The sequence below is a fragment of the Notechis scutatus genome, chromosome 1 (assembly GCF_049901735.1).
Source record: "Notechis scutatus isolate UNSWTSFEM ecotype Mainland chromosome 1, rNotScu1.2, whole genome shotgun sequence".
NCBI classification, from domain to species: domain Eukaryota; kingdom Metazoa; phylum Chordata; class Lepidosauria; order Squamata; family Elapidae; genus Notechis; species Notechis scutatus.
Window position 1 is genome coordinate 49981260 of NC_142009.1, and position 144179 is coordinate 50125438.

General features: G+C 37.7%; 1 long non-coding RNA gene across 1 annotated transcript in view; it reads left to right on the plus strand.

Annotated features, from left to right (window-relative positions):
* Positions 1 to 142429: 142429 nt before the first annotated feature.
* Positions 142430 to 144179, plus strand: part of LOC148132796 (uncharacterized) — a 3144-nt gene continuing 1394 nt past the window's right edge. The window contains exon 1 of the long non-coding RNA XR_015746914.1: positions 142430 to 142864. This is a non-coding gene — a long non-coding RNA (uncharacterized LOC148132796). The remainder of the gene's footprint in view (positions 142865 to 144179) is intronic.

The following is a 144179-nucleotide window of genomic DNA, read 5'->3' on the forward strand; positions in this document are numbered from 1 at the left end:
TGCTTGAAACAATTTGTTTTTGCTGCACTCTGCCACCATCTGATTCTTTTTTTAGACAAAAAACTTTCAAAATGAAAACAGTTATTAGCAAACAGTACTCCTTTGAGTAACAAAGTAACTGAAAAGATTGGCTGGGTTTGTACCTTTTTAATAAGGGAAAATGCACTCTTCTTGCTGAGCTCGGTGGTAACACTGGTGCTCCTAACACAGTATGGCAAATGGGAAAGTGCACATGGTAATATTCGGCTACCAATTTGCATTTCAACTTTCATACTTTCTTAGATAGGGCTGTGCCTGGATTTAAATTAAATTAAAAGGAATTTGGGAAGAGATTTGGCAACGCAAGGACCCGTTTTAAAATAAAATCTGCACGATTTTCATGACCTGCATTTTGATGTCAATTAGAAAGTTTGCAAAGAGTACTTGGCCAAGATAATATTGAACTTCAAATGATTAGTAAAATAGACATGCATAAACATTATCTCCCCATTTTGCTTACATAAATAACTCCTTATATATTCCTGAATTTCATCATTCTTGTACACTAAAGTGGGAACAAAACTAACCTTGAAAATTACTGCTCGATCAGTCTCTTTTCTATAATCAATACACTGCATGCCATATTTTTATATTATAAACATTTGGATCGAATGTTTTCTGAGAACATCTTGGTTCCAGAACAGGAAGAATCTAGATTTTGTAATTCAACATAGACCAACAAATTATATTCCATCATCTAGCCAACAAATATTATAATCTTCCCAAAGACTATATCCTGCTTTCAATGACATAAAGATGGTCTTTGATTCTATACATGTGAGAGACTATGGAGAAAATTATCCACAACATCAATTGATTATTGTTATTATAGCAATAGTAATAGCACTTAGACTTATATACTGCTTTAGAGTGCTTTACAGCCCTCTCTAAGTGGTTTACAGAGTCAGCATATTGCCCCCAACAATCATTTTACCCACCTCAGAAGGATGGAAGGCTGAGTCAACCTGTCAACCTTGAGCCTGGTGGGATTCGATCTGTCAAATTGCAGACAGCTGTCTGTCAGCAGAAGTAGTTTTCAGTACTGCACTCTAACCACTGCTCCACCAAGGCTCAGTATTATTATTTACTCTAAAATTATTCTAAAATTGATGTGACTGTATCTTGACATCACCATACAAGTTAAAGGAAACTGTAAAAAGACTCTTAACCGAACCTATTCCCACCTTAAAGAGTTGTAAAACAAGTTTGTATTTTCGCTTTGTGATGTTTAATCCATGCAATAATTATATTGTTGACATTTTTGCTAAACCAGAATTTCAATTCCCACCTCATTCCCATTCTTCTCTATGCTGATGATGCAGCTATTTTTTTTTAACTCTGGTGGGCCTACAGAGATATCTTGAAGCATTAGCTCCTTGTTGCTATAGGGACTATTTTGAGATTAATTACTCCAACATAAAGGTTCTAATATTTTCCAAAAATCCACACAATAAGCTAGAAAATCAATGGAAGACCTATTGAGCAGGTTACAATTTTAAATATTTAGCTATTCACTTTTAATCTTCTACCTATGGACTAGCAAACATAGTAGTGCCTTATAAAAGCCCCCCCAAACATCCATTGCAATTATTAAATTTGCATGTCAACATGTCAACAATTATATATAAGCAGTTATTTAACTATTTAATGTTATTTTTTGGAGGGTTTGATGATACATGTAGCATGCAGACATATATCTGTAAGGAAGCTTTCAGCCTAGAAGTTATTCAAGTCTTAATTGTTAAAGGGTTTTTATTCCCCCATTAACTGGAATGAAACACCATAGTATTCTGATGATATTCTTACTTTTTTATTTGGTTACCGTTAAGATGTATCTCATTTCAGCCCATCTGAGATTATGCTGCCTCATGTACTGATTGAAGCAAACGCTTTGTAGAACGTCTTTGTTTCACTTTACCTTATTGTATAAGTTTGAGTCTTCCTTCAGAAGACAAATCAACCTTGGCTTGTCTTATTGTAGCTTTTCCTTCCTGTCATTATCATGCATGACAAAATCATAGCTAATTTCAAGCAGAGGATTTAGGACTTCAAATGGATAGAATGAGAGTTTTCTACTTGCAATATGGCTCAGTAATTACTCCACCCTGGTCCATTCCCTGATAACTTGAAAACATTTTTCATAATTCATATGGAAAACTATTTATTTTGTCCTAAATGATTTATTATCTAATTATCAATTAGGATGACAATCAACCATATGTAAGCATTCCCTATGATATATAGCATCCATATAGTATCAGTATATGTTCCAATATAACAATTTGTATCTTATGTACTGTTAGAATGTCCACCAGATACTGAATAGCAGACGGAATTCGAAACCTCAATTCTTCCTTTCCTCCTATGAATCAAACTTTAGCTATTTCCAGAAAGGTTGCAAAATATCTAACAATAGCCATGGCTTGTAAAAGTCCCCTCTTTGCCTCTCTTTCATTCAGGCAACTCTCTCAGTGTTTCCTGTACAACAGATTTCCTGTACAAATGGATTGTTGCTTTCTACTTACTTTATCTTTGATATAGTGTTGTATTGTTATATTTTTAAAAATTGGTCAAGGGCTGTAAATAAAATCAATCTATTAAGTTATTATTATCATTACAATGACCACAATTCCTGAAGTCTTTCTTAGTGGCAGACTCTAACTATGGAACGTAGCAAGATTCACAGGCTTCCTCCATGCTAGGTTCTTATAACACAGTGAAGGCTTTATTGTTCTGGCAAAATTTTGGTGCTGAAAGAGACTATACCCTGCCTTTTAGAAGGGTTACTTCCAAAATCATCTCTCTCTTTCTCTCTCCCTCTCTCCCTCCCCTCCCTCTCTCCCCTCTCCCCCCTCTCCCCTCTCTCTCTCACACAGGAACATTCTGATGACTTTAGAAAGCTATCTGGGTGTTCATGTTTAACAGGGTGACTATTCAGACCCAAAGTGAGGACTGAGAAAGGAGGCATCCATGGCAAAGCTACTGGAGTAGTTGGTTTTCTGGTAGATAGGTAACAATGTCACTTTCTGATAGTGAGACTATTTGATATTTCGATTTGCATCATCTACTCTCACATTTTAAATATACACATTTCAGCTTTAGCTTTGTATTTTATAATGAGAAATTAATAAACATTTTACTCTAGGAAAAACAGGATGTGCGTGCACTTGAAGCTATTTTTAAACAATTTTCATACTTTGTGCTAAATCCACAGCTTCAGGTTTTTCAAAGGCTGGCTTGGGTTTTCACATTGGAGGATCTCCATCTCAAAATAAGAATATCGGAGAGTAAGTGGAACATATTCAGCAACTAGCTGGCATCTGGCAGACTGATGCCCAGTAAATTGTGCTAATTATATGCAAATAAAACCTGTAAATTAGCTATGCTTTCATGCTTATGATACATTTCTGATGTGGCCCTAAGTGTTAAATATTTTGCTCCCTCCATATCATTAGCTGAAATCTTGCAATTTAATAATCAGTTATCAGAAAAACAGCATTTCGCATTCCCTGTATCTTTTTCCCCCCTCTAGTCAAAAAGTTTTGCTTTCATGAAATGTCTTCTTGAAAATAAATACATGGATTTTTGTATTTTAAAAGTGTTCATTCTGATTCTGTGGAAAGGGTTGGAGGCAAAATTGAATTGGATGCAATCTAATATAGTCCCTTCTACCTCCCATTGAAATCATAGTGAATCCAGTGATTTATTTATGTGTAGTGGGAAACTGACTGAAGATCACATAAGGACATCTAGCTTAATCTAAAGATTACACTGGTCATACCTAGAGTTTCCATAACCATGACGTGGGAGGGAACTTTATGCACATATGATGGGTGCGTGTTCTTTTTCCTTCCCAGGTACAGCTCTGATCATCTGAGTTGATCATTTGCCTTTTTTTTTTTTTTTACCATCATCCATATCAAAACAAAGGGGGAAACACAAAACACTTCTATTCCTTATATTAATTACAGTAATGTTGTCAATAAGCATAGAGTGAAAGAATGTATAACAGTCAGTATTTGAACAGCCTGAATACCAAAAGTCATAATGGCTGTGTATTATTTCTTTCCACATAAATAAAACTGTTCTCTCTCATATTAAAATTATAAATATTACAATTTTAGCAAAGATGGATATAACTGCAAAAGATATGATGCCTTTGTTACTCCTTGTTATTCATGGCTAAACTTTCTCTTACCTCTCCTAACAGGAATAGTTCAGTGCAAATTTAATGGAAGCATTTTGATGTGATAGCCAAGCTTTGGCGGGACACAAGTGGTCCTTTGGTCTAAGTTGTATATGTCCCATAGGGCAAAGTGGGAGGTTCTTTAGTAGCAATCTCATGGAGATGAGAAAGAAACTTGATAGTTCATCTGGATGGAAGTCTTTTTAGCCAGCTGATAATTCTTCTCATTGACTATTGGATAGGGTAGGCATGCTTAAAATAAGCATGACTAATAAATAAATGAACCAATTCTTTCATAAATTCAGGGACAACATTAATACTATGACAATATGACTAAATTGAGTACATCTGGTAGCTGTAGGCCAAACTGAGAAGTAAAAGGGATGTCAAGCCACTTCTATTTTTGGCCAAGAAAACTATATGGATGTTCATGAAGGAGTCAATGTCAAGTTCAAGCAACCTTACCCACATGTGTGGGGTTTAAGCTAACATATGTAGGTATTCTGCCTATAATACAGGAATTTTCTCCGATTTCTTGCCTTTTCTTTGAAACAAACAGACCAGGTCCCATGGAACTTAGGAGAGGGGTCAATCTTAGGTCTCTTGCAGTGATTCAAGGCTATTCCCCTGCATGATCCCTCCTCCTTACCTTGGCAGCTTCCCAACAGTCAAGCTCAACTTGAAGGTGTCCTCACTTACTCTAGTATCTTTTCCATCCTGATGTTGTCCAAATAAATTGGATTGCAATTTCCACTACTGATGTGTAAAACCATATATACAGTATGAAGGATACAGACTGGGAAAACCTTATATTATAGATTGGTAATTAATGCATGCAATACAGAGCATAAAAGTTGGGGTTCTTTCCCCCCTTTTTATAAAAAAAAAACAGCTGCAAAAAGCTGCCACTCTTCACAAGAACTTCCCAACTTTATTAAAGGAAGTTTACTTATGGATTTAGTTCGGGTCGAAAAGCTGGCCTTCTGCTGTTTTAGAAAGACCTCTTAATCCTTTATTTGAAAAACACAAGCATGGCAATAGATGTTACCTTGGTAAATGACTTCCTGTATACTAAACTTCCTATTTTTTTAATACCCAAAGGGATCATTAAATAAATATTAGTATTTTATGAATATAATCTTTTAACATTGATATAAGATAGGGGAAAGGAGACAGGAAATTTTTTGCTTTGGTTTAAAGAAATATTCCTTGATGATTGAAGAAAAAATAAACAACCTGGCTGTTTAGGTGATTGTTCTGTATTCTCACTGAATTTATTAGATGTATTGGGTATAATGTAGAAAAGAAGAAAAGATACAGATTACAATTCATTTTGAAATTGTAATGCAAATGCTATCCAAAGTTATCTGTCAGAGTGGAGTCTGTTGTTTGGGAAACTGCCTGGAATAAAATTATTTTAAAACTAGGTTAGTGATCTTGTGATATAAAATATAAAACATGGTTTCTTAGTCCAACAGTCAATACCTGAAGTCATAGAATATATCTTCTGATTATAATTGCACACAATTAGAAGCATCATTTCCACCACAGGGTGACAGGAAACAGATAACAGCCTCAGTATGTAACATAAACTTTAAAGAAATTCTCTTCCCAAACCAGGAAAATTATTCGATCAATTTTACTTCATCAGTTCAGTTGCCTTTACCTTCCCTCAAACAAGGAGTTATTTCCATTGACAAATCTGTGGCTGACTTCTGTTTTTCTGAGGACAGTTTTTAAAAAAATCAATATTAGTTAGAATCATGCATATTTTGAGGGATGATCTCACATCTCATGTCTGATCAACAAACCAGTTCTTTGGCTTGTGCAGCCCAGACAAAGAAGCTGTTGATTGCTTGGTAGATCAACGGATAAAAGCAGATTTATCGTGTTTCAACCTTTTTCCCAGGATGAAATATTTCTCTGAGGCAGGTCACCTGTCATTTACTTTGTGAACAGCAGCTTAGGTTCATGTGCTGCACATGCTCAGACCCTGTCATCATGGAGCAAAATGGGCTAGCTAGTCTGCTGATTAGAAGCAAAATCCCTCTTTCATTTGTGGATACTTCAGTCACAATTCCATTGATCTCCATCTCCATTGATCCACATCTCCATCTCCATTGAACCATAGGCGCTCTTGTTACATTATAATCTGTGTTCTGGATTCCCACAATACATTGAACCCACATTAACCAAATGGGTAGGGTTATGGTTGCTATGTGAACATAGCCAATGATGTGGCTGACTGCCACTAAAAGGCATTTGAAAGGCATTAAGAGTTGTTAACCTAATCCTACGCAGCTTTTCTACCCAGTTTGTGGCTATTCCAGACACTATTTTGGTTTCCTTGTCTTGTTATTTGGCGAATATATTCCAGTGAGATAAGTGCAACACTTTCCCTTTGCAGTAGGGGTGTCAAACTTGTGTTGTCATGGTGGCATCACATGACATATTGCGACTTCTTACCCTTCACTAAACTGGGTGTGGGTGTGGCCAGCACGTGATGAATCTGGCCTGCAGGCCACGAATTTGACAGCCCTGCCTTACAGTGAAAGAGGATTTCATTTGGTTCAATTCTACTTTTTTTCTTACTGAAAATGTTAGGGGATGACAAGAATAAAATAAAGTCCTTATGGAAATGAGATATTCTTTGCTTTGCAAGCAATGGTGATTCCCCCTCCCATCTCCATCCTTCCATTACATTAAATGCTACATCAAGAATAATAATATAGTAGTGTAGTAACATTAAAGAAGAAATGTTCATTTTATTACTTATGAAGTGAATGCAAAATTGGTCATTTATGTAAACACACGTAAACATATCAGAATCCTAATAGCCTATAGTTCACAGAAGGGGAAAATTACTGTGTTTCAAGAGGTACTTTCTTCAAAGTTGTCTGATAAAAGACTTTAATTAAGATTGTTTCCATATGCAAATGTAAGCTGGCCATTCAAGAGCTCTAATGCTCCAGCTGAAAAAGCACACACCAATCTAACAGCTACATTTCTTCCATGATTCCAGCTTTCTGTAAAGGCAGTTTATCTGAAGCAATTATCTTATCCAAATAAAAATGGAAATGGAAAAGTGAAATAAAAACAGAACATTTTGATGGAATCATTATAATATACCTCTTGGTTAGCAATACACCTGATTTTGGGAGAGATAGCTTTCTAAATGCACTTCTGCACTTTTTTTTACCTTCTGCATCAATCTCACTAAATCTTCTTATGCAATGTGGTGATGGATGCCAAGCTATCCTAGTTCTATTGTACCAATCAGCCCTTTAGAAAACCCCGGATCCAGAGCAGGATCTGAAATAACTTCACCTTGCTTTTGTCTGCTTCCACCTTCAAAAATACCATGCCAACTCTTGCACCAGAATCCATATTAAAGAAATATAGATAATGCATTTGACTGCATAGATATGTCATTTCTCATACCTTTGTCAACCAGAGAGGTCAACATTCCTAATGATTGGCGAATTGTTAGGAATGTTGAAAAATTGCTGCCATAATGTGGGTAGAGGGTTCCCTATTTCTGGAATGGCTACTTAGTGAATCTAATCAGTTACAGTAATAATAAAAATTAAGACAGATGAAAAATGATTTGATTGCCTTTTCTAATTTTCTCTATTCCCTCAATGATGGTACCCACAATTCTACCTTACTCTGTCTTCTTTTTGTAAAAGTCAGCATATTTCTAAACTAAGTAAACAAAATTCAGCTACCTATCATTTTATTTTTTGAAAATTCCCAAACAAAGTAGAATCTTGGTCAGGCCCACAGGTAGTCTTATAAAAATATGCTGGAAATTGTTATTCTGTATCCTGATGATATTATTACCGTGTTTCCCAGAAAATATGACCTATCCCAAAAATAATCCCTAGTGAAGGGGGTGGGCATGGCCAGTAGAGTAGGAGGTGAGTGCACACAGGTCAACAGTGTTTGGTAGCAACCACAGCCCGTGCAGTGCAGGTAAATTGATTCCCCGGGCAGGTGATTCAGATGTGCTGCGCGGGCTGCAGCAAAGCTGACAGTCAGTGGGCTGGAGTTGGTGGGTAGCCACAGGAAGCTCATCTTCGCATCTCTCAGCTTGCCACCAGCTCACGTTGTGCATCAGGATCACCTGCCTCCATGTCTCTGCCTCTATCTGGTGCTTGGACAGGGAATCAACTCACCTGTGCTGCGCAGCCCCAGAGTGTGCCAACCAAGGTATTGGTGGGCTGTAGCTGCTATCAGATACTGTCAGTCCCTGCATGCTTGACACATCTTATGCGTGCACTGGGGGTGGGCGGAGTGCCCAGCTGGATTGATCACCCTGATATTTCCCTGAAAATAAGCCATAGTGCTTATTTTGTAGCCCAAAATTATAAAACTGGGTCTTATTTTGGGGGAAACATGGCACAGTTGGTCACACAGTCAGGAAGCTGTTGAGACTGATTTGACATTTTTGTTTATCTATCGAATTAGTGGTCCCTGCATGCTTGACACATCTTGTGTGGGCGCCGGGGGTGGGAGGAGTGCCCAGCCGGACTGATCACCCTGATGTTTCCCTGAAAAGAAGCCCAATTTTGTAGCCCCAAATTATAAAATTGGATCTTATTTTTTGGGAAACATAGTATTAAAGTTGGTCACACTGTTGAGACTGATTTGACATTTTTGTTTATCTATTGAATCAGTGGTTGGATTCAAATAATTTAACAAATGCAATGGAGAAACAGGAAATGGAGCAGCTGGGCATGAGGGAAGGAGGAGGAGCAGGGAGAAGAAAGAGGGAAACCGGACTTCTCCTGTGCCGGCCGCTCCATTGCCCATTTCTCCATTGCAGTGCAGTGCCCAGGATCCACTTTGTTAGCAGGGGAGTAATTTAACAACCAATTTTCCCAAACTGGCATGAACCAGCTGAATCCCACCACTGTATCGAATCCTCCCCAAGCAGATGAAGATGTTTGATTGTGTTACAGATATCGTCTCAGGATGTAAACTGTTCAAAGTAAAACTGCCTTTTGCAATTGACTGATGGTGATTTTGTCAATGCCAGTGGTGTTCAAGTGGTGCTCCAGTTGTTTTTGGATTGCACCCAAGGCACCTATTAAAGAAACTATTTTTGGATTTTTTGCACAGTTATTCTATTTGCAGGTGTCTATGGAGATTCTTGGTGATCCAGGTCATGGTTGTCTAAAAGGTGGTTTTTCAAAAGGCAGCTGGACTTCCTTTGTTTTGCTTGAAGACATTTCACTTCTCATCCAAAAAGCTTCTTCAGTTCTATTTGCAGGTGTGTATATTTTGTGATTTTCCCCCCAGTTCTTTCTCTTCTCTTCTGCTGTCTCCAGATATTACAATGTGCACTATACAGACATTTGCCCTTTTATTATTATTTGAGACAGATGTCAAAAAAGTGGCACATAGTCTTAAAAAAATGTCATTTTGTGCCATGTCAGAGTACTGTGAAGAAGCCCAAGACTTTCCATCTGTTTAGCTTGCCTTCACCAATCTGAGTGCCCTTCAGATGAATCTATTTTAATCGCCAGAATTCTAAGCAATGGTCTCTGGCCATGCTGTTTAGGGCATTCTGGAAAGTACAGTATATTTACACAGCAGGAAGGTGCTTTGGTTATGGAAGGATGTTCTTAAACCAAGCAAAATGTATTTCCTCCCTTGTAATTTAAGCAGGGACGGTACAGCTGTACCTTAACTATATATGCTTCAGCATTTCTAAGACTTCAGGATGATGGATAGCATGGATACACATTAGTAGATAGAGTTTTTTCTTTGTGCTCAGTGGGACTGAAATGTGAATTACGCAAATGCAATAATACATTTTTATTAAATTCCATCCAGGTTTTTATTCCTTTCAGGTTTCATTCCTTTGAATGACAATCTCCAAGCATTTAAGATTCAAAGCAGAAATAGGGCTGGAAGATCTGGGCTGCAAATATTTGGAAAGCACAACATATTAGACTAATTGTACAACCGGTATGATTTCTTGTTATTACAACCTACTGTTTTAGAATTAGTTCATTTGCAGTTAGGGTAAATTCTGGAAAGTTTGATTCCTGCTCTGTGGTTCAAACAAAAAGTGCAATTTAACTGTGCATCTTTTGGTTGCTGCTGGTGAAATAAAGAATGCTAAATTGTGAATGTATCTAACTCCTTCTCCTGTGCTCTATATCTTAGGCAATCTAGTATCTTTCACATGTTTTGGATTACTAATTCCAAAATATCAGCCAGCAGGGAGGCATCAGGTCAGAGAAGGCTACGGTACCCTTCCTTGAAAAGGGATATCATCTCTTGTGTCAGCAACAGTAAGACTCATGTTGGTAGCAAAATTCTCACAAAGAATGCTTTCTATTCTGTATGCATGTAGTGAATAAGTCAAACATTCATACATTTATTCAAAACCAACCGGAGCAGAGGTTTAGTGTCAATCACATTTACAAACACTATGGTCTAAAATAATTAAAACAAACAGGAAACAAAAAGCCTCTGAGTTAATTTCCCATTACACACTGTCAGTAGGACTTATGCAAACAAACAAAAATCCTTTGTAAATGCAAGGCTTATAGTCATTGGCATCATTCTGTAAGAGTTTGTAGCAATCTATGATTGGGATACTTATCCACATAAGTAGATACATAAGCAGATATGGGGTTTTCAGCATGATTAACTTACATATTTCTTCAGTGCCAAGTTACGTGCATGAGAATCAGAAATGCCATTTTCATGTACCAAATCAGACTTCAAACACCTTCCCTTTGATACTTCATGGGCATATTAATGCTGAATGTTGAATTGTTACATATCATGATTCATAATTCAAATATTTGCCAAAGTCTATTGTATATAGTAGTTGGCCTGGTCTAATGTCCTACCCCCCTCTTTTTGTAAATCTATAGGTTTCCTTTTAGAATAGAATAGAATTCTTTATTGGCCAAGTGTGATTGGACACACAAGGAATTTGTCTTGGTTTAAATACTCTCAGTAAACATAAAAGAAAAGGTACATTTGTTAAGAATCAAGAATCATAACATACAACACTTAATGATAGTCATAGGGTACAATCAGCAATCAAATCATACTAGGAAACAGTCAATATAAATCATAAGGATACAAGTGACAAAGTTACAGTCGTACAGTCACAATTGGGAGGGGATGGGTGATCAGGAGTGATGAGAAGATTAACAGTAATAGTAGTGCAGACTTGGTAATAGTTGAACAGTGTTGACGGAATTATTTTAAACTATATCAAATTATTAGCTTCTGCCTGAAGAAGAGAAACCAAACTTTCGTAATTGTAAAAGCCCAGATGTAGGAATAAATGGAGCACAGTCATGGAAAAAGAATAGAAATTTTAAAATGTTGACTTTCTTGGTATAGAACAGAATAGAAATCAATTCAGGGATGTTTGTATGCATTTGCTTAATTATTCTTACCAAAGTATTGAGACAAAGGAGTGTATGAGAGAAGTCTAAGCCTGGGGTACTTAAAGCCAAATTTTAATGATTGTTTCTTTCTATCCCATTCATCCCCCAGATCAGAATATTTCCTTCTAATCTATTTTCCTAGAGTCAGAAAGCTGTGGAGTCCTTGGTGCTCTCTGAGTTTGGTTGTTTACTTTTCATTTCATCACCTGACTATGTAACATTGCAAACAGAAATTCATGCAGGCTTATGGTGGAACAGGCGAGCATATTCACAGAAACAGAGTAACCAGGAAACCCTGATCTAGAGCAAGGCTGTCAAGTGCATTTTCACACCAGAGTTTAACCACTTCTCACTTGTACCACAGCACAACTTAGAGAGGGAAGAAATGTTGAAGTTCTATAAAATATATCAGATGTCAAGATCTATCCTTGAATGTGTTGCCAGTGGGGCTACTGATTCATTTCAAAACAATTGGATTGGATTAACACGTTCAGCTACAGAGTCAGATGTTTAATATACCACCAGCATGGCCATTTTATTGATTTTTGCCACCTGAACCAATGTGGAGAAAATGGAGACAATAGTAAGTGACATAGTATGTAACCTGCACGGATGAAATGACTGCTATTCCATTTGAAGGGTAACTTAAAACACAACAGCACACAGGGTATAATACAAGGAAACATAAATTAGCCAACTAGACTTCATTTACTAGACATTTTAAATGAAACAAACAAAATGTTAATAAGTGATGATATTTATGTAATTACTTATCAAGCACATCTAAATTACATTAAAGCAACCAAAATATCTTTACAATCTCCAAGGTATGTCAGAACATTTCAGCACCCCTAATATTTGGAAATTGAAAGTTGAAAAATTTGACCCACCCTAGAAATGAAACAAACGAAATGTTAAAAAGTTATGATATTTATGTAGTTACTTATGAAGCACATCTAAATTATATTAAAGAAACCAAGATAACTGTACAATTCCTAAGGCATGTCACAAGTTTTGAGCACCCCTAATGTTTGGAAATTGGAAATTGAAAAATTTGACCTGCCCTACATAGACAGCTAAGCAACCTAATGGTTTCTAGTAAATGAAGAAAATTGGGCTGATTGGTTTTGTTAATCAAGGACAAGCTTATTGAGTGAATATACCCACTAAAAAGAGGAGCAGCTGGTAGACACAGCAGCAAAGTTTAGAAAGTGTTTCAGGCCATTCCAGCAATTAGTTTCACTTAGTTTGTACAGTGTTTGTACATCCGTCTCCAAGATGATTGTTGCATGTTGGCTGCCATTAAGAGACTGATTTTTGATGCATGCAGAACACCCTGCTTTTGAGGAATACCTCATGAAACCAAATTAGGAATGTGATACTATGTGAGTTGAGGACCAAGGGTTGCATACTGCAAAATAACTCATCTGCTGTCTCTTTTCCTTTTTCAATGAAACACCTTGGAATGTTCTATCCCTGGTGTGTGACCTTCCTCATTACCAACTTCAAAAAAGTCCAGTAAAACACTGAGGTGGCAGGCACAGAGGATAAAATGGCGTGAAAGCCAAAACATAAAACACAGGAGTAATGGTGCAAAAGAAAAGAAATGGAGGGAACAGAGGAAAGGATTTCTTTTTAAAAACTTCACACACATATACAGATGCCTGCATATACTATACACTCAGAAAAAAAAGATACGGAAGGGAGAAAAAAAGAGAGGAAAATGGGTTAAAGCACAGAGGAAAGAATCAAGGTGGAAGAACAAAAGATGAGAAACAGAAAGTGACATAAAAAGGGGGTTGAAAATATAATCAGAAATGGGAGGGAGACCTGACATTCAAGAATATAGAAAAAGAACTTGGAGACAGAAGGAAAAACCACAGGGAAGAAGATGTAAGAGGAAGAGAAAATCCTTGGTGACTGTATAATGGATGGCGTGCAGATTTATTTATAAAGATTTCCTACCCTACTAACTCAGCTGTGACCATTCCTAGGTGGAAGGTTTGTGACACTGATGGTTAACAGCCATGCTGCTTTTGTCTTCCTCTGAAGAGCTTCTTGTGTCCCTGACAACTTGCTTTAATTACTTAAGTTCAAGCACTTCTGATGTTTGATGTGGCTGCAAGTACTTTAAAAGAGGTTGCTGGAGCAAGGCTTTCTCTTTTCCGCACCCCTCGTCCTTCTATCTTCTCAAAATGCCGAGGGATGTTTTTTGTTTCCTGTGTGCAATGAGGAGAGATTGCCTCCATTTGATGGGAGTCATTCTAAGCAGGAATAGCATAAAAACCTCGAACCAGAGAACAAGAAAATTGACTCAACATTGCTTTCGCTATAGTCTTTGCTTTTCTCTCTCTCTCACACACATTTTTTTAAAAAAAAATACCAATTGTTTCAGTACTTTGTCTCCAAACACTATAAAACAACCTTCTTCAGGCTATATGAGGTTTGGTGTGTGTGTGTGTGTGTCATAACATCCCCAGCCATTGTAAGGCACCAGGTTGAGAAAGGTTGAGTTTGGGCAAGGCTGCACTCTTTAAATTAAGGAGTGGTCCTGGCATTGCAGCATCAAGGGGCCACAGTCTGAAAAGGGAGGAGGGAAGATAGAAAGAGGCCACCAAAAAGTGAGGATGTGGGAGTACTAGGAGAAAGCTAGAGGGGATTTAATTTAAATACAAGAAAAGAAATACAGTTGATTTTGTGATCCCTTGGGTCCTTTATTTGTATATTTATTGTTTTATTTATTAATCATGTTTCTTAAGTGACATATTTTTAAATACAATTTCATCCTCATATTGAAGAAGGGCTCTATTTTAGACTCCAGGGACACAAATTATATATTTTTCTGTTAGAGAAATGAAAAATGTAGATGATCCACCCATACTGATTTCTTTTGGCTCCTAGGAATAACAGCATTTCTAAGAGATTTTAGGGAAGTGCAGGGACAAAATCTTTGGTGACTACATGGCAACTATAATTTCCTTTCTATCTTTATCATCTCTAGGAATAAAATCAGTTTGGTGTAGAAGTTAAAGGTACTAGAAGCCAGGACACTGAGTTCTAGCCCTACTTTAGGCATGAAACCATCTGAATGTCCTTGAGTCAGTTATTCTCTGTCATTCCTTAGAAAGCAGGCAAGAGCAAACATTTCCAAAAATGCCATCAAAAGAAATGCAGGGATTACTCCAGGCAGTCACTGGGGAGGGCGAGGGGGGGGGGAGAAGGAGGAAGAGGAGGAAAATAATGAAAAATGTGCAACTGACCTATGAATTTTAAGATTTTTTAAAACATGAAACCTGTTTTTTAAATTGGATTTTACTTGTACTGGACTTTGATTGCAATAAGGATACATGACTCCGATATATTTTTATGCTTTGGTTGAAATCACCCAATATGCACAACCTATTAACAATTAATTCTCTGGGTTTGCCAATATTTAGCCAGTTTTGATCGTGTGATGTCATCACTAAGGCAAATGAATGACATGATCTAGAGTGACAATCTTTTTTTGCCTCCACCTTTTCTTCATAGCATATTTATGATAAGGCTGTGGGTAGCAGAAGATGAGATGAAACAAGAGTTAAAGAGGCAAGTATATGGGGAACATCATCTTTGAGAAGTTAACACGTAGTTTAGAATATTTTCAGTTATTCATAAACTCAAAAGATACTAACATATATTTTACATATGTAACATGTTTTTCAACCTCTTCATATATTGTATGCATATTATATGTTGCTAAAGATATTTCAAAGAAAATATCAGTGGAACATTCTTACAGTCAACAGGAGCTGGCAGATGTTTTGCTAATTGAAAAGACTGAGGTAAGCAAATGGCAGTAACAACAAAGATGCTGAGTAACACACATACAGTACGAACACACCTGCTTACAGATTGTTAAAAGGTACTGTCCAAGTAAGGATAGGAAATAGAAATAGGAGATCAAATATAGTACAGAATATTTCCTATATAAATGGTATTGTTTTATTGTTAAAAATCAATCAGATGTACTCTACTTTCTTAAGATACTAATTAGTTCCCCTCCCCTAGCATCCTTATCACTTTGAAAAGATGTGTATAAAGGAGAAAAGGGACTACTTTTTTCATTACATACAATAAACAGTCCTAATATACATACTGGAACTAGCAACAGCACTTCAACTTATTTACTGCTTTACAATGTTTCACAGTCCCATCTAAGCATTTTACAGAGTCAGCATATTGCCCCAACAATCTAGGTCCTCATTTTACTCACCTTGGAAGGATGGAAGGCTGAGTCAACCCTGAGCCAGTCAGGATCAAACTCCTGACTAGAGGCAGAGTTTGCCTGCAATACTGCATCCCAACCACTGTGCCATCACGGCTCTAGTACCATTTACTATAATCTCCCACAGGTTAACCTGGTTCAACAATCAGTATCACTGTGGGGCAACTCTAACTGAATCTGACATACCCAATAGATTATATTTGTTACAAAGTGCACAGCTTCTTCATTGCAGTTAGCAATAGGCTAGGGAAATAGTTTGAGAAGACCCTAGAAACATAAAAGCAGACTGGCAGGGTCTGTCTAGTTCATCTTCTGCTCCCATGAGGCCTTACTAGATATGTAAGGGAAACCACAAGGCACAAATATAATAGTCTCTCCTGCTTGTGATGCAGCCATGGGTGTGAATAACTAGCAGTCACCAACAACATCCTTATCCTTCATGAATTGCAAAGTTATTTAAGCTAGCAGTCATCACTGTATCTTGGGGCATGCATAAAAGAAGACAGAAGAGGAGCTACACATAAAGATGGGTAAATTTGTGACTTTCCAAATGCTGCAGAACTACAATTCCCAGCAATTCCAGCCAGCATAGCAAGTTCAGTCAGGAGCTCATTTAAAGGCCCTTGTCCAAAGAGCCCCTTAATAATGAAGGATGCTTCAGACAATTGTGCTTAAGACAGCCCCTTTTGAAAATCACCCACTATTCCAAAGGAGACTTTTTCTGCACCCCTTTCTCTTCCATTATTGGAAACCTAACCATCTTCCTGGGAGAAAGCATGTGCGGTTTCTCAAGACCAAATTGTATATTACAAATGAAGCATATGTCAAACAGAGCAACCCCGGACAGCTTTGCTCAGAAGTAAGTCCTATTATAGCACAATCTGTAGCATAACACTAGCAGCCGTCCTGCCTCCTTTTAAAGCGGGGTTTTCTGAGATCAAATGTAAAGCCCCACTTTCTGATTTTTTTAAAAAATTACAAAAAAATTGTAATCATGAACTTCCTGAGGAATATGATGTTTTCTCCTTTGCATCTCACATACTTGTTTTATCTGCTGTATGCTACAAAGTGGAATATGTTCTCTCCTAATTTGCCCTCAAGTTAAACATTTTTACACACAACTCTTCAGTAACGAGCTTGTTCTGATACATATTTATCCTCTCTTGACAAGCTCTGATTACAAGGAAGGTCTTAAACCCATTCATTATGGCTTTTCACAGACACGTCCATGAAAATGTTGAAAAACTCTCCTGAACAAGTGTTTTGCAAGGTACATATTAATCATGCCATTTTATGAACTAAACCTCAAGGGGAAGAAGAAATGAAAGAAAAATGCCGACAATAAAACCTTACACTCTCAATCAGACTATTTTTTGATCCGGGAAAATAAGTTTTAATATTCCAGCCACTACTCATCTTTTCTGAAAGTGACCATAACACTTATATAATGCCACTGCAAGTCATATCCCACATGCACGGGGATTTCCTTGTGCCTAGCAATCGTATGGTCTCTTCTTGTGAATATTTATTTTCATCAAACAATCTGGGAAGCCTTTGGCTTACATGTGTGCAGAAAGATAACTTAAATGCATGGATTATTCTGTCTTGGACAGCCGTTGAAGCTCTGACTTTGAGAAGAGCTTCCCATTTCAATTGGCCTCATGGTATTTCAAGGAACATGGATTATTCTTGTCTTTTTTCTAATTTCCTTAAATGATTTTCTTGTTTCTATTGGGTGCAGAGGTGGCATTCAACAGGTTCTGACCCATTCGGGGGGGCGGGGGTGTATCGTCGCGACGATACGGCATGCGATCTTGGAGGTCTGAGATCACTGCCAATATCTTTGCTCCTGGGTGGTCCTATCAGATCTAAACCATCCCGAAGAGATGGTGAAAGTGAAGAGTGCATCCTGTTGATCCCAGGGATACTGCAAAGTCCCTGGTAGAACCGGGAGAAGCTCTTCTTGCCAGCGGCAAAGAGGCAGCCATTAAAGCTGCTGAAGTTGGGACAGCTCCGAAACGGAAGAGAACAGAAAGAGAGAGTGTGCCGGTTTGGTGAGAACTTCTTTTTATTCTAAGATCTGAAAAGACACCCTAAGGAAAAGAAAGAATCTGTAAAAGTTTTGACAGTAGTGATTAAGCGGCGATTTTAAACAGGAATGTCAAAGTAATGTTTTTTTTTTCTCATTGCTGGATTTTCTATATATGATCTTGTATTTTGAAACTGTACTGGTTTTTTTCATTTATATCTATTTTTTTCTTCTCCTTTTTGATTTTGTGATATTTTAGGCTAGAGGCTCCCTTTAGTTATTTCATTTTTTTTAAATATCTTTTTTCTTTTTTTATTAATTCTTATTATATCCTACTCGGAAAAGGAGGGGGAAAGTGAGAGCAAATAAACTTTGTAACACTGCCAACTAGAGGCTTGAAAATATTCTATTTCCCTGTGACCAGACAAAGCTGAGAAAGAAAGAACTGACACTCTTTTTCAAGGACATTGCTATTTGATAAGATAGAGGGAAGAGCATGGGAGAGTATTATTGCAGGTGCTCTTCTGGGTTTCTTTCAACAGCTGGAGTCTGGTGTTGAAACTTAGGGGGAAAAAGGTGATACGTTTTTGGAGAAGAGAGCTATAATAAGAGCCTTGGATAATTAGACAAAGTGCAGTGTGCCCTCTTTACTTTTTCTAAGTTGTGCTATCCCTCCTCATCACAATTGGATCAAGGTTTAGAAGAACCTGAAGATTTTGAATTGCTTAAAATGAGTAGGAAATTTACAGCTTCTGGTTCTTCAACTTCTACTTCTTCCTCTCCACCATCTGGAGGACAACGTTCAATACAGACAATGTTAAAGCAAGAAAAAGAACAAGAAAAAGTGACTCTGCAGATGATTATGCAAGGAATTCAAAATATTCAAGCAAGATCAGAGAATATTGAAAAGAGAATAGAGAACATCGAACAAAGAACAGAGAACATTGAACAAAGAACAGAGAACATTGAACAAAGAACAGGGAAAACCGATGAAAAAGTGGAGAACATCCAACAAATGATGTTGAAGTATGATGAGAGATTCCAAAAAATTGAAGAAGAAGATAAACAAAGAGACAAGAAGATTGGAGATATTGATAATAGATTAACGGTGGTTGAACAAGATAAAAGTGGTATGTTGAAATGGGAGGTGGATAGATGAGAATTCTATCTTAGATTCCAAAACGTAGAGGAAGAAAAAGGAGAAAACTTAGCTGAGATAATGATAGAAATACTGGCTGAAGCTTTGGGAATAACTCAAGAGAAGATGATGAATGGAATAGTTGAGGTTTATCGAGTTTTCACAAGATATGCGATGAGAAATAGCTTACCAAGAGAAGTTCACATTAGATTTACAAAGAAAGCCATTAAAATGCAAATATTGCAAGTGGCAAAAGAGAAAACATTGAAATACAAAGACAAGGAGATTGTGGTCTTGAAACAAATACTCAGAAGAGTGAGAGAGATGAGAAGAGAATATCGATTCCTGACTAAAATGCTACTTAAAAAAGAGGTGAATTATAGATGGCTGATTCTAGAAGGTTTAATGTTCACATGGCAAGACATAGAATTGACTCAATTGAGAAAGTGGAATTATTTTATACAGAATTTTTTGGAAGGAAAGAGGAAGAGGCAGAAAAAGAGATCTCACTAATTGAATTCCAAGAGGACTGCCAAATGGCGACTGAAAAAGAAGAAGGCACAGTAGGTGGAAAGGTGGAAGCCAAAGAACAACGTGAACTAAGATCTACGAGAGCTGTTAAACCTAACTATAAAATATAACCATGGAAGAGAAAAAAATTGATTACAATTAATATAAATGGACTTAACTCAGCTGTTAAAAAAAGGAAAACCTTTCATAAATTAGAGAAATTAAAATTTGTCTACAAGAAGTACATATTAAAAAACAATATGAATAATTGTTGGTACAGCCAAAATTAGGGAAAATATTTACTTCCTTGACCCAATGTAAGAAAAGAGGAGTGGTTTTATATATTAAAGAGACCACCCCAGCAAAATTGATCTATACCAATGATGATGGAAGAATACTAATGGTGGAAATAATGGACAATAATATGAAAACACTCCTGATTGCAATTTATGCTCCGAATGACAAACAAGAAGAATTCTACAAAAAATTACATATGAAAATAATTGAACTGGACCATGCTAATATAGTTATGATGGGAGATTTTAATGGAAATGTAGACAATAAATTGGACTATACAGCACAGAAAACAATAAAGCAAAACAGAAAGACTCTCCCTAAATCTTTTTTTAAAATGGTAGATGAAATAAACTTAAAAAATATATGGAGAGAAAGAAATGCTAAAACTAAACAATACACCTTCTATTCAAATAGACACTTATCATGGTCCAGAATAGATATGAAATGGATGTCAACAGAATTAATATCTAACATTCAAGAAATAAATATTGAAACAAGTACTTGGGCAGATCACAATCCAATGACAATTAAATGGAAAGGACAAAAAAGAAGATCTAGATGGACGTTAAATAATACTATTTTAAAGGATAACACAGTGGATGGAGAAAGAATTGGCTTTTTTCTTTAGAGAAAACAAAAAAGAAGATACATCAATTCAGAATGTATGGGTTACAATGAAGGCATATGTTAGAGGCTTGATAATAGACTATACAAGGAAAAGGAATACTATGAAAAGGCTAGCCTCTAAGGCCCTACCTAGAGGATGAGCATAAAAGACTTGAAAAAGAGCTACAGAAAATGCCACAGAAAAAGGACATCAAGCTAAAAATGGATATAATTAAACACAAAATGGGTCAAATAAAAAAGAAGAATTAGCACAGAAAATTAGAGGTGCTAAACAGAACTACTTTGAAGACGCAAACAAACCAGGTAGATGGTTAGCATACAAATTGAGAAAGGAGAAAGAATCAAGGAAAACATTGCAATTAATAGATGACCAAGGCCAAGTTTGCCATGGTAGCAAAGAGAAGAAGGAAATCATTTGAGACATCTATGGGAAATTATATATGCAAGAGAATATTGATGAGGAAAGAGTTAAGCAGTACTTACAGAATGCTAATTTACCTCAGATACCTAAAGAGACTGAAAAAATGTTAGAAAGCAATATAACGATGATGGAGTTAACTGAAGCAAAATAATGGAAAGGCACCAGGCCCAGATGGACTTCCGGCAGAATTTTATAAAACATTACAAGAATCGTTGAATCTTCCATTTCTAGAAGTTATGAATGAAGTTATGTTAAAGAAGAAGATACCTAAATCATGGTCAGAAGCTATATTACACTTATTCCAAAAGAGGAGGCTGACCCATTACAAATTAAGAACTATAGACCCATTTCTCTACTAAATGCAGATTATAAAATCTTTGCTTCAATATTGGCAGAAAGACTTAAAAATATTTAAATAATTTTATCCATCCTGATCAAAATGGATTTCTGCCAAAGAGACAAATTAAAGACAATATGAGAGTAATCTTGGACACCTTGGAATACTACGAGGCACATCCTGAAAAACAAATGGCTCTGATATTTCTAGATGCACAGAAGGCATTTGATAATGTGAATTGGCGATTCATGTTATTACTGTTGGAACAGATGGGTTTTGCTAGAAAATTTATTCAAGCAATAGAAGCTATATACTATAAGCAAACGGCAAAGGTAATGATAGAGGGAGAACTGACAGACTCTATCAATATAAGAAAAGGAACAAGACAAGGGTTCCCACTATCATCTTTGTTGTTTGTGTTAACTTTGGAAGTGCTAAACAGAAATATTAGAGATGAAAAGAATATAAAAGGAATGAAAATCAAAAAGGAAGAATTTAAGCTGCAAGCATTTGCAGATAATCTGGTTTTCATCTTAGAAGACCCTTTAGAAACAGCATCAAAATTGATAGAAAAGATAGAGACATATGGAAAGGTGGCTGGTTTGAAAATAAATAAAGATAAGACAAAGATCTTGACAAAGAATATGCTATTAAGACAAAAGGAAGAACTGCCAGACCTATTGAAAATTCAGGTCACGAATAAGATTAAGTACTTGGGGATATATTTGACAGCAAAATGTAGTACATTAAAAGACAATAATTATATCAAACTTAAACAGCAGATAGCGCTAGATTTGGCGAAATGGGAAAATTTACAACTGTCACTAATAGGGAGAATTTCAACAATCAAGATGAATATATTACCCAGAATTTTATATGTGTTTCAAACAATTCCAATTAGGCTTGGAAAAGACTACTTTGAAGATTTAAATAAAATTGTGTTGAAATATATATGGCAAGGTAAGAAAGCGAGAATAAAGTTTAAACTTTTGCAAGATGCTAGAATTAGAGGAGGATTTGGTTTGCCTAATTGGGAGTTGTACTACCAAGCTACAAATCTGATGTGGGTTAAGGAATGGATAACACTAAGAAATACTAGATTGTTGGCATTAGAAGGACATGATTTGTTTTTGGGGTGGCATGCTTTTTTATGGTATAAAGGAACTAAAACACAGGGGTATTTTAGAAGACATTATATACGGGAGTCTCTGTGGTTAAACTGGGAGAAGATTAAAAGACAATGTTATTTGAAAATTCCAGTCTGGTTATCGACTATTGAAGCATTTTTTTATCCTATAATATACAAAAAGGAACAAACAGTTAGCTATGGTGAAATATTGAATGAAAAGGGTGAACTTAAATCTATGCAAAAGCTAGAGGAACAAGGTATAAAGATGAATTGGTTTTCATATGCACAAATACATTCAAGGTATGATAAAGATTCTAAAACAGAAGGTTTCTATGATAAACTGACTGACTTAGATAAGATTTTGACAGGTACTGATGAAAAGGTGATTAAAAAATTATATGGATATTTATTAGAAATTAAACTAGAAGAAGAACAAGTTAAAGAAACTATGATTGCTTGGGGGAAGAATTTTGGATATGGGATCGATTTAGAGAAATGGCAAAAATTGTGGTCTCAAAATTATAAAATGACAATGTCAACAGCATATAAAGAAAATTTGTATAAGATGTTTTACAGGTGGCATTTCCCCCGACAAGAATAGCAAGAATGTTCAAGAATAAATCCGAAAAATGTTGGAAATGTCATCAGACACCTGGCTCATACTACCATATGTGGTGGACTTGTGCGGATGCTAAAAAATACTGGACTAAAATCCACATGTGGTTGGAAAAAATGACAAAAAACATATAGACTTGAAACCAGAGATATTTTTATTGGGAATTTTACCTGAAATATATAGTAAAGACTTGAAATACCTGATTGTAAATGTATTAACAGCGGCTAGGATTGTATTTGCTAAAAACTGGAAAAATGAGAAAATACCATCACAGGAGGAAATCATTAAGAAAATATTGGAATGTGCTGAAATGAGTAGATTGACATTTGAAATTAGAGAACAAGAAGATAAACAATTTTATAAAATTTGGGATCTTTTCTATCAAAGGTTAGACAATAAAATACCGTAATGAAATACGTAGACTTTTAGAAAATAATAAATATATAAAGATGTACTTCTTTCTTATTATATCTACAAAATGATTTTAGGATAGATTTGGGATGATAATATGAACTATTATAAAATAAACTAAGTAAATTATGATTATCTTGTAAAACATGAATGAATAAAAATATAGTCAAATGATTGATTAATAATGATACTAAGGTATTTAATTTTTGATTGACAATATGAGATCATATGCAATGTAATTGTAACTGAAGACTACGAAATGGAAGCACAAAACAATTTGTAAACCAACCAGCACACTGTATGTACACCTATGGAAGATAGCTTGATGTTTTTATGTTTTGTTTGTTTATGTTTGTTTTTAAAAACCAATAAAATTAAAAAAAAAAAAAAAACAGCAGGTTCTGACCCGTTCTGGAGAACCCATAGTGGAAATTTTGAGTAGTTCAGAGAACAGGCAAATACCACTTCTGACTGGTCCCGCCCCCATCTATTCTCTGCCTCCCAAGTCTTAGCTGATTGGCTGGGTCTTCTTTTGTTGCCCTGCACAAGAGAACAGAGCTGGAAAGCAGGTAAGTGGTGTGGGGAGGGAATGGGGATTTTGCAGTAACCTTCCCCTGGAGTGGGGTGGGAATGGAGATTTTTCATTATCCTTCCCCTGCCATGCCCACCAAGCCACACCATGTCCACTAAGCCATGCCCACAGAACCGGTAGTAAAAAATTTTGAATGCCACCACTGACCAGGTACATCTAATAGATTAGAATTATCCATCCAGGTGACATTATATGCCTCCTTAGTAAAACATATGATCGGGTTTTTTTAAGGCATTTTAATGCCTCGATGAATAATGGTCATGTTATCTATAAAAAAACAAACTAACCTCAAAATATAATAAACAAATATGTATGCATATTACTTTTTCAATTTTGGCTGGACAGCTTTGCTATATTTTGATGGAAAAATGGCATGTAATGCTTGATAAACACATCACACTTAATATGTCCTAATTAGTCCAGGTTGATTTAAAATTATTAAGTCAACCTCATTATTGAAAGGAATCTAGATTTTGAAAAAAAAGAAGTTATAGAATCAGAATCTACATGGATACATAAAGTAAATATGTTTTGCACATTTTCTTTTCATGTTTTATAATTTCAGGGTGAAGATGAAACTACCCTATTTACTCTTCAGCTGTAATTTACATTGATATTTCCATGGTATTTCAGGGTTTGGAAACAAAGGAAGTTGCTTTATACTCTGACCAGATACATTTTCATCATGCACGAACACAGCAGTTTGTGTTCATGGATATATTCAACCAGCCTTCTACCTGTCTGCAAGAAAACAACCAAGCTCAGAATACTAAGAATCCAAGCCTGAGCTACATATATTTCATTATATATATATATATATGCAAGGAGATTTCAGACCATTCTGGTGCCTACTGGAGATCCATTCTAGTTCTTGTAGACTTCTGACATTTTCTGCACCGGGAGTTAATCCTGATGAAAGAAGCAGTAGTTTTTAAAAAAGATAAAAACACAATAAACTGATTCAGGATATTGGTACATCTAGATATCTAATACTATGATGTAGTAGTACTAGTTGTCAAAAGTTTCAAATTGGAGTATTTCTAGACTTACAGGAAACTTTTGATATGCAACTAGGTGCTCCATTTGGAGATTCCACTTAAACTTTATGAGTTATGTTGACTAACTATTGAATGGAATGGAGTTGAGACCAGATATTCTCAAAGAGTTGACTGGAATAATTTTTGTTTTGTATGTGATGAAGTGGCAGATGGCTATCTGAATCTGAACATTTACTTCTGTATTTATCAAGGTTATACATTCTAAGACAGAGTTTACATGCATATTAATATTTAGATGCAAATCTTTAATTTGATTGAGTCAATCAGCTACATATTTTTCTTTCTTTGTTCGTAGAACTTTATTTAATTGCAGATTATACATAGCAAAGGGCAGTTATCACTGCTTCAGTGAAAAATCTTTAGGAATAGGGCAAAAAGAATCTTATCAAGTGTTGCATTTTAGAGCTCAAATCTCTGAAGTATAGGATTACTTCAGCTACAAACATACAATTAAACTATGAAAACAATTTTGTGGTGTAATTCATAATATTCTTCTTTGAACTACCATCAGTTGTTTAATTAGCACCATCAAATTCCTTTAAGCCGAACCAAAACTAGGCCCTGGAATAGTTGGGAGGGGACCCCAAGAGATATCAAATGTTAAAGTGAGTTTTCTCTTGTGCTGTTTCTATGCTCTTTGAAGGAACAGTGCCTTTGTTCTAGAAAATAAAGCCATACAATCATCTACATCTACAGAAGTCTTGAATGCCCTATCTTTCAATGAATAAACCTTGGAGAACAAAGCAAAAACCCTTCATCTTTCATCTGTCATAGGTTCTCAGAGAGACCAATGGCTCTCTTTCTTGCTCTCTGTTTAATTATTATTAAAGGCAGAATTTCTAAAGAATTGTTTTGAGCACACTCCAAGCAGTATTTGGGTCATCAAAAGAAAATGTAGTCTCTTCACAAATTAATACTTTACCCTCTTAAAATCCTTATTTTTCAATGAAGCTAGATTAAAGAATACACACACCCTCTCTCCCTGCAGCGATTAAGTTTCTGGTCTAGGAGCAGTGAGATACAAGTTCTAGTCTTTTCTCTAGGTATAGAAGCTGTTGGGTGATTTTGGGTTAGTTAGTCATTCCTAGACTGAAAAGCTGCAAGCTTTCTGCCTAGCAACTATTTGTTCTGCAGTGGACTGATTTCAATTGATAATAACAACAATAATAATTTTGACAGACTCTACTTACCGAGGAAAATTGGTGGGCATTGAATGTTGCAAATACACCAGACAGTTGAAGAAGGAAAAAGAGTATTGGAAGAAGGACAGTAAAGAAAATGCACTAAAACTAGCATACCAGGAAGACTTAGTGAGTAATGAGAGGCCAAACTGGACTACAAGAAAGACCAAAAGAAAAACAGAAAAGAGACATGGCAAGACAAATTATTATATGGCAAGTACTTAAAAAACTACCAGACAAAGTAAACAATAACAAGACATAACAATGGCCAAGAGCAGGGAAACTTAATAAAGAGCTAGAGAGGTTATTCTGACTATACAAGACCAAGCCTTAAGGACAAATGCATAAGTAGCAACAATGGTGCATTGCAAGATCTGCAAGAAATACCATTTGCCTGCGAGCAGGAACTGGTGAGACCACATCACATAGAAAGTAATAGAAAATGAAGAAGCTAACATGTTCTGGTTCTTTATAATTCAAACAGGCAGCCACCTGCCACATAGCACCCCAGTTTTAACAATTGTCAATAAGACACGTGGACACGTTAGTATCTGGAAACAGCAGACTAGAAGACAAAGAACCGGAGAACTACAACCTGCATATATCTGATATCTGAATATCTGCCAAATCCAGTCTAAACATTTGGATGACTGTGAGACCAAGAATAATCAGTATTGATTAATAATATGAATGTAAAATAATTCACAATAGTAACAATGTAATAAATAGGAATGTTAAACAACAAAAATAATAAAAAGTAAAAAGTATTCAGAAGACCTTTCGGTTAAGACCCATCATTGTGTGCCTAATAATTGGCATACCAGGGTAAATTTAAAAAAAGATTTAGTGCTTTATATTTGTATTTTAGATGATGCTGATGATGCTTTTTTTTAGTTTTATTCTTCAGTGCTATGAGTCCATGTGGAGGATGCTAAAATTGGAATAACTAATTAAGAAAACATAACGGAAACATTGTCCTAATTGGGAATAATGATTATATTTTCCTTATTAAAACTAAAGGGTAGACTTTAAAAAAAACAAACCTCACCATATAGATATATTAAATATAAGATTAAAAGTCAATATATTTTAGTATATTCTGTAAAGCTATCAGCATCAAGAATCTTTGTCAATTCCATACATTTAATTATAACAATTACTGAGTTCAATGATTAAAGTTATGTTAATAACTGGGTTGTGTGATACCTGTCATAATGTCATTATTGTAAAACAAAGCCTATTTCATCATTTATTTGGAATTAAACAGTTTAGTACAACATTAAAAAATGTTGATTGGTGGAACTAGAATCTGAATATATTTTCCATACATGTATTCCACATTTGTATTCCATATGTATACCACAATAATATGTGACTGAATTTGAGTCTGCAGATCAGGGGCTTTCTAGATTCAATTCATCTTTCTAAATATTGATCCAAGTTCAATGTGATAAAAATTGTTCTATATTCTATAATGAGTGTAAGATATGTCAGGAATGCCACGTGTATGTGTCTGCATGTAAGTAAGTAAGGTTTTCTAACTAGATGTTAAAAAGTTCTTGAAACTTCAAATGTGGAACTAAAAGAAGAATCACAGAAGAGGAAGTTAAATGTAAATGTATAAATTAGTACGCTATGTCAGACATATAAAAAAATTAGATATACAGATCTGAATAAGTCACAGACCTGGATTGCCTTAGAAAGACATGCTAGGGGTTGGGAAATTAGGTCCAAATTTGGCCTCTTATGAGGCCAAAGGCCCTCAGCCAAGTTGGCCGGAAATGCTCCAGCCCTGCCAATCCCTAAAGAATGCAGGTGTTGGCAGACTAAAGCCCAAAGACACACCTAATGAACAGTGTGTGCACACCTAATGAACAGATCTCCTCAGGAGTAAGAGCTTACTTGGAGCAGTGCCGTACTCATAAGAAGCAGCTTCATTTTCAGGGCTTAATGGTTAGCTGCTGGAGCCCAAAGAGGGACCCAGAAAACTGGCATCAGAAATTCTGAAACTATCTCACTACTACAAGGTTTTTTTTTCATCTTTTGGCAACCAAAGACTGACTTACTCTTGTTTATTAACATCTTGGCTCTGGGTTCTGACATTAACCCTAGATATATTTCTGAAACATTGCTTTTGCTTGATGCCTCATGCTCTGGTTATATCTTATTAATGAACCATAGCTTGACTTTTGATTCTGTTGTGAATTACTGGCTTTCTTCACTACTTCTTGGTTACTACCTTGCTGGGCTAATAGCTTGCCCATATCCTCCACCACCAAGTGGCAGAGCTGACTATCTCTTAGTAGATTCGCCTTTGTGTTTCCAGAAGAGCAATAAAAGAAAATGGCAGGAAAGAAGCCAGCAGTAACTTTCTTGAATGAGACAGTTTGGCATCACACTCTGGGCCACACTGGTAAACTGTTGATACAAATAGCCCACATGACTGTGAGAAGAGTTTTGTTTCCCTGGGTGTATACTTAGCATTAATCAGAAGTCCATAGCTGTTGAGTGACTGCCTCTGTTTTTTCTTGGGTTGAAACATGTTTTTCACACTTCGTCCCTCCCCAGCCCCAAGTTTATCTGTAAAATGTACTTGTGGCATATATACATCTGATCTGAATGTACTCACTCCTTAAGGACCCCTCTTTTCCAATTTTGCAGAATGTTGTAAGCCAGCTCTCTCCCTCTCTCCCCCCCTCGACTAGTTTGGCAAATCCAAGTGACCTTGGCATGTCTTCTTACAAGTCTTGATATCAGGATGCTTCATAAAACTCATATCTCAGAAGTGTCTGACATTACATTACAAGAGGATCTGTAAACCTCAGCAAGATGACAAATGTCTTTTTTAAACAACAGACCAAGACTTCATTTAAATTAGTAACATGGAGATTAGAGGAGCTCTCCCAGGCTGAGCGGCAGCCACGCTGGGACTCGAGGAATATCAGTCACATGAAAGCTGTTAAATCTGAGATGGAAAATAAATCAAGGAGCCTGTAAAAACTGTCAACGGGTCAGAGAAGTTTATGAACTCTTGCTGTATCTCACCATAAATCATAAGAATAAGCTAAAACTGAGAAGAAAAATGTTCTCTTTTGTAATCTAATGCTGTCTGTTAAGGCAATAAAACTCAAATGAAATGCATGCATTGCAATTTTGAGCTGATACTTTACATTATTACCAAAGTGAAAGGAAGACTCTCAAAGTTATAAAAGTGAGATAGATGAAAGGTAGGCCTCCATCTTTCCAAGTCCCCAGACCAGAGTCTTTATTAATGTGTATCTAAGAAATAAGAGGTAACTTGATGCTAAGTATCTCCTTTATGCTTGTGAACTTTGGTGCTTTCTGTGAACCTAATAATAATCATATCTACTGGAAATATGGGTACTAATTTAATTCTCCTACAACCCTCTCCTACAATTAGCTCTGATCTTAAAGCTGGCTGGTTCCCTAATAAGACTTCTCAGGTGCTGCTTCTAGATTCCTGCTTTACATATCCACAGAATAGTGGAATTATAAGCAACCCCCCCCCCCCAGTGCTGCTGGTACAGCTGATACACCTCCTCTTGTCTCTTCCAGAAAATAACTTGAAGGTTGATAAATCTGATCTTTGCCACAGGTTGGCTGGATGAACTCTTGGAAAACATCTGTAAACTGCTAAGAGATTTTAGAAGAAGAAATAGGGGACAAACATAGCAACCTCTAACTTTTAGAGATATAGCAGGCATTGAGGCTTTCATGGCTTTTTTGCTTTCTGAGTATTATGCTTATAACGATGGCTATGTACACTTTTGTGTTTATCGAATTCCTAAAGTCTTATGAATAATTCTTTTGCTATCTGAGCTTATAGCAAAGCCTTTAGCCACTGTTTTAGCTACCTTCAAGTTTGTTGGCTTCTGTCACGGTCAGCTGCTGTTCTAACTTGTTGCTGAAATGTTGCTTGGCTGTTTCTCAGTCTGTGCTGGGGTGGGAAAAAGAACAAGAAGTTTACCAGCTATTGAGTGGCCGTAGCCTCTCAGCTTCTCTCCTGGTCTGGTAAAGCTTCTTCCCTTTTCAGTTTGCCCACTTTTGGGGTTTGAAACCCAAGGCTGTTCTTCCTTCACCACCAACTATTGCCTTCTGAGTTGACCTCTCCGATGCAAATTCTCCCTCTCTGCTCTTTTGCCTGATACAAATCTTCCTCCAAAGCACAACTATATTTATGCTATCAGCAGTACTATTTGGGCTTCCTTAACAATGAAGGGGACAAAACAAAGGGAAGGAAGTGTACTATATTAGCATACTCCAAACCCTCGCACCTGATTGGTCCGGATGGACAGCGACCTGATTGGTCGAAACCCCTGCCGTGATTGGAGCGCTAGTAATCTGCCGCGATTGGCTGTGCCAATCGCGGGAGATTCAAAGCGCTGCCATTGGCCGCCCAGCCGCGAGCCAGCCCTATATGAAGGCTGCCGCGGCTTGTGTTTCTTCAGACTGTTCTTAACCTGAATAAAGAGCTGAACTCACTAGAATGGTCTCGCATCTCCTTCGAACCGATCCACCCCAGATCTAACACTGGTGACGAGGGTGGGATCGTGAGACAAGGAGACCAACCGGCATGTGGCGAAGCGGCACGCAGCAGCAGGCAGCATGGCCGGCATCAATTCGCCACCCGCACCCTTCAACCCTGCTACTGAGGACTGGGAATCCTATACCGATAGGTTCCAGATGTTCCTCGAGAGTAGCAATCTCAAGGATGCCAACGGCCACAAGAAACGAGCCATGTTTCTTACACACTGCGGGCCCGCAGTGTTCAAAATGGCCAAAGCCTTGGCCAAACCAGAAGACATCAAGAGCATGGAATGGGGCAACCTCGAGCCCCTACTGAGAAACCACTACGCCCCCGTCGTGCCCATCCTCATCCGGCGGCACGATTTCTACAGGCGGGATCAACGCGAGGGCGAGGGGCTCGGCGACTTCATGGCGGCCCTACGAGACTTGGGCGGCCTGTGCGAGTTCGCCGATCTGGACGAGGCACTGCGAGACCGCGTCGTCCTCGGGCTCCGAGACCCCGTCCTCCAGAGCCGCATCATGGCAAAGGGCGACATTTCCCTCGCCGATGCCCTCACCGAGGCCGCCGTGGCGGAAGCAGCCAAGAAATCAGCGGCTCGGATGCGGCAATCGAGCATCACACCGCGATCAACGGCCGGCGAGACGACCCCAACCCCCGATCAGCGACCCGAGACCGACCAGCGAGACACAACCACGCACCACGGCGACGTCGATTCCTTCTTGGAGACCAAGGACGACGAGGAGGAGATCCACCACCTGCAAGCAGCACGAGGGCGACGGGAACCATGAGGTCGTAAGTCGAGGTTCCAGTGCGCCGGCTGCAGAGGCGATCACCCCCACTCGGACTGCCGTTTCCTCGATGCCATTTGCCGGCAGTGCGAGGAGCGGGGGCATATCGCCAAGGTGTGCTGGAATAAGAGACACTACAGCCCGCGACGACGAAATGGCAGCCCCCAACGGCGGGAAAACACCCCCACCAGACACCAAGAGCACCAACTGGAGAGCCGCTGGACCCAAGAAGGTCGGAATAGGCGACTCCACGAAGCGAGACAGAGGGAGGAAACACACCAGACCGTCGTCATCGGCCATTCCTCCACAAGCGACAACCGGAAGGTATACGTGACGGTGGGCATTGAAGACCAGCCATGCGACATGGAGGTGGACTCTGGGTCCTTCCTCTCAATGGTCTCATGGCGCACCATCAAGCGCCTAGTCCCTACCATCCGCCGCCACGAACTAGAAGACCAAACACTGACCCTCAAGGACTACCAAGGGAACCGCATCCCTGTAGTCGGCAGAGGCCATTTTAAAGTCACCTTCAAGGGCCACACCGAAGTGCTACCCCTGACAATCATCGACCGAGACAGACCGAGCCTATTGGGACTGCAGTGGTTCGCACCCCTGGGCATCGAAGTAACCGGCATCCACCACATCGGAGAGGCGGACTGGGAAGCGGCGCTCGTGAGGGACTTCCGGGAAGTCTTCGACGACAGCCTAGGCAAGTACCGGGGGTCCCCTATTTCATTCAATATAGACCCGAGCATCGCCCCTATCCGCCTTAAGCCCAGGCGAGTACCATTTGCACTCAAGCCAAAGATCGATGAACAGCTAGATAAGCTCATCGCGCAAGGGGTGCTGGAACCAACCGATCACGCCAGGTGGGAGACCCCCATAGTCACTCCCGTCAAGCCGGATGGGTCCATGAGAATCTGTGGGGACTATAAGGCCACCCTAAACCACGCGCTCCAACAAAGCGCATACCCTGTCCCAGTAGTGCAGCACCTTCTGCACTCACTGGGGGGAGGCCGAATTTTTGCGAAACTTGACCTGGCACAAGCCTACCAGCAACTGCCGGTTGACGCCAAAACCGCCGAAGCCCAGACCATCGTAACACACCGGGGGGCTTTCCGCTGCAACCGGCTCCAATTTGGAGTCAGCGTGGCACCCGGAGTCTTCCAAAGCCTCATGGAAAGACTCCTCCAAGGCATAGAGGGGGTGGTGCCCTATTTTGACGATGTCTTAGTGGCCGCGAAAAACGAAAAACAACTGGAAGCCCGGTTGAGGGAGGTACTGAAGAAATTCAGGGACTCGGGACTCAAAGTCAAAAAAGGAAAGTGCCAACTCCGGGCAGAGAGGGTTGAATTCCTAGGGTATCTCCTAGATAAGCAAGGGATCCACCTCATGGAAAAGAAACTAAGAGCCATAAGGGAAGCACCACGGCCCAAAAACAAAATGGAGCTACAGGCTTTCCTGGGACTGTTAAACTTTTATAATGTCTTCCTACCTCAAAAGGCAACCGTGGCGGAACCGTTGCATAGGCTGTTAGACAAAACAGCCACCTGGACCTGGGGAGCACGGGAAGAGAGTGCTTTCACCAACACAAAGAATCTGCTAACATTGGACGCGGTACTAATCCTGTACAGCGAGACCCTGCCATTAACGGTAACGTGCGACGCATCGCCTTTCGGAATCGGCGCCATTCTCAGCCACCAACTACCGGCCGGGAAGGAAGCACCCATCTCATCAAGGACACTTTCAAAGCCAGAAAGAAACTACAGTCAGCTCGACAAAGAGGCCCTAGCAGTCGTCGCAGGCGTCAAGAAATTCCACGAATACCTTTACGGTAGGACTTTTACAATCATCACAGACCACAAGCCGCTGCTAGGAATCCTGGTGGGAAATAAGGCCACACCGAACATTCTATCACCAAGAATGACAAGGTGGTCCAAATTCCTAGCAACATACAATTACCAGCTCATACACCGACCCGGGAAGGACATCGCCCATGCAGACGCCCTGAGCCGATCACCCCTGCCTGACCTGGAAGACGACCCGGCACCCACGACAAAGGTACTGCAAATAGAGACAATATCCAACCCACTAGTGACCGCGCCAGACATTGCCAGAGAAACAAATAAAGACAAGCGGCTGGCGCGAGTCCTGAGCTGGGTTGGAAAAGGGTGGCCGGAAGGGGACAAGGACAAACTATTCAGACCCTTCAGAAACAGACAAACTGAACTCTTTACCGAGAAGGGCTGTATACTGTGGGGGGACAGAGTGGTAATTACAAGAAAGGGTACTGGGGATGCTGCATGAGGGACACCCAGGGATGGTTAAGATGAAAAGCCTGGCCAGAAGCTATGCATGGTGGCCAGGAATGGATAAACAAATCGAAACCTGGGTAGCCAAATGCAAACAATGCCAGGAAACCAGGCCTACCCCTCCCGCCGCCCCAATCCACGAGTGGGAAACGCCAAGAGGCCCGTGGTCTAGGATTCACATAGACTTTGCGGGGCCAACCAAGGGGCACATGTACCTCATTACAGTAGACGCTTACTCCAACTGGCTGGAGGTAAGCACCATGAAGTCTACCACAACGGAGGCGTTAATAAAAAAACTGAGCAAACTTTTCACCACGCACGGCCTGCCAGACGTAATAGTGTCGGACAATGGGCCCCAGTTCACCGCGCTAGTATTTGAACAATTTCTGGCAGGCCAAGGCATACGCCATGCATTAACTGCGCCAGCAAATCCGGCGGCGAACGGATGGGCGGAACGCACACGAAGAAAGCCATACAGAAAATAGAAGCAGCCAACATACAGGACAAAATCAATAAAATGCTCCTCATTCAGCATATCACACCCAGCACAACCACAAATAGAAGCCCGGCAGAGCTAATGATGGGCAGAAAACTACGGTCAACACTAGATAGAATGCACCCCACATATAACCCTGACAAACCCCCGGGCTCCTCCAGCAAACACAGAAAATTTAACATAGGGGACGCAGTATACGCGAAAAACCTGTCAGGGGAACCACTCTGGATACCAGCAACGATCACCCAAATAACCGACCCCTTATCGTACCGGCTAGAGACAAGCGACGGGAAAAACTGGAAATGGCACATTAACCAGCTAAGGTCTAGAATAACCAACAACCAAACACCCGAGCAAGAAACTAGAAGGGGGGGAACGGCAAGCAATAAAGAAAGAACCGGAGGGACCCCCTAGCGCAAGCCGAACACCCCCACCCAGAATAAATAGACCACAAATAACCCGTTCCTACTCACCAGTAGACGCAGGACCAACAGAACAGGAAAACCCAGAATCTTCACCGGGAAGAAGCAGTCAAGCCAGCTCAACCAGCCCGGAAAGACCCGATGGGAACAACGGCAGCGGCAGCTCAACCAGCCCGGGTAGACCAGGAGGAAGCTACCAAGAAAGGCCCAGCTCAACCTTCCAGGCGGTTCCATCCCTGGGAACCGGAGCAACAGAGAAGACATCCGAACCGGTTGACGACCACACGAGAACTGAACCGCGCAGGTCTATTAGACAGGTACGAAGCCCCACCTACTTGCGCGACTACGTCACGATGCACGCCAGACGAAACCAAGAGGGGAGGGGTGTACTATATTAGCATACTCCAAACCCTCGCACCTGATTGGTCCGGATGGACAGCGACCTGATTGGTCGAAACCCCGGCCGTGATTGGAGCGCTAGGAATCTGCCGCGATTGGCTGTGCTGATCGCGGGAGATTCAAAGCGCTGCCATTGGCCGCCCAGCCGCGAGCCAGCCCTATATGAAGGCTGCCGCGGCTTGTGTTTCTTCAGACTGTTCTTAACCTGAATAAAGAGCTGAACTCACTAGAATGGTCTCGCGTCTCCTTCGAACCGATCCACCCCAGATCTAACAGGAAGGGCTCATGTGACCAGGGCATGCCTATTCAACTTTTTTCAGTAACTTCCTAAAATGCATCTCTGATTCCAAAGATTCTAAAGATTCCAACATTTCTGGGGTACAAAATAATCACCTGAATTCAGCTTGATCCTGGCTAGGTTGAAGGGCCTGTGGAAATTCAATCCTCTACTTCTCTTCCAATGCTAAGACTGTTTCCTCCTGGTGTTCTCCTCTTTCTTTCTTTCTTTCTTTCTTTCTTTCTTTCTTTCTTTCTTTCTTTCTTTCTTTCTTTCTTTCTTTCTTTCTTTCTTTCTTTCTTTCTTTCTTTCTTTCTTTCTTTCAGAATGTTTGTGGCCCTGGTATTGACAACTTTTATTTTTCCAACATGCATATGCAGATATATATCCATCCTGCTGTTTCCTTTTGGAGTGAGCAACATCATTTATTCAAAATGCAGCCAAAAATGAGAACCAGCAAGAGAAAGATATTACAGGCAGGTCACACAAGAAGAAGGCTAAGGGTATCTAGTTTATCTCAATATTATTCACTATACCTATTTTTATTTTTAAAGCCTGCTTCTACCACATAGATATAGCAATTTATACATCTATGCCATCTGTCTGGTAAACTTGCAAGATTCCTTTTTCTCGCCTACATCCGAACTAGACTGTCTACATCCGAACTAGACTGTGTTTTTTCTCTGTGTCATATATTATATGTGGGTATATACATAATTTTGTATTTATTTAGTGATGTTTATGTGGTGTATATTGCAGGTGGTGACCCTTTGAGAGTTTTATGCAATGAAATTTCATTTTAATGTATGCCAATTAGTGTACATTCAAAGTAACAATAGTTATTCTATTCTATTCTATTCTGTTCTGTTCTGTTCTATTCTATTCATAATCTTTTCTTGCTTAAACTTCTCTCTTTCTGAGGATTTCATGAACTCCGTCTAATCATAACTTCCTCAGTTTTGAACTTTTTCTGATGCACTTTATTTATATATTTTGCAATTTGATCCTCATTCATTTAGTTTATATAAGGGTTTCCTAAACTGGCAAATATTCAAATGGTTACTATGTGTATCCATTATTGTTGCTATTATTATTTGTAGGATCATTAATAAAGCAATATATTTTGTGGGTCATGAAGCTGAAGATAAGCTGCAGACTTTGGGGACCCCTGGTCTATATGTTCAGACTGTCTCCACATTCTTCTTAGATATATTGTCTTTGTTACTCAATCCACATTCATTTCCTATTCATTCTTGATCCTGTATCTTTTTGTTTTACTGACAAACTTCTTAATGACTTCTTTTCACTACCTTGAGCATTTGTATTTCTTCTGACATACCATACTTTTATTTCCACATAATGAATCAGGCAAAGGCACATTATATACAGCTTATTTTGACAGTGTTCCTTACAACAGATGGTATAATATCTACTGTCTTTGTACCACTATTTTCTTATCTTAAAATGCCTACATCCATTTTCCCCAACTGTAATACACATCACATCAAAAATATAAATTCATTGCCTTAATGTCTACTTTATTTGTGTGTATGTGTGTGTGTGTGTGTGTGTGTGTCTTGCAATCATCTACTCCAATGTGCCTGTCAAACACAATTTTCTTAGTCTTTGAAACACTAATTTTCAATTCTGTGCTCCTCATTGCATCATGTTTAGCATCAGTTACAAACATCAGTTACAAATCAACAAACAACATAGTATTGTTTGCTTACAAAAGTACATAAACATTGACTCCCTCAACTAACAGAATACTAGCATAACCACAAGCATTTCTTCTACATTTATTCATAAATATATTAAACATCAGCAGACATCATACATTTTTGTCTCGCTCTTTATTGAATGTTGAACCATTCACTAAGCATCCCATTTATTCTCTAGGACACTTTACTATCATGTGCTGCTCTTACTGCATTCAACTTGCAAATTCCATATTCATGCAAAATATTTCATCTAATTCTAAAATGTTTGGAGAATATGTTCCATTTTGATGCAGAACTCTTTCTTCTAATTTTTAATATAGTTTGATTAATTACACAGCAAAACTAAAATTATACCTGCTTTCTTTGTTTCTCTAGTCTCCAGGAAATAAATCAGTCAGGGTCACTTCAATGAGATGGGCATAAATAAATAAATAAATAAATAAATAAATAAATAAATAAATAAATGTTGGGAAAGATGGAATTCTTTATGTCAAAAAGATGTGTGGGGCTCTAAACTACTTGTGGTCTTTGTTGAAAGAAATATAAACATATTTATGCTTCAACAAAGAGTTACACAGAGTTAATTTGCAAATATGCATAGGGAACATTTCATCTCATAAAATATTTTTACCACCCCTCCTCAGATGCACACTCTGAAAAAAAACCACCCAGTTTTGTGATCTTATTTTAATATTAATGGTTATAAAAATATTTAATGCAGATAAATCAATTTAATTACTTAGATATCTTCAAAAACATATTCAACCTGATACCCTGATTAGCTCTTGAATTGAAAAGATTTGTAGAAATTTTTAAAGCAGTGGGATTTTTTATTTTTTTTGCTGTTCTTAAATGACTTATGGACTTTTTGTTGTTTGAAGTTTGGATACCACTTCTCATAGCAGTATGCAGAATTCTCAGTCATTTAATATGTTCTCAAGTATGTCTTTGCATCAAAGGTGTCTTAAAATAGACTATTTATGAAGAAAAGGGGAAATCAGAAATTTTCAGTGTGTATATATATATATATATATATATATATATATATATATATATATATATATATATATACATACATATACATATACATATACATATACATATACATATGCAGATTTTGGCATGTTCGGGTCTTTTCCTGTGTAAGATTGGGAGTATCTTGGTGACGTTTTGACTCGCCATCTTCAGGCTAGTGCTTTCAGCTTCATGCTTGTGTGAGCAAAGCCTTAGCAAAGCCAAAAGCACCAGCCTGAAGATGGCGAGTGGGACCTTGTCGAAATGTCGCCAAGATACTCCCAATCTTACACGGGAAAAGACCCGAACACATCAAAACCTGCATACCTACACCCGTGAAAATCTACGAGATATATATATATTCTGAGGTTCTCGCGGGTATTTGTATGTGGATCTTTGGTTATTCGGGTTTTCTCCCACGTAAGATTGGAAGTATCTAGGCAACGTTTCGATGAAGTCTCATTCATCATCTTCAGGCTTCTGTCTTCAGCTCTGTGCTTCTCAGAGTGATGTAAGCTTGTATATGTATATGTATATGTATATGTATATGTATATGTATATGTATATGTATATGGTATTCAGTTTTGTTCGGGTATTTTCCCACGTCATTATAGTTGTGCTTTTAAAGTTGTAGCTACGTTTCAGCAGAATCTCATCTGCCATCATCAGGCTTCTGTATTGTGTTCGTCTGTGAGTCAGACTTTCACAGCCATTTTTTGTCTGTATAGTTTATAGGAAGTACATAATGAGCCTTTACATGGTGGCTTCTTTGTATAATTCTTTCCAAAGAGATGCCAAGCAGGCATCATCACTGGTAGCTATTCAACATCAAACAAGTACATGTTTATTCCCTCAAGCTTTTACTTTTGGATCTTATGTATTTTATTATTTTTAAAATACTACATTTTTGGAGCTTGAACTACAACATAGTCCTAAGTGGACGCATTCCAGACTGTCAATGTCATTTATGTTTCTTCTTATCTCTCAGTTGCAAATCTGAAGTAAGGAATTTTGCAGAAGTAAAAAAGTATATAAAAGAGATTCGGAGTCTCCATTGCTAAAAACTAGCATGAGGCACTTGCTGGATCAAAATAATCTGGGTTGCTGCTTTACAATTAAGATAGTTGAAGAAGCCTCCTGTAGTGATTGGAGGGGATTATGATAGCAGCTTCTTGACTTCTTTCCTCTACTAGTATATAGAGTTTGAGTCTTATGGTCCCTTCAGTCTCTTTAGGAAACTTGTAATTTTTCTCCAGCTATTTGTTAACCAAATGTTCAATTCTTATAGGAGTAGACTTTTGTTGCTGTTATTGTTTTTAATATAGATATATGTATGGGATGGGGGGGAGGAAAGTTCATAAAACATTTTTGTAGGATAATAGTAATTTATATATCAAGAAATCCTTTACACATTCTACAATGAACTCTCTTTCCATTATGTCCATGCATTTGATTTCTATTATAAACATGGCTGTTTGGAATGATTCCACTTTATGTTTCAGATGCTTCCTTTAAATGCTTCCAGAATTCTGCTGCAGATGATATATCAACAATTTATAACTGAGACTTTTTGAAGTGGTTTTTTTTTTTTTGCATTCTAATATGAATGCATTGGACACATCATCTACTACTACTATTTAAATCTTATGATGCAAGAGCATATTCGGCATGGTTTGTAAAATGTAGTGTTTAGAATTGTGCATTTTTAAAAATTTACATTCTGATATTAATATAGTTATTTTAAAATAATAATAGATTACTAAATAATTCGTGCAAAAGTGCTATAGTCAAGAAACATTCCATCCTTGGTACAATGAAATAAAATCATTGCAAATTGAGTTTATTTAAATAAATAGTCCCTCCAATCCTTTTTGCAGCAACCTTCCCATCATACATGTTTACACAGTGGAACCAGATAATCAGAACAGGACCCACTGGAACACACGTTTCTCAATCCATTACTTGAGCCAGGGGGGACTTCCGGTTTGTCGGCTTCGCTAGCGGCAGGGATTCGCGATACTGCACGATCCCTGCGGCGCTAGCCGTTTTGGTGCCTCCGATCCGGACGGGTTTGGAGGCTAGGGCTGCCCTGCAGGGGCGGCTGAAGATAGGGGGATCCGGAGAGGGTTTGGGGTGTTGCAGACCCCTCCCCGGCCAGCAAAACCCCTTTCTCAAGACGGTGCAGCGGCGGTCTGTAATGGCCGCCACAAAGAAGCCGGCAGCTGGGTAAGAATGTGCAGGAGGAAGAGGAGAAAGTTTTTTAAAGTGAAAGTTTTTCTTGGCTGACCCAGGACTTTAAGACATAATTAACATCCTGAAAATTATGCCTTTCTGAATGATACTTTCCAGAATAGAATTATAAGCGGCAATTTTGAGGTGCTGAAAGGAAAGTTTACTCTCCTTCCCTATGGAATCAACAGATGGATATTGAGAAACATGTTTTTTTATAGAAAGTTAAAACTTGTTTTCTGTGATAAGTGGGAAGGAGAGTACAATATATATATATATATATATATATATATATATATATATATATATATATATATATATATATATATATTTTCTTAAGTTTTCATGGGTACTTACATGTATGGTGTTCGGCTTGGTTCGGGTATTTTCCCATGTCATTGTAGTTCTTTTAAAGTTGTAGCAACGTTTCAGCAGAATCTCATCTGCCATCATCAGGCTTCTGTATTGTGTCCGTCTGTGGGTCAGACTTTTACAGTGGTTTCAGATTTAAATTTGGGGCAGCCTATTGCTGTGCCAGAATGGTTTTTTCTTCATCCTGATTGGTTGGGAGTCTTGGTCTGTGTTTATTGGTCTCGGAGTTTGCTGTGTTCTGCTTGATGGGTGTTTCTGATATCTTCTGTCTGTTTTTTTGGCTCTTTTTGTATCTTGATTGGCTGGCAGCATTGTGTTACTTTAATGGAGGTCTTTAGTGCAGCTTGGCTTCGGGTAAATGGACGGCTAACATTAGTTAGGAAGCTGGGTTTCATCTGGGTGCCTGGTTGGGGTGTGTTTGAGCTGGAGGTATCAGGGGGGATCTGTTTGTGCCCAGGTGTTTGCCTGGCTTGTGGTGTGGAGATTTTTTTGTTTGTGAGTGCAGGCTTCCAAATGATTGACAGCCTGGTGGAATCATCTCTTCTGTTCATGCTTTCTGGTCTTTTTTCAATCTCTATGGCTTCTCTGATGACTCTGTGGCTAGGGTTTTCCATAGTGGCCAGGGTTTTGGTGCCATTGAAGTTGATGCTATGACCTGTAGCTTCCATGTGTTGGACTAGTGAGGAAGTGTGTTCCAGCTTTTTGACTGCATTTTGTGTTCATCCAGGCGGGTACTTATTCTTCTATTGGTCTGTCCAATGTATGTGGCCGGGCATGATGCACAGGGGATTTCGTATATGCCTTGGTTTTCCAGGTCAATTTTATTTTTGGGGTTGCTAAGGGTGGCTGCTATTTTTCTGTCTGTTTTGAAGGCAGTCCTGATGTGATGTCTGTGTAGTACCTTACTAATTTTGTCTGTAGTACCTCTTATGTAGGGCAGGACAGCTGTTCCATAGGTCTGTTCATCTTCTGGGTCTCTATTATGTTTCAGTGTGTTTTTGTGGATCAAGCTGGTGATTTTGCTTTTGTGGAAGCCGTTGGCTATCAGTACTTTAGTCAGGGTGCATAGTTCAGTCTTAATGTGTGTCTTGTCTGCCAGGCGTTTGGTTCTGGTAATTAGTGTTTTAGCCACGGAGTTTATCTGTGCTGGGTGGTGGTGGGATTGGGCGTTGAGGTAGCGGTTGGTGTGTGTTTTCTTCTGGTATATGGTGTGTCCTAGTGTGCCATCTGTTTTTTTGTAGATTAGTACATCTAGGAATGGTAGTTGTTTGTTTGTTTCTGTTTCCATGGTGAACTTGATTTTGGGGTGTGCGCTGTTTAGGTGTGTTAGGAAATTGTTTAGGTTTTCTTGTCCATGGGGCCAAATCACGAATGTGTCATCGATGTATCTTAACCATAGTTTGGGTTTGAGGATGGCATTGGCCAGGGCTCTGGATTCGAATTCTTCCATGAACAGGTTAGCAATGACAGGTGACAGTGGTGATCCCATGGGGTCAGCTAAACACCTCATGGAACTAACAGAACACTGCTTAACCAACACATATTTCATATACAAAGGACAAAGATACAAACAAATAGAAGGAGCCCCCATGGGATCACCACTAGAAAGGCATCATACTCTGATTAGTGATTTCAGGAGAAATTCTTTTTTTCTTTTTACTATAGGGAATGAGACAAATGGATAATAAAGAATGGACAAAAGATACAAATATAATGACTTAAATTAAAATGAATTAAATAAGATAGAATTAAGAAGAGTGAAATGTGTGGAGAAGTTAATTTAGAAGATATAGAATGGTAAATAAAATAGGTAATGGCATGTAAGATGAGCATGAATATAATTGAAGTCCATGTAGAGAGAGGTTTCTGGGGCCAAGTTACTTTCCTAAAAGATCTCTTATATTTTTGTGTTTTGTGTGCTTATGTATGTGGGAGAATTAATAAAATCTTGCAGGAATATAGAATGAGAATAATGGTAACCAAGTCAGAGAGAAATAGATGATAATTATAAATTGGATAAATATAGAGAAAAATAATAATAGTGAAATTGAATAAGAGTAAAGAGAAATAAAGAGAAATTGGATAAGAGATATTTGTATGCCCATATGGAAATGGTCTAAAATAGAATTATATTGTATAAAATAATGTTTTATTTGACTTGTAAAATTTATAATGGAAAGAGGTTCATGTATTTAATGGTTAATGATGGTTTGTTTGTCTTTAAAATTAATAAAATTTGTTAAAAAAAAAAATCCATTACTTGAGCCAGAGTTTTTATCCTACCTATTCTACTGCTTTAGCAACAATAGATTGAAATGAAAACATGTAGAGTTTTTTTTTTTTTGCTAGATATGAAATTGGGTTTGCATTGTGAAATTCATGTATTGATAACCAATTTGGGCTGGTCTGAAAGGCAGACTATCAACTCTTTGATAAGGGAGTAATGAATACACAACAAGGCCAGACGAAAAGAAATCATTCTTGGGCTTTTTTTCAGAGGAAGTTTGATAATAAAAATGTCAGTTTTTTAAAAATAAGTTGCCTATTTTCTTTGCTTTCTTTTCCATGCAGATTTGCGTCATTTCACACCTCCCACTTCGCTCTCAATTATGCTAAACTTCTCTATGTGCAGGAATGTGCAGGTTTTTTTTTTGAAACATCACAGTTCTTTGCTTCAGGACCAGCTGCATGCCTGATTAATCTTCTGTGTGAGTTGTCTGCTGAGCCCTAATTACTTATACTTCCTTCTGTGACTTGGAAAAACATGTTTTATATTTGCCCTCTAGACACAGACAGGACATCAGGACTGGGAAAAGCTCTTCATCAGCTTCTCCTCATTGTTACCACTTGGTGACCTTAGTGACATCACTTCCTCTTTGTGCAGGCCTTTGAAGACAGGTACACAGGTGACCAGGCTTTCCGCTTCCTCCACACTGCTCATCCTAGTCTCCTCCATAACAAGCCAATTTCACCCCCCCCCATTTATTTTGTTTCAAAAAGACTTCAGTTTTTATGACATCACCTCTGATGCCTCCATAGTCCTGCCTCTCCAGCTTTCAGCCCCTTACTTGTTCAGGGGATAGAATTACTTTAGCCAAGATACAATGCTAAAAAAGATGAATTAAGATAATGCGGTGTTTAGATTCCTGTCTGTGAGTGGTGTTAGAAAATAACGTTATCTCAATGTATACTTCACCAGTGAAACACAAAATGAGGATGTTAGCATTTAAAAAGCACTGAGGCAAAAGAGCTGGTCTCATCTTGAGTGCTTGGGTGCAAGGTGGAAAGGGGACTTGGCAATAAAGAGAAGGTTGACATTTCACATCCTCTTCATTTTCAGCTGGCCTTCAAGACATCTCAGATATGTCTATTAGAAATTTATCCTTTAGCTTTTATGATCGGTACTTTTATCTTCTAATTCTCCTAGGCCTCTTTTATGTCCTTAGAGTCTGTCTCATTTCAGATTCTAAGCCTTTGGGGCAGAATAGACTCTGTGCCTTTGTCATTTCCCTCGGGCTTCTGACAGGCCAGGATCATAGGGAGCTTCATAAGTGAGTGGGATCTGAATCTGGGTCACTCTGAGCCTAACTCTAGCCATTACATTATACTGAGTCTATACTATCAATACAGCTGCAACAGACAGTCCTCTCAGGATGCCATCAACAGGGTGGTGATTATTTTTTAAAAGAAAAATAATGAAACTATCTGTGTCCCCATGTGCAGAGATTTTGCACACTATTTTTCCTAATGTGCATAGATAGTAATATAACATCTTAAATACAGTTAGAGAGATTTCTATGTGGGACTCTGATATTATTAAAGCAATTGTAGCATCCCTGTTCACTTTCAGATCAGGGAATTGTTTATCCCAAATTGTTCCAGATGCTAAAGCTTTGGATTTGAGAGGTTAGGTTTCTTCCTAGTGGAACTACTTCACCAAGTCCTGTCTTTGGAGCACTGCCTTCCCTGCCTCTGACAGCCTCCTCTTAGAAAGAGAAGCAAGAGGTCTTTTGAGCTTAGTTGATCGTCTGCTGCCCCTAAAAAGACAGCTCTGGAAAAACCATTTCAAAGTAACTTCCAAACAGACATTTATTAAGAAGTAGACATATTGGACAAATCCATTTTATATTCAAGGGAGCTTTAAAAAAAGGAAGCAAGTTGAAAATGTCCTAGAAGTGTGGAATTCTTCAGCTGAAGTGGTACTACAGAGAAGCTCTTTGCTCTGAAATGTAGCTCCAGTAATAACAGGGCATTTAAGAGAATCTCCTCAGACAATCTCAAGGAGCAAACAGAATCATGTATGAAACAGTCTGAGTGTAAGCTTTAAAGCAATAATCTGAATGACACCCTGAAAATGAATGGTAACTAGTACAAATTGAATGAAGGAGCTTGGAATTATTGTATAAAACAGTTTTACAAGAAAGAACTGTAACAAATTGCTTCCATGTGGAATTTACAGATATTAATGCCATTCCCTTCCAGGAAGCTTCATTTTGTTCCTACCAACAAATTGTCTATTATTTAACGATCAGGTAATATTTTTGTGACTTCTGAGCATATTTAATCTTCCTTCCTTGATTATTATTTTTTTGGTAACAAGGTTCTTTAATTCTTGCTATTTTCTCCCTTTTATGTATAAAAGAAGCCATTGGTCTTTCTTTCTAAAGGGCCTCATGCAGAATGAGTTTGTCCTATAGAAGAAAACGCTCAACATTTTATTGTGAGGGCTTTTAGAAGCACATGCTCATTGAAGGGTGAATTAAGCCAGCATAAGATAACTAGGAAACAGTTATATTTAGGTGTCAATATGTGCTGGAGGCATGAGGCCTGTCTCCAAAGGTAAAAATAGGCACTTTTCTTCGATAAAATGTAGAGGGTTATGCATTCTCAATGTATTTCTGGCCTTTCTGACATCTTGTTTAGTTCTTTGGTGATGTGTGGAAATGATTCTCCATTTTGGCTATGGTTATGCAGAATCACAACATGACAGGAGATTCTAATTGGGATGAGCTTTCATGCTTCAGGACATAATAATGTGATCACCAGATGTGCCCAGAAGAAATTTGTCTTTGGGGAATAGTAGTGCAAAATTAGGTGCTTTGTAGTGGCTGGTTTATGGCTTTCAGTGATTTGCCCATTTGGATAGAGCTGAAAAAGAAATGAGTGACAGTTTAAGGAATGGTGTGCACAGGCATCAAGAACTGCTAAAATTGGAGATTATAGAAAATTACATAAGAAGTTATGCCCCTGTAGATTCTATGAGGTTCAAAAAGTTAGAATAAAACTTGCACTACATTTAGGGGAATTTTTAAAATAAATAATTAAAAGCACAATGTACACAAATGGGATTCCTCCCATCTGTTTTAATTTATAGCATGTAAATCTCTGAGAGGGATGTATTGCTTTATTCTCTGCCCAGTAGGGTTGGATCAAGGTACTTTTGGATCTGAGAGCAATGAGCACACAAGTATGAGTTAATCTTTATTCCAAAACAGTAGAAGATAACAACATGATAACAGAACATGAGGCAGCAACCAAGGAATATTTAAGAATACAAGAAAAAACTTTACTAAACCCCGAAAGATGATGGTGGGCAGGCTTCTTCCAGGCTGGCAAATATGCAGCATCTTCTGCTAATTAGGTCTGGATTGAAGTTCTATTTCATGGGGGTGTCCAACTGGTTTATATAGGCTCTGAATTGTAAATTAAACATGCCTGTTTTCAATGGTCTCATCTCACTGATGTTTGCCAAGGATAAGGAGGACAGGCCTATCTTGGAACACTTTGCCGATTTCTGCCAAGAATGAGATCATCAAGGTTGAATATTTGTTTATACCAGGTGGCAATGAGACCATATCAGAGTTAAGGAATATTTGTTTCTCAAGGTTTTTGGACTGAAGATGAGAAACATCAACATTCTCTAGACAGATGTCCCACCAAGGACAAAGCAAAACAAAATATAATTGAAGTATAACATTTAGTAACTAAAACAAATGCTTGCTTAATTCTATATTACATTCTCAACCATTACAGGGACAATATAAATGAAGGGAAAGAAGTAAGCACAATCTACTATCCAATTCTTTGTCATCTATCTTCTTGTGAAACACTACAAACACTACACTGCAAGGAGGTATTGGCACAGATTTGCTGCTCATGCAGCAGGCAATTTTCTGAAGAGCAGAAGGCTGGATTAGAGCAGCCTTCTCCAAACTTGGTTCCCTCCAGATGTGTGGACTAATTCCCAGAAATTCTTAGCTGATGTGGCTATTACTGGGATTTGAAACCCACACATCTGGAGCAGGGTAGTCTAGAAATTAGATTAACTTTGAAACTAACTAATGATCTCCTGTTACAAGTGTTTATTTGTATGAATACCAGATTACTCTGCACAACAAGAATAGAGGCCACAGAATTCTAAATTATCCCCCACAGGAAGCTAAGCACTCTCTCAGTTTCACACTATTCAAAAAGAAACCATAGTTTAATGTGTAGACCAAAGGGTCAATATCTAATTTCTGTTTTTACAGCAAATAATGATGAAGAAATTTGCCTGAAACATTGGCTGATCCTTCAAGTCAAGAAAGACTATACTAATCTGATTTAATATAAGCAATTTGCCATGATCTTCATTCTAAAGGGAATATTTGGTTAGGTACATACATTTTTTTGCCACACTTCACTTCCATAAAAGGGCTATGACACGTTAGAATCCAAGTGAGAGAGGAGGTGCCTCATCTTTTTAATGCTCACTTCAATAGACGAATAACTGGAAGCCCACATTTGTCCATTATATTCTTCTCAATTATATATACCATTCTGAAGACCAGATTCAGGACTGGGACCTGGCAGGATCAAACAGTTCCCAAAGGCCAAATATTAATTTATTTGATTCTTTTTGTTGGTTTTTATTGTTTTAAATGTGGTTTTATATTCTGTTAGTCACCTTGAGTTGCCATGGGCAAATAGGTGGCAATATAAATTCAATAAATAAATAAATAAGGTTTGATATCCAAGAATATGTGTCCCAGAACAAATACATCCTTTAGAATGGGGATTATGGGAAATTAATGCTTAGAGTGTAGACAACGGCTCCATGTAGTCATATAATGGGATATGGGAAGACTTTAAAATGGCAACTTTGTACCACTCATCACCAAATAAAAATAACAGGGCTGTAGGCAGGTGAGGCAAGTGTCTTATCATAGCACACAGAAAGACTACATGGAAGTATTGTAGAAAAATTAAAACAACTAGTATCCCACGTTGCCTCATTAGGTTCATTAGCCAGTATCAATACTATTTGCAGGAAAAATATCTGCTGATGTTGGGGGTGAGCAGTAAGGATAAAAGAGTCACTCAGAACATGTAGAGTCCTGGTCTAAGAATCCTGGAAAATAAAAGTTGTGCATTTGCAATTAGTGTAGGATAGCCCAAGTCTTCTAGTCATTCAAAATCAATGCCTACACTTAAAATTTGAAGACCCAAATTCAGGATGATCTCAGTCAAGCTATCCAGTGGATTGCCCATCTATAAAATATTTTTGGAACTAGAGAAAGTTGGAAGTTTATAGATACCTAAGGGGTTTCTGCTCTGTATTACAACCTCTGGTTTTTCTGCCTGTGAAATCTGAGTGGCTGGTATGGACAAAAAAGAGCAATGAGAGTCATTCAGAGAGACATGGGGTATAAAATTTGCAGGAGAGGGGAAAGTGGAGAGATTGCATAATTGAAGTTCAGTGCAAGGGGACGATAAGGAAAGCCAATGCAAAGGGGGAACAGAAGATTGCACAGGAGGCTCAAACAGATAATGGGACAGTGTTTGCAAGCAGAGAAGGAGCAGGAGGTGACCAAAGGAGATGGGAAAGCTGCTTAAGACACAACAAAGGTAATAGATTGACAAAGAAAAGGTGGCTAAAATATATCTGTCCTGAATTCTGAGCCTTATTATAGTCACAATAGGAAAGGCAAGGCACAGACATAAATTTTCTGAGGAAGGGAAAGGGAAGAACGAATGAGGGAAAAGAAGCTAACATTAGACCACCTTTTGACCTCCCAGTACTGCCAAACAGTGTCAGTGAATGAGGTAATAATGGAGGGAAAACAATGTCTTATCAGTACACCAGCTAAACAGAAAGGCTAGGTGGGGAAACCACATTTCATTTCTTGCCATTATTATTAACCCAGCAAGCAGAGTGGTTTGCTGTCTTGATGGCAGCTGGTGTATGTGTGTGAGTGTCAGGTTGTGCATGTACAGTATGTGCATGTGATAAGTAATCTTTTGGTGCATTTATGTGGAACAAAGATTATTACTAACTTCTTTTTGAAAATGTTGTGGCTTGTCCGTTGACACAGTTTAAAATTCCTGTTCTTCTGTCAGGTTTATAAAATTATGAGCAAATGTTGCTATTTTTTAAATTTGTTTAAAATGAAAATAATTCTTCCCCCCAAAAGTCCTCTCTCACCATGTAGCATCCAGAGATGAAAACCTCTGGGATGAGGGGCCTATCGGAGAGTGAATGAACCGGCAACCTTGATTTGGAACATAAATATATTTGGAGGCTAAGAGATTCAAACCCAAATGTTTACAGGTGACACATTTAAGTCCCCTACCTGGATGGTAAATCCTTCACTCCAGCATTAAGTATATCTCCTGCTCTTTTCTATAACAAACAATCAAAATACAGGCCAAAAATAAATCTGCTAGATTCTGGAGACCAAGGAGGAAGAAGAATCAAGTGGTCTTATTACTCACTGCTAGCTATGACATGGAATCTCGGCACATAAATATATCTGATATAAATATCAGGTCATAAATATATCTGATACTTGAAGTCCCTGGTTGGATTTGAAGGAGTTTTTACCATAGATAGGCAGTTCTATAGTCATTCTTTTTATATCAATTCTTGTTGGGTCAGAAAGCAAACCCATTAGGATGTCTTTGGTCATCCTTGGAGACAATGTTAAGACACAACTTCAGTACAATGGCTGTGGAAAGTGAATAAAGTGGTGGCAGTGCATGAAAAGAGCAGTCTCAGCAAGCCTATATTTCCTGGGCATGGGATAGAAATGTAGCATCCTTCCTATGTTCCCTGAACAATAAGTTCAGGATGCCTCTCTTTTATTTGGAAGGGGAAATGAAAGATGGTGTTTTTGAAAAAGACAGAAATCCCACAACCTAACTTGGCTTATTTTCTTTGATGAGCTTATCTAAGGAAGATCACCTCATGTTTGATTGTAAGCCAATTGATTTTTTTAAATAGATGGAGATGATAGATTAATAGCATTTTGTCTTTCAAGAGAGAAGCGTCAGCAAGACTTTTGTGTACTTATGCCATTATAATCAGAAGCAACAGTTTAGCAGAGACCCAGGGACTTTGGCTAAATAGTCTTGAGACCAGCCTGTCCTGTGTCTGTTTTCTGCTAGGAGACAGAATAGGCATACACACATATACATATACCTGCTAGCTTGGTGTCATCTGCAAATTTGATGAGTTCCCCATCTATCCCCTTGTCCAAATCAACATCTTCATCAATGATCTGGATGAAGGGATAGATGGGGAACTAATCAAATTTGCAGATGACACCAAGCTAGCAGGAATAGCCAACACTCCAGAAGACAGGCTTAAGATACAAAAGGATCTTGACAGACTTGAACATTGGGCGCTATCTAACAAAATGAATACTTTTTTTGTGAAAAAAGTAAGGTTTTACATTTAGGCAAGAAAAACAAAATACACAGGTACAGTATATGTGGTACCTTGCTCAACAGTAGTAACTGTGAGAGGGAGCTTGGAGTCCTAGTGGACAACCATTTAAATATGAACCAGCAGTGTGCAGCAGCTGCCAAAAAAGCCAACACAGTTCTAGGCTGCATAAACAGAGGGATAGAATCAAGATCATGTGAAGTGTTAATACCACTTTATAATGCCTCGGTAAGGCCACACTTGGAATATTGCATCCAGTTTTGGTCGCCACGATGTAAAAAAAGATTTGGAGATTTTAGAAAGAATGCAGAGAAGAGCAACAAAGATGATCAGGGCACTGGAGGCTAAAACAGATGAAGAATGGTTGCAGAAACTGGGCATGGCTAGTCTAGTGAAGAGGAAGACTAGGAGTGACATGATAGCAGTGTTCCAATATTTGAGGGGCTGCCACAAAGAAGAGAGAGTCAAGCTATTCTCCAAAGTTCCTGAGGGTAGGAAACAAAGCAGTGGGTGGAAACTAATCAAAGAGAGAAGCAACTTAGAACTAAGGAGAAATTTCCTGACAGAACAATTAATCAGTGGAACAATTTGCCTCCAGAAGTTGTGAATGCTCCAACGCTGGAAGTTTTTAAGAAGACATTGGATAACCATTTGTCTGAAGTGGTGTATGGTTTCCTGCCTAAGCAGGGGATTGGACTAGAAGACCTCCAAGATCCCTTCCAACTCTGTTATTCTAAAAACCAACAACAACACACACAGAGGCTAGGGTGATGCACTATGCAATATGTTCTAATAATAGATAGGTCACTCGGAAACTAAGTTACTTACAATAAAGCTTGGTTTATGGTGGTAAAGAATTAAAGGAATTTCTTTTACTTAATTACAGAAGGCAAAAATACAGCTACAGAGAATTTCAGGTGTGATGAAGAAAGAAGAGTGGAACTGATGCCATTTCAAGGCAACATATAAAGCATGAACATTCATAATTTTCTGTATTCTCTCTTGGAGTATTTAATAATTACATTCAACATATGAACAGTCCATTGTCATGTCTTCAAATACTGTTGATATGTATACTCATTTGCACATTTATTCAGGTATTCACTTGTAACATTCACAGTCTTGAATACAGAGCCTTATATGGGAGGCAAGTGAAAGCATAACTATGACACTTATTATTCTCCAAAATGTTACTGGGTGGAAACTGTAGGAGGGAATCTGCTGCAATTTTTTTCCTTATAATATCTTGTATTTCAGATTAACACAATAATTTCTCTAACAAATTGAGATGATGCTGAATTTATTTATTTATTAAATTTTATATGCCACCCGGAGTGGCTTTGGGTGGCTTACAATGTATTAAAAATAGATATATAAAAACAATTATTAATATAGGAACAATTAAAATTACAAGAATTAAATAGACTAATACCCAAGGACTCACCCTGAGCAGGGGTGGTACCTTCTTCTGTCACAGATCCAGCCTAAAGCATTTTCCTTTTTTTTTTTTAAACAAGTTTTATTCAGTTTTCCACATTTTAACGTCTCTTTTTAGTGAACAGCATGATTACAGGTTTCACATATACATACAAATATGACCATGATTACATATTCAATTTTTATATCCAATTCCTTATCTTAACAGTGCTTTTATACATTTTCTATTTTATTGTATTATTCCAAATATTTGTCTCATTATTTAATTCACTTATGATAACTTCATAATAATTATACTTTAGTACTTTTAACTGTCACATTTGTATATTTCATCTTAAATTCTAATAAAAAAAGACACTTCTTCTATAAATTGATTTCCCCCCTGAAATCTCAATATAAGTGCGCCACCTCTAAGTTATAAATTCATTTATTTTCACCCCTTTTAAATCTCATTAAAACATTTAACATTATTACCTAAAACATTAAACTTAATAATCCCTTTAAAAACTACATAGCATATATAAATCAGATTCTGCATGATTTTTCTCCTTTTAAATTTCATTAAATTTCCCCCCCCCCCAAAAGGACATATTAATCTACTCATTCAAACAGTAAAACAATCCTAAGCCCTAAAGTTAATTCCATTTCAGCTCTCCTCCTTTATCATTTCATTTATTTCTATAAATTTAATACACATATTCCATTAATTATTCCATTCATATTTAAACCAATATAAATATCATATTTAAACCAGTCTCCCCTTCCTCCGCCACCCCTATGAGGTAGCTTCTGCCCTGAATCCAAAGGATTGGGGCTCTCCGACACTGAACTATGAACCAAAGCCGTGTACGATCGCGGTCAGTGGTCTGTCTTTGGGGAAGCTCAAAACAGGAAGCCTAAAGCATTTTCATTGGCATCCAATGCCAACCAGCAGAGAAGGCCAGAGAGGTGGGGCAGACTTAATCTCTGGTAGCCAGATATTCCAAAAGACAGTGCCATGGCAGAAAAGACTTTTCCTAGATCTTGCCAGTCAAAATTCTGCTAGAGTCCCCAGTTGGCCTTTTCTGCTGGAATGCATAGGGTGGGCCTGTCCCATTGGAGCAAGACAGTTCTTCAGAATGACTCTTGTATGATTACTCCATTGTGCAAGTGATGCAACCATATACTTGTGTCATCTCATCTCATGGAAATACATAGGACAGCAAATGTATGCTGCTTATTTTAAGGGCTTTAACTGGTTAAAGCATCATTTACTTCATGATGTATATCCCTTTTCTCACTTTACACTGGTATTTCTTCCATCCATTCTATTATATGGTAGCAACTGAGCAGTCTTTGGGTCTCCCTTTCAAGTCTTTTCCCACTGAGGTAAATGATAAGTGCAACATCAGGATTATCCAGACAGAGCCTGTATACTAGAAAGTGATATTGAACAAGACTAGAGGATAGCTTACAAGTGGGCCACCATTTCTACAGTTGGCAAAAACAGGTAAATAGCTTAATCTCAGGCTTAGTACAAAATAAACTGTGCAATCATTGGTGCATTTAGGTTTCATATTGTCACACATGTATCCTAGAATAAGACTTTGTATGCCCAAAACACTTTCAGAAAATTTAGTGTATGCTAGCAAAGCAGGTGAATCTATAATAATGGTTAGAGTATCAAATGAATTCCCTTGAGGTTTACAGTCTATTAAGACAGTGGTCCCCAACCTTTTTTGTACCAGGGACCAGTTTCACACAGAAACACTTTTTCAAGGACCGGGGGGGGGGAGGAGTCCGAGTTTGGTGGTTTGCTTGCAGACGTTTCATTACCTGACTAGGTAACATCTGATGTTGTTACCTAGTCGGGTAATAAAACGTCTGCCAGCAAACCACCAAGTTCAGGGAGCGCCAATGCCTCCTCATTGCAACCCTGAGCGACAGATATTCTCTTCTATTGGGACATTTAAAACGGAGGGTTTCAGCTGCAGATTCAGGAACTGCGCCTGGCTGAGGAGCACCTTCAAAACTGAGCGCTGGGCGGTGGCGGCCCGCGGCTGTCTCCGCGGCTGCAGGACAAGTCCCTGCAGGACGGCTGAGAAGCCCCGCCTTTCGGCCCTGCCTCCCTCAGCCTCATCCCTCAGGTGTCTGCCTCGTTCCTCTCTCAGTCGCTCTCTCGCTCCTCCACTAGCCCAGGAAGAAACTGCTTCAAAGAAGCCGGCAGGGTGGCTTTTCCTGTTGGCGCAGCTCCTCCAAGCGCCCGTTCACCCCCGCCCCCCCGCAGTTCAATCCAGTGCTCTGTTCTGCCTGCCTGCCTGCCTGCCTTCGTTTCTGGTTGTTTTGGAGCAGCTTCGGCTGAGAAAAGAGGCGAATAGTTATTATTCTCAGCCGAAGCTGCTCCGAAACAACCAGAAACGAAGGCAGGCAGGCAGGCAGAACGGAGCACTGGATTGAACCTGGATTGATTGGCGGTGGGGTGGGGGTGAACGGGCGCTTCGGGGGAGCTGCGCCGACAGGAAAAGCCACCCTGCCGGCTTCTTTGAAGCAGTTTCTTTCTGGGCTGGTGGAGGAGCGAGAGAGCGACTGAGGGAGGAACGAGGTGGGAGGAAACCGAAGCTGCTGAGCCAGAGAGCAGGACAGGCTTCGGTTGCTTCCTCCCTCCCCTTCTTTCATTTGTGTCCTTGATCCCTGATCCCAGCAGCATTCACCGAAGGTGAAGAAAGCCGCCATTTTTATTTTATTTTTTATTTTTATTTTCTTTGCGGCCCGGTGCAAAGTGATCCATGGACCGGTACCGGTCCACGGCCCGGTGGTTGGGGACCCCTGTATTAAGAGACTTTACTCTTTGATTTCTCATTTTCTGCCCATTAGCCAGTCAACTGTTCATACATTGACAGTACCCAAATATCATTAATTTTTGTGAGTCCATTTGAACCCACCCATTTTGGGGAGTAGTTCCCGAGAGATTACTGATGCTTTTCCGAATATGGAGGTTCTCTTAAAGCTGCTTGATATTAATCTGTTACACCTGGGTTGACACTATGTTGACTCCATAACTAATAGTCTTTACAATCCAATTACTGTAAAAGAGATGGTTGCTTTTAAAGATACTAGTAACATGTATGCCATTAAATGATATAGTCTGATATTATCTTGCCCACTAAGTTATATTTTAGAAGACTTTCTTTTCACATAACCACCAATACAATTACTCCAAAGGCATTTCTAGATGGTGGGACTCAATTTTCTCTTTTAGCACTTTCTTCAAGTATATACATTTTGCCACTTTGATATCTTTCCCCACTTTGGGGCAATATATGCCCTTGACCTTATGAAATACCTGTATCTCAACAACTGCTAAATACAAACATTCAAAATCACCCTTCCTTCTTTCTTTATGTATTTTTAATATTTAATTTACTCGGATTTTTATGTTGCTCCAATCAAGAAACAATGAGCAGTTTAGAATCTATAACTGAGCTATATATCACACAAAACTCCCCAAAAGTCATTTGGGAATTTGAAAATAATTTGCCAAATATTGCTTCACATGAAAATTCTGACACTATAAGCCACTATGTCCCTCTTGATTATTTAAATTCATTTGATTTCCAAGAAGTCTGCAGGTTTGTAAAAAGTATATTCAGGTTACAGAAGTAAGCTGTTTGTAGTTGAAAATACCATGTTGATACAAAGCTGGGCAAGGATAGGATGATCGAAGTACACTGCTGCTAAAATAAAGAAACAGACAAGCACTGAGAATTTCAGGGCTTAATGTACAATGTTACAGAGGAGGGAGACTGTAGTGATTTCTCTTTGTGTATGTTCTATGTTTGTTGAGTCCTAATTAAAGAAGAAGCTTCTCATTCAGCACAAAACTGATATTTGTATTAGTAATTTGACAGTAGGAAGAACTCAACAAAAGTCAATGAAAGAGTCACCTTGTAAAATATTTTGTGTGCAACCTTAGAGCTACTTTGCTGTTGGTTCTTAAATGTACCTCAAAGTGGGCTTCACTTGTATTAGATAGATAGATAGATAGATAGATAGATAGATAGATAGATAGATAGATAGATAGATAGATAGATAGATAGATGATAGATAGATAGATAGATAGATAGATAGATAGATAGATAGATAGATAGATAGATAGATAGATAGATGATAGATGGATAGCTAGATAGACAGATGGACAGGCGGATAGAGGGATAGATGGTGATAGACAGATAGATAGATTTAGATACAGATAGATAGATATAGATAGAGTGAGTTGCAGGAAATTGTTATTAAACTTGTCCCTGAGATCAATTAAAAGTTACTAATAGTCTTGGAAGACCACTTGGCAAATTCATCATATTCTAATGTGATTAAAGTTTCTTTTCTTCCATCCGCTCAATAGCAGTTGCCAAGTATAATAGCAAATGGGAAGGCATATCAATTTTATTCAAGAAATTGCAAGAAAAAATGGGCTTATTCTGGGGGGCTAAATTTAGCCCCAGCTCTTCATAGTATAATACTGGTTTCTAATGAATAATATTGCACAAAGAAGATTGACTCGCCTTACAAGAATGGAAGGGCAAGGGTAACCCTATCATTATTCCTCCATGGATAGATCTCAAGGCTGCATTCTGACATAAAGATTTACATGTTTCACAGACATGGTACTTTTCATCCCATTTGGCCAAACTAATAATCCCAATGTGTTCTTCAACTTAATATGACAACCTAAGTTAAATGGGAGCAAAGACAATTCCATATTCAATTTTGAACTTTCAACCTCAAAAGAGAAGCGCAACAATGCTAGCATGCTCTCATGGTAAGGGTGATGGTTTGGAAGCTGTACATTGTTGTTTGGAGAAAGAGACTGAAAGAGTGAACACTCAAGGCTTTATACGTTCTTTGCTCCCTTCCTGCCTCAATACGTTAGCCAAAGGGAAAATCCCTGCCACAATTAAAATGAAAGCTTGCTATCTATGGATGCGAAGACATAAAAATCAAGATGGCAGACTTCTTCTTTATGTGAGCCACACACATTGCATATATAAAGGATGACAGGGCTTTAATTGCACATTTCTGCTTGCCATCTTGATCTTTTTGACTCGTCCTGCAAATGGCCCTGATTTTCACACAAAGATCTCTTGGCTGGCTTATCACTAAATAAATGTTTAACCACCACCCTCCACTTCTGATACCTGTGCCAACCATTTTTTTTCTCCTTGAAGAATTTAGTAAACCAGCTTCTTATTCTCCAAACTGAACAAGGACTGGTAGAAACAAATGCAGGAAAAATTCACTGCATGTCACAACTTCTTAAAAAAGAGTGGAAATCCAATCCTATATAGCTATGAAGGGCCCAATGGAGGAATGACAAGCCTGTCACTTTAAGAAAGGTTCTGGCAGCTACAGTGTTTCACTCTTGCTTCACTGAACTCCTAAGTTCAACTTTTCCTTTCTCCCCCACCTTTGCCCGTTTCTCCTCTTCTGTCCCTTTTTATTTGGTTCGACCTTGGTCACTGATGACAAGGCTGCTTTTTCTGCCAAACCAATCAATAAGCTAAACAGAGAGAAGATGAGTATTTAGAATATGGGAAGCCAAACTCAAACACAGATAGGTTATCAGCCTAGCCCAGAGCAGACTTCTAAGCAAATATTTCATTAACAAATTTTTCATGGCAACTTGCATGTTAAAAAAAAATGGCAACGACAGGCAAGAGAGAACAGAGAAGGGAATAAAGTAAGGAGGGGGAATAGGGCTAGAGGATTAGCCATGGCACAGGAAAATTTGTGATTACTCATAGCACATAGTGTCCTGCAGTCCTCTTAAATGATGGCTGATATCCACCGTCAACATGTCCATTGGACATCTTATGAGGAATTATAAGTGCAGACTAGTACAACTTTAGACCAATATAGTGTAGAGGTTAGTTCAGATAGCTAGGCAAATTCTTAACCAACAAGGTAAAATGTCATTGGTTAGGCAATCAGAACTTTGTGAGAAAATTGACACAGTAGGTGTTATTTCTGCTACTGATTTTTTTTAATCAGCAACAAAAACCGCTGGATATAATTTTGAAGTTCTGTTATCAAATGGACATGGGGGTGTACATATTTACCAGACCCCTAATTCACTTATTTTTTTGCAGGGCAAGTAAAATGTAGATTCTGAACTACTTCTGTATTTCAAAACTTTACAAAACCCTAGTATGTCCACACCTGGAATACTGCAACCAATTTTGGACACCATACTACAAAAAAAGATGTTGACACTTTGGAAAAAGTTCAGAGAAGAGCAACTAAGATGATCAAATGCCCAGAGACTAAACCATATGAAGAATGGCTGCAGATTTAGGGTCTGGCTAGTCTAAAGAAAAGAAGAATTGGGGTGACACAATAGCAGTATTTCAACATTTGACAGGCTGCCACAAAAGAGGGGGTCAAATTATTCTCCAAAGAGGGCAAGACAAGAAATAATGGTTTCAATGGTTGGAAACTAATCAAGGAGAGAAGCAAGCTGGAATTAAGGAGAAACTTCCTAACAGTGAGGACAATTAACCAGTGGAACAGCTTGCCTTCAGAAATCGTGGGTGCTCCATCACTGGAGGTTTTTAAGAAGAGACTGGACAGTCAGTTGTCTGAGATTGTATAGGTTCTCTTTGCTTGAGCAGGGGGCTGGACTAGAAGACCTCCAAGGTTCCATTCCATTCCGTTCCATTCCGTTCCGTTCCGTTCCGTTCCGTTCCATTCCATTCCATTCCATTCCATTCCATTCCATTCCATTCCATTCCATTCCATTCTATTCTATTCTATTCTATTCTATTCTATTCTATTCTATTCTATTCTATTCCCAGTAATTTCTACTGGTTCAGAAATGATGGAAGATATAACAGGAGAGATGACAGAAAGTGTTCTTCTCTCTTAGCTATTTAATCAAGGGAAGAGAAAAGCAAGTTGGAATGAATTTCTATGAAAACATTAATATGGAAAACAAATTCCTGGATTCTTGAGCTATTATTTTGCATCTGAGGGGTGGAATTCACCAACACCAGACTTGGATAGTGCAGCTGTGCCCAACTCCTGTTTCCCTGCATAATAGTCATTTTCCTCTTGCATTTCACTCACTGTTTCTACTGCCATTTCTGACTAGCCAGGAAACACTGATTTAGAAGCTGAGATTTCCACATTCAATATAGCAGAGTTTCTCAATCTTGGTAACTGTAAAATATCTGACTACTACATACTTGTGGTAATTCTGGGAGTTTTCTCTGTCTCTGTATGTTTTCTTTCTTAATATAAAATAGAAATAGATAATGGAAAAAAAACAGAAAATGAAAGGAAAGAAAGGATATAAAGTGAGAGAAGGGGAAGAGAAATAAAAAAGAATAAAAAAACAATGATTTCTGACTTTTGGGGGGCGGGAAGTAAGGTACAAAATAAAGTAACAGTGCAAACTTTCTAGTTTTGCCAAATAGTAACCACCAGTCATTTCTCTAGTAATAATTCACTTAATTCTCAAATCCCAAAGTCAAAGTTTTACTTTTTTTTCTTTCATGCCAAAAGGTCTGACCTAAGCTTAGCATACAAAATTGTCTGCTACAAAGTCCTACCTGTCAATGAACTTCAGCTTCAACCACAATAACACACAGGCAAACAATAGATTATACAAACTCAAAGTAAACTGCTCCAAATTCGACTGCAGAAAATAGGACTTCAGCAACAGAGTGGTCAATGCCTGGAACTCACTACTTGACTCTGTTGTTACATCCTCAAACCCACAAAATTTTAACCGTAAACCAGTGATCCCCAACCTTTCTTATGCCGCGGCCCGGTATCCCCAACCTTTTTTATGGCGCAGCCCGGTACCGGCATTAGCTGGGCGCCGCCATCTTTTTTTGATGAAAAAGTGCTTCCGGTGAGCTTTCTACCCGGAAAAGCTCACCGGAAGCACTTTTTCATAAAAAAAAGATGGCGGTGCCCAGCAAACCAGCGGCCCGGTAGGACTTGTTCCATGGACCGGTACCGGTCCGCGGACCGGTGGTTGGGGAGCCCTGCCATAAACTGTTTTCTGTGGCTCTTACTCCATTCCTAAGAGGTCTGTAAGGGGGCATGCACAGTGATGGGATTCAAATTTTCTTACTACCGGTTCTGTGAGCGTGGCTTGGTGGGTTTGATAGGGAAAGGATACTGTAAAATCTCAAGTCAGAGGTGGTATTTGCTGGTTCTCCGAACTACTCAAAATTTCCACTACCGGTTTTCCAGAACTGGTCAGAATCTGCTGAATACCACCTCTGGGCGTGCATAAGTGAACTGGCATGCCTACCGTCCCTGTCCTATTGTTCCCATTTATTCATACTCATTTATTTTGTATATACTTATACTAGTTTATACTTATATGTTTATATGTTATGTTCATACTTACACTTGTTTTCTCATACAAGCTTGACAAACTAAACTGAATAAAATAAAAATAAAAGTCCAGAAGCAGTTTCCAAATAATACAAAATTATTTATATTCTTGTCCCAAATTAATGCGATCAGTTTGCCATCTCCACTGGAAATTCTGGGAACAAAAGTTCACACATCTTAAAGTTGCTAAGACTGAAAAATACTGCAACAGAGAAGTGAACTAGGTGATACTTTCCCCCATGTAAAGGTCTTCAGCTATGATCTTCACATGATTATATGATTTAGAAGAGACTATAAGTTCACTATTCAGTGAGATTCAATTTTTGAGAAGGTCCTTCTGATGATTTTTGATCTACTTTCTATCATAGTTTGTCTACAGGCTAACTGATTAATTTAATTGTATATTATAGAGTGAGATTTTTAAAGATTAATGTAATCTCCTTCCGTATTAAGTAGAAGTTCTGCCCTAGTAATTTTATATCATATTTTTAGCAATTACTGCATTGATATACTGATATACTGTTTTTATAAGGCAAAGGGAGTGGAAGATAGATAGATAGATAGATAGATAGATAGATAGATAGATAGATAGATAGATAGATAGATAGATAGATAAGATAGAGATAGAGATAGAGATAGAGATAGAGATAGAGATATGTACCAGGAAGCTATATACTAGGCATAAGTCAAATAGTTCCTTCTGGTAAAGAAAGATTCTGAATTGCCATCTACCTTTTGTTCAAATAAAACCAAAATCCAAATCCAACATAAAGTATTACAGCTTTAAGTACTGAAAGTATTCATTATTTTCCATACCAGTAATTCAGTAGCATAATCTGAAGAGCCTCAGTGCTCCTGGAATATATGAAAACCTGATGGATTTGTCATTATTCTTTCATGCAGATTTTTAAAATAAAATATCCTGCATGCTAGGAAACTGTAAAAGAAATGATTTTTAATAGTGAAAGAACATTGAATTTACAATACATTTATTTATTTATTTATTTATTTATTTTTGTCAATTGCTTACAAGATAATAGGTATAAGTAAAAACATAGTTATGAATACATGGATACATATAAGAAAAATAAAAAATAAAGGAAACAATAGGACAGGAATGGTAGGGATGTTGGTGCGCTCTTAGACCTCTTAGGAAAGGGGTGAGGTCAATAGTAGACAGTCTAAGGTTAAAGTTTTTGGGGTTTGAGGAAGAAACCACAGAGTCAGGTAGAGTATTCCAGACATTGACCACTCTGTTGCTGAAGTCGTATTTCCTGCCATCAAGTTTGGTGCGATTAACCTTGAGTTTGTATCTATTGTTTGCTCTTGTGTTGTTATGGTTGAAGCTGAAGTATTCATTGACAGGTAGGACATTGCAATGTATGATTTTATATACTATACTTAGATCGGACCAAAGGCGGCGTAGTTCTAGGTTTTCTAGGTCTAGAATTTCGAGTCTGGTGGCATAAGGTATTCTACAATGAGTAGAGGAGTGGAGAATTCTTCTTGTGAAATATTTCTGGACTTTCCAACTGTGTTAACATCAGATACGTAATGTGGGTTTCAAACTGATGAGCTGTATTCAAGGATTGGTCTAGCAAATGTTTTGTATGCTCTAGTTATTAGCGTAATATTACCAGAGAAAAAGCTACGTAAGATTAGGCTAACAACTCTTAATGCCTTTTTGGCTATGTAGTTACAGTGGGCTCTAGCACTTAGATCATTAGAGATGAGTACTCTAAGATCCTTGACAGAGTTAGGATCATCAATAAGGTCTTGACTATTCAGTCTGTATTTTATTTTCTGATTTTTTTTGCCAATATGTAGGACAGAGTATTTATTTGTTGAGATTTGAAGTTGCCATTTGTTTGACCATTCTGATACATAGTCAAGGTCTTTTTGAAGGGTAGCAGTATTGTCTGTCGTGTTGAATAGCTTAACATCATCAGCGAAGAGAACGCAGTTGCTCTTGATATGATCACAGAGGTCATTTATGTAGAGTATGAAAAGAGTTAGTCCTAGAACACTGCCTTGGGGGACACCACTGTTGACAGGTACAGAATTTGATAGGACGCTCCCAATTTTGACCATTTGTTGTCTGTTTGACAGGAATGCTTCTATTCAGTTATGCAGGTGTCCAGAGATACTGTAAGATTTTAGTTTTAGGAGTAGTTTGTCATGTACCACTGAATCAAAGGTTTTACAGAAGTCTATGTAGATTGTGTCTATTGCTTTGCCCTGATCGAGTTGTGTAGTCCATATGTTTTTACAGTGTAAGAGTTGCAGATTACATGATAGCTTTTTCCTGAAACCAAATTGTTTATTGGAGAGTAGGTTGTTTGTTTCTAAGTGGAGGATGATGGATTGGTTAATAATTGATTCCATGACTTTACAGGTGACGCAGCATAAAGAGATTAGTCTGTAATTTTCAACTCGGCTGGGGTTTCCCTTTTTGAAGATGGGGATGACCGTGGCTTGTGACCATAGTTTTGGCAAGGAGCTGGTCCTGAAAGATTTTTCAAACATTATGCTTAGAGGTTCGGCTATGGCAGTGGATAGCTTTTTTAAGAAGTAGGCACATATTCCGTCCAGTCCAATAGATAGATACTGAGCCAAAGAATATGTTAAAGAGGTTGGCTTTAATAGTGTCGTCGTTGCAGTCTTTACCATTAGGTCCTTTCAGGGGTGGGATGGACCTTGAGTCTTTTAGTTTGTTGTTTACAAAATTGTAGAAAGTGTGGATGGAATTTGGCATAGAAGGTTTTCTTCTTGTTTAATGTGATAATTGGTGCATTCAGTTTTTATCTGGTGACATACATTTTTGTATCGGCTTTTGAAGTTGGCACTATGACCAGATTTGTTTTTCAAAATGATTTCTTTTTGGGTTGAAGCTTCCTTATTGTTAAGGGTAATTTGTTTTTTTCTGGTTTTGGGAGTTGTTAATGGTACATATAATTTGATGAGTCTTTTGACTTCAAGTAAAAATATGTTGTAATGGTCTTCTACAGTATTGCATCCAGTGAATAGAGATTGCTAATCAAGGGATGAGAGATCGTTGTCTATAAGGTCATAGTTGCCTTTTTTGAAGTTATAATTGGGGATTCCATCATTTTGATGATTTTTGTGTGGACGTATGTTGAGACGAAACTCAATCATGTTGTGGTCACTGTTGGAAAAGGGTTCTTTAATTTGTATTCCGTAAATTGAATTCAAACTATTGCAGAAGATGAGATCGAGGCAGTTGTTAGGTCTAGTGTTGTTGGTTACTAGTTGTTCTCATCCCAGATTTGTTACTGCATTGTAGAAGGCTGCATTTGTGGGTTCAGTTGTACATTTGTTAAGGGTCCAGTTAATATGAGGTAGATTGAAGTCACCAAGAAAGATAAAAGCATGTGGGCAGGATGCTGCCCATGTTAGTAGTGTATTTAGCTTGTTTGCATGTTCAATGTCACAATCAGGGGCTCTGTAACATAGTAAGAGCTGAAATGTGATATTTAAGGACAGTTCACAGATGATGGTCTCAGGAATAGCAAGCTCCTGGGTAACTTGGATGTTTTTTAGATGTAGGGACTTTTTATAGTAGATAGCAACACCACCTCCTCTACAGATTTCACGATCTGATCGGTAAACATGATAGTCTATTACTGTGGTAATGGAGTCAGGGAGAGATGTGTTGAGCCATGTTTCACAGACAAACATAATGTTGAATTTAGCCATATTTAGTAAGAGGAGAAATTCAGATATTTTATTTACAAGCCAATTCAGGTATTTTATTCACAAGGCTTCTTGCATTGAGTAGCTTGCATTTAAGGCCAGTTGTGGTTGGAATTGAGGTAGTTAGGGGTGTGCATGCCTAGTTTTGAGTGATGTTGGATTGGATGGGGTGCGGTTGGATGCGGAGTTGTGGGTCGTGTGACTTTCTTTTGATGCAATCAGCTCTGTAGTCAATGTATAGGTCCTTTTCTCCATTGTCTAGATGGTTGTTGAGTTCTGTGTGGAGTTCACGGGAGCGGATTCTTTGCAGTATGGATAAGTCTGGTCTTGAGCAAAGTTTTTTGTGGTTGCAATTGGTTTTTGCAATGGCGTTTATTGTATGAATGAATATACATTTGCTGGACTCATTTTTGCATACAACTCTATAAAATCTTGGGGCCACAGAGCCGTCATTGTATTTGTACCCAGGGCATATGGTTCTTTAAAGTATTTTAATTGCAGATATGTTATATCCTGATGTTTTCCCTAGATTTCTCCATATGTGTTCCATGACTTGGGACAAAGCATATTAACCAATAGTTTTATTAAGCTGCCAATCACCACATTTTTTTGTCTGATATAAGTGAAAATAAAATTAATAACTAATTTATAGCACTGCATTTTACTGATTCAAATCTTATTTATTTAGGTAGTATTTATAAAGTCTACTATGTCACCAACCTTCAAGGTGATTTGGTGATTTAGAACAGGGGTTCCCATCCCTCGAGCCGTGGCATACTCCTGGCCCATGACCAGTTTAGAACCAGGCCGCAGAAGTGGCGGGTGAGCGTGCATGCATTAAAAACAACTTTTAAACCATAATTTAAAATCCTATTTTTTAAAAAGAAAATGTGCTTGAATATTGTTCAAAAGTAAAGAACCTACATATGCACTCACAGGTTACATTTTTTTCTCTGCAAGGATAAATATAACCATATTTGGCTGAATTTGCTGCAGGCAGGGATTTTGGCTTAGAAGGATGTTTGCTCTATTCATTTGAAACTGGTGACTAGTTTCCACTTCAGGCAAATATAAGGCAGTCACAGTTGACAAGACTTTTTTTTTATCCTTTATGGCAGGGGTCCCCAAACTTGGCAACTTTAAGACTTGTGGGCTTCAACTCCCAGAGTTCTCCAGAGTTGAATTGTGGGAGTTGAAGTCCACAAGTTTTAAAGTTGCCAAGTTTGGAGACCTCTGCTTTATAGATATACATTTTTTTTATTTATTTAAAACACTTATATAGCTGCCCATTTCACATAGTGACTCTGAGAAGTTGCATAATAAAGTAAAATAATCAGAACCATTTAAAAATGCAACTGAAATAAAAATAAAAATGCGAAGAACAAGGGGAAAAAAAGACACAATGGGGACAAAGATTGCATCCAGGTACCTGTCAAGCAGCTCTCTAAATGCTCCACTCTATCATGGGTTTCCTAAGCTCATTTGCAATCCATATGTTGAGGATCTTCCAGAAGATCAATAGGGCAGGGGCCAGCCTCCCTTGGGGAAATTATAATATGGGGGGGGACTACAACCGAGTGCTAAAAAAGGCCTCAAGGTTGTAGTACAAGAATGTAATATAATTGCCATCACCCAATAAACATTAGACTATGATAAATAAATGCTGTTCTGAAACTGCTTTTATGTGGTGGAACATCATATCAGATAAATAAGTAATAATAACAACAAACCCCATCAGAAATACATCTAAACCATTATTAGAGTTTATGAAATTCTACAATCTCAATCTCTTTTTCCAGGAAGGAACAGATAGAGGTAATGTAAAGGCATTTTTTTTTTTTTGCTTTTGGGCCTAAGAGCTCAGCTTTGAACAACAAGAAATGACCAGGGGCAAAACAATAACCTCCTTTTGCTAAGAGAATTGTAAACCTTACACTTCCAATTGCTTTTTCCCCATCCTGTGGATGATATATTGATCCTTTTTATTTCTTTCCATTTTAAAACCATGACTTTAGATCCTGCTCCATTGTAACAGGCAGTTAAGATGAATTTCTTTTGTATCTCAATAGTATGTGCACTTGCACTTGCACTGATCCAGAAGTATTCTGTAAATCAGGCCAATACTGATAATTTTGTCTGGCCACCATCAGAAGCATTTTCCAGCCATCTGTCTGACTGGCATTTTCACCTGTCTGAAAATGCCAGTCAGCAACTTTTTTCTCTGTTTTATATAACTTCAGTAAATAAATTAAATATATAAAAAAGAACTCATAGGTGGGGAGAAGATTAAGAAAGCAATGTGCCTCAGTCCTATAGAATTCTCCATGGCATGGATGGATATGAAAATTAACCAGGCATTTACAGGGGACAGATACAATTGTCCCTAAAAGAAGTACAGCAGAACACTTGAATGATTCCCAAATTAAGTATATTAATGATGTTACGAATAAACATTAAAATAATAAGAAAAGGCAAAGTGCATGACAAATTGAATAGGCTGTATAGAAGATTACAAAGACTTTTTCCCCTCCCAAGTACACAACTAGAAAAGAAAACAAACAAATCAGTGTATAGAATCAAAAGGCTTCTAAAGATGGTTGAGATAATTTATTGAAAGAATGGATACCTAAGCATTGCTGGAAAATGCTGAGAGAATGTTTTGCTTTTGTCTTCTCCGAGGAGGATAGTTGCAGACAGATGCTAGAGATAAAACATGCATTTCTCAAGGGAGGAAGACAAAAGGGAAATAGTGAAGAAAAACGTAACTATGCCAAACTAAACAATCAACAAATTAAAATATCTAAGGATATACTAATCTCATTAATCAGACTGGATGCAAAGTGGCCATTTAGATTATCATGCTGTCTATAGATGTGGGAGTACAATATTTGGTATTGCAAAAGCTCTTTCAAAATAAATCATATATTCATGTACACACACACATTCACCCACACAGACCCAAAGAATATTACCCATATACTCTTGCAGTCTGAAGGCTAAATTAAGAATCAGTATTTTTCTATAAAGAAAAGGTGGCTCCTTTCACATAATCATTGAAAAATGTCAGTCTTGACTGCAGTTAGAAAATAAGATAGTCCTTATTCTATAAGATAAGTTGAATGCCCTGGGAATCGCGACATATGTTATTCATTGTACATAACAGCTCAGAAGAAAAAAATGACTACAGGGACAAGACCATTAATCTGTGGGCACACAAGATATAGCCACATCAAGGTTCTATGTTAGAGATGTCCAGAAAAATGAAGTTTTTCACTGTGCGGAAAAGATACGCGAAACACATTGTAGGCAGTAAGAATCAAAAGCACATTGGAAATCAAGTGGGAGGAGTAGAAACAATACTGGCTTCAGATTTAATGAAATAATAATAATAATAAAAAATCTTCAAAAAGGAGGTTGAGCCAAAAAACTTGCGGGATTTTTTTTTTTTTTTTAAAGTTAAGTTGAAGGTTGAAACGGGACAGTTACTAATATGATTTCTGGCCTTTGGTAATCCTTCTGAAAGCATATCAGACAAAAGATGATTTCCAAGGTCAGCAGGGATGGTGTGGGGTTGATCTACCTCCACAGATGTAAAGATCCAGCTGGGATGGCAAAATCAGAAAGAAATTCATCAATGGGGTCTACAGGTCAAATGAAGAAGGTGTTACACATGGATCCATGTTGGGTTTGATTTTGTTCACTTTACATAGTCCCAAAACACTTTGATGGAAAATGGTATAGAAACAGAGACCGATAATATAAAGCTTGCCAGGGTACAAAGGGGGTGTAATAAAAGGGAAGTGAGGGTGGTGGTACTTAAGTAGGGTCAAGAAACCATCCAGCCCCAACTGTGCTAGGCAGTAGGGAAGGAAGAACCTGGGGATGATATGATTGAAAGCAAACCTTTGAAAAGGCTTTATGGGAAAAAAATATGTTCAGAGAATTCAGATAGAACAATAGTGTCCCCTTCCCTTCAAGTCTTTATCAGGCTTTTAGTAGAGAGATTGGTTTCTACCAGGAACATTAGTGCAAGGGCTAAGTTGCAGAAATTTTGATTTTCTCATTAGTTATCTGTGGAAAAAGATATGCAGGTATTTTCAAAACAAGAAGAATCACCTGTCTGTTTTCTAAATTCATATCACTACTAACAAACTATCAAATAAGAGAAGTCATAGATTCAAGGGTGACAGAATGGATGTTTATACACAGTGGCTTGATCTGTAATACTAGACCATTAATATGCAAATTGACGCCTATAAATATGTTTAAGCACATTTTTCAGAATAGAAAATGTATGTGAAAGCCATCTATATTACCTCAGATTATGGTTAAAAACTATTATGCATATGAATCATAATTAATGTGAATTATGGGCTAATAAAGTAAGAATGTCCAATAGGTCAGCAAACAAACAAAATTGTGACATATTATATATATATGTGTGTGTGTGTGTGTGCACGTGTGTACTGTATGTATGTGTATATATGTGTGAATTACGGGCTAATAAAATAAGAATATCCAATAGGTCAGCAAACAAACAAAATGTGACATATTTTATATGTATGTATGTATGTATGTATGTATGTATGTATGTATGTATGTAGGTCTAGGTGTGTTCGGGTCTTTTCCCGTGTAAGATTAAGAGTATCTTGGTGACGTTTCGGTGAGGTCCCACTCGCCATCCTCAGGCTGGTGCTTTCAGCTTCGTGCCAGTGCAAGCAATGTCTCATTGGAGCTGCTGTCTCTCTATAAATACTGGTGGTAGGGGCTGGTGTGCTGGGCTGGTTGGCTGCACTGCTGCCTCTTGATTGGTTAATGGAGTTGATGTTGGTATAATGGGCTGTGTGATGGCCTTGTGAGTTTTGTTGTGGAGATATCCTGGATCTTGTGCTGTAATCTCCTGGGTCGTTTGTTTTGTAGTGATCTTTTTTCCATTAGCCTCTCTTTGTGTTTTAATGGTTTGGGTAATGGGTTGTGTGATGGGCTTTCAAGTTCTTTTGTTGTGGTATCCTGGGTCCTGCACTGTAATCTCCTGGGTCGTTTGTGTTTTGATCTCTTTTGCATTAGCCTCCTGTATAGTAACGGCTTGGGTAATGGGTTGTGTGATGACCTTGTGAGACTTATTGCTGTGGTATCCTTGGTTTTGTGCTGTTATATCCTGGGTCATTTGCTGTGTTGCAACTTCTTGAGTTCTTGTGGTGTAATTTCCTGAGTTTTCTGATGTGATATCCTGAGCGGGTGGCTGTGATGTAGCATTCTGGGTTTTAGTCTGGCTTTGAGTTTGGGGTCTGAGTCTGTGTTCTTGGCGTGTGTCAGCTTGTTTGGTTTTGGGGTTGGGGGGTGCGACAGCTGGCGAGGCAGCCGTGGTCTGTTTTTTGGATGGTGGTTGTCCTTCGTTTATAGGATGGGCTTGGGCCTGGGTCTGATGAGGGGGATTGGCGGTGGTGTCCCATGTTGTTTTGGGTCTGGTGTTGGTTTTCGTAGCTGGGACTCATTTTTTGGTGAGGGCTAGCTTCCAGATGTCTGGGTATCGTGGGTCCTGTGCTGTAATCTCCTGGGTCGTTTGTGTTTTGATCTCTTTTCCACACAAACGACCCAGGAGATTACAACGCAGGACCCAGGATACCACAACAAAAGAACTCACACAACCCATTATACCAACATCAACTCCATCAACCAATCAAGAGGCAGCAGCGCAGCCAACCAACCCAGCACACCAGCCCCCACCACCAGTATTTATAGAGAGACGGCAGCTCCGATCACACACTGCTTGCACTGGCACGAAGCTGAAAGCACCAGCCTGAGGATGGCGAATGGGACCTCGCCGAAACATCACCATGATACTCTTAATCTTACATGGGAAAAGACCCAAACACACCTAGACCTACATACCTATACCCATGAAAATCTACGAATATATATATATATATATATATATATATATATATATATATATATATATATATATATATATATATATATATATATATATATATTTCTGAGGTTCTCGCTGGTATTTGTATGTGGATCTTTGGTTATTCGGGTTTTCTCCTGAGTAAGATTGGAAGTATCTAGGCCAGGGTGTCAAACACAAGGCCCGCGGGCCAAATCCGCCCGCCAGACCTGCGTCTGATGGCCCGCGGTGCCGCCGCCAGCCTTGCAGCCTCCCCTTTTTTTTTCAATGAATTTACTCCGTGCCTGCACGGAGTAAATTCATTTTAAAAATGGCTCAAGTTAAAAAAAAAAAATTTACTTACCTTCCGGGACCTGGCCCGACTTCTTCCTGCCCGCACTGCTCCCTGGGTGTCGGACGTGACGTCATCACGTGACGTCCGCCCGACATCTCCAGGGATCAGAGGAGCGCGTGGACGCCGCGGAGAGGAGCAAGAAGAAAGAAGTAAAAGAAAGAAAGAAGTAAAAGGTAAGTAAAGTAAATGGAGGGGCAGATCACGCATCACTGATGATAACCTCCATGCTGTTTTGCGGATTGCTACAGCACAAGACCTAACGCCAAACATCGATGGACTGACCTTAGGAAAACGATGTCAGCCATCTAGTCAGTAAAGTTAAAAAAAAGGTAATGCCTTGTGTTTTCCATATGTTTAATAAACAGTGTTTGGCAATATTTGTATGTTTAAAAAAAAATTAATGTTTGTTACCAAAAAACATTTTTCAATACATTGTACAATAATTGTACATTTGAATATCTACTTGTCATTATTCTGACTATGTTTCTGCTTTCAGAGCTAGTTATTACTTACATTATTACAAAAAACAGTAATAATTGAATGCAGTGACATTAATTTATGATAATAAAGAGTGGACACATAGACCTACAGATACAACCGGCCCTTTGATGGGGACCAAACTGCTGATGCGGCCCCTGATGAATTTGAGTTTGACACCCCTGATCTAGGCAACATTTCGATGAAGTCTCATTCATCATCTTCAGGCTTGTGTCTTCAGCTCTGTGCTTCTCACTCTGAGAAGCACAGAGCTGAAGACACAAGCCTGAAGATGATGAATGAGACTTCATCGAAATGTTGCCTAGATACTTCCAATCTTACGCAGGAGAAAACCCGAAAAACCAAAGATCCATATATATATATAGTTTTTGTGGGTACTTACATGTATGGTATTCAGCTTTGTTCGGGTATTTTCCCACATCATTATAGTTGTGCTTTTAAAGTTGTAGCAACGTTTCGGCAGAATTTCATCTGCTATCATCAGGCTTCTGTACTGTGTATTTCTTCATCAGGATGAAGAAAAACCCATTCTGCACAGCAGTAGGCTAGCACCAAATTTAAAACAGAAACGGTTGTGAAAGTCTGACTCACAAACGAACACAGTACAGAAGCCTGATGATGGCAGATGAGATTCTGCCGAAACGTTGCTACAACTTTAAAAGCACAACTATAATGACGTGGGAAAATACCTGAACAAAGCTGAATACCATATATGTGTGTGTGTGTGTACTGTATGTATGTGTATATATGTATATTATGTATCTATTTATGTATGTATGTATGTATGTATGTATGTATGTATGTATGTATGTATGTATGTATGTATGTATACATTTGTTTGTCAAACTAGTCCTCTTTGAAAACAGAAGATGAAGTCAGCCACTTGGAGACATTCCAAAGAAGAGATTTATTTTTGAGAATATTAAAATGAAATCTTGTTTCTATCTACTTTATATTTCTTTATAAGTGGATGATCTGCTCTTACTATCTTTGGAGTTTCCTTGTTGTTAAAACTTCCTTGGCTAAAGGGATGAACATTGAACATAATATAATTATATTTTTCATTAGATGCTACTGAGGAAATGTCATTAAATAGATGTACTTTGCTGATCACATAAATATCAATAAGGCAATAAAATGGAATCACTTGCACTCTTCAGACCTGCACATTTACTATTTTCCTTTTGTATAATTTTTCTGGCATTTGCATATTAGTTGAACCTTTGCCCAAACAGGTCCATAGTCTCATAAATAAGACTCTTTTCCCTATTGAAATACTTTTGCTGTGATTTTTATAGAGAAAAAACTTGCATTGACATAACCTCAGCATATTTAATAATTACCTCTCCGGTTTTATTTAGAATCATTATGTGAGCAACATTTGTCCTTGGAGGCAGACATATCAAGCCAAGTAAAAAATATCATTTTAATTTTATGGAAGGATCCCTCTTGATCACCCTTGCATTATCTTCTCAAATTTGTATCTTCTCAAATTTCAAGGAGTGCAAACTAGACTGATCTCTGGCCACTCTAGTAGCACAGATCATTTTTTATTTCATTGATTAAACTTACGTCAAAATCAGAACTACTGTCAACCTCTTCTGATTTTATTAGCTTGGGAAAGGAGCAGCTGATCTGTTTTTATTCGTCTGTAAATATTCATTTTATTCAGAACAAAAGTAATGAGAAATTGACTACTTTTACTTTATGTACTAATTTTAAAATCTCATTCTCCTCTCTGTTGTTTGTTATATCTCCCTAATAATATTTGGTTTGAATGATATCTATTTATAGCTAATGGTTATATATAGCATACTAAAACTGACAGCAAAATAATTTAATAGGATGATTGTTCATGTGTACAGCAGCTATGAATATTCCAAATTTAATGCCACAAAACCTCAAAAATGTACATACTGTAGGCAGGTCATGATGAAAATAATTAAGCAAATATATAAAAAGCTGCTACATAGGGTTAAAATATAATGCATTACTTCTAGCTATATTCTTCTTATCTTACATGAAGATAAGAAGTGTAGAACTAGAATTCTTCATCTCATCTTCATAAGATGAGGAATTCGAGCTAAAAGTGGAGGGAACGTCTACCAGGAGAAGATATCTCTGAAACATTGGTTCTAATATCTTAAAATATCAAAATTACTATATTGGATTAGATGCCACTCTTTATTAAAGGCCATTGTTGTTCCCAAATGGTAGTCTGAACAGATGGAAAAAGTGATCTCAAGTTTTTACAGCTAGGATGAAGCTTTCCAGATGTAGCTGGCAATCCAGCCCCAATGGCCAATTCTGAGGAATGATAGAAATCATATATTATAAAAAGAAGTGTAATAATCAGAAAATATGAATTATCAGATTTTTGTTCACACATAAGCAAGATGTTGATTCCTATATTTCTCATGAAATATTAAATTCAATTACAGTAGGTAAATACATATGGAATTAAAAATATCAATTAAAATATGATGAAACATGTGATGGCAATTCTATTGTTGGCTTCTTATTGCAAAAATAAAATTGCATAATTGGGCTTTATAGGCAATTTATCCTCTCACATTGTATACTGTGCTTCCTCATTCTAAAGTCCATTATCCCATATGAAAATCATCAGTAAAGAATAGCTCACAATTTCCTGGCTTTACAGACACTAGTATTAAAATAGTCTGAGTGACTAAGTAATTGAAGCAACACCACTTTTTACATGTATGCAATGTGTGTGATGCATGTTAAAGAGGTTGGGCTTTGATCATCCGCCATTTTGATGCTAGTGACTATTGTAAATGCTTCTATCTCTGGCAATCCATTCTGTTACTGGACTAATCTATCATCAACAGAATAACAGAGTTGGAAGGTACCTTGGAGGTCTTCTAGTCCACCCCCCCACTCAAGCAGGAGATCCTATACCATTTCAAATAAATGGTTTTCCAATCTCTTCTTAAAAATGTCCAGTGATGGAACACCCACAATTTGAGAAGACAAGTCATTCCATTGATTAATTGTTCTCACTGTCAGGAAATCTCTCCTTATTTCTAGGTTGCTTTTCTCCTTGTTTCCATTCATTGCTTCTTGTTCTGCTTTCAGGTGCTTTGGTGCCCCCTTCTTTACGGCAGTGATCAAGAAGCATCTCTTGAACTTTAATCAACACCTTTCCACACCAATATGTATTTGATAATACCTTTTCTGTGGAGATGTGACCCTCAATCATCCAGAATATTATCTACTTGTGTTACTAATTCTATTCCATTTTCAGCAGCAAACCATGTGAAACTGAGAATTTCCTTCCAGCCAGTCTGCTGCATCTGGTGTTGAAATTCTTTGAACCTGGAGTTTCAATATATACTGGGACATAGGGTGGATTATTATATCCAGGCCAATATTAAGAGGTGCTAAGAGGAATTTAGAGATAGATCCAAGAGTAGAGAAGCTTGTCTGAGTTGCTTTAAAGACTTCTATTTTATACAGTCACCAACTTTTTGTCTAGTTCTTAATTAGAAATGGCAAAAGAAATGTATTAGTTCATAAACCTTTAAAGGATTTATCTTATATATTGTGAAATGATGGTCAAATAGTGGGAATGTGTGAGAATTTTATTCAGCCTGACTTTTTGATATAAACTTACAAAACCCAGCAAATGGGATAGAAAATAACAAATTGAACAAGGGTAGAGCAGTTCCTCTTTTTCTTTATGTGTTTAAAGACTGCTGTCATATCTGATCAATCTCTTTTTTTTAGATTACATATACAAAGTTCCTTCCCCATGGGCTTTCTTGCCTCTATGCTGATACTTTATCATTATTCCCCTCTAAATCTGCTCCCATTTTTCTTAAGGCATAATTCCCAGAAGTAGACTTGATACTTGTATATTAGGTCTAATCAGAACAGAAAAATATTCTATGCATTATTTTGTTTTATTATTAGGTCACATCAACGATTGCACTAATTTTATACAGCATAGTATGATTATATCAGTCAAATTGCAAAAGTAAATATTTATAGATATCCTATTTCTAGAACATGGTTCTTATTAGATGGCATCATATTTATTTATTTATTTATCAAATTAAGGTAGTACCCATCTCACTAAGTGGTGAGATCATCTAGTGGTTACAACCATAAAAACTTCGAAATAGCGCTAAAAAAGACTTACTCTGGCAAGTTCTATGCAAATCCATGAACACCCCCTCCCCCAATTAAAATTAAAATGCAAAGACCATTTATACTTCCTAATGGATTAGATTCTGCTCATGTTTTGGTAGTCATCTAATAGTATATATTTATTTTCAAATCATTATTTCAACAAAAGAAAAGAAAGCCATTTGGAAGAGTTTCCTCATACATTTGCATCCTTTTCAAGGTTTGATGTGAAGCTTGGGAACATGATCCCATTCCCAGAGCATTTTAATATTCTTGGTACCGAACTGATCTTAAATTTCTGGAGTCTAACAGTGGCTTAGTACAGTTTTGAACGCAGGAAAATGTTCTGAAACAGCAAAATGAAATCCAAATGTGACCAGAGTTTCTCTTTTTTGAGAAGACAGTCTAATCAAAAGACTGCTTCACTGGGGATCCAGATGAAAAGGTTGGATCTCAGGACCCAAACGGGAAAGCTGTGTTTGCGTATGAAATCAAAAGGATAAACACAGGAGGTGGAGCTAGATAAGGAAAAATGATTGCGTCCTTGTGTAGAAGTCGTTAAGCTGTTGTCTCCAGCTCACTTTATCTGAGTTATAGCTGCCCATTCATAATAGTGCTAAGCAACAGATGCTCACCTGGCCAAACAAGGCTCTTGAAAGCAAAAGATCCATATGCTTGTAGGGAGTATAGCATCATCAAATAGAAGCAAGCAAGCAAGCAAGAATGAATGTTACTGAAGACTGATCAAATCAGTTTTTATTTGAATGAAAGAAGGAAGAAAGAGAAACAGAACAGAAATGAACATGAATCAAAATGAAATTAGCATTTTTACAAATGTTCCACAAGTTTTACCCCCACCCCCCACCGAATACTGAATTATGTACCATCTAGGTCCAATTGGTGGGATTAATGGCATTATTCCTCTGCTACACATTTTCTTCCTCAGTTCTCCTTCACTGTTCTCTGTTGATCAGTGACACAAAGCAGGTAATCTGAATGGTAGAGAAAGCTTAAAATAAAAAGGCCAGGCCTGCTTTTGAATCAATTATGGGGCAAATATCAGCAGATGAAGTATTTGCATCATAGAAGCTTCCTATTGTTGGCATACTAAGTATTGTTACTTACAGCTAGAAATGTAAGGTATTTACTTTGCCTTATTTGTGATTTCTTAAGAAAAAGTCTGTCTAAAAGTTTAAATTACTAAATACCAGAGAGACCAAACTGACCTACAAGAAAAACTGAATGAAGAATAGAAAAGAGACATGGTAAGACAAAGTATTAAATGTCTGATACATTAAAAACCTAGCAGGCAAAACAGATAAGAAGAAGACCGGGCAATAGCTAAGAGCAGGAAAATTGAAGAAAGAGGCAGAGAGGTTCTGGTTGTATACGACCAAGCTTTAAGAACAAATGCATATAAAACTAGAATCAAAGAGATTCTGAAAAGAATTGAAAAGAGAACAACAGTCAGCAAGTTTCATCTCTGCAAGGAAGTTGGAGAAACAGTGAGCCACCAAGTAAGCTGCCACAGGAATATTGCACAAAAGCACTGGAGCACCACTTGAACACCATCAGCATTGACAAAATCACCATAAGTGAATTGCAAAAGACAGCCCTACTTGGAACAGCCTACATCATGCAACGTATCTTTAACACCATCAAACAACATCTGCCTGTCCCAGATTTTTGAGAAGAGTTTGGTAGGTAGATAGAAATGCCAAATCCAGTCTAAAGAGCTGTGGTGGCTCAGTGACTAGAATGTAGTGCTGCAGGTTACTTCTGCTGACTGCTAGCTTCCTGCAATTTGGTAGTTTGAATTTCACCAGGCTCAAAGTTGACTCAGCCTTTCATCCTTCCAAGGTCTGTAAAATTAGGACCCAAATTGTTGGGGGCAATATGCTGAGTCTGTAAAGCATCATGAAGTGGTATATAGGTCTAAATGTTATTGCTAAATTTGTGCCTGATTGTGCAATCAACCATAATAATAATTGCAAATAGTAGCTTTACCTGAAACAGCTTATATCCAATGCAACAATACTTTTAACACTCTTAAATAACAAATCTGACTATTCCAGGCCTTGGAAGTACTAAATAGTTGTATGAAAATTCCAAATCTAGTCTAAATATCTCTCTGACTGTGCAACCAACCATAATATTTCATTATAGAGTTACCAATATAAGCTCATACAATTCTTGAAGTAGCAATTCCTTTTCAGCCAAATCTATTCATTATACAGGTGAAACTCAAAAAATTAGAATATCGTGCAAAACTTCATTTATTTCAGTAATGCAACTTAAAAGGTGAACCTAATATATGAGATAGACTCATACATGCAAAGCAAGGTATTCAAGCCATGATTTGTCATAATTGAGATGATTATGGCTTACAGCTCATGAAAACCCCAAATCCACAATCTCAGAAAAGGGTTCCTGAGCCTTTAAATGGTCTCTCAATCTGGTTCAGTAGGAATCACAATCATGGGAAAGACTGCTGACCTGACAGTTGTGCAGAAAACCATCATTGACACCCTCCATAAGGAAGGAAAGCATCAAAAGGTAATTGCAAAAGAAGTTGGATGTTCCCAAAGTGCTGTTGTCAAAGGACATTAATAGAAAGTCCCGACTGTTCTTATGAAATATTAGAGACTTATTTAAACATTCTGGGGCTATGAAAGCAGTGTACTAAAAGCTTTTCATATTATTAGAGCTTTCGGTATATCAGATGTGATAACAAGAACGGAATTTGTGTGCCTACTTTAGTCACCACAGATTTGGTGGTAAAATCCCTGACCAAAATTTGGTGACTTATTTCATTTATGTTTAAAACATTCTTGGGGTCCTTTCTGTTTATTTCTGACCTCACACACTCTTTTGCACGTGATCCTCTTCAGGGTTGTCTGTAGGGTGTGATAAAAGTCAATATGGTAATCACAACTGTGTGATCGAAGCTTCACCTTATTTTATGTAAGCTACACATGCACATAAAATCAGATGAAACTTTGATCGCACCAATGCAGCTGCTATCTTGACTTTTTCATTACTCAGGGGACACTTCTGACACTGGATATACAGAATGAATGCAAATTTTTACCCCCCAAAGGTACCCTACCCATGCTTGCAGTACAGTGCAATGTAAAGGCAGCTTTTAATATGAATTCAGTAAACTTAATGCCACATCCTTTTACAAAATCAATTGTTTCCCCAGTTGATTTTGTAAAAAGATGCAACTCTAAAGTCTGCTGCTAGAAAAACCCTAGCCTCAATTTCTTGAGAAAATGAAAGATTAAGTCAATGTGGTAAATGCTTCCCTTTCGTTGGCAAATTGCACAAGAATATAAACAGAAAGCCATTTGAAGCATATTTGCTAGACAGATGTTATCCAGACTAAGAGAATCCCAGCATCAATCTAATACTTATCTCATGCACCAAAATATATTATCTTAGCCTTAATAATGTTGTTGTGGTATTTATGTATATCCTGCATTACGTATAGCACAGAAGGGCAGGGAATGTATTTTTGTGAATGATAATCTTTTACAAGACCCAGCACCATGTGACAGACAGAATGCAAGATGCCATCAGGTCCAGATTTAGCACAACCACATTGCCTTTTCCCCCCAATATGAAAACATAATTAATTATGTCTCATCTTGGGACAATGTCACAGAACAATGCTACATCTTTCTTTCATTACAAGTTCAGCATCACCTTTCCCATTTTATCCTTAAAATAAACATGGGACATAGGAAGAGCTAAAAAACACAACTGCCCAATGTGAACTACGAACTTTCATGGCTGTATGATGATATAAGTCAAAAACTGTCCTAGTACTATTCCAATATATTAGCCACTACACTGTACTTGTTGGCAAACTGACCATTTTCTCGTGTCATCCTGTTTGGAACTTGTTCTCAGAAATTTTATTGCTGAAAACTTGTTGAATTTCTGGTGGACATCATGAATTTAGTTTTCTATTGTACCTGATTCATTTAGCTTCTTTGCATGTAAAATGTATGATTCATGCTGTACCCAAATATATTTGTCATATGGACCTACCTTCAAAACTGCTGGTCTTAAAACATCCTTGCATCTTTTCATCCTTCCATCCTCCCTAATAGATGAGCAGGCTACCAAAAAAGTCAGGTAAGAATCACATTGCTTCCACTTTGTTTCTGGGCACAATTTCCATATTGGGGGTGGCATTTAAGGCTCTGGAAGCTTAGGTTCAGAATATCACTGCCTTCTATGTTAGATTGCCTGTTGATGGCAAAACATTTCTACATGTTAAAACAATGACAGAAATACAATTGATTTGAACAAGAGAAAAGGCCTTCTCAGTGGCTTCATCTAAATGCCAGAACTGCCTTTCTCAGGACGCTAAGATATTCCCTTTATAGTAGTTACTGTTTAGTTCTATATAGATACATACATATGTGCGTGCACAAACAATATAGATTTTACTTGAAATTATAACTTTTCTTCTTGGTCATTTCCCCCATCTTTTGCCTCCTTACTCATAACTCCTTGAGTTATGAGTAAGCCTGCAAAATTTTTTATATAAATGTGCAATATTTTATTTATTTATTTGCACATATTTGTATGCTGTCTCACATTAAGTAATAATCCAGTCTGAGCAGAAATGGTTGTTTGGCTACCTCATCAAGCCAAAGGTAGGGGCCAATGATAAATGACCTCATCCTGCTTAAAATATTAACATGTCATTAGCATGAAGTTGGGGCCTATTATCTTGGAAGGGATACAAATAAGTTGAATTTGATTTACAGCCCGTCTGATGGTGACTTTCAGAGGCCTTCTAAATTCTTCCTAGGGTTCAAGGCAGAGGATGAGAAGCTCTTCTTTCAGGTCCTCTTCCAAATGAGCAGCAGAAAGTAGTGGCTGGCAGACACCAAAAGGCAAGAGACTGAAAGAAGCTAACAGGATGTTAAGTGAGCAGGATGAGAGGCTTGACAAGTTGTCAGTTTCACTTGAGCAAGATGAAAAGGAAGTGTGTAGACAGGACATTCTTGATGTATCTCAAGGCCTGACAATTCCCAGTCGATGCATCTGGCTGATCCTCCCCCCTGCCCTTCTTTTCTCTTTTTCGAGCAGGGAGGATCCTATTTGTTTTCTTAAGACTATTAAGATCTTCTAAGTACCACAGTCACCATCCTATGATTGAAAGTGACAAATGTAGGCAACCCTATTTAAAACCTGCCTCTTTGCATTAGCACAAGTATCAACTCAAGTTCTACAATATTTTACTACTCTGGTTTCCCCCACCCTCCTTTCTTCTTAAATGCTGGTTTACATAAGAAGGACTGAATAGATATCAGAGAAACGTCTCTCTGCCAGGATTCCCTCGCTCCCTCTGCCCCATTAGCTGCTGTCTTAAAAATGCCAAGCAAAACAGAAAATGACAGCAGTGCGGCAGCAGGCACAAGGGCCAAATACCCAAACAGCTGAGCCAGGGCTGCATCCAAGAAGCCTGCTGCCCTTGCAGGGAGCTGAACATTAAAGACACACAGATGCGCATATTGACTTAGATAAAAAAGAGCTGCATTTTGAGCCAGGATTCAGCCTTACAAGCAAGCATTGCTGCATTGAAAATTACTTCTGCATTTGGGGGGGGGGGGGGCGTGGGGGGGGCCAGAATTCTATTTTTATACAACTTGCTGAAAAAGACAATGCTTTTGAAATGTTTAAGATGACAGACATTTGTTTATTGGCCTTTTTGTTTCTTTATATAATTCTTTATTTGCTTAATAGATGTATACGGCAACTCACCTCCTACAATAGGTCAACATAATGAGCCCGGTGTTGCATATTTGAGTCTCCTATCTTTTATTGTAGTACAGTCATCTCTGTAACTTCCTGGGTTCTCCGCCTTCAGTTAAATCCCCAATAGAGGTATCATGGGAGGATTTTTTTTTTCATGGGGCTTGTTCAAATCTGGAAGAACATGTAATCAGGGAAAATTGGTAAATATTTAATAGAAAAACAACATTACCATGTAATAAAGTAAGTTCAAACTACAAAGTAAAATAAAGTTGTTAGTGCATTCTGAAATGCTTTAAGAATGGGAGATGGGAATAGAAACTATTTCTGTAGTGGAATGAAATATTGGGGAAATCTGAAAGAGCAATATTACTAGATATATTCTGTTTAGGGCCAGCCAGCTGAAGTATAATGGAGGATGTGAAATCTGGGCAAACAGTTGGTCAGGTATGCCCAGGTGCTTGCTTGTTTGCTGTGTACTCTGAGTTAAAAATACTAAGAATAGATAGAAAGAGACACAGAATGTTCTCTTTCCCTTGGAAAGTTGTGGAAGATACATCTGTATGTGTAGAAGCAAGTGAGGTTTCATATTTAATATAACAGGGTTAGGTCTGAAATCAGATGCATGCACAAAGATTGTTAGAACAGATTTCTCCACCTCTCTAATTTATAAAACTATCTTCTTGTTCTTGAGAATGCTATCTAGAGGGTCAGAGGGTGCCCCTCAATTTGGCAGAAGTTAAGCTTCTTTGATGAGTACATATCTACTCAGGGAAGGTGGTTCCACTGAAATTCCCCTTTCACTCAGTCTCACTGCACCATCCCATAATTGCCCCTCCATTTTTATGCAGAGATGGCCATGACAATTGCATGTGCTTACATATGGCTTAACCTAATGCGTGCTATTTTAAAAAAAGCTCTCAAATTGTAGAAGAACTGGCTTCCTATTTTATCTTCCATGGAGCAAGTTGTCCTAAACACTCTGCTTCTGAAGATAAAGGATGAGACAGCAACATCTTATTTCATATGCAGAATCTGGATAGATTGGAACTTGAATCTTTTTTCAGATCAATGAAGTCACAGCATCCTTCTATGTAACTGAGATCAACAGATGTTTGGGGGCTATAATTTGCAAAATATACATCTGATCTCCAGTAGAAGAAAATAGTTATTGTTGTGCTCAAAAAAAACCAAAAACATTTAATCTCAGAAAAAACCTGCAGAATCTGCTGCCTCTGCTGACTGTTCCATTTTGCTGAATGGTGGGATCATCTGTATTAGGGAATTTGAACCAGGATGAAGCCATTAACAGCACATTGATCAAGTATTGTCTCATTTCAGACCTATTTAGTTCCAGAACTAATATTATAACTATTGTCTTCAAATTGTCCTATGCCTCATACATAATAAACCCCAGTTTCCAAAAACTGAACATACCATAGAGGCATTATTAATCACCTCCTTTTGAAAATTAGCCACATTGTTTATGCAACCTGGGTGAAGGGCATCAAAGAAGATGTCAAGGGGCAGTGAGAAGTCCTGCTTGGCTCATCTTATTTAGAAACCCTTCCCTATTGTGATGGCAGAGTAAGGAATTTTTGCTTTCAAAACAAAGCTGAATTTGAAATCTTTGATCTTTCCTTTGTAGTCTTTGGTTTGCATAAAGAAAGACCCAGATAAAGCCTTGCTTGAAAAACAGGTTATTTATAAGCCAGCTTGAGTCTCCATTAAATCTTAAAGGCTTTATTAAACTGATTTTCAATGCTCATGGAAAAGTAGCTTTTCTTCTTTCTCACACATCTTCCAGAAGGCCAGATGAACAAGTTGGCGGTGTGGCAAGGGGTATAAAGAGCAGCTGACATACATTTTCTAGCATCTGGACAGAGCTTATTTAATGGTGTGCCTAGTAGAGCTTTTAAAAAATGCAGGATAAATTCAAATACTCCTACATTTAAAGAGAAAAAAAGTATCACTTACTAAAATACCATCCACAACATATTTGTAGCCAGAGTAAAAAGTAATGCAGAAGTTGACATTTATGTGATCCTTGTAGGAATAGGCTTACAAATGTTTTTTCTAGTTTAGTTTACTTAGTTTAGTTTACTTACTTTACTGTCATTGCACCTCATACAATGAAATTAAATACCATCTTCAGTGTACAATTTATGACTATGAAAATAAACACAAACACACATCCCTCACATTCCACATATTGAATGAAAATCCCTGATATCACATTAATATTGCACTATACAGTAGAATTCAATAGAGTTATTGCCCTGGCATAGAAGCTGTTTTTCAGCCTATTAGTCCTTGTTTTATCTCACTTTTTTAGCTTAAGAAGAAATGAACCAAGTGATTCCTATCCTATCCTATCCTATCCTATCATGCCCTGCCCTACCCTGCCCTACCCTACCGTACCCTACCCTATCCTATCCTATCCTAGGATTATCACATCGTTTTCTTAGTCATGTCCCTGTATTTCATTTAAGTAGGGGAGAGTTTTATAATTGATTAATATGCCTATAAAAGTGTTACAAATGCAATGAGAAAATATAAAAAAATATGGAGGCAAACATTAGAATTTAAAATAATAATTTTAAATTTAATAATAGCAGCGAAAAAGTCTACAGTCAAGAAAATGACTGATTAACGTTGCTTTTAATGGCATATAAGGACCTGGGAATACTCACCTCTAATGATCTAAGTGCTAGAGCTCACTGCAACTACATAGCCAAAAAGGCATTAAGAGTTGTTAACCTAATCCTACGTTGCTTTTTCTCTGGTAATATCTCACTACTAACCAGAGCATACAAAACATTTGCTAGACCAATACTCGAATACAGTTCATCAGTCTGGAATCCTTATCACGTATGTGATATTAACACAATTGAGAAAGTCCAGAAGTATTTCACAAGAAGAGTTCTCCACTCTTCTACCCGTTGTAGAATACCTTATGCCACCAGACTCGAAATTCTAAAACTAGAAAACCTCGAATTACGCGTCTTCGGTCCGACTTAAGCATGGTATATAAAATCATACATTGCAATGTCCTACCTGTCAATGAATACTTCAGCTTTAACCATAACAACACAAGAGCACACAACAGATACAAACTCAAAGTAAACCGCACCAAACTTGATTGCAGGAAATACGACTTCAGCAATAGAGTGGTCAATGTCTGGAATACTCTACCCGACTCTGTAGTCTCTTCCCAAACCCCAAAAACTTTAACCTTAGACTGTCTACTATTGACCTCACCCCTTTCCTAAGAGGTCTGTAGGGGCGTGCATAAGCGCACCAACGTGCCTACCGTCCCTGTCCTATTGTTTCTCTTATTCTTTTATTTTTCTTATATGTACCCATTTCATATATTCACAACTATGTATACACTTGTACTTATTATCTTGTAAACAATTGACAAATCAAATAAATAAATAAATAAAATAAATAAAAAATAAATATCCACAATTTGGGATTGCCCCATTGTGAGCCAGATCACCAAGTGTTAGTGGAAAGCAAGAACTGATGACATCCTCTGTAGTCCCCCAGCTTGTTTTAAATATGACTACTACCTGTGTTTTGTTGCTCCACGCTGAAAATAGTGTTTGTCAGCTTGTGCTAGGTAAAGCATTGCTATCTGGTTTGCCTGCTGCTTCTTACTTTCTTCTAGACAACTCTCTGTAGTTTGACTGGCTCCTGCAAACTGTGTCTAGGTGTCCCCTGTGACATACAGTGGCAGATAAATCTCTTTACATAGGTCAGTAATTACTACCCCACAGGCCTCTAATCTCTGCTGTGGCTACTGTTACCATTGTTGTTCCAGAACCACTGTGGTTATAACATTTGCCTGACATGTAGAAGGTCACTTATGCATCCAAAAACACACTGGCAATTGAAGCAGTGATGTTACATTTGTCAAATACCTGCTATTCCTTGCTACCAGTTACAGCCATATTCTGCATCGGTTGAAGCTTCTGGGTGCTCTTCAAGGGCAGCCCCATGTAGACCCTATTGTAGTAGTTCAGAGGGCATGAGTGACTGTGATCAAATTTTACTAATTTTCTTCTCCACTTTTCTTACATACTTACTTTTCTGTTAGTCTCTAAAAACAACCCACCTAATTATTGCACTGTTACAATTCGGACAACCTCCCCCACCCCAGTTCTCTAAAAACTCTTCCCAAACTGGGAGGAAAGCCTTCTATATCAAGTGATTGGCAAAGTGATGAAATAGTCAACTTGTAAGAACAGCAGGGTAGGAATAGATTATGGAAATAATAATTAATAATTAGATAAATAGTTTGGACTCAGATGTATTTACAAAACAGCTGGAGCAACACTTGAACATCATCCTCATTTATCAAAATCACTACCAGTCAATTGCAAAAGGCAACTTTACACATCCTGTGACAATACTTTTAGCACTACCAGGCAACAGTACTTGCCTATTCTAGGTCATTGGGAAAGTCTTGATAGATGGATAAAAATGCCAAGTCCAATTTCAACATCTGGCTGGCTGTGCAACCAACAACAACAATAATAATGTTTGCTGAGTTTCAGATTAGTGAATGTCAACATCTCAGGTAAGTGAGCGATTCTTAAAGCTGCAGCAAACATTATTTAGCTAAAGATGTAAAAATTCATGAATCTGCATATATGAACTCTTTGATCCTTAAACACTGCATATATAGGCATTTATAGGTTATTTAATTGACAAGTCTGCCACACAAAGTTGTCTTGGCATGTATAGGCAGCACTGAAGTAATAAAATAAAACAAATAAAAGCATTCATTCCTCATGAGGAAATAAAATCTGGGCTTCAGAGGAGGCAACAAAGTCAGGAGGAGGAAAAGAAGAAACACGTTTTAGAGGAGCTGGGCAGGAGGGCATAGCTTTCATGATGAAAATAATCTGGAAATATTTGTTATAGAGATGGGGAGAATAATGGTCCATTAAAATATTGTCAGAGGTTTTGACTATCATGCTGTCATAGTTTCATATTACTTTTTCCTGCTCCTTGGCATTGACATTTCTCTTATCTATCCAGTATTTTTGCAAATTTTATTGCCTGTTTCACAATCTGTTCTATTTTTCCTTCTTGCTCTGATTTCTCTTGTCCATTCTGAACCCTCTTTTCCCAGCATCCTTGTTTGCCTTGGCCTGTCCATTTCTCAACTCCTCCTACGCTAATCTCTTCCTGCTTCAAACCTTCCAAATACAGGGCCTTCTGCCTGCAACCCTTGCTCTTCTCAGATTGGAGGAACCAGGGTCCCTGTTAGTCTGGATCCTTTGTTACATGATATAGGGATATTTAGCTGATAATATACTGATAATCATAACTGGACAACTATCAGCCTCTAGGCTCTGGGCTGGGATTTCTCACAGTGGCTAGCTTAACAGTGTGATCAGCTGGCTGGCAGGGAACTGACTGTTGGTTTCCAGGTGCTGATAGAAAACTAGCAGTTTATTCCCCTCTGGCCAGTTGATCAATTGCCCAACACGAATATTATCCTTCCATAGACATTAGGAGAAGGGGAAGCTGTTGTTAACAGCAGAAAACATGAGTAGAATTGCAGAAAGGAAAAGAGCAAAACTTTCATCTTTTCTATTAAATATTTCTGGTCCCACATAGTGAGAAACCACTAACTGAATTGCTGGACATGGGGACACTTGCTGCTTCCCATCCCCCCATGACCATTTCTAGATAATAATGGGAGGGAAATGAGGGATGGAGAAAGGTCAAAGTAATATTTGTGTGTGTGTGTGTGTGTGTGTGTGTGTGTGTGTGTATGGGAAGAGATATACACAGATGTTCCAACGGTGCTTTTTCAAGAGACAACTGGACTTTCTTGTTTTTCTTTGAAGATGTTTCACTTCTTATCCAAGAAGCTTCTTCAGTTCAAGAAACTTCTTGGATGAGAAGCGAAACGTCTTCAAAGAAAAACAAGACGTTTTTCCAGTTGTCTCTTGAAAAAGCACCTTTGGGACAGCTATGACCTGGATGACTGAGAATCTCCATAGACGATATACCCAGATGCAAATGGACATGGGTATCTGCTTAGCCTCTTCCCTATCAACTTTGGGAGCTTCATACTAAAATAGTTATCTTCCTTTGCATTACAACTTAAAAGGCTGTAAATTGTCAGTTGTCAGCTATTTATTACATTGAGATTTAAAAAAAATACATAATATATAACATATTCAACTGAATGCGTTAAAATAGTTATTGTATAATTATGGAGATAGAATTAACTTTTTGTAGCCCTTAATGAATTGAAACTGTGAATGTAATATGAATTCCATATTACCATAGAACACTGTTAACTTGAAGGTATGAAGCAGGGGTGGGTTTCTACCGGTTCTGTCCACCTCTGTAGAACTGGTAGCTCTGAAGAGCAGCAGACAGAACCAGTTCTATGTCTGCTGATGTTTTTGCCCACCCGTCCACCCGGGCTCTTACCTGACCTTTATTTCCTGATTTTTTCAACTTCAGCTGCTGAACGAGGCACAGCTGCAGTTAAAAAAGCAGGAAAAGGGGGCTGTTTCAAAAGCTGCTTCTCTGCATGGCAGGTGCTGATGACGATTTACAGGTGCGCAGCTCGCAGCGTACAGGGAAGCACATCATAAATCACCGAACCGGTAGTTAACTCTGTCGTATCCCACCCCTGGTATGAAGCACACAAAACCCCATCAACTCCTGTGTTCCCTTGATGTAATTTTTATGCCCAAATCCTGCCTCATTGAATCTTACTTCAAAGGCGATGATCAAGTTGTACCTTTTTATATGACAGTGATTCCCAAGTACAGCAAATGGTTCTTTTTCTCAATCACCTTTCAAAAACAAAGAACCACATGCAATTGAGGCCACCATTAAGATATGAAGTAAAGTTGTTTTCTGTTCCTACTAATATTAATATCAAATCCTGTAGACAAGGTTGGGCTTGAGGTGGCCAAACTGTTTAATCACTTTTTTTTACATTCAATTAAGCAAGTGAGAACCTCACATTGCAACTGGAAGTGTAATTGTCCCATGTGGTCTTGTGTTTTATTCATTCTCTTCCATTCCATTAATTTTCTCCCTGGTTTTCTGTCATCTTCTCTCATACCCCATCAGTGTTCTATACCCCAGTGAGTGTGTTCAGCCTGTATTCATCCTCCCTGTGCTTCCACCCCCCCTAAAAATAATTTCTGCTTCTATGAACAATGATATTATTCCCAGCCTGTGATGCCTCTCTTTGTGCATTGATGGTGCTGTTTTGGTAACAGAAGAATGTTCAGGGAGAGAATAAACCCATTCTTCCAATGTAAATTTCTGGAGCTTCATTATTGCTTGTCCCTTCAGCTTTCCATCATACATTTCTGCCTATGAGAATCATCAATCAGTCAACATTTTCAGTGTCCCTTAACATTCAGAAGTGAGGGGAAAATCACAATCTGAACCAGATCTTCTCTGCACTCTATCCTGAATTCTATTGTGGGACCATTGTGACTGACAGAGAATGATGGTTCATTTGGAGTGAAATCTGCAGATCCAGGTCATAGTGATACTATATCAATTATTTCTCTTCATCTAGAACAAAATGAATTTTTAGTGTAGTAAGTATCATCAAAAGAAAATTTATCCTTTATATAATAAGTGAAAAAGAAATCACTGCAGCAAAACAAAGTACTTGAATGTTCAGAAGAGTCAGAAGTATCAACTTTACCTACATTCTTTATGTATTTATTTATGTTGTCATTACATAATAAAACAAAAGAATTTTACTTATTCTACACTGCTTTAGATAATAGATAAAGGGACACCTTTTAAAAATGGAATCTACTATGTAATTCATTTCTTTATTCATTCTTATTCTGTTATCGTTGTCTTGAACTTTTTCATCAAATACTTGCATACTTTGGGTGCAATAAGAGATGATTCCAATAATTGCAGAAAAAGCCAAGAGTTTTCAACGGAAGGTCCTTCAGGAAAAAGGTTCCATCTCTTCTATTGAAGAGATAAACTGTGTTTTAACATGAAAACCAGCTTCTCTTTTCCTTGCTGCCAAATAAATATTAAATGAAATTCCAGAATTGCCAATTCCTCGTTATATATTGTACACCAAACAGCTGTGGATGGGGCTGGGACTGTTGCTCCCCTCCTTTACATTACTAATGCAGATTTGGGGTGTTGGAGTTATAGGACACAGCCAAAGAGTTTATATTAAACTGCTATCCTCTAAGCCATGAACTGGCAAAAACAAACAAACCCCATATGCTGACAGAAATGGTGCTGCCTCATTATCAATCCCTATTCTGCCTCAGTAATAAGGCCACTGAGTGGTGCTGTCTTTACTCTTTTAATGCAGGATAAGTTAAGGAAAATGATTAGTGGATCTTCCAGCTTCATTTCCCTTTCATTTGAACATTACTTGCTGGCAGGCAAAGCATTTGCAATACCTCTTCTTAATATCATGAAGGGCAGAGATGGGCAAATCTAAGAAGGTGCCAGAATTTGATTTGATGGTTTGCCAAGTTGCTCGAGAGGCTTCAGACATGGGAAAGGAAGGTAGATGAAGTGGGAGGCAGGTAAAACCATCTTCAAGTAGCACTGTGAGGAAAGGGTGGTGCCGGCAATGGATGGCCTTGGCCAGCAGGATACAAAACATGCCCCTGCCCCTCAAGTTCACTATTGTACTGCCCCTTCAGTATTATAGAGAACTTGTACTGTAGTCATTGGTAAAAGAATCATGATCACATATCTAGCTTCCATTTCTTTAGTGTTTTAAATAGCAGAATCTGATGGTGCAGTGGTTAAAGTGCAGTATTGCAGACAATACTTTTGCCCGCGGTCTGGAGTTCAATCCTGACGGGGCTTAATAGCAATAGCAGACTTATGTAAGCTTCACAGTGCTTTCCAGCCCTCTCTAAGCGGTTTACAGAGTCAGCATATTTCCCCCAACAATCTGTGTCTTCATTTTACCCACCTTGGAAGGATAGAAGGCTGAGACAACCTTGAGCCTGGTGAGATTTGAACTGCCAAATTGTAGGCAGCTGGCAGTCAGCAGAAGTAACCTGCGGTACTGCATTCTAAACACGGTGCCACCAGGGCTCAGAGGCTGACTCAGCTTTCCATCCTTCTGAGGTTGGTAAAATGAGGACCCAGATTGTTGGGGGCAATATGCAAATAACAGATAACAGATAATCAGAGTTGGAAGGGACCTTATAGGTCATCTAATCCAACCCCCCACCCAAACGGGAGACCCTACACCATTTCTGACAAATGGCAAGCTGTTCCATTGGTTGATTGTTCAAATACATTACAAACTGCCCAGAGAGTGCTGAAAAGCACTATTGAGTGGTATATAAACTGAAATGCTATTGCTATTGCTAAATCAATCAAATTAAGCATCATTAAAAAGAGAAGACATTTGGCTTTTAGTATTTATTATTATTTTGTTACAGTTTGGTTTTTTTTAAACCTTGGTCTAATGCTCCTTAAAAGGAGACTAAAGCATTATTTTTTTAAAAAAATAATAATGCTGCACTCTTTCAAAAGAACATTAAATTTTCCTACGTAAGAAGCTGGTAACAGCTGACAAATACTTCAGAAAGCACCAGATTGGGATTAATCTGGTCTCTCTTGAAGCCCAAACCAGAATAGCTGCAGAGGGCAGGGATCAGAGGGCTGTTACTACAGTGGCCTTAAGAAGGAGCTGGACTGTCCATAGGACCTGGGTGTTCTCTGACCACATTGTTTATGCTAGATCCAAGATGGTGAATCTATGGCCATGTGTGCCAGAAGTAGCACACGAAACCATCTCTCCAGGCACACCAGCTGTCACGGTTACCTGTTGCTCTTCTGGGTTCCAGTGCACACATGCGCTCTGGCCAGCTGATTTTCACATGTGCAGGGCACCGGAAATCAGAAGAGCAGCTCCTCAGCATGCATGTGTGCACTAGGAACCTGAGCTTTCGGTTTCCGGCAGGTGCACACATGGTGGCCAACTGGTCTTCGCACACAGATGCACACCAGAAACTGTAAGACCAGGTGGCACCAGGGAACTGCTCTTCCGGTTTCTGGCATTCCCCTGCATGCGCATGTGCTCCCATTTTGGCACTTGGTGCCGAAAAGGTTTGCCAATGCTGTGCTAGATCATGTCCATAGCAAAAACTGTGTTGTAAGGAGCGGAGAAAACTTACAGTCTTTAAGGATGACTTAGATTGCCTCAGCTATGGGTTAGTATGGCACATTTGTGGGGAAAAAATATGATTATTGATTTCATCATTAAATCAGTCCAGTTAAAATCAAGGGACTCTTCTTTCTTTAGGCTATTGAATTTATTTGCATTGCTTCCATATAGAAACAGATTGCATCCTGGGTTTAACAGTAATGTATTAATTATTTTTCAATTATTGAATTATAAAATGGATAAATTCTTTTTTTTTTTTAAAGAATGACATTGGGCTATAGCTTTCTAGGCTGTCTGTTACAGGTCATAGTTTCACGGTTAATAATAATAACTGATAATACCGGTAAAAGAGAGCCAAGCCATTATTTCATGCTGGCCTCTACCACTTTATACAAAAGTGAAGAATTGGATGTTTGAATCTCTTTCAGTTTGATCGCTATAATTCTATACTCTGGGAAATTTTGTTTTGGTTGTTTTAAAACATGAAAAAAAAAAAAAAACCATTCAGACATCCAAATCTGTAATCATTCATGATATTATATACCAGCTAGATCTGTACTGCTTCCCAAGCTTAAATCACAGATAGCTGCAGTGAAGCACCAAAATTTATCTTTGTTGAATTTGGCACTGATGCCTTTACACAGCAGCCTGTTTGAAATGAAACTCTAACTGATAGGGGATGAGCAGATCTATGTAAGCTCAAAACGTGTGCTATTCATTAGGATATTACTAACTTTTACTACTACTATCTCAAAAATGATAATATGAATAAACATTACATGAGATGATGTGTTAAGACAGAACAAATATGTTTTAAACGTAATCCCTTGAATATCAGGCACTGTAAGAGAAGAGTTATCTTTGTCTGTGGTAACCAAAAATTAGAAGGAAATGGGCAACACCTTTTCAGAGTATCAAAATTTACTAAGAAACATAAGCTTTTCTATACTATACCTGACATGGTCTGACACAACTACTTTATGCATCTGAACAAGTGAGGTACAATTCATGAAAACTTAAATCCAGAAGAATTCAGAATGGCTTTTCAAGTTGAGGCACTATTATTACATAGTGGTCATGAGGGGATGAGAAACTGACCCAGACTGTTGTAAAAAATTTACTGCCATCCTTAAAACAATAATAAAGTCCTTCTTACCATAAAGGGTGCTCACTTTCTGAAGCGGGCAGATATTTTACTGCAAGTCTTTGACTTTCAATTTTGGGGAACGTTATTTAGAAAATGATAGGGGTACAGCTACAAAAGGCTGAGCAGATACAGTTTATCTGGATACTGTTTTGTGAGTTCAAGCTCAGTCATAGGTCAATGCATTAGTCATTCTCATGAATGATAGAATAGAATAGAATAGAATAGAATAGAGTAGAGTAGAGTAGAGCAGAGCAGAGTAGAGCAGAGCAGAACAGAACAGAACAGAATAGAATAGAATAGAATAGAATGAACAGAATAACAGAGTTTGAAGGGACCTTGGAGGTCTTCTAGTCCAACCCCCTGCCTAGCAGGAAACCCTACACCACTTCTGTGGTTTGTATGCTGATCTGTGATGGGACTTGGATACTGATTCTGCTTCTTGCCTTGATGGCATTCCACTTCTTTCTGAAAGGGCAGCTTCAGACAATGTGTTTGGATGAGAATAAATCAAAGCTCTTGAGTACTCTGGTATAGGAGGGTGCCACAGGGCTGAAATTTTCACCTATTTTATTTAATATCTATGTGAAGCTTCCCAACTACAGAAGGTTATCTATTAATTTGGGCTACAATATTATTAATACGCTTTATTACATTTTTGGTTCTATTTTTCTTAAAATAAAGCACAACTTTTCTTACACATATATGCATGCATGTGCAGTGTTTCCATGATGCCTCATTGCCATATGATTAGTGATAGCCAATGGTTTAGATAACTTTTAGAGAATGTTAGACCCAAAATGGAGAAATTGTGATGGCAACTACAAGGAGTCCCCTACTGCCTTTTTGAAATTCATGGAGCAAAATAACTATGCAGCAAAATAGGTAGCCCTCAACTTATTTTCTCATTTTTATTTTATTATATAGATGTAGTCCTCAACTTATGGCCACTATTGAGCCCAACATTTCCATTGCTAAGCAAGATAGTTGTTAAGTGAGTTTTGCTCCATTTTATGACTTTTTGTGCCACAGTTGTTAAGTGAATCATTGCAGTTGTTAAATTAATAACAAGGTTGCTAAATTAATTGCCTTTCCCATTGACTTTGTTTGTCAGGAAGTCTCAAAAACTGATCACATGATTCTGAGACATCACAATTATCATAAATATGAACCAAACAATTTTAATCCAATTGACCATGGGGATCTTGGAATAGTCGTAAATGTGAAAAACAGTCATAAGTCATTTTTTTCAGTGCCATTGTAACTTTAAAGGGTCACTAAATAAACTGTTTTAAGTGGAGGACTACCTGTATTAAGTTCCCAAAATTTTAATGCTAACATCATATAAATGGAACACCTTTTGTGGACAGGGAATTTGGAGATAGGAATTTGTTAAAATTCTGATCACTAAAATTCTGAGCCATTCCTCCTCTGGATGTGGGAAGAAAAGTGTTTAATCTCCACTTTCAGGAGGTCATTTGCTTCTCCATGAAACAAGTACATTGAGGGCAGATCAGTATATGACTCTGATGTGCAACTAGGAAGGACAAAGTGTCTCTAAAGGCAACTATTGTGTTGATTGACCCGGCAAGAGATGCAAATCAATACATGAGCCTATTTTTTTCATAATCATTAATATAATTGGAGATCGTGTGGTTTTTGCTTCTTTATGGTCACCCATCCCACTAGAGTAATTCTGGGCAGCATACAAGGATTAAAACAAGTTACAAGCAATGACCCATCTTCAAGTACCAAAACTTCATCAAAATCTGCACACAAGAGAGAGTTCTCATTAAGCTCAGGGCAACTCAAAGTTTTGCAGAAGTATGAAAAAATAAACATTTTTGGGAGAAGAAAAACAACAGCTCTAAAGCTGCTGAAGCAATCTTTTGGATATTAGCCCAGGTGCCAGTTCTTCAAATATTAAAGTTCTTGTATACATATGATATCAGATCCAGTATAAGGTGGAGAACCTTGGTTTTCCAGATGCTGTTAAATTATTACTCTTAGCAGCACCACTTTCAGCATAGTAGTAGCGATGGACATAGAAAGTGGCAATTCAGCCACATCTAGATCATTAGATTCCCAGCTCCAATTTCCTCACATAATATCCATCCAAATGTCGTCCATAAAACCACAAGTAAAGGATATACTTTGCACGAGGAGGTCCCAAGTTCAGATCCAATAAAAATGAAAATTTTAAGTGGAATTCTAGAAGATCTCTTCTTCATAGTTTTTTCGAGACATTTCTAGCAATGTTAAACTAAATGGCCCATTAGTCAGATTATGCATAAGACAGCAAATGGTAGGAGAGAGATGTCCATATTCATGTGCAGCAATGTGCACATTTCCCCCTTTACTAAGCTATTGACCAGATCCTTTTCTTCACCAAAATCAAGAATAAATTGATTGTATGATCAAGGTTGAGTATGCACAGAAAATCTCAAGAGCGAATATTTTGTACAAATCATAGTCCATGAAGAGCTTCATTCCAATTTATGGTTTATAATTATAGTCAGATATGTTCCTGGTTCTGCATTTAAAGGTCTGTGACAAATTTTCTGATAAAATCTTATTGTTAAATTTCTTAGCTCTTCTCATTAGGCTACAGATTCCTTCTCTTCTCTGCTATACTTGTATACATGTATTTAAATGAACTGAGATTGATTGAATAGGTACTTCTTGGTTATTATTTACAACTTATCCAACTATCATTAGTCATAACTAAGACACACAGAAAGCTTACAAAAAGACCTTCATTTATGACAAAGAACCCAATGATAGCTTTATTTGGTCAATCGGTCCTTCAAGACATTAATTTCACATCACTCTCATTTGCTTCAACTGTTGTCCAGCTACTGGAAGAGAATGTCTGAAGGACAGAGCCTGCATATACACAGTTCACTGTATCTCCAAGTGTCAGAATAGTCTTCATATGTAATAACTCCCTATGGATCAAGAATGGGAAGAAAAAGTGAAATTTAATAACTATAGTCCTATTTTCTTAGGAGGGCCTCCTTGCTTCTGTTTCTTAATAATTGCAATTGTTTCATTTATGTTTAATATCTGCATGATTAAGATGCCTAGCCCTGGAAGCCTTTTCTATATAGAACAGGTCTCAGGCTTCATATTTTTTTCTCCAATGAATAGAAATGAATGCAAAGGAAGAATAGGAAAAATGAACACGGTCTTAATTTCTGTATGTAATAATAATCATGATAATTCACTAAGAAGGGTTTAGGTTTTACTTCAAGAAATTGCTACTTAATTATAGAGTGGTGGCCCAAATACCTGGTATGGACCACTTCAATAATAGAAGTTTTTAGAAATTCTGCCCATTACAGTCCAAGGGTCCAATGTCTAAGCCTGTGAAAGAAAATTATTTTAACACTGGGCCACTGCAAGAAGCTCTTTGCTTTTGTAAACGCTTTGAATATTTTCAACCTTCAGTTCTGCTTGCTAAAGAAGAGTGTCATTGCCCAGCTTTTAGAACCTGATGTACTCTGCTGCTAATTGATTTCAACATATAAAGTTTAAATGGTTTTAGGTTCCTACATTTATAAGCTACACTATTTCTTTCAAGTGTTAAAGAAAATACAATGAATTAAATAATATGCCTCATGTCATAGAAAGCTCTGTTTTTTTATTACAGTGTTTATTTTTTTCACAAGCCAGCAAGATTGAATCTTACTTGCAATAGTGGCAAATATCTGGAGCTCGGGTGTAGGATGAGGGTGAAGGTTTGTTCTCCAAGCTTGTGGGTTGGTTGAACATTTCATTACCAGAATAGGTAACATCTTCAGCGGGTTTAGGGGGTTTCAGTGTTCTTCTGTGTATAAGAGATTCAGGTGTGGGTGGGTCAGGTGAGGGTCTTGTGATGGGTCTTGTGATAGGGAGTTTACATCAGGTCAGGGTCATTGAGAAGTGAGCTGCTGTGAGGCAGGTTGCATGGGTTGATTGAGAGTCACTGCTGTCTCTTTTTGGCTGTGTGGTTGATTTGGATTCTGAGTGGTTCATAGCAGAGGTGGTATTCAGCAGGTTATGACCAGTTCTGGAGAACCAGTAGCGTAAATTTTGAGTAGTTCGGAGAACCTGCAAATGGCACCTCTGACTGGAGATTTTACAATATCCTTCCCCTGCCACGCCCACCAAGCCATGCCCACAGAACCGGTAGTACAAATTTGTGAATCCCACCACTGGTTCATACATTGGTTGTAGGCCAATGTGTCTATTGATGGAATTTGCTCATTGAGTTCAATGAAGCCTGGCACTCCACAAGCAATTACCAAGAAAGATTTGGGCCTAGACAAGAGAAATTCAAAATGAGTTATTAAAGTTGTCTTCAAATATGTAATGATCTTCAGACCGGACAAGAAGTAATGGGTGAAAACAATAGATTAGCAGATTTCAAATATTACAAGAAACTTTTTATGGTTGAGAGGCTTGACAGTAATATAACTGCTTTAGGAGACTGTGAGGTCTTTTTCATTGGAAGTTCTTGAACAGTAACTGCAGTTTCTATATTGCATCCCTACACATAGAAGTTAACTGTTCTTTACTATTCACTATTTCTAATTCTAACTCTAACTGATGAACAGCTTATGCAGGTTTGATCCAGTACTAGCAAATTCCTTTCTTTGTGATATTGTATATGATTTGGCCAAAAGGGGTCTCTTTTTTTGAGGGGACAAGACTATATAGATGTCCTCCTAGTTGTCAATCAGTTTACATTAGACCTAAAACAAATCAGCATGCATCCCTCATATACAGAAGATGCAACAGGAGAATAAATGCACGCATCGCAGAACACAAGAATGCAGTCAGAAAAGAAGAAAATTCTTCCTCCCTTTTCCAGCACCTTAAAGCCACAGGACATGAAATTAATTTTGAGGGAACTAAATTAATTTCCAATACTGAACACTTCAACAAGAGAATAATCAGGGAAGCCATCGAAATAAAGAAACACCCCCCATAACATGAATAAACAGGATGATACCTCCCGCCTACCAGACATTTGGAAACTAGCCCTTATCAACAAATGAGTCCCAGCCACGAAAGCCAACACCGGACCCAAAACAACACATGACGCCACCACCAATCTCCCTCACCAGACTCAAACCCAAACCCACCCCATAAACAAAAGGCAATCACCGTCCAGAAACCAGACCACGGCTGCATCACCAGCTGCCACACCCCCTGACTCCCAAACCAAGCAAACTGTATCTGAATTTCTTTTCCAAAACTTTATACTAGTGGTAGTCCTTGGCATGTTACTTGACTGATGGTTCCTTTATTGTTGACAATTCCAAGTAAATGTATTACAGTAATTCAGATGAGAAGCATGGAGGTATGAATGACAGTTTCTAGAGTCTCCTGTTCTAAAAATGATGCTATTTTAGCTGTATCTAGGCAAAGTCTGCTCTGGCCCTTCAGTCTCTTTCGTATTAAAAGGAGTCAACAGAACCCCCATATCCCAGATCGGATTCTCCCAAGGGAGCATAATCAAGTCACCTTCAGATATACAGGTGAAACTCGAAAAATTAGAATATCGTGCAAAAGTTCATTTATTTCAGTAATGCAACTTAAAAGGTGAACCTAATATATGAGATAGACTCATTACATGCAAAGCAAGATAGTTGAAACCGTGATGTGTCATAATTGAGATGATTATGGCTTACAGCTCATGAAAACCCCAAATCCACAATCTCAGAAAATTAGAATATTGTGAAAAAGTTCAATATTCTAGGCTCAAAGTGTCCCACTCTAATCAGCTAATTAAGCCATAACACCTGCAAGGGGTTCCTGAGCCTTTAAATGGTCTCTCAGTCTGGTTCAGTACGAATCATGCATAAGCATGATTAGTAATAAAACAGTTCAGTTGGAAACTCATACGTGGCCTCATCTTTGGAGCATGACACATAATCACATCCTGTATCTGAATTTCTTTTCCAAAACTTTATACTAGTGGTAGTATAAAGACTGCTGGGAAAGACTGCTGACCTGACAGTTGTTCAGAAAACCATCATTGACACCTTCCATAAGGAGGGAAAGCCTCAAAAGGTAATTGCAAAAGAAGTTGGATGTTCCCAAAATGCTGTATCAAAGCACATTAATAGAAAGTTATGTGGAAGGGAAAAGTGTGGAAGAAAAAGGTGCACAAGCAGCAGGGATGACTGCAGCCTGGAGAGGATTGTCAGGAAAAGGCCATTCAAAAGTGTTGGGGACTTTCACAAGGAGTGGACTGAGGCTGGAGTCAGTGCATCAAGAGCCACCACACACAGACAGATCCTGGACATGGGCTTCAAATGTCGTATTCCTCTTCTCAAGCTGCTCCTGAGCAACAAACAACATCAGAAGCGTCTTACCTGGGCTAAAGAAAAACAGAACTGGTCTGTTGCTCAGTGGTCCAAAGTCCTCTTTTCTGATGAGAGCAAATTTTGCATCTCATTTGGAAACCAAGGACCCAGAGTCTGGAGGAAGAATGGAGAGGCACACACTGCAAGATGCTTGAAGTCCAGTGTGAAGTTTCCACAGTCTGTGTTGATTTGGGGAGCCATGTCATCTGCTGGTGTTGGTCCACTGTGCTTCATTAAGTCCAGGGTCAACACAGCCGTCTACCAGGAGATTTTGGAGCACTTCATGCTTCCTTCTGCAGACGAGCTTTATGAGGATGCTGACTTCATTTTCCAGCAGGACTTGGCACCTGCCCACACTGCCAAAAGCACCAAAAACTGGTTCAATGACCGTGGGATTACTGTGCTTGATTGGCCAGCAAACTCGCCTGACCTGAACCCCATAGAGAATCTATGGGGCATTGCCAAGAGAAAGATGAGAGACATGAGACCGAACGATGCAGAAGAGCTGAAGGCCGCTATTGAAGCATCCTGGTCTTCCATAACACCTCAGCAGTGCCACAGGCTGATAGCTTCCATGCCACGCCGCATTGAGGCAGTAATTGCTGCAAAAGGGGCCCAAACCAAGTACTGAGTACATATGCATGCTTATACTTTTCAGAGGTCTGATATTGTTCTATGTACAATCCTTGTTTTATTGATTGCATGTAATATTTTAATTTTCTGAGGTTGTGGATTTGGGGTTTTCATGATCTGTAAATCATCATCGCAATTATGACCAATCGCGGCTTGAACTATCTTGCTTTGCATGTAATGAGTCTATCTCATATATTAGTTTCACCTTTTAAGTTGCATTACTGAAATAAATGAACTTTTGCAAGATATTCTAATTTTTCGAGTTTCACCTGTATAGTTATTCCATACTATTGGGATTTAATTTGAGATATTCTTCCCTTTCCAAACCATTCAGTTTTCAGATATCAGGTCAGATCCCCAGCAGTTGTTGGACTATAAATATTATGATCCTTAGCAACATCCTAATAAAAACTGTAATCTAGCATCAACTGGAGATATCAGATTGGGAGATGTGCCAAAGATGAGTGGGCAGATTATCTTGTCTCTAATGATGATTTAGATAAATGCTTATGTTATAACACAACCTGGCTTTTCCAAACTGAAGACAGTTGGCCACCTATTGTAGGACAGTGAAGGGATTATAGTTTTTATATGGTACCTTAACTTTATTAAACCAAAAATGTTCTTAATTTTTTTTAAATAAATTTTATTGATTTTACAATTAAAACAAACCAACAACACATACATAAATGAAAGAGAGAAAAAGAAGAAAGGGAGAAGAAAATAGAAAGAAAAAAAATAGAAAACAATTAAAAACATTCTCATCTTCAACAGTTTGTAAGACCTCTTTTTTATCCTTATTTTATGCCATATATGCCCTGTCCTATTGTTTCTCTTATTCTTCTTTTATTTTTCTTATATGTACCCATTTCATGTATTCACAACTATGTATACACTTATACTTATTATCTTGTAAACAATTGGCAAATCAAATAAATAAATAAATAAAATAAATATACACACACCTAATCCTTACATATATCTGTGTATCACTACTATGGGTTTATCCTATCCTCTTTTGCCTTTTAGTATGAAGTCTATCTTTGGTCTATCCATTTGTACCAGCAGTTCCAGCTGTTGTAGTATATTGAAGTGTCTTTATTTTTTAATGCCAAAGTTAATTTGCCCATTTCTGCACAACTTAAAATTTTTTGAATGATCATCTCCTCTGATGGAACATCAGGCTGCTTCCAACATTGTGCAAAAGCCAATCTGGCTGCTGTCAAAATGTGTATTATTATATATTTCACTTTTTTTTATATTTGTTTATCAAAGATCCCTAACAAAAAGGACTCTGGTTTGAATTCGATCTGTTCTCTTATCATTTCTTCCAGCCAATTTCTAATTTTCTGCCAATATTTTTGAGCTTCTGTACAGGAACACCACATATGGAAAAAAGTTCCCTCTGTTTTTTTGCATTTCCAGCAATTCGGACTCATATTGGAGTGCATCTTCACTAATCTCGAAGGAGGAAGGTGCCATCTATAAAACATTTTATAGACATTTTCTTTGTATGCTACCGATTTTGTAATTTTATTATTTCTACCCCAGACCTTTTCCCATTCTGTTACGGTGATGCTACGTCCTATATTCCTACTCCAGGCTATCATATTCCTTTTTACAATTTCTTCTTCTAATTCTACTTCTAATAAATAATTATAAAATTTTGTTATATTTTTTTTGCCTGATCCTAATATTAATTCCAAATTCTTTCTTATCCTGTTTATATCTACTTTGAATTTGAAGATATGCCCACTGATCAATTTTTAGTCCCCGCTCTTGAAGTTCTTGCCGCGATTTCAAATTTCCTTGTGTATCCGATAGGTCCTTATATTTAATCATTTTAGTGATATCCAGATTATTTGGGTGAATCATCACCTCCATTGTTGAAATCCAAATTGGTATTTTTAAATAGAGTTTTTCTGTATTTTCTTCCAATTAGTTAATAATGAGTCTCTGATTAGGTGTCTGTGAAAATATTTCTGGCTAGTTTTCCCTACATCCCATAGAAAAGCGTGCCACCCCCTCTGCAAGTCATGGCCTTCTAAGAATAATATTCTCTTATTGGTTAAATTCACCCATTCCTTCAACCATACTAAAGAGGCTGCACTATAATACAACTCCCAATTTGGAAGTGCCAGCCCTCCCCTGCTCTTCATATCCTGCATTGCCTTTAAATTTATTCTAGGTTTTTTCCCTTGCCAGATAAATTTTATTAAGTTCTTCAAAAAAAAAATTTGTGTACTTTGATTGGGATTGTCTGAAATATATATAGGAATTTTGGAAGAATATTCATTTTAATAGCAGCAATCCTGCCTAATAATGAAAGTTGCAGCTTGCCCCATGTTTCTAAATCCTTCTTTACCTGTTGCATCAATTTATCATAATTATTTTCCTTAAGTGTCTTACAATGTGCTGTCAACCATATTCCTAAGTATTTAACTTTCTTTATCACTTGTATTCCCATAACTTCTTCTAGTTCTATTTTCTGTTTTTCTGTTAAATTTTTAGTTATTAATTTTGTTTTCTTCTTATTAATTTTAAGTCCTGCTACTGCTCCAAATTGTTCTAATTCATTCATCAATTTTTGTCCTCTTTCTATTGGTTCCTCAATGAAAAAAATCATATCATCCGCAAACGCTTGCAACTTATATTCTTCTTTCTTAACCTTTAATCCGTTTATGTCTGGGTTCTGTCTAATTCGCATTAGTAATGCTTCTAATGATAATATGAAGAGCAGGGGTGAGAGTGGGCAGCCCTGTCTGACTCCTTTTTCTATTTTTATTGGGCGGGTATATTCCCCGTTTATTATAATATTAGCATGTTGTGTATCATAAATGGTTGTTAAATATTTTCAAATTTGGTGCCTAAATTCATATTATAATTTTTTTGGATTAAAAATTGCCAATTTAAATTATCAAAGGCCTTCTCTGCATCTAAAAACATAAGTGCAATTTGTTTTTCGGGGTGGGCTTCGTAAAATTCTAAGACATCTAGTACTATTCTTAAGTTGTTCCTGATTTGTCTGGTTGGGAGAAATCCATTTTGATCTTCATGTATATGCTCATTTAACATTCTTTTTAGTCTACTTGCTATAATAGAAGTGAATATTTTGTAATTAGTATTTAACAGTGAAATCGGCCTATAATTATGTATATATCGGGGATCCGAATCCTCCTTCGGGAACAGCGAAATCAATGCCCCCCTCCATGAGTCCTGCATCCTGGCTGCCAATAAGACGTCATTAAAAACTTCCACCATAAGAGGTCCTATTTGTTCTGCTATTGCCTTGTACAGCTCCCCTGGAATCCCATCTGGGCCCGGGATTTATTGTTTTTCCGACTCTCTATTGCTGATTTCAATTCAAACCAAGTAATATCTTTGTTTAATAATTCTTCCATTTCTTCCCCAATTGCTTTATCCTTCACTTCATCTAAATAGTGTCTTATTCTATCTTCGTTAACTTCTTCCTTTTTATATAACTCTTCAAAATACTTATGGGCAATTTCTTTTTTCTGTTCTATCTCCTGTTGTATATCCCCCTTTCCATCTATCAATCTCTTTTCTTTCCTTTTTTTTAGTCTATATGATAGCCATCTCCCTGGCTTATTAGCATTCTCAAAATAAGTTTGTCTAGTTGTATTCAAATTTATAATAATTCTCTCTTGTTCAATTAAATTCAATTTATGTTTAGTTATTATTATCTGATTTTGCAATTTTGAATCCTTTGGGGTACTCTGTAATTGAATTTAAAGACACATAGACACGCAGATGTACAGAGATATTTACATTTTTGCACAAAACTTGCTTGAATAAATCATTTATAGAGAAAACACTTGGAGAGAATATTAGTAAACTCTTTCAATGGGACAGAGCCATCAAAATAGAAAAAGCAACTTTTCCCCCTCTTTCTCTCCATAAGAGCCATTAAGTGTGATTAAATCTTTAAATGGAAAGGACAATAGCTATAACCCTGTATTTAGCAATTCCATATCTTTAATGGTGCAAAGATTTCCTTAAAAGCATGAGCATGAAAGGAAGCTGAACGCTGTAGTATTTTCAAGGGAGAGGGCACAGAGAAAGATGAGGAAGGATCACATGTTTGTAAATGAAGTGCAGCCCAGTCATTGGGACATTTATGCAACAACAACAAAAGGTGGCAGGCTGTTTCCTTAAAGGGCATATATGAAAGAGGAGTTCTACAAAGGCAGCAATTCTTGATTGGCCTTCCACATACACAATGAACACAATTACTGAGTGAGGGTGTTTTTCAGCTAGGGCAAAAATAAATAAATAAATCATAATGGCATTGCAATTAGACAAGCCTTAGATTCAAATGAAGGAGAGAGTCAAGAAGTTGGTAAGGCTGGTGAACAAAATGAAGAAAAGCTTCCCAGAATGATTGAGGATAAGACTGAATGATGCACTTAACTGCATTTTTGTGACTCTATTCAAGAGCTTGTGGGCTTACCAGCTAGGTAACAGAAAAGGTACCCATCATGCATAGGGCTCACCATAACCGCCTTAAGATTCCTTCTGTAGGATGAGTACATTTAGGAAGCACTCTGATAACCACTATAGTTTTCTCCCTTCTCTGGTGTCAGAGAAGAAATTTAAGAGTGGTGTATAACACAGACACTAGCTTTGCACAATGTGCTAGCTTATGTTAAAATGGGCTTGGGTTTATAGTTGATTGCAATGTGACAACCTAGCTATTGTTTCAAAATTAACCTGTTATATGGTTTGTTTGTTTGAATATCATGTAATGTGAGCCCGACAATTATGTTTTATTAGCCCAGTTGTAGGACCGAACACATTTGTTTGTTTGTTTATTGTTTATTTATTATAAAAATTATTGGCCACCCATCTTACCACATTTATTATAAACATAAGGAAAATTAAAACAAGCCAAATACTATGATCCAACTAAAATGGGTAGGGAGTGACCAGGTTGGGGGAGAAGTAGGATCTATTGTTAATTGATCAACCACCTCCATTATGATGTTCCCTGTGTTGGTCCCGAAGCTAGGTGGCAGATCCAGGTCTTTAGGCTCTTGCCGAAGGTCAGGAGGCTTGGAGCTGATCTCACAGTGAGAGGGGGCAAGATGTTCTGGGGGACAAGATGTTCTAGAAGGCAGGTGCAATGCCAGAGAAGGCCCTTCTCCTGAACCCTATCCAATGGAATAATGTTGGTAAACCCATTTCAATATATTGTTGTAGAAAACTGTTGAGATATGATACTAACCTGTTATTTATTCCACGTTTATGACATTTACAAAGCAATCCTATGGGACTGGAGTGGGGAACTTCAAAGTTCATTCAGGGTTTCTGCTAGTTCAGGAAGTTGAAGGTAAAATTATTTTTCTCCTTTCCCAATTTTTTTTCTGGAAGTTTACCCAAAATAAGAATTGGTGTCATTGACTGACACACAAATCTTTTCCAAAATGAGCTATAGCATAGCTATCTGTCCTCCTTTCTAGTATCAATTGTCAACATGTTACAGAGCCCCTGATTATGACATCGAGCATGTAAACAAGCTAAATGCACAACTAACATGAGCAACATCCTGCCCACACGCTTTTATCTTTCTTGGTGACTTCAATCTACCTCATATTAATTGGACCCTAAACGAATGTACAACTGAACCCATACATGCAAACTTCTACAATGCTGGAACAAATCTGGGACTGGAACAACTAGTAACCAACAATACTAGTCTTAACAACTGCCTCAATCTCATCATGATTGGCTTTTGTCTCAACATACGTCCACACAAAAATCATCACAATGACAAAATCCCCAATTATAACTTCAAAACAGGCAACTATGATCTTATAATCAACTATCTCTCTTCCCTTGATTGCCAATTTCTATTCACAGGATGCAATACTGTTGAAGACCATTACAACATATTCTTACTAGAAATCAAAAGAGCCATCAAACTATATGTACCAATAACAACTCCCAAAACCAGGAAAAACAGATTACACATAACAATAAGAAAGCTTCAATCCAAAAAGAGATCACTTTGGCGAAAAAACAAATATGGTCACGTTGCAAACTTCAAAAGCCTTCAAAATATATGCCACCAGATAAAAACTGAAGGCACTAATTATCACATTAAACAAGAGGAAAACCTTCTACGCACAAATTCCACCCGTGCCTTCTACAATTTTGTAAACAACAAACTAAAAGACTCAAGGTCCATCCCACCCCTGAAAGGACCTAATGGCAAAGTCTGCAACGACAACACCATCAAAGCAATCCTCTTTAACACATTCTTTGGCTCAGTATTTGTAAACAGCAATGGATCAAGCCCAGTACTTCCTAGTTGAACCACAGACAACTACAATGATCAAATACATATCGATTTTACAGAAGACAATGTTGAAAAAGCACTGCGCAATCTAAAACCATCTCTATCTATTGGACCGGACAGAATATGTGCCTACTTCTTAAAAAAGCTATCCACTGCCATAGCTGAACCCCTAAGCATAATCTTTGAAAAATCTTTCAGGACCAGCCCCTTGCCAAAACTATGGTCACAAGCTACGGTCACCCCCATCTTCAAAAAGGGAGACCCCAGCCTAATTGAAAATTACAGACCAATCTCTTTATGCTGCGTCACCTGTAGAGTCATGGAATCAATTATTAACCAATCCATTATCCTCCACTTAGAGACAAACAACCTACTCTCTAATAAACAATTTGGTTTCAGAAACAATCCTGTAATCTGCAACTCTTACACTGCAAAAACATATGGACTACACAACTCGATCAGGGCAAAGCAATAGACGCAATCTACATAGACTTCTGTAAAACCTTTGATTCAGTGGTACACAACAAACTACCACTAAAACTAAAATCTTATGGTATCTCTGGACACCTACATAACTGGATAGAAGCATTCCTGTCAAACAGACAACAAATGGTCAAAATTGGGAGCGTCCTTTCAAATTCTGTACCTGTCAACAGTGGTGTCCCCCAAGGCAGTGTTTTAGGACCAACTATCTTCATACTCTACATAAACGACCTCTGTGATCATATTAAGAGCAACTGTGTTCTCTTTGCTGATGATGTAAAGCACAGACTCAACACCACAGACAATACTACTACCCTCCAAAAAGACCTTGACTATGTATCAAAATGGTCAAACAAATGGCAACTTCAAATTTCAACAAATAAATGCTCTGTCTTACATATTGGCAGAAAAAAATCAGAAAATAAAATACAAGCTAAATAGTCAAGACCTTGTTGAGGATCCAAACTTTATCAAGGACCTTGGAGTACTCATCTCAAATGATCTAAGTGCTAGAACCCACTGTAACTACATAGCCAAAAAGGTATTAAGGGTTGTTAATCTAATCCTGCGTAGCTTCTTCTCTGGTAATATCACACTACTAACTAGAGCATACAAAACATTTGCTAGACCTATACTTGAATACAGCTCATCAGTCTGGAACCCATATCATGTATCTGGTATTAACACAATTGATAAAGTCCAGAAATATTTCACAAGAAGAGTTCTCCGCTCCTCTACTCATTGTAGAATATTTTATCTCACCAGACTTGAAACTCTAGACCTAGAAAACCTAGAGCTACGCTGCATCCGGTCTGATCTAAATATAGTATATAAAATCATACCTTCTTTAATTTGTTCTGTTCTCCCTATCTACAACATTGTAAATTGTTTCTTATTTTCTGTTTCCTGCAATGATCATCAGCCTAATATTTTTTCTATCTAGCCTAAAATACATGTCATTTATTTCACCAGTCTTTGAACATACTAGAATTTTACATTATGAGTGCTAAAAGAGCTCTAATTTTGACACATATATGTGTTGAAAACTGTAAGATTTGAAAACTGGCCTACTAATAAATTTGTTTGGCATAATGAATGTTTATCGATTGGACATGAAGCACCAATACTGCCTACTGAATATGCATGTTGATAAATGGTATAGTGTAAATTTGGAGAGTGATAATCTGAAATAAAAACAAATTAAACTATTTTGCCTTTAATAATGGCTATAAGGCAGGAGACACAGGAGGAAGTATTATAATTATAGTGCAAAAAGCAAATCCTTGTGGAAAATGAAATTTTGATTTGATCCTTACAACCTAGTACTCTCTATATTTGTATGATTTTTTCTGCTGATATTTTGAGGCTATCACTTTCCATGGATATGGCCCGAGCCGCTGGGTATACAACAACATATACATTAGCAAAACAGATTTGATGTGTGATGATGCTTCCCTCTGCTAACCTACAGTGACCAGAAGCCCATTATTTCCACAGGACACAATGGATGCTAGAAACATTAACTTCTGCATTATTGGAAAGAAGCAAAATGCATTATCATGTGGCCTCTAAGAAGATAAATGTGCATTATTGACATGCCATGTGAGATGGAAAGAACGTTATTTTATAAAAATGGTTTTTATGTATGACAACTCTTGGGAGTTGTTTGGTTTGACCCTGCAAGGAGAATGAGTAGTTCACAGATACTGTATTTAAAGAAGTGACTACAACAGCAATGGAGTGAACTGGCAGATTGGCATGAGAAGAATTGATTGGTGGAGGAGGGTGTGGGTGTGAATTGAATAGGCGAGCCAAAAGAAGGCCTAATCTTGCATATCTGGGATCTGAGAATGACTCTCATTCCAGCAGAAGACAATGGTGGATGTGTATTATTTATTTATTTATTCCCATTTACTTATTTATTCCATTGGTGTCCCACCTTTTCATTAAAAGCTGCTTCATGCAACTAACAGGAATCAATACTAAATGAAACCAAATCAAAATCACGATGATGAGATGAGAAAAGAGGAAGAGGAATCAGGGACTGGGCATCATCAAAGCCAAAATTTGGTAACAGGTTCAGACAGGATCAGTTATTGTGTAAATTCACAATTACCTCAACTCAAAGGATTTTGAAAACTATTTGGAACCAGATTAAACTGTAATCTGGCCCAATATCTAGAAAAGTGGATCCTTGTGAAAAATAGGCAATTTTGCCTTTCCCACTCCAGTTGTCCAGGGCTTGTAGAATAGAATAGAATAGAATTCTTTATTGGCCAAGTGTGGTTGGACACACAAGGAATTTGTCTTGGTGCAAATACTCTCAGTATACATAAAAGAAAAGATACATTCTTCAAGAATCATAAGATACAACACTTAATGATAGTCATAGGGTACAATAAGCAATCAAATCATACTAGGAAACCATCAATATAGATCGTAAGGATACAAGTGACAAAGTTACAGTCACAAGTTGGGAGGGGATGGGAAGATTAAGGAGTGATGAGAAGATTAACAGTAATAGTAGTGCAGACTTTGTAATAATTGAACAGTGTTGAGGGAATTATTTGTTTAGCAGAGTGATGGCATTTGGGAAAAAACTGTTCTTGTGTGCAGTGCTCTATAGCATCATTTTGAGGGAAGGAGTTGAAATAGTTTATGGCCAGGATATGAGGGGTCTGTAAATATTTTCACAGCCCTCTTTTTGACTTGTGCAGTATACAGGTCTTCGATTGTATTCTGAGACCTGTGGACTCTGATTCTGGCACTAAGATTAGCCAATATCTATCATGATCACTATTTATTAATAGCCTTCCCTCCATTAATTTGGGTACTTGTTTCTGAAAACTATTAAATTACATAGTAGTTGCAAGAATCATGGTTTATAATATGCTTTGTAATCCTAAGCATCTGCAGATGTTTCAAAGTTAGAGGTGGTATTCAGCAGGTTCCGACCAGTTCTGGAGAACAGGTAGCAGAACTTTTGAGAGAACTGGCAAATACCACCTCTGAGTGGCCTCTCTACCTCCTGAGTCCCAGCTAATCTGCTGGGTCTTCTTTTGTTGTCCTGCACAGGAGAACAGAGCTGGAAAGCAGGTTAGTGGGGTGGGGAGGGAATGGGAGTTTGCAGTGACCTTCCCCCAGGAGTGGGGAGGGAATGGAGATTTTGCAGTATCCTTCCCCTATCACGCTCACCAAGCCACCCACCAAGCCACATCATGCCCACCAAGCCATGCCCACAGAACCAGTAGTAAAAATTTTTGAATCCCACCACTGTTCAAAGTCCCCTCCATGTGGCTATTTCTTGGCTATTTGGTGTCGGTGGGCTAATATCCAATGCAGAGGTGGTGTTCAGCAGGTTCTGACCAGTTATGGAGAACCAGTAGCGGAAATTTTGAGTAGTTCAGAGAACTGGCAAATACCACCTCTGACTGGAGATTTTACAGTATTCTTCCCCTGCCACGCCCACCAAGCCACACCCACAGAACCGGTAGTAAAAAAATTTGAATCCCACTACTGATCCAATGGCAATAAACTGCCTTTTAAAAATGAGCTGAGGTCAAGATCTCTTTGCCTATCATGTTGCTTGTGGTTTTTTTGATTTGTCTGAGCTTTGCTTCATCATCAGCAGAATTTATTATGGTGATTGTGTCAATGTTTTGCCAAGTTATATGGGGTTTTCTTTGGCCTGTAAAAGCTGATGAATGTGATTGAATGAGGTTCTAGAATGTCCAGTGTCCCTTTAGGAAGCCAAAGGGTTAAGTGTGTGTGTGCTCACTTGAATCCAAGAGACTATCCCTATCTCATTATGGAAGGTTGTGATGCCCATAATCTTGAAGAAAACAACCTTATAAAATGGCTTCACTATATTCAGTACAGGTAGTTCTCAACTTACAGCAGTTCAACAGTTTCAACAGTTATTGACTTGTGACGTCCTGGAGTGTAACACAAATGTAATAAAATCCAAATCCATTTAATTTAATCCAAAATTAAATGTCCTTTAATGCTTCTAACTTGGCCCCACTGTTCAATAATTCTCAGTTGGAGATTAAATTTATTCAAAAATAGTCTTCAAAAGAAAGCAATACAGTCCAAACTCAATGAGCAGATAAAGGTGAAATAAAAAAAAAAAACTACAATGAAGGAATTTCCACAATGGACCGGAATAAGTAATTACCAACTTCAAGAAGATAACAAGACACAGTCTGTTGGAAGGATGCCAACCAAGATAACTTCAGCCCAAAATAAAACATACTTTGCTTCTAGCAACACTGTGTTTTAACCATCTCTCTTATATACTATTCTCCCTAGCTACAACCAATGAGGGGGATCATGGCCACTTCCTCTCTCGTAAGCCAAGTTGTTTCCTTCTCTGTTCCTCCCTGCATGTCCTAGGATGAAGAGGGGATGGGCCTGGTTCTTCCTCTTACTGCCGAGCCGGCCTCTGCCCTTCCCCAGCCTCCAACCCAACCTCTGGAGCCACACCTCCACTCCCTGTCGGCTGTTCCTCTTTTCCCTCGGAGTCCGACTCTACCAAGGGACCTTTACATCAGGACCGAAACAAGTGACTTATGACTATTTTTTACATTTGCAACCATTGCAAATCATCATTGCATCCCCATGGTCATGTGATCAAAATTCAGTCATTTTGGCAAATGACTCATATTTATCACAATTGCAGGATCCTGGAGTCAAGCGATTCCCCCTTTGTGACCATCTGACAAGCCAAGTCAATGGGGAAACCAGATTCACTTAACAACCATGTTATTCACTTAACAAGTGCAGTGATTTACTTAACCACTTGGCAAGAAAGGTTGCAAAATGGGGGAAAACTCACTTAATAACTGTCTCACTTAGCAACATTAATGTTGGGCTCAATTGTGATTGTAAGTCGAGGATTACCTGTACTTTTAAATAACTACTATTCAGTCTCCAACCTTTCATTTTTAGAAACAGTTATTGGGACAGTGATGGTGGATGAGCTACAAAACACCTTGCCAGACAGGTGCAGTTCTGCTAAACCACCTTCCATCATCTGACAATGCCAGTGTTGCCTCTTGATGGGGAGCATTGTTCATGAAAGAACAGGTCCATGACCTTGGATCCTTCTGGACTCATAGTACTTGATAGAGGACCAAATAGAGGCTATGATCAAGACATCTGGCTGGTATGTCAGTTGCTGCTATATCATATATAGGAACAATAATCCATGCCCTCATTGTTATTCAATTAGACGAGTATATAATTATCCATTGGTGGCTTCCATTCAGAAGCTTTAATTGATCCAAAATATATTGATTTGTACTTCTATCCTTACCCTAACTCTAACCCTTACCTGGGATTCTGGCTGAATCAGGTTTTCAGGTGGAATCTGAAGTGCTATTTTATTTACAGTACCATTTAATTCTACTGAAATTGTCTCAACTGATAAGGTCATTTCAGAAGAAACAGTGAATAGTTCCCCACTCCCAGGAAATAAAAGGGACCAAAATTTAAAAATACTGCTTTTCAGTAGTAGTGCCTGCCATCTGAATTAGTCGTCAAATAAAATTAGAACCCTATCCTGATTTCATTTAGAAAAACATTAAAATCGACCTCTTTCACAAATGTTTACCCTAGATCTTAGAAGTAATCCTTATTGTATATCTATAGTTTAATAGTGGGGTACATTTTTGTCCATTGTCTCTGCAAGTCTTTGTAAAGACCTTTGTAAAGTTTATTTGCTTTAGTATTTTTAAAAAGATTTACTCTGTTTATTTTGCAGTAAAATATCACAATAGTTTCAAGTGTAACATTTCAAGTTCAAAATCTTCAGCATTATGTGTTATACAGTCCAGTGTTTTGTATCTCTAGGTGGGATATAGGAGTTGGCCAGGCTTTGCCCGTGTTTAAGTAGTTACAATCTCCATTTATAATAAATAAAATGCAATCTGCTTGCAGGAATTACAAATGTATTTTTATGGACTGTTATCTGCCTTCCCAGATATCCAGTGGAAAACTAAGAAATAAAAACAGGCATAAACTCTTCATTAAGCTTCATTTTTATAATTGTCTATCCTTCCCTACCTCTCTTTCTGTTGTTAATTTGCCTTTTCTGTGTTGCATAAAAGTACAGAAACACAGAACTGCTTATTCTGGGCCACTGATCCACAGCTTTTAAAATAAATGTTAAGGTGGAAAAAAATGAAATGAAATGAGAAAAAATAGAGTAATTTTCAGTGAGCAGGGGCAAAAACCTGTTTTGAGTCATGATAGGCTTAAGAATGTTATTAAGAGGGGAAGAAGGCACTTCAAAAAGTAAAATCTAGCACTTGTTCTCAAGAGATTTCAACTGTTGTAGGGGACCTGTTGCTCATTTTAGAAGTTGCTGATAACTTCTTACTTCTTAGCATTGGCTTGCCAGATGCCTTTTTGCCAGGGAAGAAAAGAGAAAGGAAAACTCAGGGAATGTGTGTAAAGGCAAATAGCTGGGAAATCTTTAACTGTTCAGGCACTCCATATTAGAGATGTGATTTTTAACAAAAGTCATTTTAGTCACATGTTTGACTTATACATATCTGGGACATGCTTGCCGGAATAATGGTGCCTGAAAGAAAGTCAGCTGTGAGTTGATGCAGAAAGGACAAATATTTGGAACTAGAGCTGCCTGGTGGAGTATGTTCAAGGGCTTTTCAGGGACTTTGCTTGTTAGTTTTGCACAGGGTCATCATAAGAAAGCCAACAGGAGGGCCTGCTGAATCAAATAATGTATATGATAATCTGTAGTTCTTCTCAGCATTGACCAGCCTCTTATAAGAACAAAAAGCTTACAGGGCTAAAGCAAAATTGGACAACCATAGTTAATAGACCTCTAGAATCTCTAGTTCTGGAGATCATGTTATCCCTGAAATTTGATAACAAACTGTCAAATTGCTTTCAGTCTTGTTTACAATAAAAGGAGAGGAAAAGGATAAGACTTCGTATAGGCTGAATACTATTAAAAATTCAATATCCATACTATCATTTCCCCCCCCTGCAACTCTGTGACTACATCCAGGTTCTGTGACAACACATGTGACAATATGGCACAGCTCTACAACCTTTGCTGGTCTTTTTTTTCCAAGCCTTTAAACAGTTGCTAACATTTTGTCTATAGTACGAGAAACTGTAGCATCTGCATAGCAACTGTAGGAATTGTAAATTATTCCTAATCTAGGTAAGTACTCCAAAGGCAAGTCAGTCTGGAGTTTTAAGTGAGTAGGCTTGCATTCATTCACTCAGTACATTTCAAAATTGTGATAAAGGAGATGAATTAAGGACTTCTGATGTCCTTTCTTTCCCTAGTGCTTTATTCTAATTAACTTTTCCTAACCAGATGTGTTGGGATGGCAATTCCCAGAATTCCAAATTGTTATAGCATTTGTTCACGTTTTCTGGGAACTCTAGGAGTTGCAGTATCATGTAGGGTTTGTAAATATTCAGTTTGGAGTTTTTATTTGAAGGCAATTCAGTCAAATCTCTGAATCAATTTCCCAGTTGGATTTCCAAATGGAACTGAATTGTCAAATTGGGCTTCTTTGAACTAACTGGGACATTTATGCATGTGCAGAAATATTGTTCTTCCAAATCCAATAGATGTTCTAAAGTAAGCAGATGCATGTTGGAGAGTCAGTTTGGTAACTTTACTTGGGAGTACAAAACTGAGACTAGATTGGGAAAGATTAGTTCACTAAAACACAAAAAGACGTGGCTGTATAACATCACTATAGTGCATAAATAAGGAAAGAAAATAAAAAAAGGAAATTCTTAAGAATAGCTGATGCTTATCTCCATTTTAAGTAGCAATTTGACCATCCTAAATATATTCATGAAGGTTAAAGCTTTTCACGTGCCTATTTCACGCTTTAGGCATTTGTCTTACCTTCAAAACTGCAATGAAGGGGCTTTAAAACAAATGAAGCTTTTTGATCTTGACAAATAAATCCGGATAAAGCATAGTGAAACAGAGGGACACAGTTATACTTTTTAAAAATTGTTTATTAAATTTATATGATGCCCATCTCATTGTTGAAGTGACTTTGGGTGGCTTACAAAATGATAAAAAGATAACCATAAAAGAGTTAAAAATTAGTGAGACTTAAATAGGGAAAATTAATGTGTCTTCTTGATTAGTTTTAAATATTTCAGATGGTCAGTTAAACAACTGATACATATTACAGGGGTATTCTGATAAAAAGCATACACAGAGAAAGTAATATTTTGTAATTTGCTTTACACAGCTAAGCAAAACAAGGAAAGCTGTACCACAACAAAGTTTTTAATATAGGAATAGTGTATGTAAAGAAACAAAGTAAAATAATAAAGCATTCCATTTACCTCTCCCATATAGAGACAGTATTGACTGATATGGAACAAATGAAACAAAACTGTATTGTATATACATAGTTCATGCACATGGACTTACCATGATGGGTTTCACCAAGCTTTCCTCTTGGGCTAAAATATCTTATTCTTCTTGCTAAATGGTATTTAAGAGCATAAAATACTTTTTATGAAAATGCTTTTCAAGGCTAAATTATATTGAAAGCCTTTTCTATAGCCCACATTGCTATTTAGGAGAGCATGTTATTTCTTTTTAATTTGCTCATTCATTCCTGAATAACTTTTCATAGGACTCTAGACACTGCAGCGTGACAGCTAAACCAAGGAGCATCGGATGCAATGGAATTGCTCTACAAGCAACCTTGCCAAAGGCCCTTTTTCACTGCACAAAGCTGGCTCCATCTTTGTATATTGAGAGAGCTAAATCAATGTTAAATGCTTGGCTCTTTTTACAGGACAATGACCAGAACCTAAGCTGTGTCCTTCCTTGTTTGATTGACACTTGAAACGTTGAGTCGGAATCAGCCAGAGGCACTGCTACAAGCTTGATGCCTCTGCTGGGGATAACAACTGGTGACATCTGCAGAAAGGCCGACAAAAGGCAGTTGAAAGCCGTGTTTGTTGCCTTCCCCTCTCAGATCTCGGCTCTTTCATGGAGATCCTTCCTTGCTTTAATATTATGATTCAGCACCTGGCTCTTTTGAACCTTGCTTTAGACTTCAAAAGACGAGGTGGTATTAACAAACATGAAACAAAAAAGTGGCAGTAGTTTGATTTACTCTTGTTGTCTTATCAAGGGGAGGGGGTGTCACCAGCTGCCACTTTCTGTCATCTTTGGAACCATTATTATTTCTCTAAAATCTAAAAGACTCCATTTAGTAACAGCTTTGAATACAAGTGAGATCAGTAACGTATATGGTTCTTGGATGGCGAGACCATCAAGTGAATAGAAAGATGTTGCCAAAAAGAAAAAAAGCATAAAACAAAACAAAACCTAAGCAGATTTTTTTTCAAGAAGCTTGTAGTACTTTATGTGTATTGACCTTGATTTCAGCATTAAGCAAATCAAACCCAGTTGTATTTTCTTTATATGTGCACACGTGAGTTCTATTTTGCATTTTCCTTGAGACCTTTCTTTTTTGTTCTGCTGAGGACTAAACTGTTCCAAGGCAAAAGGGGAGGGGAGAAAAAGCTTTCAGACAGAAGTTAGCATAAATTATCAAGAAGTGAAGACTTGCAATCTCAGTGCAAATGTAGGTCAAATATTCCAAATGGAAACTAGTTTCCTTGGAAAAGGGAACATGCAAGCTAGCTGAAACCAAAAGAGACCATTCATTTGGTACAGGACAGTAATGGCTCAACAGAAAGAACAACTAAGATGATTAAAGACCTGGAGACAAAAACATATGAAAAATGGTTACGGGAATTGGGTATGGGTAGTCTAGAGAAAAGAAGGTCTAGAAGTGACATGATAGCAGTATTCCAGTATTTGAGGGACTGCCACAAAGAAGAGGAGGTCAACTTATTTTCCAAAGCACCAGAAGGCAAGACAAGAAACAATGGATAGAAACTAATCAAGGAGAGAAGCAACCTGGAATTAACAGTGAGGACAATTAACTAGTACAGGGGTGTCAAACTCATGGCATCATGTTGTGGTCACATGACTATCACAACTTGTTACCCCTTCATTAATCAGGGGTGGGCATGGCCAGCACGTGACACTTTTGAACCACAGGCCGTGAGTTTGAAACCCCTGAACTAGTGGAACAGTTTGCCTTCAGAAGTTGTTGGTGCTTTATCGCTGAAGGTTTTTAAGAAAAGACTTGACAGCCACCTGTGTGAAATGGTATAGGGTTTCCTTTTTGAGCAGGGGTTGGACTAGAAGACCTCCAAGGTCCCTTCCAGCTCTATTCTGATTGATTGAAAGGGCTAATTTCCTAGATCTGAATGAAACTGAGAGTTTTGTAAATAGACAGGAGCTTGATCACTAAACTAGGCTCAAAATAGGCACATTCTTATTGGAGCATGTCTGAATCACAATCAGAGGTGGTATTCAGCAGGTTCTGACCAGTTCTGAAGAACCAGTAGCGAAAATTTTGAATAGTTCAGAGAACTAGCAAATACCACCTCTGACTGGAAATTTTACAGTATCCTTCCCCCGCCATGCCCACCACGCCACGCCCAGAGAACCGGTAGTAAAACTTTTTGAATCCCACCACTGATCACAATCCATACCCATCCAGAGCAATTTCAGAAATGAAAAAGGACAAACAAGTGATTTTATAAGAAGGGAGAGAAGAACACCTTCAATACACTCTTATAAAAACACTTAATGATTGTTTTTAATCAGAAAGATGCCATAACTTTTTGAAACCTTGTAAAAACATGTCAGAAGTATGTACCAAAGATAGCCTTTTCAAAGTTGCCCTGTTGTCAGCCATTTAAGCTTACTGGTATTATTGTCCAAAGGGTTTCCCAAAGAATGAGATGACTGGGAGGTGTGCTTGGTGTTATCTCTTCCAGTATTAATGAAAAATTGGAAAAAACTCTTTTGCCAACTAACAAACAATTGATTTTAATTTTGATTTTAATTTATTGCTTTTATGCTCTTGTTTTATATTTTATATTTTACCTTACTAAGAGTTTAGATGAGATATGCTGTATATTTAATATATTTTTATTCTGGGTTGTTGAGCAATCAGGCAAATGTTTAGACTGGATTTGACATTTTTATCCATTTATCAACTCCATGTAATTCATCTTCTCATGGTCCTGACCAATTGTTGATTGTCCTTGCTCTTTTCTCCACCATTTCTGCTATTATTGAAAGTTCTTTCATTAAAGTTATTTTCCCCTACTCCACTTCCTTTAGCCAACCTGGATTCTTGTATTTCTTTGGGCTGCCCCATAGCTGCCTTCAGAACTTGACTGTTTCTTCTTTGTCAGGTGTTGACTGGTTCATTGCAATCTCTCTTTTGATGGATTGTAGAAACATTTCTTATATTGACTGAAAATGGAGATTTTGCCTGTAGTGATGCTAAGTTAGCATGCAATTCGAGTTTTGTATCTATTGATCTTCTTGGCTAAAGCTACTTTTTTGCTGCTTTATTATTTCCAGTGCTTCCTTAATCTTTTCTGTTTTTAGGTGAGATTTCTTGATAGGTATCTATTACCATGGGTATTATCCTTGCTTTTTTTATTACTATCGTTATGGTTAATTGCAAAGTCAGGTAAATGTTTAGAATGGATTTGGCGTTTATTTTTATTTTACTCAAAAAAAGTTAAAATACAAACACCAAAAGTTTTTTTAAAGAAAACAAACAAACAAATAAGACATTAAAAAAGAGAAAAGTGCATTGAAAAACTAATACATATCCACCTATTGTCCCTCCTAGTTGAATACTGGTTAATATATTACTACAATATTAATTTTCCTCCTTGTGAAATAGGACCAAAAATTTTAAACTACTAATTGCAAGTTGTTAACCTGTCATCTATATACTATATTAATGACAACATAGTTAACAGGAAGTTTTTTTAATAATGAAAAAGACAAGATTAAGATTCCAAAACCCTCTGTTAACAACCTGTCATTTTAATCAACTCATAGAAATTTTACCATGGCTTCTTAACTATCCCAAATCATCCCAAGAATTAACACTGATTGGTCCTTGATCAAATATTTACATTTGTTTTTTAATACCTTTTCTTATTAATTGTTGTCTGATTAAATACAATAAGTCCAATCTTCAAAGCCAGTCTATCTCCCCCCCCAAAAAAAGTTGAAATGACATTGTTCCTGTTCCCCAGTTAAATGTGGTAAATCAATTCCCCAATCTTATTCAATTCACTTTAAAAAGACCAATTTATCACTTATCCACTCAGACAGTTTTCTGCTGTATGAGTGCAGGCCTGAACTTCAGGGAGACATATGGAGTCGACTTTGTTATTTCTCATTCTATATTTCCATATTTCCTCCCAGCAAATCTACTCTTTCAAGTCACATTCTTTTTGTGGGTTGAATTTATTTATAGTCACTTGCCTCTGAATGTTTTCCACAGCCTTTATGAGTTCATCAAACTTGTTAAAAAAACTTTCAGCTGAGAATTGCATGTTGCCAAACAGTCTTTTTTTGAGTGTCAGCCTCCTTCCTTTGTCAGCAATCTGATATAGTATATAAGAATAGAATAGAATTTGTTTAAAACATTTTATCACTGGCATCTCCCCTCCAGTGAGGTTAGCCAGAATGTTTCCCAATGTGTTAACAGAATGTTGGAGATGTAATTACACCAGGGAACGTATTTTCACATGTGGTGGACTTGTCCCCAAGCACAGAGGTATTGGATTAAAGTCAAATTATGGTTAGAGGAACTAATGAGACAGAAAATTGAATTTAAACCAGAAACTTTTTTTTTAGGCATGCTAGAATCTAATTTAAACAAAAAACATCAGTACTTAATACTGTAACTGCCACTAGAATTTCCCTCACCCAAAACTGGAAACAGGCTACGACCCACTCAGAAACCACAATAATCAATAATATATTTGAATATGCCAAAATGGACAGATTGATGATGCTATTGAAAAATAAGGAAGAAGGAGAGTATTACAAGGTATGGGATGTTTGGTACAAATAGCTAAGGAGAAGGCGCAAAGGTGTCAAATGATAATATATGAGAAAGTACAAAGTACTATCATATATGTGTAAATATATGTATATATGTATAAAATGTTCACAATGAGGAAGAATCTAATTTAGCTATGGATGATATTAACCAATGTAAACACTGTTACAGTATCATAGCAAAGTGTAAAAATCTGTTTTAATTGTTGAAACAGTGAAGAAATAATTTTTTAAAGAATAGAATAGAATACAATTCTTTAATTTTATTAATTCTATTTAATTCTTTAATAAGAGAGTTCTTCAAAGCAGAATAAGAAAAAAGACAAAGGAGCAGGGAAGATATTTTGATATTTCAATATAAAAAATTAAAAGAAAAATGAAGGAAAATAAGTTCTAAACTTTTTGCAAATTGATAAAACACAAAATCCCTGAATTGAATGCCCAATAAAAATGTAAAACAAGTACAAGCATTTCCACTAATCAAGGACAGGCTAAAAGTTATTCAAAGTGGCATAACTCAAAGAAAGGGGGGAAAATCAATTAGAGTCCAGCAGGAGGTTAAAATTAATCAGCATTCAACCAATTGATCAACTTTTAATGATAAAAAGCAAAGTAAAACAGAGGATTCAAAAAGTGAAGCTAAAATTCATTCCTGCTTAAGAAATGCTGAGAGGAAGATGTATGCCCAGTGACTTTCTGATCTCTCCCAGAGGGAACTTGGCATACATAAAAACTCCCCTTCCCAGGTTGGTCCATAGTCATCCAAAAGTCATCTTAGGTCATTCCCAAGTGCTCCTATTCAAATCCAGAGAGCAACACTGTCAGAGAAGCAGCTTTGGCAGCAAAATCGGCTATCATCAGAAAGAGAGAAAAATTACTTTATAGCAGCCATCTTGGTGAAATGTTCTGGATTTGGCATTTCTAGCTATCTATCAAGTCCTTCCCAAGGACCTGGGATAAACAGGTGTTATTATTACTGTATACACAATATGCAAAATCATACCCGGCAGTTCTTTAGCTAGGGTTGCTGACTTTCACACACTTTACATTTTTTGCCAGAACCTAGAATGTCTTAATGTATCAGCATAGTAAACACCATGTGCGGATCCAAGCACTATGGCCTTTTGTAATTGACAGATTTTGTCAATGAGTAGATTTTCTAAGTCCAAGATTTTTTATTATGGCACCCAGTGTGTCAATAACCAATAAGGAACTGGCTTATGCCAGATATTTTCAATTTCAGCTTCCAAATATTGATACTTTGTGATACACCAATTATTTGTCCTCAATTCTATTTTCCACTAATACTATCATATCAATTATCACAGTATGATTATGATTGTTATGAATGCCATTTATTGGGACCCTAGAAAAGCCCCTTCTCTGTCACAGTGCCTGCTTTTTGGAATGATATCCCCTGAGATCTGAAGTGACCCCACCCAACTGGTATTTCAGCATGCTCTGAAGACATGTTGTTTGCCCAAGTCTTTTGCGAGAGTGACCACTACCACCACCACCAAACACACACAAGTTTTAAATTATTAAAGTCCCAGTCCTTATCCATGAAAAATAAATATTCCAAAGTATGGTAGCTGCCCTGGTTTTAAAAAAAGGCTGAAATAAGGATAGAACATGATTACATTTGATTCACATTTCCATGCAAATCTACCAAATCTATATTCTCCCCAAATACTGACTTAACTAAAAATATCCTCTGGTATTTACACTTCTCCAAGTTTTTGTGAGGAAATACTTTCATCCACATTGACCTATTAAGAGGAATTGCGCAAAATGTAAACTTTAGGGAAAACGTGCATAAAAATATATAAAAATGCACACAAAACTGATATAAAAATGAAGAAAATTAAATTAAAATCAAGCATAACAAATGTTCTAATCATAAGATAGGAGATATTTTTTAAAAATGTGGACAGTTCAAGCATTAGTTGAATGCTGATGTAAAAAGTTATCTATGGCTGTGACTCTGCAACCAATAACAAACTTTCTTAACTGCCTTCAAATTCCTAAAATTGAAACAGTTGTGAATGTTGATGGAATCTCTCTGAACCATTGGTAATTTTTGCTTTCATTTTCTCATCTTCCCAAGTACCCTGTAAGATTCCAGGCATCTACTCTTCTTAATGCAATAAACCTAATTACTGACATCAGCAGTAACCTTAGTCTACATCCAGGTTCATCAATATTTTCACCAATATGTATTTCTTTAGATTTCCTATATAAGCTGATTATTTTGGTCCATATTTTTCTGCTCTAATTGTATGATTACCTAACAAGCAACAAGACAAGGGGGAATTTGATTTTAAATAAGTTGAAGTTCTGCATGTATTATGCCCTTTGTGATTTTGGCAGGTGTTCTGTGTACTCACCTCAAGCTTTGGACTTTGAGATTGTGACACACCAGTTTGTACTTGGATATTGCACAAAATTAATATCTCTGAGATGGTTAGAGGGCAACTTTCTCTTAAATATTCTATTGCCAAGACTAAATTTTTGAATGTTTAGTTTGGAAGAAAAAAAATATTGACTGTTTTAGTTTGGAAGAAAAAAAGAATTGCATTATTCAGGCCTAGAAATGAGGTGTCAGCAGAAGCCTGGAATCAATTAAAACAAGATATAGTATATTTCCAACAAACCAATGAAGTAATTCATATTTTTGCAGCATTAAGCTCAAATATCATTATACAAATAGATTTCATATAGTCATCCAGGACTTGCCAAACTACAGTTCCCAGAAGCTCTAGCTAGCATGGCAATAAGGAGTTGAATTCTTTAAGTGCTCTGGAAAGAGCTTGTACATAGAGTATGAGAGGAGTTAGATATCAAAAAGGAAGTTTTTTCAATTGCACATTCCCCATTTTTTCATGTTGCTGAATTGCAAAGGCAAACATGATATATTAAAGCAGGCCTCTCCATTCATATTAATTGATGGTCATTAAGGCATTAGATAACCAAGCATCCTTTCTCCTATAACAAGTCCTTGTGATTTTCCATCAATATTTTTCTTAATTTCACAATTTTTCCTTAAAAGGAATAGCTTCACCATTACACGTAACGGAGCATCCATCAAACAAAGTTCCTGAATTGAACGACAAAGTCAGATTAAATCTGATAATCAAATATAATAACTTCTAATCAATTGAACATTTTGTATACTCTTGGGCATGTGTAGAAATGAGATTTCTAGCACCTACAACTTCTGAAGGCAAGCTGTTCCACTGATCAAATGTTCTAATTGTCAGGAAATTGCTCCTTATTTCTAGATTGGTTCTCTCGATTAGTTTCCATCCATTGTTTTTTGTCAGGTACTTTGGAAATAGATTGATCCTATTTTCTTTGTGAAAGCTCCTAATATATTGGAACACTGCTGTCCTGTCACCCTTATCCTTTTTTTCATTACACTAGACATATTCAATTCCAGCAATCATTTTTCATATGTTTTAGCCTCCAGCCCCCTAATCATTTCTGTTGCTCTTCTCTGCACTCTTTCTATAGTCTCAAAATCTTTTTTTATATCATGGTGATTAAAACTGGATGCAATATTCTAAATGTGTTCTTACCAAAGCATTTAAAACTTGTACTAACACTTCAGGTGATATTGTTCTATCTTACTGTTCATGCAAACTCGCTTAAGTCAGTTTCTGAAATTGCAGTCCATGTTGTAGCAAGTTGGTAGGGATGCTTGGCTGGAGCTCAGTCTGAACTTGGGCCACCACAAGAACGAATTGGCTGTTCCTCTACTTCTTTCCCTTCCCATCATGAAGAGAAGGCCAGCCTTCTTGGCTGGCTACTGTGAGGGGTGGTCTACCAGTTCCTGTTGTTTTCCTTTAAGGATTGTTCTCATCTCCAGGTCTGGATGCTGTTAAGAACTAACAAAAATCATTTAATAAAACTCATTAACATTATGTTAAGCAGGCTTGAAATCCTGCACTTGGATTGGCCCTTGGATAGCGAACTGGGATTGGTCCTCATGGAACAACCTGATTGGCTATTAGTTTAACATCTCTCATTGGGCAAAAGTTAAGCATTTGGACACAGGTCATTGGTTAACAGGTCAGTAGCTAGCTCTATAAAAGGGCTACTGCTGCCCCATGGTTTTGGCTCTCTGTTTCTAATCTTTAATAAAGAGTTGAAGTTCACTAAGTCACTGACTCGTCTCAATTACTTGCACCCATGCCCAGAATATAACAGATGCCTTTACTTAATTTTCCTTAATGTTCACACAGTGGAGGCCTTCATTCCTCTTCTCCTGCTTTATTATCTCCTTTGTCACTAACACAGCTTTTTCTTTTTCTCCTTCTTGTGGTGCTGTTGTTCTGCTGCTGCGATAATCAAAGCAATAGGAAACAGGAACTTTTTCTATGGCTCTTTGGAGGAATGTAGGATCAACTCTGTAACAAGGAATAACTGGTAGTTCAGCTTCATGGGGAAAACAGCAACATTCCTGCACTGAAACCTAAAAATGTGAAACAAAAGAATAACGGTGATAAATAACAGTTTAATGGGCAGGGTGAGAAAGAAAAGTAGCTTGCTTACTGATGGAAAGGGTGATCACTAAAAGATATCAGGATTGCATTGGAACATGGCTTTTAGTGTTGGGGATAGTACGTTGGTTTACTGGGCCATTGTTAAAACAAGTGCACTTTGGAGTTGGCTCAGCTACTAGAAGGCCATGAACTGCTAGAGACCATCCCATCTGAAGAGCTTAAGACAGCTTAAGTCAGAAAGCAGGAGCTTTGATTCAAAGTTGGAAAAGGTCAGTGGAAGGTGCATTTGCAATGGCCTGGGAGTGAGAAGAAGACAACACTATTCCTGCACTCATGTAAGTGGCCCATAATGGCAATAGGCCAAGCACAAATGGCAAATCTGCCCTTAATCAAATTGACCCAATTCACCGATTAAATTTAGATGCCCAAATTGAAACTGATTGATTTTCTGAAACCATTTAAATTGTCAAATCGTGTCGGGCTGATTTTCTGCATTGTTTGTAATCCCAATCAAAAAAACTGCTGGTTTGTACACTTTATCCATGTGAGAATTACTGTTTTTGTTTACTTGGAATCGTGTACACATTCAGTTACTAGGGCGTGATAAATGCTTCTGTCACATTAACCTATTTTTTCTGTAAATCCATTATAGATTCCTCTATCCCGCAATTGAACTAAGATATGATAGGATTCTTGTGAAAATAGCTTCATGCAAACACTCAGCCATTAAATAGCAGCAATACGTCATGTGCATCATTGTAAATGTTCATATCTCAAACTGGGCCCTTGGTACTAAATGCATGATAATGAACTCAGGTTCAAACTATAAAGTAATGAATACCCTTGGGACCAAACTTTCATTCATTGCTATGTTTGCCTTGGGCTACATTACCATGGAGCATCCTGTTTGTTACCAAGTGTTAATTAATGTGTGATGTAAAATTGAGGATTTAAAAGAAATGTCCATAGAGAACCTCAATATATTGTCTACTGATGATCTGTGGCTTACTGAGGCTTTGTGAGTGAGTCACAAGGATGTTAAAGGCTGGATTTGGGGCAGATGAAATCAGATTCAAGTATAACAAACATCCTGAAGCATGCAGCAAATTATCTAGATCATGAAAGGTACTGGCAGATGGATCTCTCTAATCTCTCTTTCTCTCTGTCTCTTTCTCTCTCACACACAGAGATGAACACATTTTTGCTTTGATCCCTTCTCTTCACTGAAAAGTTTGGAGATACTGTATCACCAAGAAATAAAACAGATGGAAGAAAAATGAATTTAAAGTACTTAAAAAGTACTTTTGTGGCATAGACAGACATATTGCCCATGTAACCAGGGCAAAAGGGAGTCTGGAAATCTTGTTGTAGCTGATGAGTTGAGTTTCATTTCTCAGAAGGAGGTCAATCAAGGATCTAGTTAGGATCCAGCTGCTTTGAGGCAAGCTTACCAGCAGGAGGCTAACTCAGGCCAGATCCAACTGCTTTGAAGATGGCTACAAAAAAAAAAAAAAAAGAAATAGATAAAAGATGGCATAAGCAGGAAAAGAAGCTGTACTACTTGTTCTAAGTCAAAGAGATGGGTCTTCTCATTATACATTCTTGTTTTCAAAGTGATGTATAAGAGTATTCAGGTAATATTTCCATGAATACTTGTAAGGAAGAGAAAAGATGATGGAGTATAAATGAAGGGACTCTTCAGCCTATTATACAAAATAACTTATTCTATACCTGTGCATTTGGTTTGCCTAAATGGATGACTCATTATTGAATTTCATTTTGCCCAGGATTCAAGTCTGTCAAGATCAGTGGTGGGATTCAATTTTTTTTACTACCGGTTCTGTGGGCGTGGCTTGGTGGGCGTGGCAGGAGAAGGATACTGCAAAATCTCCAGTCAGAGGTGTTATTTGCCGGTTCTCCAAACTACTCAAAATTTCCGCTACCGGTTCTCCAGAACTGGTCAGAATCTGCTGAATACCACCTCTGGTCAAGATCCTTCTGTATCTTAAGCTTATCTTCTGGAGTGTTGGCTATTCCCACCCACTTGGCAGCATCTGGAAATTTGATGTTCCCCTTCTATCCCCTCATCTAAACTATTTGTCAAGATATTGAAGCATACAGAGTCTTGGGGTATTCCACTGAATACTTCCCTCCATGTAGATGTGGTTCCATTTAGGACAACACATTGAGTGTAGTTGGTCAGCCAGCTATGAATCCATCTGGTGGTGATGCTGTATAATCCTCATTTTTCTATCTTATCAAGTAATAGGTTGTGATCTACTTTATCAAATGCCTTACTGAAGTCCAAGTAAATTATATTCACAACATTTCTCTGATCCACTAATTTTATTCACTTTCTCAAAAATTGCAATAAGATTTGTCTGGCATGATCTGTTTTTGACAAACCCATGTTGACTTTTGATTATGATTTTGTTTGCCTCTAGCTGTTTGCAGATTCATTGCCTGATTATCTTTTATAGAATCTTCCTAGGTAGTGATGTCAGGCTGATAGGTTTGTTTCCTGGATCCATTCCCTCCCTCCCTTTTAAAGATGGGAACTACATCAGCCCTTTTCCAATCATCAGGTAGTTTGCCAGTGCTCCAGGATCTTTGAAATATATAGTTCAGTGGTTATGACATCATGTCTGCCAATTCCTCAACTGGTCCTGTGATTTGAACTTTTATGATGGATAGGTTTTCTCTTATCATTTTGTTGCTTATTTTGACTTGCATTCATAATCTACATTTTACAATTTTTTTTTTTGATAGGCTGTTTTTTCCTTTTGTGTAAAGACAGTTGCAAAACAATGAGTTCAGTTCTGCTTTCTCCCTGCTGCCCATCACCTTCTTGCCATTTCTTCTCATTAATGGACCCATAGTTTCCTTATATTTTTCTAATTTTTTACATGTCAAAAGAAGCTTTTGTTGTTGTTATTTTTTACTTTTGTTGCAAGCCTTATTTCAGCCAAAGTTCATTTTGAGCTTTAGTTTTCCTGACTTCATCTTTGCAGGTTGGGGCTATTTGCTGATATTTTGCCTTAGTTATCTTCTTCCTCTTTCCACTTTTTATACCTTGTCCTTTTTGTTGTTCAATTACCAAATAATATCCAAAACATCTTTGCAGAAACAAACACTTACTCATTGCATCCTCTTTGAACATCATAATGGCAGTGCATTTTAACCAGCACTCTGAAAAAAAAAGTGCATGAAACCCATCTGGAAGAAATGGCAGGATGGATTCCAGCCTTGAAAAAGAAATTGGTCACCATATTTTTTTATGCAGTTTGACAGACACATTATATCAGCTTTGGTTCAATTGATTCTGTTTCCTATGGATTTTTCCTTCTCCAGCTGCCTTATTAATTGCTGCAACTCATCTGACAAAATCAATGGCTCAGAGGCCGGGCTATTCACTTCATAGCATTACCATCTCTACCCTTCTTTATTGTGTTCCTTTTGGTGGCATTAACAAAAATAATTGACAAGTTAATCAACACACTAATAGATATGACCTTTAAAACATCCAAGCAGCTCTTCTTTGTGCCAAGGGCACATTTTAATACTTCCTTCACTTAGTATGGTTTAAAGTCATCTCTGGCCATGTTATGATTGTTCTGTCTCTTAATGTCCATTCAAGTCAATGGAAAAGCTCTTATTGATGTCATGAGTGTTGCATCTGTCTTTTGTTAGATGAAGCCTCAGCTGTTGAATCAAACATAATGATGCATTTTTGCATATCAGACATCATTAATCCTTTAACTAGGTAAGGCTTTCAGACCTCGAAAATGCCACAGTTCACTCGGATACCTCCTGCATTATGTCTACTTCATTTTGTGACACTACAAATATTTCATGCGCAGTATCTCAAAAATTTCACCAATTCCCTCACTCCACTTCACAGTCAGACCTGATTAGCTGACAATTACAAGACCACCGATAGATGTAAAAATTTCAGGGAACTTTCTCTGCAAAACAAGGTATGGCGGTGACAAATAGACACAGCTCTAGAGCAGGGCTGTCAAATTCCCGGTCCATTGGCCAGATGTATCACACGCTGGCCACACCCACATCTGGGCATGATGACATGACTTTGACACTTCTGCTCTAGAGAATTCCTAGTTCCTTTTGCTCAACTGACGTATAGCAAATGTCAGGAACCTTCTATTCCCAAAAGCCCTACCTAGATTCCTTTCACTAGAGTAGAAATGAATCACAGCAAATGATTATGATTGCCCTCTTGGAATCAAAGTGATTGCTGTATTTCCTAGGATGTTGGCTTCATTGAAAATAAATTTCCAAATTTAAAAAAAAGGAAAAGAAAGGAAAAGGAAATCCTTTATGGATAGTCCTTTTGACATATAAGAGATTAGCTTAGCCATAACAATACTCAGATCCAAGGCTCATGTAGTCTAGCATTTTGTCTTTGAACAAAATGCTAAGGGAAGGTGCTAAGGGAAGCTTACTGGCAAATCAGAGAAACTGACCCTGGGTTTGTATCAGAACATATCTCTAATTTGCACACTGCCATTGAATGTGGAGAAAGGGTCATGAGGAGATCCATATTGGATTAGACCACAGACCTATATAACCAAAAGAGGCCGAGTCAAGGTGCATATAAAGATATCCACATATAAGACACAGGGGCAAAACTATAATTCAGATATATATTTCCACCTGTTATGGACATTTAAAATACAGCCATCCTGACTAATATTCATTGCCAACCGTATCTTTCATGAACTTGTCTAATTCAGTCTCTTGTTAAAGTTTTCTGAAGTGTGGCCTTCACTACATTTTATAGAAGTGAATTCTACAAGTTAATTATACTCTGCATAAAGAAGCATTTCTAAAAAAGAAAGGGACTGCAGCTTGATGCGTTTTGCACATAAAGGATTCCAAGATTTAGTTCAAAGATTCAATCTCTGACATCTCCAAGAAAGGCTGATAATTTGTCCTTGAAATTCCAAAAAGCTCTGCTATTCTCTGTGGACAATACTGCACTAGAGAGACCATTGATTTGGCTACTGTAAGGAACCTTCTGTGTTTCTGTTGTTCTGTCCTGAATCTCTCAACATTCAGCTTCATTGTTTGACCCTGGGTTTTAAAATTATGAGGGGTAAAGCTGTTTCTTTGCATTCTTTGATGCTTCCTTACCTTTATTTTCCACAGATCTGTCAGTCTGTCAAAATGAATGCATGAATCAAAACTCATATTCTGATACAATTATGTGAACTTGCAGGAGAAGGGGGATTCAGGAGAGAGGTGAACCCCAAAGGTGAAATTGTGTCAAATACAAGTTTAACTTCCTTTTAAATTGAGATGCCTGTCTAATCTTCCTACTTTCAGGTGAATGAATATAGGCACCACTGAAACTTATCAGAGCCTGATGTTAAAGAAACACATTTCAGTGGACATATTTGCACCTGTCAGGATTTAGTTAGAGTTTGTTCTCTATATTAATGTGACTGACACTGAATCTTTCAAATAAATGCTAATTTGATTTCATCAGACTTTTGGCCAATTTTTAAAAATGGGAATCCTGTCTTTAAACCTAAATATATATGGATCTGATATGAAAAATTAATTTTACAAATGACCATCCTTTATAATGCATGAAGGATGAATATTTTAAAAAGCTATTACTGGATTAGACCATCTTGTTCAGTTTGTAGTTCCAAGTTTCCAGCAATGCTCAACTAGATTCTTCTGGAAATAATCTGTAAATATGAATTCCTCCCTCCCTTCCTCCCTCCCAAAATCTCTAAATGCAAACTTCATCAATATGTTCGTGCTTTTTATCTTGCATCTGGGCATAGGTAATTCATTCTCTAAACTGTTTTGTATGACATGCTAATCTCTGGCATGGTTAATTGCAGCATGAACTACAATGTATAATTTATGCTCTATTTTGCACACTCATGGACTTACATATTGATTCTGATCCTGCCACAACTTTTAAAATGCCAGTTTGAGGAAGGCAGGGAGGGAGGAAGCACGGTGTCTGATAAAAGAGGTGGCCAGCAAATCTTGGTTAAATCCCTGTTAGCCAAGTTAGGGAGTCTGTGATTCAGTGCCCTATAGGAACTTTACCATAATATTAGAAACTTGCGTGAAGGTCATCACATTAGGTCATTATGTATGATTTACACATCTCAGCTTTTTATGTGAACCTATTAACTTGGGTTTAGAAATGTGTGGATCTAGAGAGATAAAGAATAGACACAATTTTGAAGGTCTTCCCTCTCCCCATGACATTAATGTATGGTTTTTCCATGCAGTCAAGAAATAAGTCTGTTCCAAGATCTACAATCAGGCAGAAAAAGACAGGCACATGTGCCATGCAAGAGACAGGTTCCATTTTATATATAATTTTTTTCCAGATATTACTATAAATGTCCGAAAACATAGAGAATATAATTGTTGCATGCAGAGTGCGCCTACTGATTTCCCTTCCACACGCAATCAGCAAATAAGTGAACAGTGCTTATATGTTTGCCAGTGCACCTGGCCACAAATCTCTCTAGTTTTCCCATCTTTTCCTGCTCTGCAGTTAATGTTAGGTGCCAGCTAAGCCTGACTTTCTTTCCTGTGCCTCTCATGGTTTCAGCTCTTGAGCAGTCCAACTCTGTTCAAAGACTTCTCAACCTTGACATTCTGTTTTCCTTTTGTAAATCCTTCCCTCCTATAGAACACAGCTTAACTCCCCCTTAACCCCCAGCATGCTCCCACATTGGGCACAATTATCAGAATAATAATTAACAGGCTCTCATTAATTTGGGATCAAAGACTAGCCCCTAATGAAGCTGAGTGCAGCCAATGAGATCCCTTAAAGGGAGGTATATGCTTTCCTTACACCTGGTGGCACATCGGCTAATGCAACTGTGAGGCGTCGAACTGGCCGTAAAGGTCTGGATAACATTGAGTCAAGGACAGTTAATGGATGCCGGAGCACAAACAAGAGTGCTCCAAGCATGTCAGTCAAGACTAACCTGAGGCAAAAACATCAAAATGCAGGTTGGAGTTTTGACATTCCTGCAGGCTCTGTGTGCCTCACCAGTGAATTTTTAAAGTCAATAGATCCCCCTTCTGCTTGTGAACATTTTCTATCTGATGAGTAGCGGTAAAAATGTGGACTTGATTGAACTGTGTCTATAATATTACTTAAAAGATGGCTTTGAATGTGTGGGCACATGTGCTTCTCCCTTCTCCTCCCCCCTCTTTCCAAAGGCCTTTGATAACAATAAAGAGAGTTTACACAGATTATCACAGGCTGTGTCTTTAGACTTCAAGGTTATGTGATTAGGAAATTAGAAAAGAGATGAGATTAGAAAAAACAGAACACGATTTGAAATTTATTTTTATTCTTCCTCTCTTCTCTTCCTGCCCACCCCCCAAGAAAAGCTTTTTACAAATTATCTGTGTACTGAATTTACACAGGATCTGATAGATAAATCTTCTAATATTTGAAAATGGATAAATGTGGTAATGTAAATAGGAGAGGAACCAGCTTTAGAGCTCAAGGTTGGCAAAAGTTCAAGAAACATATTAAGTATTCTAATTCGCTTAAAGCTTACTTATAAAAACACGCATCCAGTGATCTAATAAAATGTAATGATTCATACACAAAACAGTAATGAACAATAATAATTGCTCTAGACTAACACAACACAGGCTATTATATAGTAACCCATTTTACTTCCACTTTTCAGATTAAATTATTGCCTCTTTCTCATTCTTGGCCCAGCAGTTTGTAGTCATTAGAGCAACGTGTACATTATACAACAGTAAAATAATACAAGCAGCAGCACCATTCTTAAGAACCCTTTGATAAATCGGGATAAGGTACTGAAGCTATTTGGAACATAAAGAGTTTTACTCAAGGTGTGTGCATATTTCTCTAGTACCTGCCTATAACAGTCAGGAGCAATACATGAAGTCGGACTGCTCCTTCAATTCTCATTCAAAAGCATGAAAACTAATGAAGTATATGAAGTTCAGAAATGGGGTCAAAGGGCAATTTAATGAATGGAAAGATCCACCTCCTTTCACTCCTATTATGAACTAGGAGGCCCAGTGTATAATGAGCTCACCTCTTCCTTTTCCAAGAAATTTATCTTTGGGTAACAGAAGGGAAATGCTAGTAGGAAAAAAACGGCTGGGCATTGAGAGGCCTTCCAAGCCAAACTTTTCCAGATGAGAATGCTCTCCTTATTGGAAGAGGCTCACAGCCCTTTCACCAATTAAAATTGGTGTAGCACTGGAGAGATTAACGCTCTGGTAACAGCTCATACAAACTATGACAATGTGCAACACACACAGCAACTTTCAGCACCGATTAAAATAAAAATAGATATGGAAAACGATCATGAAGTTACATATTAGTAACAGGGTTACAAATATTTGCAGATTTGAAATAAATTGCCCCCTTTTAGGGCACAGTTCAAAAATGTTTGGTCTTTAAATTTGGGGCAAATTGAGACCTAGGATCTGAAAGACAGTCCTCTACTGAATGAACCTGCCTAGGAATTAAAAGAATCATTGGACAGTCACCTCTCAGTTATCCTGCTCTTTGTTTGTGAGATAACCTTGGGAGATAACCTTTTCAGATCTTTGCTTCAGGCACTGAAAGTGCATATGAAGGATATTTGAAGCCACCATAGCTAATTTTACTCCTATAATGGGCAAGCACAAAAAGACCCTCAATGTCTACATCTTCAACCACACAATGTGGAATTGCTGGACATTCATACAAAGCAACGTGAGTATGGCATCTATCCATATCAGTGGTGGGATTCAAATTTTTTTACTACTGGTTCTGTGGGCGTGGCTTGGTGGGCATGGCAGGGGAAGGTTACTGCAAAATCCTATTCCCTCCCCACCTCACTAACCTGCTTTCCAGCTCTGTTCTCCTGTGCAGGGCAACAAAAGAAGACCCAGCCAATCAGGCGGAGAATAGATGGGGGCAGGGCCAGTCAGAGGTGGTATTTGCCGGTTCTCCAAACTACTCAAAATTTCCTCTACCAATTCTCCAGAACTGGTCAGAACCTGCTGAGTACCACCGCTGATCCATATTCTAGCTTATGGATAGGATATCTTTTGGTGATTAGGGGATACATTTCTTGGGTTCAAGGAGCCAAAGGTTTCAATGGGAAGGGCTGTTATGGAAACTAGTAGAACCATATTATGTTGGTTCAACAAGAACATCGATAGGATTCTGTTTGGTTTCTGAATGTTAAATAATAGGTTAGCTTTTTATTCTAAGGTGTATTACTTTATTGGGGTGTGCACTGTAGCTTTCATATATTTCTTGCCTCTTAATGGAAGCAGTGCCAAGCAAATTCAGTAGAATAATGAAGGGATGAAGGGGACTTTGATTTGTGTGTGAGGTTTTAGAACTGCAAATGGTCCACCTCTGAATTAGCAGATTATTTGTTCTGGAAAAATAGTCTGGTATTTCTCCTATATTCAGCATGGGTGGTGGTTTGCTCATTGGTTTGAATACTTCTATTTTCTTCAGTAGTTCTGAAATAATTTTCTCAGCAAAACTCACTTGGCATCTACCCTAATCTTTTTCCATATTGTTTTTTTTTAATTGTCTAAAAGTTTTCAATTTTTACCATTTCAACTTTTAGTGCTGTTTTAATATTTTGTGGTTCTATTGTGCAAAACTATAAGTTTTGATTAGATTTTACACGAAATGCTTTCAAGTGGCTTTGAAATCTTTGGACTGAAGAGTGAACTGGAAACCTCTGCACTTCTACATATATATACACAATGATTGCAATGATATGTTATAATTGAAAATATATTGCAATCATGCTTTTAACTGGATTTTAGTTCATTTTCCTTTTCTTTTAATATTGTATGGTATCTTTTAAGCAGATGTGGAGTATAATTTAAATGCCATCTGATTTGTAAACAGCTGTGTAAATAATAACTAAAGTATTCTAAATCTTTATTTTTTCATGAATGTCTTCAATTATTTGGTCTCACAGGAATATGAATTAGAAATTTGTAGTTGTGATGATATGGAATTTTTAATCTATGGTTTTTTTTCTGTGCAAATATAATAATGCTGCAGAGATCAAAAATCCCTGGGACCCAAGTGTCCACAAAGGGCATGAGAAAAAGGTAAGAAATAAAATGGTAGCAATGAGAAACGTTTTACTTCCTGAGCTTCCTAGTAGCTGCATGGAAGAGAAGTTGCCACATTAACCCAAATGGTTGCAAAATTAACAAATCTCAGCAAGTAACCCATTATAAACCTTACCTTTTGCTCTGGACATCTTGATCTTGTGTCACATTGCAATGGCTCCAAAGAGAAGAGGCCATATTAAGATGTCATAATGATGACAAAATGATGGCAATTCAAGCCTGTGCAGACCATGTGACAATGATGGCAAAACAGACTCAATGCAAACCTATCACAGCACATTATCATGTCAAGAGAATGGGACCTATTAGGCCTTTTCTTATTTCATGAGGAGCAATATTAATAGCTGCTTGGGCAAAACAACAATGTATCAAAACAACAATAAAATAATGCCTGTAAGTAGTAAATTATCCTCAATCTGAGAACATGTTTTCTTTAAGAAGACATTTGATAGGGTGTGAATTTATCCTAAGCACTCTATATATACTATATATGTTCATAATGATAGATCTCTTTGTCATATGGCAGGGCTCAAACCTTCAGTGACCTTATCTATCTTACCACCCTCCTATCTGAGAGTCATGCAGCCTACTCAGTATTTCTCTGCAGCATTTAGTGGGTTAAAAGTGCAAGTTGGATGACAAAGAACTAATGGAAGAGATGCACCTCAAATTCAGAAATTCAGAGAATGAGACTTTGTCCTTTTACCATTTGCTGATTATTCTAGAAGCACAGCTTACACTCTTCGTGAAAGAGGAAACAGAAATGCCTCTGGCAGATACATCAAAGAGATGGCCCTTGACCCCAGATTTAAATTCCCTATTTTCCTGCTATACTTTGCACATACGGATATCAGAGATTGGAGGCCTACCTTTAATCCAACATATTGAGGTAGAATCCTAGATAGAATCACAGTGGAGGAATTTGTCCACAGCTTCACCTGTATCCAAAGGTAGCCATAAAACATGGGAACCATTTTTCTTGATTACAAAGAAAATATAAAGAGGTCCTTGGAAATATTCTTAAAACAGAGCATTCTATGCCACAATCTCTATGCAGATTAGATAAGGCATTGAGAATAACTAATACAGAACCATGTAGTGCCGCTAATAGGGCAGGCTTCTTAAGTAAAAGCCAAGGGTCCCACTAAATGAAACAAGTAAGATTAAAAAATAAATAATAAATGTCTTTGGCTATCCCTGTCTGGCCTGAAGAGGGTTGATTCAAAATTAGAAATCAAATGTAAATAAATTTGTTTCAGAGGGCAGAAGAAGAAGCTGAGTCAGATCTGGCTCTGCACAGTCACCATGTGCTCCTTCAGCTGGTGCCCCCATGTAGCCCCTCTGGAAAATTAATTGTCCACTCCTGCTTTGGAATAATGGACAGTGCAAAAGATAAGTAAATATTTATCAATATATGCTTGCAATTCATAAAGGTCCCTATTTCTCCTCAGGGAAGCTACTCATGTTCATTGCATCTGACATTTGGATTCTCATGGAAATTATAACAAGGGAAATCCTGTCAGTACCACATAGAATAGTAAGGATATAACTGAATGATAGAACATCTAGTTTGTATAGTGGACAGTCTCAGGTTCAGTTCCAAGTATCATCAAGTAGATCTGAGGAAGAAACTGTTTTGAAACCAAGAGAAGCTCAGTCAGTCAATATAGACAGGGACAGGCAAATGTGTGAAGGCTTTCTGCAGGTGGATCTAGGACTATTAAAAAAGTGAATGGCTCCAAGCCTGAAAAGTGGATGTGGCTGGAGTAAAAAGTAGAAGTCCCCTCGGCAAAAATAAACATTCCTTTAAAAAAAGGGAAGGGAAGGGAAATGGGGAGAGGAGAAGAGATATCCCCTCTTCCCATGTTGATAGAGGGAAAGCATTATAAGCTTTTAAAGACCCTTAAACCACTCCAGATGAATTCACAGACCACAAATGGCCCCACTAAGTGTAAACATAAACTAGATGAACTAGATGGATAGTATTCTGAATAAGGCATATTCCATATAATAAAAACAGTACTTTACTTGCTAAGTTAGAAAATACTGTATTATCAGCATGGAAAAAAGAGCCTTTCTTTTATTAAAATGAAGTTTTGATCTGATTCAACTTTGACACTTACCTTATAAAGATAATCATGTACAGCCTGCTGCTCCATTACCTACTATATTGATGGTTGCCTTGAACTGAATTCCCAGATGGTCATTAGCTGCCTTCTAAAAGACCACCACATCTCCCATAATTACTTAACATCTTGCCTATGAAAACACATTAGACAAAGTGAGTTTTTAAATATTTAGATCTAAATTACATTAAGTAAATGTTATTCTTGATAAATAAATTCAGTGGTGGAAAGTACTTTCTGGAATTAGAAAATCATTTTACACTTTTCTTCTTAGCAGGGTGATACAAATTAATCTGTGCTGTATAGGCCATTTGCTAGAGTGACATTTCAAATATCCACAATTCATTTAAACTTCATGTTGCTATTAAACAATGTCAATGAATACAGGAAGCAGGGAGCTTTTAATAAATTTGAATGGTGAACTCATTAATTAAAAGGATTATGAAAAACAGGTTGGGGGACATCTCCTTGCCTATGAAGTGACATTGGTTCATATAGATGTAGGGAACAGGGGAAAAGTGATGAATCAAAGCCATCCTTCCAAACCTATCTTGTATCTGTGTTTCTGAATATTGCCAACATTTGTCTGCAGTGCTCACACATGTCTGACACAATCAGTGAAATTCAGGCCAGATCCTGCCATCTTATTAGATAATTCTCAGATCCTGGGATATAATTTGCTGAATGTCCACTTTTATATTGATAGGCTCACAGAATAGTCAAAAACTCAACAGGTAGATATAATTGTTAATAGGCAACACTTGTCAGAATACACCTGATACAGTGGTGGGACTCACATTTTTTTTTTACTACCAGTTGCGTGGGCGTGGTGTGGTGGGCATGGTATGGCTTGGTGGGCATGGCAGAGGAAGGTTACTGCAAAATCCCATTGCCTCCCCACCTCACTAACTTGCCTTTCAGCTCCGTTCTCCTGTGCAGAACAACAAAAGAAGACCCAGCTGATCAGCTGGGACTCGGGAGGCAGAGAATAGATGGGGACAGGGACAGTCAGAGGTGGTGTTTGCCAGTTCTCCGAACTACTCAAAATTTCCACTAGCGGTTCTCCAGAACTGGTCAGAACCTGCTGAATACCACCTCTGACCTGATACCAGACATTACATGTTTATTTCTCTGGCATCCTCAATACTCCTATGTGGTACATTTCATGAATATTCTTTGTGGCTTGGCTCACAACCCTGTAAAGCAGACTTAATCTCACACTGTCCACTCATGTCATGAGTATAATTCCCATCAATGAAAGGTTGATCATGGATGGCTTCTTTTACTCCTCTCTGCCTGTACCTTATTACTGCTAATCCAATGTGCTGGGGAATCACAAGGAATGCAAATTCCTCTGACAAAGGATAAGGAGAAAAGGGTGGCTATTGGGAAGCCAATCAAGCTGCCTTAGAGGGCATACAAGATAATAACTCAGTATTATCCTATGTATGAGAGAGAGGCTTAACTTGCAACATAGGCTTACATCAATCTATCAAAAAGCCCTCAAAAGTTACTATTGAACAGAATCTTTTTTATAGGAAAGGGAAAAAATAGTATATATGTATAAATATAATATTAATAAATATAAATGTCGGTAATCCTTGACTTGCAATCATTCATTTAGCGATTGCTTGAAGTTACAATGGTACTGAAAAAAATAACCTTAAATCAGATTCTCTTAATGACTGCATAATCCAATTAACAGCTGCAATGATTTGCTTAACAACCATAGTAAAAAAAAGGTTGTAAATTAACAACTTAACAACTACCTTCCTTAGAATGACAATTCTGGGTTCCAAGTAAGATAACAAGTTGAGGACTACCTGTATATACCAATGTATATACCAAACCATTACATTAAACTGGCTCTTTGTACATTGTATTAATTGATTCCCCCACCCCCCTTGGTTCTTCTAGTGCAGGGGTGTCAATCATATCATCATGGCGTCATCACATGATGTATCAGGACTTTTTCCCCATTTGCTAAACTGGGCATGGGAGTGGCCAAGACATGACACATCCAGCCCTCAGGCCGGGAGTTTGACAGACCTGTTCTAGTGCTTTTACATACTTTTTTGGTATGCTATTCAATGGTATGATCCTTGACCCAGAAAAAAGTGCATATCTCCACTGTCTCGTTTTTGGAAAATTGCTTCTTAAATAAAGAAGCAAATGATATTACTGAGATTGCATGAATCTTTATACTTGCAGAGGTATCAGTTTGGAAGTGGGTAACCAGAGAAAGAGGGAATGAGAAACCAACTCATAAATTAGAGTACTCCAACTTATGAGTAGATAAGGAGTAGACCAAAATACCTTGAGAAGAGGTATAATTAACTAGCTACAAGTTTGGGAAGCTTCTTCAGTTTGCAATAATCTGGCACATATTCTGCACTGAAAGTAATTTTCAAATGCAGAAATATTGTCCCTCTTCACTTACTTGGCACCAATTCACTCAGTGGCCTTGAAATGCAAAGGTTTATAGTCTATTCCCAATCTGCTTGAGCCAGTAAGTTTCCCTCTGATTACCAGCTTATTAAATTTCTATTAATGTTAACAACAGGATATAGCTCCACCTAACATATTTTAATAGCCTCCAATTACTTGATTAAGTTTTGAGGGAGACAGGAGGGAAATGTGTCTAGATTTACTACTTCAAACACCTGACTGTTTCATTAATAAAAATGGTCTCATGGGTATCCAACAAATCCGCCTTGGAAAATGGCCCATTTTACTGTACTTATGTTTTTATGAAGGTTGAATGAAAAGTTATGCCTCCACATGCATAACTTTAGCTTAAATAGAGGCATTTCCCTACTTGAAATAGGAAAATAATGCTTGAAATGAGCTATTTTGTTACATGTATATGCTCTTCCACATAATTACCACCCTTTGCTACACACTTCTGTGAACAATGAATAAGCTTGTTAACAATGTCACAAAGCAATTATGTTTTGTCTGTTCAACTGTATTCTGACAATTCTTTCTACTTCTTTGAGTTAAAAATATACCTGTGGAAATATTCCTTCATTTTGAGAAAAAGTAAAATATTGTATCGTACCAAGTTTGAGCTGTATGGCAGGTGGTGATATTCACCTTTATTATTGTGTATTGGATGACTGGTGACATAACAAGATTTCTTTCTTGTTCTTCCAAGTTCTGCTGAATCATTGTTTCAGAATTTTGAGTGTTGCAAAATGTTTGATTTGATACTGGTGTCAGATTCAAAGAAATCTATGTGAATAAAACAATCTGTATCCCCAAAAACTGTAGCCATAAGTTTTCTTGTCAAAATCTTGGGTTTGAAATTTCTTTTGACAGATGAAGATTTATAATGATAGATTGTGGGCTAATGCTTTGTTTCTAAGTCATCCACACTTTTTCAATTCTTATGATGTTGCAAACAAATTTTTCACCTTCATTCTCATGGTGTGACAATAATTGCTGGCAAATTTTAACTTGTGAAGTTTTCATTACTGCAATCAGCATATGAAGAACTCATGTTGCATACACTTTGTGATATTGAACTGCATCAATATAAGCCACATGTTCCAATTAAATGCAAAAGTAAACAAGTTTTCTTTGAGTGATCTATTAATTATCCTTAATCAGTTCACCAGCCTTTCTCATATGAAATTCATCAGATCATTCATTTCGTTCTTGATCACACAAATTAGATTTTCCTGGGTTTAGTGTCTTTCCAGTTTTTGGCCCAGTAACACACAGTGTTCAGCTCAACATAATCATCACCATAAACAACCTGCATTTGGTATGAAGGAACAGATACCAAAGAATATGTCAGAGTTTCTAGAGAGTCAGTACTGCCATCTGTTGGCATTTTACAACATCAGAGGCATTACATTTCATTCAGAACTTGTAAATACAGAAAGGCATTGAAAAGTTTAACAAAAAATGCTAAAGAGAAACGATAGATTGGCTACATTCTCTCCATATCTCAATAGATTGAATAGTAAAACTTGAAGTTCATAGGTATATAATACCTATCTGGAACTATATTCCAGAAGAAAAATGTCATATATCCTCCCTGCCACATTTACATTTGGATGAAGGGACATCAGTTCAGTAATGAGACACCAGTGGTCCAATGAGTAGCCCTCAGAAATTTGTTAAACTTGCCTGCAATTGATAAAGGGATGGTAAAGGAAAATTAACTCTAAACAATAAATATACAGGTAGTCCTTGATTTACAAGCACAAAATTTCTGTTGCTACGAGATATATTTGTTAAGTAAGTTTTGCCCTGTTTTACAACCTTTCTTGCCACAGTTGTTAAGTGAATCTTTGCAGTTGTTAAGTTAGTAACATGGTTGTTACATGAATCTGGTTTCCCCATTGACTTTGCTTATTAGGTTACAAAAAGTGGTTTACATGACCTTGGAACACTGCAACCGTCATAAATATGAACCAGTTGGCAAGCATCTGAATTTTGACCATTTGACCATGAGGATGCTGCAATGGTTGTAAGTGTGAAAAGTCACTTTTTTCAGTGCCACTGTAACTTCAAACGGTAACTGAATGAACTGTTGTAAGTTGAGGACTACCTGTACAAACTCTGGGAGATTGGAAGCTGCTGCAGATGTTGTAGCATATCTTCCTTACTTTCAAACTGTAGTGAAATGATTAATTTGAGCATGGTATCCAGGAGAGAAGGAGGACAGTGTCAAGAAAGAATTCCATCCAGTGGAAAACAGAGCTCTTCAGTAGGTTGTGGAAGCATAACAATGCATTGATGTAATAACAAGACTGGCGGTTATACAGATTTTATAGATACAAAAAAGTGTCCTCATTAGGAAAAATAACCCTGAGGAGGAATATCTAATGGATTACAGACAGAGTGGCTTCTGAACCAGGAAAAGTAACACTAAATAGGATTGTCAGCTAGATGGAAAACATATCTGAGACTCCACTGATGGATGGATGGATGGGCAGGCGGACAGGCAGGCAGGCAGGCAGGCAGGAAGATAGACAGACAGACAGACAGACAGACAGATGATAGGAATATTCAATAATTGTCTATAATGCTTACAATTGCAAGAGTAATTTTATGAACCTTTATGAATTGCAAGCATATATCGATAAATATTTACTTATTTTCTACAATATGCCAAATATCACAATGAGAAAGACTCCATGAATAAAATAATCTACCATTCCTTCAAACTCGCTAACTGACTAGAACTTCAATCAAAGGATGCTTAGGTCCCCAACTATTTCAATGACTTTCAAGTAAGCCTATTTTGTGGCAAATCTTTCTCAGGTCCATGAATTAAAAAATAAAATCAAATATATCATTTTTATCGGGGCAAATGCTGCCTCTAAAGCATATTTCAGACAGCTACCAATATTCAGATTATATTGCATGTTGGAAAATTGAAAAATCTTATCTTCAAAACTGGAGAGATACTACTTGATTCAGGAGGAAATATAAAGACAGTGGTAGAATTTATGCATTGTATGCAGAGGCTGGTAGGTTTAGTCTCCATAATTTTATTATTTTATTTATTTAATAGATTTATAGGGCCACCCAACTCAAAGAATGTGACTGAATGTTGTACAACAAAAAGAAATAATAAATAGAAAGAAAATAGCCACACTGCATCAAAAAAACACCCCACAATATATAAAATACAAATACCACTTGAACGTGATAAAGACAACAATTGGACCCAAACCCCCAAAATTTGGCAAAAATACCCAGATCTTAATGGCTTTTCTAAAGGAAAACAGAGTTGGCACCTGTTATATATTTTCACATATCATCTCTAGATGGGAGAGTCGGTCATGTGCAATGGTTAAAGTACCAGGCTGGAAACCAAGAGACCATGAGTTTTAATTCAGTCAGGTACAAACTGATAGATTTGGGTCTGTCTCAGCCCTGGGAAGGAGGCAATGGCACACCATTTCCAAACATCTCAACCCCGCCAAAAGAGAATGGACTAGTCCAGTCAGTCACCAGGTATCAACACTGACTCGAAGACACATACAAAGAAAGCCATATCTTCATATAAGATTATGAATGAATTCTGTCTGAGATCTGGATGAGACTTTATCTCTTCTTATGGTCTTCATGGCCAATTGGACTACAGTTTCTGTAATCCCTCACCTTTGGGTATATTGGCCATAACCTATAAATATTGATGTCGAGGGATCAATTATATTCATTGTTGTGGAACTTTCTGTCTCCCTACAAAAAATGAAAAGCAATTCTTTAAAAGCTGAATTTATAATATTTCTTGAAAATGGTTGCTCTTTGTAGTGGGGAGGCGATATATCCACTTATTTTTCTTCAGAAGCAAAGAAAAAGTTAGTTCTATACTTGACCACTACTCTTCGATGTCAGACTTTTATTAAAACTGTTTTCAGTTGGATGAAAACTATAGCCAGTCTTCTGAATAGCTTCAGTTTTAAAAGTAGATCAGCAAAGAACTTCGTCTTTGAATTTTTCACATCTCTAAGATTTGTCATTTACTGCTGATAATCTTTTTTTGCCTAGGAGGGTCAAAAGGTGAAAACAACTAAGGTACCTTTTGCTATGAATATTTTACAAGCTGCCTGTCCCCTTTTCACTGAGATCTTAGTGCTGACAGAGGACTTCTTCAGGATGAGTCCTTAGATGACTGATGAATACAAAACACCTTTTGAACAAAAGCCATTCAAGATTACTGGAAGACAAGACAGCCTACTTTAGTTTCTGTGTTTAATATCTGGCATATCAATTGAGATTTTTTTAAAAATCATGCAGATACTATACTGAATGACAGGCTGTTGAAAATTGGGGCATCATATATATTGTTTCTCTGTGGATTGCAGAAATAATAGGTAAATTTGCAACTCACTGTAATTGTCATGAGCAAATGGTGAACTTTGAAGAACTCAAGTACCCCAAAGTAATATGAAACAAGGAGTAAATTGAAGATAATATTTGGTTACAGTGCCGTTCTCAAATTGTCCTGAAACACATCCTCTGTTCTTTGAGGCTGGGTGGTTTTTAAAATGAAGACAATGGGAAGAAATTGGTGGCTGAAACAATATAGCCATTTTATTTTATGATTGCCAGTAATGTGAACTTCTTGGAAGACATCTTCTTTCAGCACTTTATTGCAACAGAGCACATTCAGTGGCAATAATTCAAAGCAGTCTCCCAGCCAAGCTACCTTAGGGAACTCTCTTCTACAACTTGCTGGAAAGAATTGGAGATGCCCAGCACAGAGGTGAGAACTTTCCCAGACATAGTTTTGAAAAGTGTCAGGAAAAAAAGAAACCAGCAAAGAAGAGGTGCAAGGGAGACATTTCACACAATTATAATCAATTTGTTATTTGATGTACTTTGGTGCCCAAATAGATTCTTACTAAATCTACATGTTCTGCTAACCCTACATCTTACAAAGTAACAGAACTTTAAATGTCCATTTCCTTTGCCTTATTTTTTTAAAACCACATCTTGTTTCATAAGCGACCTAGTATGTGACACTATTGTTGAAATATTATTTCTTATTTTTAATCACATGAACAATGCATATAATATCTAGAAGTCCAACTGATTGCATTACTTTATTTGTTTATTTAGATGTTTTTTCTTTAAAGATGCACATAAGCAAAAACACTAAATCCATTTCTATTATCAAACAATTCTATTATCAAACAATATCATAAAAACACTGCTCCTGTTCTTTTTATCTTATTGCAAATGCCCAGGCTAAAATCTTGTCTTCACTTGCCACCTGAAATTTGACAAAGTGGGGATCAGCTATACTTCCCCAAAGAGAGACAACTGCAAAACTGTCCTGTACCAATGTTTTATTGTTTTGTTTTATTACTATCAAAGGAAGGACAGCAACCACTCCACTGATGAGAACCAAGGTGCTGCTTAGAGTCACGGCGTGGCTTCAAAAGGACACATCACTCAGTTCTACACACTAAAATTATTACTGATACTAAACTTGTTACTGCATCCAGCTGACCATTGGAGGAACTGAATGTTAGAATACGAAAGCCCTAAGGCAATGATCCTCAACCTCTTGTTCAGGTTGAGGAACATTATCCTCAGATTTTCCTAGTCTAGCATTTTGTTCCCCCAGTGGTCAGCTAGATACTGAAGCCTATAGGCAGGACTTAAAAACAGAACAAGATATGTGGATCAGTTCCCAGTCCCAATCAGCAAGAAGTTCAGAACCGCTGCCCTAATGTGACAGAAAAATATACTGCCTCTTCTTCTTCCTGCCCCCTTCTTAATGAGCCTTTAAAAAGGCCCACTTATAAAAAGTTAGCCTTTAAAAAAAATCATACTGTGATAATTTTTGGTTAAGAAAATGTTCCTGTTCTTAGCACTAGCGCTAGCACTTAGACTTATGTACCACTTCACAGTGCTTTACAGCTCTTTCTAACTGGTTTATAGAATCAGCGTATTTCCCCCAACAATCTGGCTCCTCATTTTACCAATCTCAGAAGGAGAGAAGGCTGAGTCAACCTTGAGCTGGTCAGGTTCGAACTGCTGGCAGTCGGCAGAGTTAGCCTGCAATACTGCAT